The sequence below is a fragment of the Amblyomma mixtum genome, chromosome 5, assembly GCF_055824585.1.
Source record: "Amblyomma mixtum isolate Tamu chromosome 5, ASM5582458v1, whole genome shotgun sequence".
NCBI lineage: Eukaryota > Metazoa > Arthropoda > Arachnida > Ixodida > Ixodidae > Amblyomma > Amblyomma mixtum.
The window spans coordinates 57,414,616-57,521,659 of NC_143016.1; the positions used below are offsets into that span (position 1 = coordinate 57,414,616).

The 107,044-nt window shown below is 46.5% G+C and overlaps 4 protein-coding genes and 3 pseudogenes across 5 annotated transcripts; 3 read left to right on the forward strand and 4 right to left on the reverse strand.

Moving 5' to 3' along the window:
* Positions 1–2,896: 2,896 nt before the first annotated feature.
* Positions 2,897–40,171, forward strand: LOC149342278 (uncharacterized). The gene is made up of 9 exons (XM_089546773.1): positions 2,897–2,902; positions 15,224–15,302; positions 19,110–19,250; positions 23,990–24,210; positions 25,510–25,631; positions 34,082–34,196; positions 34,775–34,954; positions 36,065–36,208; positions 40,022–40,171. Exons 1-9 carry the CDS (start codon positions 2,897–2,899, stop codon positions 40,169–40,171), a joined length of 1,158 nt encoding a protein of 385 aa, XP_089402899.1.
* A 3,190-nt stretch (positions 40,172–43,361) lies between these two features.
* Positions 43,362–46,056, forward strand: LOC149342279 (uncharacterized). Its single transcript, XM_089544587.1, has 3 exons — positions 43,362–43,853; positions 44,075–44,286; positions 44,906–46,056. Exons 1-3 carry the CDS (start codon positions 43,679–43,681, stop codon positions 45,026–45,028), a joined length of 510 nt encoding a protein of 169 aa, XP_089400713.1. The 5' UTR covers positions 43,362–43,678; the 3' UTR covers positions 45,029–46,056.
* On the reverse strand, positions 45,232–46,008 carry LOC149342280 (uncharacterized; annotated as a pseudogene). The gene is made up of 2 exons (XR_016283019.1): positions 45,809–46,008; positions 45,232–45,625 (listed from the first exon to the last, which is right to left on the reverse strand). The product of XR_016283019.1 is annotated as an uncharacterized LOC149342280 (transcript).
* Positions 46,057–46,236: 180 nt separating the features above from the next.
* LOC149342281 (uncharacterized) lies at positions 46,237–47,212 on the reverse strand (annotated as a pseudogene).
* A 4,253-nt stretch (positions 47,213–51,465) lies between these two features.
* Positions 51,466–53,189, reverse strand: LOC149342282 (uncharacterized). The gene is made up of 2 exons (XM_089546774.1): positions 53,158–53,189; positions 51,466–52,079 (listed from the first exon to the last, which is right to left on the reverse strand). Exons 1-2 carry the CDS (start codon positions 53,187–53,189, stop codon positions 51,485–51,487), a joined length of 627 nt encoding a protein of 208 aa, XP_089402900.1. The 3' UTR covers positions 51,466–51,484.
* A 2,011-nt stretch (positions 53,190–55,200) lies between these two features.
* On the forward strand, positions 55,201–56,130 carry LOC149342283 (solute carrier family 22 member 23-like; annotated as a pseudogene).
* A 1,646-nt stretch (positions 56,131–57,776) lies between these two features.
* LOC149342284 (uncharacterized) lies at positions 57,777–91,063 on the reverse strand. Its single transcript, XM_089546776.1, has 9 exons — positions 91,042–91,063; positions 89,262–89,348; positions 87,285–87,422; positions 80,919–81,139; positions 78,355–78,476; positions 66,162–66,276; positions 62,484–62,663; positions 61,227–61,370; positions 57,777–57,938 (listed from the first exon to the last, which is right to left on the reverse strand). Exons 1-9 carry the CDS (start codon positions 91,061–91,063, stop codon positions 57,777–57,779), a joined length of 1,191 nt encoding a protein of 396 aa, XP_089402902.1.
* Positions 91,064–107,044: the final 15,981 nt, after the last annotated feature.

The following is a 107,044-nucleotide window of genomic DNA, read 5'->3' on the forward strand; positions in this document are numbered from 1 at the left end:
AGTGCGTATCTCGGCTTCAAGCTATAGAAAACAGTTTAAGAGAGGTTTTTTTATGCTCTGGCCACAGATTCTTGACAGTTTTCTTACTATCTGGACACGCGCACTGCCTTGTTTGCTACGCGAGGTGTTTGCCGGGCTTGGTCTAGTTTTTTTTTTCTTTTAGTGGCCCGTCATATTGACACGTGGATTAGAGGTAGAAGAAGAAACAGAGCGCAATCGGTGGAAGTAGACGACGCTGAAGTGTAGGTCCGTTTTTCTGGTGCCTTCGTTCCCTTGTTCAGGTCCCGGTGCCCTCGTTCCGCCACTGCAGCTCCCTTTCAGTGTAACAACTGTTGCAATATAAGCTTACATGAAGTGAGCGCTTCTACTAGTCAGTTTATTCGCTTTAGTCCATTTCCACCACGCTTTCTCTACCACGAATGAGTAAAAGCACTGGTTTTCATCTACTCTGCAAAATAAAAAAGGGCCGCCGCGGAGGCTCAGTAGTTATGACGCTGGGCTGCTGTCCCGAAAGACGCGAGTTTGATCCCGGCCGCGAGGGTCGAATTTCGATAGAGGCGAAATTCTACAGGCCCGTGTACTGTGTCATGTCAGCGCACGTTAAACAACCCCACGTGGCCGACATTTCCGGAGCCCTTCAATACGGCGTCCCTCATAGCCTGAGTCGCTTTGGGACGTCAAATAAATAAAAAAGATATTGGCTCCCAAAAGGAGCTTCCGAACCATCGTCAACGACGATGCGCGTGTCCTCGAATATGTGCCTTGTTGGGCCACGTGAGAAAATTGAATTGGAGTCGATGTGCATATCGCGGTTGAGGATCGGAGCACTTAAGGCCATCGCTATAAGTTCGCAGCCCGACGGTCGAGAAACCTCCTTTCCATAAGCACAGCTGGTTACAAGACCTTGACAGAAGTCATAAATGGGCTGCCGTGGCAGCTGCCAAATAACAGTATAGTAGATGCGAGGTTCGATAACTGTACTGCACAGCGTTTCATCATTTCAAGCTTCAAGCTCGGCCACGGTTAGTAATTGTGAGGAGGAGAGGAATTTGCAAGGTAACGGCGTCGTCGGGCTAACTGCGCACATTGCTGCTCGAATTCGATCACACTCAGCGTTGCAATTAAGACAAGGAGGAGGCCGTGAGGAAAAGAAATGCGGATGCGGTCCTCTAAAAGTCGCGTCCAGCTATCGGGGACATGGCTGCCCAGTTATGTGGCGACCACCCGTGATTACGTTCAGATAAAATTGGGCTGCCCCGGATGTCAAATTAGCGTGTCAGTTAGTTCGATCTTCATAACAAGCGGCCGCACAAGATCACGTGTTGTCTTAAGATCAGTAATGGCACCAGCTACTACAACTTTGTAAACAAGAGATTTAGGAGATATTTGTCTTTATCTTGATGATTTTTTTTTCACTGCTACAGACTTGCTACAAACTGGACTAGTGGAGAGGAATATACACTTTCATTAAATCAGGCAAATAGAACCTGCCTCAACTTGCTTGAGTGATGCATCTGACGTTTTCGACGCTACTTAAGTGTTATTAAATATCGCCGCCACCAGAAGTTTTGGCATGATATGGCGGCAGGTCCTGATAGGTAATATGTTTTCTCAGAACACATGACACAAATATCATAGGGCGCAACTTTGTGAAAAGCATAACAATTATCGTAGTTGCGACAGCAAATCGCAGGACGATTCCTTCGCAAACGTCTTGGGTACCTAAGAGTAATTCGACAACCGGTGAAGGCAAAGCAGAATCAACCTGTCACGCACTACGACGTGATGTTCTCAACTTATTTTCAGCTTTATCTTAGGGTTCATTACGCGAATTATTCAAGTGATGACTCATACGCTTACAACCAATTTCGCTGAGAGCGTTGTCAACATAAGAATCGGGGCTCCGAATACCAGACATCTTAAGCTAATGCGCAAAACTGGCATACGCAGCTGCTGTAATTTCGACAACTGAACGTACTCTAAACGACAGGCAAAGAGGATCCGACGGTGTAATAGACGAGTTGAACTAGCCAAGGCTGTCAAGAGCCTGTCCATGATCCCCATTATTTTTTCAGCAGGCTGCAGCAACAGAAGTCACATTGGGAGCTTCAAGGCGGGGGCCCTGTTGTCCAGACTGCATCTGCGAATAGAGAGCGGCGTTCATTCACAACGCTATCGAAGCTTAAATCCGCAGCGTTGTTCGACAGGCTCTTTAACATTAATGTCGTGACAACACACTCTGCACAGTCATCATGGGAGACAGCATGCTACGCATCGCGCAGATGCTCCTATGCTGTATTAAGTTTGAAGAGAGGACTAGCAAACCTGCAAGCATTAGTGCTATGCCCACATTGTCAGCAGTTATCTATCTGGAAGAAAACGAGGGGTAAGGGCTTAGCACGAAATTGGTATGGCACGGCTTTCAATTCGGATCGGCAAGTCAAGCTAGCCTACAAGATCACTCTATCTGTCAAATATCACGACTCGCTCATGAGACCTGTGCCATATCTATGCAAAGACATTTCCAGGCGGACTGAAGTAGGATTATAAGTGGCTTAGGGTATAGGTTGTATGATGCGCAACGGGTAATGACTTTCACACAAGGAAAGTTAGGGGGCCTCCACAGCGCCCGCGGTGTAGTATTCTTCAGTTAGCAGCAGTTTATCACGCCACGCGGGCAACCTGCATTTTAGCATTCAAACACAGCGCCTGTTTTTCCGAAATGTCGCAACTCCGAAACGGCGCAGTGTAGGACTGAATCCGCGGATATCGCTGCGGTTTAGTTCACGCAAATGCTCGAAATATTAGAGGGAGCTGAAGCCACAGTTCCACAACTCACATTAATCCACATGAAGCACACGACGGGACGCCTCCTCCGCCGGCCGGCAAGGCAGCTATGGCGGTAAGCCCTTGCCGAGGGATGTGGTGGTCTCCAGTGCAATTTTTTATCCCTAGAACAGAGATGGCGAGAGTTGCAAACCAAAGAAACGAGCTATCAGGTGACAAATTCTTACACAGACTCACAGAAGGGGACCTTATGGATTTCACGGAGCGTCCACCGAGCAGTGACTTTTCCTCTTCACAACTACGAAGAGCACGCGCTCTTCGATCTTCATCAAAAACTGGCTTGCTCGACGATGATGATGGTGATGTCCTCGGGTTTAATGGCGCATGGCCACATCTCAAGTGCTTCATCTTCGCTGTTTCAGCAAAACCATGCCCTTGTTGTCCCTTTTTTGGCATGGCATATATCCACGGAGCATGATACTCGACGGTTTGGTTTTGAGTGTCAAGGAACATGAATGGAGAGGTGTAAAAGTGTCATAGAGATAGATATAAATAAAAGGAATATAAAACAGAAGTGTTAGAAAGTCGCATGTTTTTTTAAAAATAAAGAATAACAAATCAATATTACGAAATAATTTAGCTTGAAGCACAGGTAAGCTAATCTGCCAGCTGCCCAAAGCGCCAACCTTCATCAGTTCGCTTCATGAAGTAAGATGCTCACAAACTTGATTGAACCCATTACCCTTAGCGTTTACACCGAAAGACAAAAGAGCAGGAACAGACAGAGGGGAAAATCTGTGAGGAGAGTATATAAATGGATTCAAATTCTCCGAATGATTCGCGAAAGTTTTTTCGTTGTTAACCCGCACGCGCATCAATAAAAATTCAGGCTAGCGTTCTGCATGGTAAGACAGTTATTGACACCTCTCAATGTAAATAGTTGCGTGAGTGTGTATGTTGTAGAGAAAAAATAGGATATGATATTTTGATATTACAGTTTTCTACTATTTTGATAGCTGCAATCAATTTTGTTCTTGCGAGCAAAAAAAAATTACCTGTGTTTGTGTCAATGGGAAGCTAACATCTTGGCTTTTTTTGAGGCCTGGATATACAGTTGGGCAGGAAAGCATCTGTTTTGAACCTAAATGATCAGTGGCGACAGAAAGGGCCAGCATCGGACCTGTATCGGGTCGCACAACCGGGGCAACGATGAAGGCGGTCGCTCTCTTACAACGAGTAAAAGCTGTTTACTATGGGGAAACCATTTGCACATTAAGGTGCCTGGTGTTTTTCCTGTACGTAGGGAAGCGAGAAAATGCAAATACTTTTTCACCCAGTAAGTGACGTTCTCCGATACCAGCAAACCGTACACAGAGCTGGCTTACGTACGCCGGGATCTGCGGGAATAAAATATTTTGAAACGACTGCGTAATTAGCTCCCTCCAAAAGCTTCACGCTGAGCACTTGATGCCGGTATAGTAAGATTTTCTTCAGTGCCTAGATACTAGAAATTCTAGAGGCCCGTGTACTGTGCGATGTCAGTGCACGTTAAAGAACCCCAGGTGGTCGAAATTTCCGGAGCCCTCCACTACGGCGTCTCCCATAGCCTTAGTCGCTTTGGGACGTTAAACCCCATAAACAACAACTAAAAGGTGCCCCCTTAGACGTCAGGGCCCTCACGTGAAACACCACCGCGCTCTTTCTTCGGCTAAAGATTCCCGTGGAGCACATGATGAACCAAGAAGTGCACACCACTCGAAAGGTAAATTTTTTACCTCCCAAATAAGATTAAATAAGATTCGGTGAAACAGCGGAAGAGGCGTCCCTCTGCCTGAGCCCGAGTTCACACATGCTACTCTCGGCCGCGAAGACCGCATTTCAATCGAAGTGAAATACACAAAATACGCGGTTTGCGCGATTTCGGTGCGCAGTAAAGAACCACGGGCGGTCCAAACCAATCCGGAGATCTCGATTATATTGTCAGTCACAGCCCATGTGCAGCTTAGGGACTTTAAGCATCATATTCGACATGCCGTGGTGGCATATTGACTTTGGTGTTCGGAATGCGGCGGTGGCGGCATTTCGATAGAGGCGAAATAGAAAAACTCCGATGTGCTGTGTGATTTGAGAGCAGGTTAGAGAAGCCCAAATGTTCAAAATTTATCAAGAGTCCCTCGCTGCGTCACCCATCAGATCCCACGTGCACTTTCAGGACATTAAAAACTCACATACCACATCGCATACCCGATACCACAATGTCACGTGGCTGAGTTGACGGAACAGAGTTTAAATATTTACTAGATAGAAAGCTGGCGGCTCTGCATTTCATATACCAAGGAAGCACACAGAAGAAGGAAAAACGTTCTTTCAGATTAACATCTGGTGGCTTTCACGCTCTACCACCAGATGTTAATCTGTTAAGCCATCAGATCTTAATCTGAAAGAACGTTTTTCCTTCTTCTCTGTTCTTCCTTGGTATATGAAGTGCAGAGCCGCCAGCTTTCTCTCTAGTAAATAGTTAAACTCTGTGCCGTCAACTCAGCCACGTGACAATGTGGTATCGGAATTGCGATGTGGTATGTGAGTTTTTAATGTCCTGAAAGTGCACGTGGGATCTGATGGGTGACGCAGCGAGGGACTCTTGATAAATTTTGAACATTTGGGCTTCTCTAACCTGCTCTCACATCAGACAGCACATCGGAGTTTTTCTATTTCGCCTGTATCGAAATGCCGCCACCGCCGCATTCCGAACACCAAAGTCAATATGCCACCACGGCATGTCGAATATGATGCTTAAAGTCCCTAAGCTGCTCATGGGCTGTGACTGACAATATAATCGAGATCTCCGGATTAGTTTTGACCGCCCGTGGTTCTTTACTGCGCACCGACATCGCGCAAACCGCGTATTTTGTGTATTTCACTTCGATTGAAATGCGGTCTTCGCGGCCGAGAGTAGCACGTGTGAACTCGGGCTAAGGCAGAGGAACGCCTCATCCGCTGTTTCACCGAATCTTATTTAATGTTATTTGAGGGATAAAAATTTACCTTTCGAGTGGTGTGCACTTCTTGGTTCATCATGTGCTGCACGGGAATCTTTTTCCGAAGAAACAGAGCACGGTGGTGTTTCACGTCAGGGCCATGACGTCTAAGGCGGCACCTTTGATTTTCTAGGCACCGAAGAAACTCCTGCTATACCGGCATCAAGTGCTCAGCGTGAAGCTTTTGGAGGGAGCTGATTGCGCAGTCGTTTCAAAATATTTTATTCCCGCAGATCGCGGCGTACGTAAGCCAGCTCTGTGTACGGTTTGCTGGTATCGGAGAACGTCACTTACTGGGTGAAAAAGTATTTGCATTTTCTCGCTTCCCTACGTACAGGAAAAACACCAGGCACCTTAATGTGCAAATGGTTTCCCCATAGTAAACAGCTTTTACTCGTTGTAAGAGAGCGACCGCCTTCATCGTTGCCCCGGTTGTGCGCCCCGAAACACGTCCGAGGCTGGCCCTTTCTGTCGCCACTGATCATTTAGGTTCAAAACAGATGCTTTCCTGCCCAACTGTATATCCAGGCCTCAAAAAAGCCAAGATGTTAGTTTCCCAATGACACAAACAAAGGTTTTTTTTTTTGGCCCCATGAACAAAATTGATTGCAGCTATCAAAATAGTAGAAAATTGTAATATCAAAATATCATATCCTATTTTTTCTCCCCCACATATACACTCACGCCACTCTTTACATTGAGAGGTGTCAATAACGGTCTTACCATGCAGAATGCTAGCCTGAATTTGTATTGATGCGCGTGCGGGTTAACAACGAAAAAACTTTCGCGAATCGTTCGGAGAATTTGAATCCATTGATATACTCTCCTCACAGATTTTCCCCTCTCTCTGTTCCTGCTCTTTTGTCTTTCGGTGTAAACGCTAAGGGTAATGGGTTCAATCAAGTTTGTGAGCATCTTCTTACTTCAAGAAGCGAACTGATTAAGGTTGGCGCTTTTGGCAGCTGGCAGATTAGCTTACCTGTGCTTCAAGCTAAATTATTTCGTAATATTGATTTGTTATTCTTTATTTTTAAAAAACATGCGACTTTCTAACACTTCTGTTTTATATTCCTTTTATTTATATCTATCTCTATGACACTTTTACACTTCTTCAATCATGTTCCTCGACACTCAGAACCAAATCGTCGAGTATCATGCTCTGTGGATATATGCCATGCCAAAAAAGGGACAACAATGGCATGGTTTTGCTGAAACAGCGAAGATGAAGCACTTGAGATGTGGCCATGCGCCATTAAACCCGAGGACATCACCATCATCATCGTCAAGCAAGCCAGTTTTTGATGAAGATCGAAGAGCGCGTGCTCTTCGTAGTTGTGAAGAGGAAAAGTCACTGCTCGGTGGATGCTCCGTGAAATCCATAAGATCCCCTTCTGTGAGTCTGTGTAAGAATTTGTCACCTGGTAGCTCGTTTGTTTGGTTTGCAACTCTCGCCATCTCAGTTCTAGGGATAAAAAAATTGCACTGGAGACCACCACATCCCTTGGCAAGGGCTTACCGCCATAGCTGCCTTGTCGGCCGGCGGAGGAGGCGTCCCGTCGTGTGCTTCCTGTGGATTGGTGTGAGTTGTGGAACTGTGGCTTCAGCTCCCTCTAATATTTCGAGCATTTGCGTGAACTAAACCGCAGCGATATCCGCGGATTCAGTCCTACACTGCGCCGTTTCGGAGTTGCGACATTGCGGAAAAACAGGCGCTGTGTTTGAATGCTAAAATGCAGGTTGCCCGTGTGGCGTGATAAACTGCTGCTAACTGAAGAATACTACACCGCGGGCGCTGTGGAGGCCCCCTAACTTTCCTTGTGTGAAAGTCATTGCCCGTTGCGCATCATGCAACCTATACCCTAAGCCATTTATAATCCTACTTCAGTCCACCTGGAAATGTCTTTTCATAGATATGGCACAGGTCTCATGAGCGAGTCGTGATATTTGACAGGTAGAGTGATCTTGTACGCTAGCTTGACTTGCCGATCCGAATTGAAAGCCGTGCCATACCAATTTCGTGCTAAGCCCTTACCCCTCGTTTTCTTCCAGATAGATAACTGCTGACAATGTGGGCATAGCACTAATGCTTGCAGGTTTGCTAGTCCTCTCTTCAAACTTAATACAGCATAGGTGCATCTGCGCGATGCGTAGCATGCTGTCTCCCATGATGACTGTGCAGAGTGTGTTGTCACGACATTAATGTTAAAGAGCCTGTCGAACAACGCTGCTGATTTAAGCTTCGATAGCGTTGTGAATGAACGCCGCTCTCTATTCGCAGATGCAGTCTGGACAACAGGGCCCCCGCCTTGAAGCTCCCAATGTGACTGCTGTTGCTGCAGCCTGCTGAAAAAATAATGGGGATCATGGACAGGCTCTTGACACCCTTGGCTAGTTCAACTCGTCTATTACACCGTCGGATCCTATTTGCCTGTCCTTTGGAGTACGTTCAGTTCTCGAAATTACAGCAGCTGCGTATGCCAGTTTTGCGCATTAGCTTAAGATGTCTGGTATTTGGAGCTCCGATTGTTATGTTGACAACGCTATCAGCGAAATTGGTTGTAAGCGTATGAGTCATCACTTGAATAATTCGCGTAATGAACCCTAAGATAAAGCTGAAAATAAGTTGAGAACATCACGTCGTAGTGCGTGACAGGTTGATTCTGCTTTGGCTTCACCGATTGTCGAATTACTCTTAGGTACCCAAGACGTTTGCGAAGGAATCGTCCTGCGATTTGCTGTCGCAACTACGATAATTGTTATGCTTTTCACAAAGTTGCGCCCTATGATATTTGTGTCATGTGTTCTGAGAAAACATATTACCTATCAAGACCTGCCGCAATATCATGCCAAAACTTCTGGTGGCGGCGATATTTAATAACACTTAAGTAGCGTCGAAAACGTCAGATGCATCACTCAAGCAAGTTGAGGCAGGTTCTATTTGCCTGAGTTAATGGAAGTGTATACTCCTCTCCACTAGTCCAGTCTGTAGCAAGTCTGTAGCAGTGAAAAAAAAATCATCAAGATAAAGACAAATATCTCCTAAATCTCTTGTTTACAAAGTTGTAGTAGCTGGCGCCATTACTGATCTTAAGACAACACGTGATCTTGTGCGGGCGCTTGTTATGAAGATCGAACTAACTGACACGCTAATTTGACATCCAGGGCAGCCCAATCCTATCTGAACGTAATCACGGGTGGTCGCCACATAACTGGGCAGCCATGTCCCCGATAGCTGGACGCGACTTTTAGAGGACCGCATCCGCATTTCTTTTCCTCACGGCCTCCTCCTTGTCTTAATTGCAACGCTGAGTGTGATCGAATTCGAGCAGATATGTGCGCAGTTAGCCCTACGAGGCCGTTACCTTGCAAATTCCTCTCCTCCTCACAATTACTAAGCGGGGCCGAGCTTGAAGCTTGAACAGATGAAACGCTGCGCAGTACAGTTATCGAACCTCGCATCTGCTATACTGTTCTTTGGCAGCTGCCACGGCAGCCCATTTATGACTTCTGTCAAGGTCTTGTAACCAGCTGTGCTTATGGGAAGCAGGTTTCTCGACCGTCGGGCTGCAAACTTATAGCGGTGGCCTTAAGCGCTCCAATCCTCAACCGCGATATGAACATGGACTCGAATTCAATTTGGTCACGTGGCCCCACAAGGCACATATTCGAGGACACACGCGTCGTTGTTGACGATGGTTCACAAGCTCCTTTTGTGAGCCAATATCTTTTTTTATTTGTTTGACGTCCCAAAGCGACTCAGTCAATGAGGGACGCCGTATTGAAGGGCTCCGGAAATTTCGAACACCTGGGGTTCTTTAACGTGCGCCGCCGCGGTGGCTTAGTGGCTATGGTGCTCGGCTGCTGTCCCGAAAGACGCGGGTTCGATCCCGGCCGCGGCGGTTGAATTTCTTTGGAGGAGAAATTCGAGGCCCGTGTACTGTGCGATGTCAGTGCACGTTAAAGAACCCCAGGTGGTCGAAATTTGCGGAGCCCTCCACTACGGCGTCTCTCATAACCTTAGTCGCTTTGGGACGTTAAACCCGATAAAACCAAAACCAAACTTTAACGTGCGCTGACATGACACAGTACACGGGCCTGTAGAATTTTGCCTCTATCGAAATTTGACCGTCGCGGCCGGGATCAAACTCGCGTCTTTCGGGACAGCAGCCCAGCGCCATAACTACTGAGCCTCCGCGGCGGCCCTTTTTTATTTTGCAGAGTAGATGAAAACCAGTGCTTTTACTCATTCGTGGTAGACAAAGCGTGGTGGAAACGGACTAAAGCGAAGAAACGGACTAGTAGAAGCGCTCACTTCATGTAAGCTTATATTGCAACAGTTGTTACACTGAAAGGGAGCTGCAGTGGCGGAACGAGGGCACCGGGACCTGAACAAGGGAACGAAGGCACCAGAAAAACGGACCTACACTTCAGCGTCGTCTACTTCCACCGATTGCGCTCTGTTTCTTCTACCTCTAATCCATGTGTCAATATGACGGGCCACTAAAAGAAAAAAAAAAACTAGGCCAAGCCCGGCAAACACCTCGCGTAGCCAACAAGGCAGTGCGCGTGTCCAGATAGTAGGAAAACTCAAGAATCTGTGGCCAGAGCATAAAAAAACCTCTCTTAAACTGTTTTCTATAGCTTGAAGCCGAGATACGCACTCGCTAAGAAATGGAACTCATTTTTGGGAAAGAATATTTGATCGTAAACTAACGTAGGTAACGTTAGTGATCTCAATGATTGGTTTGGTTTATGGGGTTTTAACATCCGAAAGCGACTAAGGCTATGAGAGACGCGGTAGTGGAGGGCCCCGGAAATTTCGAGCCCCTGGAGTTCTTTAACGTGCACTGACATCGCACAGTACACGGGCCTCTAGAATTTCTCCTCCAAAGAAATTCAACCGTCGCGGCCGGGATCGAACCCGCGTCTTTTTGGTCAGCAGCCGAGCACCATAACCGCTGAGCCACATGAGATTGCTGTCCAGCTGTTCTTTATATCTGATGACAGTGCTTGAAAAAGCAGCGGTTCATTTCCGCGAAGAATGGTGGAGAGCAAGACCTCTGAATGAATTCGAATAATCGCACGTTTTCTAGTGTTCTTTGAGTGTTATGACAACTCCAACCTTCTTCAGCCGATAGGACAGTTTGTAACAATACGGCCCAATAGCCACCTTCTTTCGCTCTAAAGCTAAAGAACACTTCAACTCATGCGATAGTGTTTCTATAGAATTCATCCAGCGATCATGCTTTGCACCTTTGCTCTTCTATATACACCTGTAATTTTTATTTCCCGGTCTTCATTTTCAGAGATAAAAACGGCTAGCCAGAAAAATAATGGAAGCTCTTCCCATTTGTATCACTAAGAATGCCTCCCACAGTCGCCATAAGTGTTTTCTCAAAGTAAGTTACATTTATAGTGAGTGCCTATTACGGCTTATTGTGACTGAAAAAAGTTCAGGGACACATTTATTTCATTGGTCAGAACTCTTTTATGGTTTTCTTTCTTTTTGAACGCGTCCACTGCCTCGTTGGCAAGGTGCTATGTTTGCCGGGTTTTGTCTTTTGCTGCTAAAGGTCCGTCAGGTGCACATTCTGCTTTTCCTGCTATTTTACTGTCGCCGCCGCCAACACGAGCGAAATCTTGTATGTCACTATAGCAACAAAATGTACATCAGCGGCTAGCTCAGAATCATGATATGGAATGCGGCTAATGTACTAGATCAAATTGCTTCAAATTGCATGCTATGTTTGTGGGAAAGGTCTCACTTGTTCAATCAACATGCGTCGGATTGAAAAGTCTTCTTAGTTGACCTCAGTTCCCGGAAAGTTTTTCACGCTTCAGCTTTCTTTTGACCTAACAACTATTTTGCAGATAGAGCGCCCATAGGACAAGATGCTTCAAGCTGATGTTCTGCAAAAATCAAAGAAATGATTGCTAATATTTTGTACATCATTCTTAATGTTCAAATTACTTCTGAGACAAACTTTTGCTCAGCCGTTTAAGCTTGTCTGAAAACCAAAAAACCGTTCATTCTGTTTCAAACCTCACTGTATTAAAAAAAACGTGATTAGTCGGAGGAAGAGAAGCAAAAATACTTGTGGGATGTATATATCATTCATTGAACTTGCCATGGTCCTGAGGTACCCTATAATGCAAAAACGCATTTTACGTACTTACATGCACCAAAGTTGTTCAAATGTTCAGTGTTGGGGCCCTTCCTGAGGATCCTTATACTCTCACCTGATATCTACAGTTTACACACTTTAAAAGCTGAGGCCAAAGGCAGATAACTTTGACATTACCATGGTGGAATGAACGTCTTGCTGTTAAAAAAAAATTGACAAATTCTCTAAGGATATCTGCATAGACAATAGTTGCACTTTGCGCCGGAGATCACCATCTGGTGTCACCCCACACGCCGCTTTCCGTTGCCGGAGAACTCGCCTTCACGACACCCTTAGTAACGTTGCCCATATAGAGCAGACAGTTTCTGATATCTATAATAGGGACTGAACTCTAGCCGCAAAACTTTGAGAGAGAGCTTTCCAAGCTATTGTCCTGGCAACATGGGGGACCCTAGCCATTGCCATCTGGTTGTTCATGAATGTGGTAAGGTTCACACGATTGTATATGTGGCCGGGCAGCAGAGACTGCCCTAGAAAACGTGCCACCTCGGGTCACATCTACCAAGTGGTTTGTGGTTGGCAGCTATGTGCAAGGCGTATCACTCTTTCTTTTCTTTCGTTTAACAACCACGGAAAAATTACCTTAGAGTGACATAGATTCCATTGGACATTTAAAACATTGTCTTGATGATTGTCGAATACCAAACCGCAGTAATGTTTTCGTCCAGCTACACTTAGCTGTCAAATTCAGCTGACCAGAACGTACGTAGTGGGTATATTCTCTATACTTTGAAACACTTTAATAGTAGCAATAATCACGGCTTAATAAACTTGCTCCGAATTCTGATTATTGCGCAATGTTGTGACCTGCTGCACTTGCCCTGGATAATTCGATAAGTAATGTGAAAATGTATTGTAAGGCGCAACTGAAGTGTTCTATGTTCTGCCGGAAACGGAAGGAAATAGCGCGTTAAACATTATTCTTCCTTTGGTGATCCTCTTATCGTGCATATAAATTTAAATATTCGGGCCACCAAGGCGAAGAAGCAAATCTGTCATGCAATTATTTCAAAACAAGATAACCGGTATTCAAGAAGCATGACAGGAAAAACTATAGCTAGAACGTGAAGCGCTTCAAGGTACGCAGTGTTGTGGAGCACTGTATGTGTGCGCATACCTTGTTGCTTGCATGCCTGCGCTCATCAACCCCCACCTGTTTTTTTTCCTTTCAGGAAGGACTCATAATATTAGAAGATATTTCAAGCATAACAGTGAGCCGGTGATAGGATGGAACTCTAGAAGTCATTCGATGACTTTCCCGGCTATCTCCAGGTGGAAACTGCTCCGAATACAAAACTGCAGTGCTTTCCTGACAATTGTAGGATCTCTGCTCACAGTGAAACAGCGCACTCTCAACGTTGGAGACTGGGCTCACGTATCATGGGCTGCATTGGTCCCTCAGGTGATGTATTATGGAATGTAGCAGAAGGTAGAAGAAAGGTAAGAAGTACGGCCACGATTTCCGTTGAATGCTGCAGCAGGTTTTCCAGAAAATACTGCAGGTCTTGAAGATAATGTTATCGGAATCATACCCATTTCACTGAAGCTTTTTTTGTCAGCGCAGCTACTACAACTTCTTAGATGAGTAGAAATCGCTTTCTCTCCTCTTAGTTGTTGTTTTCGGTCATGTTTTTAAGCTGTGCCTTGGTAACAATTTACAGCTCATCATTACGTGTGTTATAGTTTTTGGGAATCATTAAGGAGTCTGTTCTTCTCAAAGAAGATTTTTCGTTTTCTCATCTCTTGCAGGTACAGTTGAAAGAAGACCGTCGGGGGTTCATACAAACAAGCAAATGCACAATCGGGTTATGGAAACTCATCAATAAATTTCGCATTTAGGTCCTGTGCGGTTACCGATCGACGACTAGCTGCTGCGCGTCGATTTACTAACGCAACCTATCGGGCACGTTGTACGTGCCTTCGCGCTTTAGATTCCGATGTTGCCGTGCTCAGCATGACAAAAATGGAAATGTACATGCTGCGCGTCGATTTTCTAACGCACCCTATCGGGCACGTTGTACGTGCCTTCGCGCTTTAGATTCCGATGTTGCTGTCCTCAGGATGACAAAAATGGAAATGTACATGACGTTTCACTCTTTTTTTTTCTGCGTAATGAGCAATTCAAAGCATCATTTGGAGCCTTGGATATGAAAAACGGTGATTTTAAGAACAAAATGTTGGCTAAAATTTGCGCATTTGAGCAACGCATTTAGTAGCAGTTAATGCTTTTCGAGCTCATTACGCGGACACGCATTGCTACATGTTGACTACGTGCATTGTCTTGCATTCGTGGTTTTGATGGTATGTTTTCTACTGGTATGTACCATGGTTAACCAAAGCTGCGTCTTTTTTTTTTCACAGCTGTAAAAAGTAAGTGCACTGAATTATCAGACTTTTTGTTCAGTACAGCTGCATAAGCCTTCCTTCGAAGAAACCTTTTCTGAGCTGCCATTTAATGTATGAAGTGTGGTGAGACCCCACGAGAGACTTGACACAAACTGGACATGAACAGCGAGGTCGTTTCAAACAGTTAACAGCAATCGGTAAAAAAAAAGTACATCTAGAAGCTTCATTGTTGCGCATGTTGAGGAGAAAAACTTCTGAGGTGCTCGGCATGACTGGGAAATTCAAGAATTGCACGTTCTATAAGTTAAACATGGAAGTGAACTGCGCTGGATACCATAGAGGTGCAAGCTGTTATAACACTCGGTTCTGTGCAACCAAATGAGTGCCTTCGATATCTTGCACAAAAGAGCATGGACGCATGTCAGTGAGTAGCTAGAGTTTCCTGAAGTCATCAAATTTCATCGCCATCGAAAGTAGATATGCATGTGATCTTTGTCTATATGTTACCCAACCGGTCAGAACATCGGAGATGTCGGCCTTGGCACCAAACCACCATCTAATGTAGGGCCCCATAGAATCCTTATCTGCCACTGCAGTAAGTGGCACTGAAATTCCATATAGCGGGCTTAAATAAACATTTGCATGTAAGTTTCTAAAATACAATATTCGTGGGTTACGAGCAGAACCAGGGTGATGGTGAAAACGACGGGTTTGAGGTGCGACTTACCGTCTCTAATGTCTGACTGCGGTATCTTAATATCACAACGACGCCTTCTGGCAATTACATAAATTTTTAGAGCTGCTTGAGGTCCAAGTAACGTCGGATAATCTTTCATGATACCTCTCTTTCTTCGTGTTTCAATGCAGTTAGTAGTACATTTGAATCACGTGCTGCTGATTTTTTCTACAGAAACTGTACCAACAACGACGACGACTACGACTACAGGTACTAATCTCTAAAGGGTTGAGAATTGGGCGAGTTTGTTCGAATTCATACTGCTGTGGGACCGCAAGGACAGTGACGAAGACAGAGTGACGACAACACAAGTGCTCACTTGTGTTGTCTTCACTCTGTCTCCGTCCCTGTCCTTGTGGTGCCACAGCAGTATGAGCACTAATCTCTGTTATCAAACTTAATTGAATTTTGTACCTAATTTGCCTTTGTACCTCAACTTCGTTGATGGTGTTGCTGATAATGATAATGTCACAGCAAATTTCTTTATTGATCTCAGTGACTAAATGCATAATTTCTTCTCGAAGGACGCTGGAAATAAAGAAAAGATAGCTCAGGTACTGGCATTCGGAATTCGCAAAATGAGAAGCAATTCGCCATTAGCTAGTGTTCAGCAAAGCTGATATTCATTAATATACAGAGGACTATGAGTGTGCAATGACAGAAGTGAATGTGAAAGGCAACTCTGTTAGAGTCAAATGAAAGGTATGCCTCGTCACTGAAATACACATTGCACTGAATACACAAGTGGACATTGATTTCAAAATTTGAGGAAAGCTGCAAGAAGGATGGAGGAGGGATTGAAGAAATGGCACGTGTGGAGCCAGAGACAAACCGGCTGCATTGTGTTTCTGCTTTCGTACTACCAGCAGCGCATCTACGATAGCGCTTATTCACACACTTGTTCAGCGGCCGTTCCGCACAAGAGGCAGTGAGTCAAGGCTATGTTGCGTCCCATTTTGCTATCCCCACATAGAGAGAGTCCTACAAAGAGTATATAGCACTTACAACTGCCCTTAGACGATTTTTCTTTGCTTAAAAAGCTCTCCACTATTGACAGGTTGCGGTGACTTCGAGCGTAGGCGCATGGCGTAGGTCTTATACTATTAGTCTTTGCATTACAGGCCTGCTGTGTCTATTCTAGTTTAATGATTGCCGGCTCATGCAGTGGTCGTGAAAACTGTCTAAATTCATTTGTGCAAATATAAGAGGCAACGTCCCAAGCTCAGTTCTCTTCCATCAACACAGTAATTTTTAACCACAAACTCTCAGCTGAGTCGGATTACAGTCTACGATAAATTCCATTTTCACTAGTATTGGGCGCACTGCCGGGCAGGACTCCTGCTCTTCTTAGGCAATCATACATGTGCCTTTCTGTAGCATGTTATCTGAATGTCGGACGTCCACCGAGAGTGAGGCGGTTAAGGCACATTTTTTCACAGCCGAATATTCTTGTTATTATTTAAAATAACGAACTGCATAATCTGCAACAGATAGCCTTTGATAACACTTAAGCCTAGACGTAACTGCAGCGCGAACAAAACAAATACATAGGGAAAGAACGTACTCAAAACACGGACAAAAGCTGCTTGTCTTGAGTGTTCTTTCCTAGTGTGTTTGTTTTGTTCGCGCAACAGTTATGTCTGAGATAAGCAACCAACTTGGCGAAAACTTCGTGTTACTAAAGCACGTAAGCAGTTTGGTCTTTCACGCAGTTAACCAGAGTGCTAAAATAGAATGCACATAAAAACTGCAGAATTGTCTGAGTCACAGGTACACAATTCGAGGCAGAAGTGGTGATTTAAAGATAACGAAGATAAAGACTCGGTATTTGCCCTTTAAAGAAATCAAGAACTAAACCTGGCCGTAAAATGCACTGAAGACTGTTGCGATGGTTCTCCATGCGAGCACGTCCCAGTGTTTTATCGCTGGCGAATGAATTCCTTCGATATCTTGCTCGCGAATAATATGCCACAAGGAATATAAGTGTTGTATAAGAAACAATCACTCGGAGCTTTTGTATATACGTTCACTAACAATGATATGCTGCAGAGCTTCGTCGGCCCCGCAACTTCGGATGGCCTTAGTGAAGAGATGCTTAGAACCCTTGAGTATGGCGTTGGGTCGCACATATCGATGGGCGTCGTATCAGCACCCGAGGCAGGAGGAGGAACAACTTTATTTTAAAAGAAGAACAAAAGGTCCTCAAGGGTAGGCTTCTACTTGTCCAAGAGTCCACGGGCCGGGGCCTCACAGAGAGTTCCGTCCCGTAGCCATGTTTGGCCAGCTGGTTGAGCCGATCGCAGAGCGGCTTCCCATGAGGAAGGGGATGGGGAGAACTGCTATGGGTGTGGGGCATAGCGATGAAGGAGGTATTATGACATCTACCAGTTTGTCTTCAGTTGCCTCCAGACCGGACTGTATTTTGAATCTTGTGTGCGGTGAGGTGGTTGGAGGGTGGAGCGGCTGCTTTTGTAAATGTTGAGGATTTGGCGGAATGTGAGTAGAGCTCGCGAGGTTTCTTTCGTGGACTTGGGTGTCCGATCTTCCGTGGCCTTGAGGGATAGTTAACGAGCCAGCGCATGAACGCGCCGATTACCGAGGATCGAGGCATGTCCAGGAAGCGTATTCGCCAACTGCAGCCTGTACAGCCACAAGGCTTGAAACCACGGTGAATTCATCACGGTGACTGAAGATTGTCACAACGGCTTACCTAAAAGGGATAATAATCCTCTTAAATGGCGTTATATGCCACTAAGCATCACGATTTGCGACCTAAAAGGGAAAAAATGGAAAAAAATGAAATTAAAAAAAACAATAAAATTACAGTACAGAGAGCGGAGTCGAACGGCCGACCTTCCATACGCAACACGTGCCTCTAATCCACTGCGCCATAGCGGCGATGTCAAGCCGTCGTTGTGAATGAATATTTATAACCAGCCTTAATGTGGCCGCTACCTGCCGGTGGGCGGCGCTGTCATCGCTGGCTGTACCGGCTGCATTTGGCGAACACGCGTCCAGGAACCCACGTTAGGGATACCTCTTGGGTAAGCGTGTGTCCTAACGTTAATACTGATTTTAACAGCAAAACTGCCTGGCGTTTGGCTTCTCTTGCTCGAAGCTCGGGATATTCCGCCCTCTGCTTGTGCATAACTTCGGTATTTCTCACGCGGTATCGTTTTGGGACCCTTCAGCGGGTTGGGGTAATCTGTACATATCAGTTTGAAGACATGGCCAATTTTCTCTGTATTTTATTTTGTCGTCATTTATGTTATTTTTTAAACCTAAGAGGACACGCAAATCCTCCTTTTAACAAAATATACCGAACGGTCATCTGTGCTTGAGGGGTAGTGCGCCTGACTTGTGACCCAAGGCGCAGTGGTTTGAGTCCCGGCTGGGTCACTTTTATGCCAGCGCAGTTGCTTTTCTTTCTTTAGAGGCACTAAGCAATAATGGCCCTGCCGACTTATGACGAACTGAGTAATGATGTGTTCACTGTTGTACTGTCTTATCATTGTGGGGTGCTTGCAATTTTACTCACGTGAAGCCATGTGAGGTCACATCACTACCCTCTCGACCTATCCGGTTTTTCTTGTCACAATACCCTTTCTCGAGAAAAAAAAAGAATGAGTACATATCGCACAAGACGGACTCTCTCTCGCGCGTGATTTTGAGAAACCAACACTGAATATTTAGAAAAATACCAGTTCAGGGTAAATACTTAAAGGTGTTCACACTGCTCCTTAAGTGGGGTGAAATATTTTGGCCGTCCTCAGTTTTTCACCTTTAGGCGCACTTTGTAAGGAAAAAAGTTATACTGTTAAAATAGAGAGCTATTCAACTTCTAGCTCATACTGAGTTGTATACAAACATTCTATGTGGGTCTCCGGATTCCGTAACGTTTGCCAGTGGTATAATTTTGCTCCATGCCTCATGTGCATTTAATCACTCGGCTTTATTATCTCCGAAAAGATGCGAGCAAAAATTGTTTGCCTAATGTTTCTTACTTTGGTTATTCAGCCACGCCGTTGTACTGTCAAATCACTGCACCGACCAAATCAGAGGTAGCCACTGCCGACCGGAACGTGTTTCTACCTCCTGATGGGCTGTGCGACATCTTGATCCTGTGGATAGGCCAACATAGTGCCGGTAATTACGAAGGTAAGAAGAAAACTGCTGACTGTTTCTTCTCTGTCAGGATCTGTCTCTCACAATGCAACCAAGGGCAACCTGAGCTGAGGTCCCCAGTCGTTTCGCACCATTCCCTGTAGAGACAGATGTTCGGAACAGTAGTCAGCAGTACCTGCAACATCATCTGCTAGGTCATGCCTGTATTAGCGTCCATGCTCTGCCGAGGCCACAGATAGCACTCGCCGCCTTGAGTATGCCAGGATAAGGGCACCCTGATTTTAAACGCTCTAAATAGCGTGTTCCCTTCGGCCAAATCTCTCATCGTTCTGTATCGTTTTCGTCGCAACCAGAGTGCGGATTAAAGGCTGCTTCGAGCAAAAGATGAAATCGATCACAGCACCGCTAGCCCATTGCTGTTTTCGGTTCACGGTGCAGAAGAAATGTACGCAGCTTTCTGGATCCAGTAGCTGAATATTTTTTTTCGGCTTGGCCTCAAACCCGATATGAACGCAAGAGGAACAGTGCTGCATCTGTTAAGGAAACCACGCTGTCAAGCATACAGGAAGGCTGGTGCGAATTGATCAGCTCAAAGTATAAGCATTGCTATGCAACAGTTTGAGGGAAACCAGCAAGGTGATGTGTAATAAAGGTGAGGAAAAAATTAAAAAACAGTCTGTTCAACACTGCAGGGCTTCATTTCTTCTCACGTTGGCCTTCATCTTCATACACATTGCACAAATATTCGAGCTTTCTTGTTTAGAGAGAGTTCTTTAGAAAGAGTTCTTTCTCGTCTCGAGGACTCTCATCATGGCCGGGTGGCAGCTAACGGAGTCGGCTGAGGTCAGCCGGGCACGACCGTGGACTCCGTCATAACACTGCCAACTGCAACACTGTTATTCATCAAAAGTCTTGAGCAGGGATGCGATATTGTTGTAGCTTTTCTCTCTTGACTCAAGAGCACGGTGGGATATCTTTGAGTGTGTTTCACTGCTAGCTCAGAAAGGGGACAACTTGCTTCGAGTGACACACCATGATGATGAGTGGTGACTATGCCGTGAGTTCAAGAGAAATCACTTGCATTTTTATCTCTGCTAAAAACCTCCCTAACTATCACCTTTCCTTTCGTGGGGCCAAACGTCAAAAAAACAGGTGACGTTACCTGGTACGTCCCCTCCAAATCCTTTAAAAATTCAGGGGGCACTTTGACTGTCCAAAGTGCGTAGAGGCGTAGGCGTTTTCCGCACCACTTTGACTGCTTCTGTGGCACTGGTGGCGTCACATGTAATTGAGTGCTAATTACTAAGTGACGACAAATCACTAATTAATGGTTAATTACTGATTTGTGCCTGAACACTAATTAACTGCTAATTAATGACGATTAAGCTTCTGCTTTAGGAGTGGAACGCGACAGCGTGTTGTAGCGCTGCCAGGGAGTCCACGGAACGCCACCACCCGTTCGCCGCGATGCCTTGCCTTTTGAACGCTTTTTGAGGAAAGGAAAGGGCGCAGTAATTCTCTGTCATCTCGGTGGACACCTGAACTGCACCGTAGAGGAAGGGAGGAAGTGGGAGTGGAAGAAGAAAGACAAAGATGGCCCGTAATGAAGAAAAGGAAAATTGTATTTGAGGAAAGGAAATTACGCAGTAACTGTCTCACATATCTCGGTGCACACCTGTCAAAATTCAGGGGGGCACTTTTTTTACCTAAAGTGTGGTCAGTGATGTGTGGTTAAGATGTTAAGCTTCGCCTCTATATAAAAGAGTGGAACGCGACAGCGTCTTGCAACGCTTCCAGGAGTCCATAGAACGCCATCGTCCATTCGGTTCTATGCCTCGCTCGTCGGCAAATTGGTTTTTGAGGAAAGGAAATGTATGTGTCTCTCATATCTCGGTGGACACCTAAACCTCGCCGGAAGAGAAGGGAGGAGGATGGGAGTCAGCGAAGACGCCGTATTCACTAGACGCACCTTTGTTCTTCCCAAACCATCGAGCTGGCATGGCGGAGAGAAAGCATGCTCGTCTCACACTTCGAAGACCGGGGTTCGATTCCCGAGCTCGACCAATTTCTTACTCGGTTTTATTTATTTATATGGCCTGACGTGAAAAGTTAACTAGACTAATTTAGCAATTAAGCAATTAACTAAGCTCAGTCCCACTAACTTGGAGCATCACCATACGATCCCTTCAATTGGTTGCCTGGTTACAGCCGAAGTACAATTGGCCCTGTTTGAAATTCGCGCACTGTGACGTCACGACCGTTTCGACCAACTGAAAAGCGTGACATTTCTGTCGACAACTGCTGCTTACAACGATAAGGCTTTCGGCTTAAAAACGCCGACAGGAAGACGCACATAGACCATCCTTACGTTCGGCACACTACCGCACGGGGCGCAATACTGCGACCGCGCATGCCCCCTCAAAAGAACAACGAGGCAATACTTTTAAGTGACGACATAATACACGAGCAGCGCACGAAAGAGGAAGATGGTTAATATGCATTGCTATTTTTCTCTCTGGTGCCGTACTGGTCGGCTCGCATGGAAGTCGGAAAGAATGAGTTCTTGTGCCGCCAGTCAAGAAGTGGGTACCTAGAAATTACTCGAAAGGGACTACTAATTGCCCTGATTTCATACGGCGGAACTGGATTGAAACTGAACGCATTATTGAACATTCATTAGGTATGCTCTTGAACATCTAGTCTTTTTGAAGATAGTCTTGCCGTCAGGAGTCCCTTAGTAACAATTCGGAGAGTGAAGTGAAACTTGCGTCAAGCATTTCATTTTGTTCACGGGTGAGATGTTGAGCTTGTCATATAACGATTCATGTCTATTTACGCCCGCGGCAGTGGCTCACTTGTTGCTTAGTTTGCCTGTTACGAACGACGCCGACGATTCTAAAAGAAGAAAGAAAAGCTCTCACCGGTGCTCTATTTTGATGGAGAGATGGTTAAGTAAGGTTCTGAGAAAAAAAAAGTAAGATGTAGCATCTGTCCCAGACTTGAAGCACGTCGCGGAAGAAGCGTTTATGGAGCGAAAAGGGGGAGGAGGGAAAGTTCAGGTGAATGTTACTACCTGCCAAGTGCGAATATGACTTGGTCGGCCTCTTTCGTGCTCGGGTCCACGCTTATCGCCAATGTCTGAACAGAGGTGACACCACTCTGGATGCAAAAATTCAGGAGAGCACTTAAGTCACCTTACGTGCGTTTAGGCAAAAGCCCATCGAGCGTCCGTTGATTGCATGGACCAGGCGTCGACCGAGGAGGGACGGGCGCGCGGGCAGCTGGGGAGCAGCAGCGCCACCTGGGAAGTCATCAGTCGCGTAACATGTGACGTCATAAGTCACCCTTACTGGGACGTCATTTGTGACGTCACACACACACCTGATGATCAGGTGATAATTTCGCGTGACGGCATACTACGTCTTCGCTATATCCGGAATTCCGTTCCAAACGAAACTTAATTAAGTGTCACCTAATTACAAAATGTGCAAACAAGAGAAGGGAATGAGGGGCTCGTTATAAATATGAGAGAAGCCAACAGCCACAGAAACCAAGGGACAAAGGGGATTTTTAATATTTTATTTTATTTATTTTGTGGTGTTGATGAATTTAGAATATTACTGAATATGTTATCGTTTAAAGCTAATTGATTAGAAAAGAAGAAAAAACAACCACATTGCGCCGGTGGGATCCGAACCCACGACCTCCGAATTACGTGTCCGGTGCTCTACCTCTGAGCTACGGCGACGGCTGTCAAATCTTCTGCTTTTCGGGGTTTTTATGTTTACAAATAACCTAACCTTTACAGTGTTTATCTGCGCCACCCACGTTCGTAAGCGGCGGGAGTAGCACGTCCTGAGTTACCGCTGGTGTGACGTAGAACGCCATCGAACGGCGAGGGTGGAAGCTGTGTGAGAACCCTCTTATGCTTCCTATGGCGTCAAGGCTGCCAGGACCGAGGCCCTCGCTAAGTAATTATGCAAACAAGAGAGGGGAATGAGGGGCTTGTTATAAATATGAGAGAAGCCAACAGCCACAGAAACCAAGGGACAGAGGGGATTTTTAATTTAAACGATGACATATTCAGTAATATTCTAAATTCATCAACACCACAAAATCAACCCACTTCTTTCCTTGATTTCAACTAGGATATGTCATTTATTCGAGTTTGTTCTCTCACCCACTCCGCCCGCTTCCGATCTCTAACGTTACATGGCTATGATTTTACTTTCCATACTCGCTGCGCTGTCCTTAACTTAAGCTGAACCCACTTTATTAGCCTCCACGTTTCTGCCCCATAGGTGAGTACCGGTAAGATGTATACTTTTCTCTTGAGGGATATTGGTAAACTGCCATTCATGATCTGAGAGCAGCTGTCATATGCGCTCCACCCCATTATTATTATTCTAGTCATTTCCCTCTAATGATCCGGATCAGCTGTCACTACCTGCCCTAAATAGCTATATTCTCTTAGTACTTCCAGCGCCGCTTCCAGTTACTAATTAATTCACAACTAATTAAGTCTTAACTGTGATTGACAGGCTGCGCTGACACTTTCTGAGAACGGACAAATTCTGCGGACACTTTGCTGATCCGTGAGGCTATAAAGGCTTTCGCCTTAAAAGCACTGCTCTCCTTATCTCTCTACGCACCATAATAAACTCCAGTGGAGTTAGTCATCTAGGGTCTTCAACTGTTGCGTTCATGCATCCGGTGCACCGCCTTTCGCGAATAGATAGCGTCAATTATTGTTATGTCTATTTATATTCCAGAGACAGCGTACAACTTCTTCAAGAACCTGAAATTAAACACAACAACTTTGTTTACACTGTCATACAATGGCGCCCCGACGGCTACTTTGGGCATAGTGAAGGCCACTGGATTTTCTGCGGAGGCCAAGAAACTCTACCGTGAAGTCAAGTGCCGTGGCTTTGGTCTCAAGTTAGACTTTCCTGAGACCGAGGTGGACACAGGATTGCTTCCAGTGTTCAAGGTTAGTCCGCAACATTTAATATTTCATTAAATTTTTAATTCCCTGTCACCCGCTGAATGAATGGCCGTCGTTCTTTGGCATCAGGTGGCTTACAGTCGAGAAAAAAACCGCGAAAGAAATACATGCCTCTTTGTTACCAACATTAGACCTCGACTCAGCGACACTGGGTGGCGCTGGGCTGCTGAAGAGAAGCCAGCTTTATGATTACACGGCAGCTGGAGTCAGGGTTGCGCTACTCACACCTCTTGTAGATGGAATTATTCTGGCGCACTGCGCGCGCTATGTGCCGAATTCCGTAAAGGGCTTGTTAAAAGCCTCCTGAAGCACAACTGGCATTAAATGAGAAATGTTTAAATGCGGGCTTAGTCGCCATGATTGTCTCAAGCTTTTAATTTTTTTTATACACGCTTCAACGAAACTGTATTTATCGGATTCTTGTCAAGAGGGAAAGTAACGTCAAAGGCACCCTTAGACAATGAGGTATGGACAACGCTCCCCCGACGCTACAGTTAGTGTTCTGTTGGTGACGTGGCAGCCGTAGAGAACTTGATGAGTTCTACGCGCAGAAGTGGCATTGAGAGCGATGCGTGTTATTAATGCCGTAGCAATATTACATGGAAATTCGACGGAATGGAAATAGATGTCTTTTGTATTGACGACCTTGTACAGTACTGCCATCGCCTCTGTTGATACTGCGTGCATTAAAAAAGAAGGTCCCGCACCGGTATCTGTAACGGCTATGAAATCATGGTTTTATATGACGATCGCGGAAAGCGACGCGAGGAATCTGAGAGAGCAGTTGGATTCATCCTCTACGATTAATTTCTTGCTTTGACTCGGATGAGTATCTTTATTACTCGGTAATGTGACTGGAGTGGAAAACGACGTTGTCACCGGAAGTTGTCATCTTTATCACCTACGATTGCGTCCGCTAGCTCGGCCTGTTGATGCGCGTTCTTCTTTGCGCTTCCTGGGTATACAAGGACTTAATTTAGTATTTTAAAGATTGTATTGCGAAAGCAAGACCAATTAGGAGGCGGCATCATCTTGCTGGCGTTAAAGAGGCAATATCACACCAGGAAGAACACCCTGTCTCTAGATATTTACCCCATGCGAGGGGAGCGCGAGTGGTGCACAGTTCACTATTGACGCATCCGAAATAGTCATAACTCTGCTTCCCTTTATTTTGCCTGTGTTCTTTCTGGTGTTCGTTCACCACAAGCATCAGAGCTTCAGGTCGGCGTGTTTGTGCGAAACCTTCTCTCCAGTAATTTAAGGGCATTTCTTTCTCTTGCGCAGGAGCTGTCTACCGTTCTTCAAAACGTCGGTTACCCAAAAACAGAGACGGTCACGTTCTTGATGTTTAGAACACGCGGGACCCTGCAGCAGACGGACCGAGCTACTCTCGAGACGATGATCCCGTAAGGACGCGTGCAATCTTTATGCTTTTGGGGTGCGTTATACCCGTAATGACTCGCAGCTATGACGGGAAGCAGGTAGATAGGCACACTGTAGCCTTGAAAAACTTTTTTTTTTGTATAAACCTATAGCCAGCCGTGACAAGATGTCTGGCAGCAGTAACAGTCGCAATAACACTAGCACGGCCGTAGAGACCAAGCGTCGTTTGCTTCCAATTTTCGAACCTATACTTTAATGGAACTTTTATATGAGCTATACTTTAATGCTTTAAAATATCATATGCAATCATATGTGTCAGGTATGAAATCATATGTGTTATGTATATAGGTTATATGTTTCACCGTTCTGTTTCGGTGAACTCCTATGGGCAGCTATAAGTTATATATGTAAAGTATGCTTTGTATGAACGCATTTATGCTTCATACCTGTTGATATGTGTTCCAAACGAGTCTCGTATGAACTAACATGGGCTCCACACGAGTTCATTCACGTCACAAAAGCCTCGACTGAGCACATATGGGATGCCTACGAGTTCATAAGTAACACGTTTCACTTCCTAATTTGTATGTGCAGCATTCAAGATCATTCGAATCACAGATGTCTTATACGAACTTGTGTTGCATTCAGGCTGAAACTTGGGCTAGTGAAAGCATAACAATTCATACTGGCTAGCACTTTATTCAAAATACGACGGACGAGCCACACATACGCGCGGGACGGATGCTGGTGTTCAACTGACGTTTATTTGACGAGATGGTATACATATATCGCAGTCTTGATAGCAGTGCCGTAATCATTCACTTACGCGCAGTCGCACCGGGGTGAGTACGAAAGCTCTTTAAGAGCGTTAGCACTAGTACTCGCATTACTCAAGGTCGTGTTAGTATGAAACACGAGGTCAATCAAGTGGGACCAGTGGGTGGTACCATTGGTACACAGATTGTGTACCACCTAATTGGCGTAGGAAGTTCGGAGGGTATCAAACAGTTCAACGCGTTACGGAGCATAAGATTACTAGCCGAATCAAAGCGTTGCTTATCATACGGATTCGCCCCGACGACCTTTGTTTCCTCAAACCGTGACTTCTTGAAACTTCAAACGTACGTTACGGTTAAACTAATTGACATTGGACATTTGAAGTGGTGTCAAACGATTTGTCTTCTTGCGCGGTATACGTTGGCATAAAAAAGTAGATATCGCGATATAAAGAAAACTTTCTACCGGATATAGCGAACACGGCTAATTACGCAATATTCGTTCGGTGTTGCTAACGCTCTATACTTAAACGCTACCTCAGCGTATTGCTCTTTTTCCTGATAAAGGTACAGACGGTGCGCTGTCACAGTTTGGTTGGTTGGTTGGTTTTTCGGCGAAGGAAATGGCGCAGTATCTGTCTCACATATCTCGGTGGACACCTGAACCGCGCCGTAAAGGAAGAGAGGAAGGTGGCAATGAAAGAAGAAAGAGAGAAATAGGTGCATTAGAGGAGGTCTCCAGAATAATTTCGACCACCTCGGGGTCTTTAGCTTGCACTGACATCTCACAGCACACGGGCGCCTTTTGCGTTCCGCCTAGAGCACTGCACGGGCCTCAATCTGAGGCCCAAGCCCGGCCCGGGCTCGCGACCTGAAGCCCGAGCCCGGCCCAGGCCCGCGGCTTCAAGCCCTGGCCCGGACCAGGCCCGCTAAATTATCGCTGTAGCGAGCCCGGCCCAGCCCGTGAATCCTAGAGTGAGGCCCAGCCCGGGCCCGGCCCGGCCCGTTTCACAGTAACGCTTGAGGTATACCGCTCACTCTGAGAAAGTAGACTGCTACTGGACCGATAAGAAACTGGCCGACAAATGTTCTGAAACCACAGTTTGGCTTGCAGAAAGTTGGTTCTCTTTAACCCAGAAGGAAGTGATTAAGAGTTGTGCTCGGCCGGCCCGTCTTTTGGACAGTGATCTCGTGTAGGTGCGCAATGATAAATTCGGGGAGTTCCGAGAGCCAAACAAAAAGGGCTGCATAAGCGTGCAGTAGACTACTTTGCGTTCCCCCATGATTTTAATCAGTTATATTTTGCCGCCCGGATGTATAAACATTAAAGCTGCCTAGCAAGCAGTGGGATGACATTTTTTTAGTGGACGCGATCTCAGAGGCTGAACTCATAGCCGAACTGGTCGCCTTTCAGCAGAAACGAAAAGCTGAAAGGCTTGAGTATTTCACGGTGTGTGTTTTGAAGACTATAAGCGTCCTAAACTAATATGTTCTTCCCGAATGCATTTCATTAGTGTATAATCATGTTTTGGGATGACGAAAGATCAATTGCCAATTAAGACCGGTTGAATTTTACTCTTATTGGTGGAGCAGAAGATAACGCGCGAACCGCGTGATAACACTTGTCATGACAATCAGGATGAATAAGCGAGGAGGGATAGACTTATGAGATGAGATTTACAAACTCACACGAGATTCTATGGTTATTTCATTTACGAGACGTTCCGGTCAGCTGATCAAAAATAAAACCTAACGCGCTTTAGTTTTTGAATTTTACCACATGACAAAAATATAGCTATAAAATAAAAGCTATGTTTTTGGTGCCTAAGGGCCCAAGGGGATTCAGGCTGTGAGAGACACCGAAGCAGAGGGCTCCGGATCATTTCAACCACCTGAATTTTTTCAACGAGCAATGATACTACAAAATACATGGCTGTCATGCTTGCCGCCTAAATAGAAATGCGGCCACCGAGGTTAGGAGCAAACCGTGCTTCCCCGGCTCAGTAATCAAGCGCCTTGACCACTAAGCCACCACGGTGTGGAAATAAGGAAATAGATAAGTCAATGAATAAAGCTAGTTTTTTTCTCAGCGCGTACCATGGCCCATAGGTCATTCGTGTCGCTGCTCCAATGCCGCAGTTGTGTACTTCACTGTGCAACAGTGAGCGAATAGTCGGACACCAGCCGTTTCTGTACGGACCCAAGCCTGACTCGGGTCCGCACCCCGGCCCGGGCCCGCAACTTCAGGCCCGGGCCCGGCCCAGGCCCGGCAAAACAAACCATGTCCCGGCCCGGCCCGGCCCGCGGGCCGGGCCGGGCCCGGGCTTTTGGGCTGGCCTGAGCCCGTGCAGTGCACTAGTTACGCCTCCACCGAAACGCGGCCGCCGTGGTCGGGTTCGAATCCGGGTACTCCGGCTCGGTAAGCTCTGGTGTACTACGGCTGCCGTGTAGTGACCCGATGGAGTCCGACCTGTGACGTCAGCGTAGAACACGCCAGGTTTGGAACCACGTTGCGCATCCAGCGCCCGAGCACGCGCTCTTCTCCGTCCTTCGTGTGTGTGTGTGGAGTGATGTTATGTGGCACGGGTTGGACCGTAGCCTGTACCGCCACAGCTCCGGGATATGGAGTGGTTCCTCCGGGACACAGCGTATGCTTATGTTGAGGCGACTGAGTAGACGGCGCCCTGTTTCCGTCTGCTGCAGTCTCGTGTGTTGATTCATGCGATGAGTCTCTCGCAACTCCGAGGAGGTGTTGAGCACCCCCAAGGCCGTGAGACGGGCCGTGGAGGTGGTAATCGGGAGGTCCAGAGCTCATTTCACGACTTTGCGAAAAATGATGTCTAAAGGAAGTACGGCGGAAGTACGGCGCCGAGTACAGGATACGGCTAGTGACATAACCTTGAGCGAGACGGAGTGCATCGCGTCCGCTCAAGCCACCGCGCCGGTTAGCCACGCGTCGTAGCATACGGCCTACCATTTCTCCTACGCGCTTGATTATGGCGACGGCGGTGTCGGCTTTCAGCCAGCGGTTATAGTGTAAGCCCAAGACTCTGATCTCGTAAACCTCGCGGAGGGTAATGCACATCGAGGTTGAGTCGGTCCTGCAGGCACGAATGTGTAGTAGCTCGGACCTGATTGGGGCACAAGCGAGAACGCATGAGATGGTTTAAGTCTCGACTATGGTCGCGGCTTGCTGGAGGTTGTTCTCCATCTCACTTGCGCTGCCTTGGTTAGCCCATAGTGTTACGTCGTCATACATTGCGTGGTACACCCTCTCCACCCGCTGCAGGAGGGTTGGTAGCTCCACCATTACGATGTTGAACAGCAAAGGCGAGAGCAGAGTGCCCTGCGGAGTGCCCCTAGTCCCCATGCGGCAGGTCCGTACTCCTGAGCATCGATCCGGAGCAGGGCCTGCCGTTCGGAGAGGAAGTCCCGGACGTAGCTGAACGCCTTTGCACCGCAATTGGTGCGGCTGAGGTTCGACAGAATGCTGCCTTGTTTGACATTATCGAAAACGCCCTTAAGGTCTAATGCCAGAATAGCGCGATCTCTGCGTGTGGTTGTCCGAGGAGTGATGATGTCCTCGCGGAGTTGTGAGAGTACTTCTTGGGCCAACATGTTCTAGTGGAATCCGTACATGGTGTCTGCAAAGAGATCCTAGAATTCGTGATAGGGATACAGCTGGTTTCGAACGGTCGTCTCCGTGAGTTTCCCAACGTATGAGGTTATTGAGATGGGTCTCAATGGGCTGTCCTTCCGCGCCGAGAATGACCTCCGGGCTGAAGAAGTCGCTATCGTCCTCGCGGTCGCAGACCCCGAATGCAAGTTTGTAATTTTCGACTCGCGTTTCGCTTGCGAGAGCCATGTCAAGGGCGAGATATGTCCTCTAGTCTATGACATACTCTACAACGTTGTTAGAGACGCCGAACCCAGGCCTAGACACATCGTGTGGGCGCCGACCCACGAAGGACTCGCTGGAAACGAAGTTGCGAATGCGGCTGCCCGAGCATTTATCCTCCGTGCCCCTACTTCCGCGTCCTCCGGCGCCGTTGTGCCTAGCCGGCCGCTTCTGCGGTTTCGTGGAATTACAACAGATGATTACAAAACAGCCAATGCCAGTTCCCTCAACCGGTAAATGGGCTGTCGAAGGCAGACGAAGGTATTCTGCGACAGCTACATACGAACACCTACTGGTGTCCCGCTAAGGCTGCTCACTACGACCCGTAAAAAAAAAAAACAACCTTTTGTGCCCGCACTGTGACGAGCTCTGTTCTCTTCCACATAGTGTGGGCCTGTCTACACCGTCCCCCCTTCTCTCCCTATCCCTACCCCGCTAAAGAGCCTTGGGTGACCTTCCTCCTCGAGTGCTCGAATGCTACGGCGCAAGCTGCCCTCGCGAGCCCAGCGAGCGAGGCGGCGGGATCTTGAGGCATCCCGGACTAGGGACGCGGACCAAGATGATTCCGGCATTCACTATCTGCGCCGGCTCATCCTATATGTTTGTATATTGAAGGTTTGCTCTCTCTCTCTCCGGCTCGCTAGACGGGTGCCTTAACCACTGAGCCACAGCGGCGGGTGCGCAGTCAGTTAGTTCCTTCCTCTTTTTTTTTTTAAATAAGATGGCGAAAAAGTGCGGCGTAGAGCTTTTACAGACAGCAATGAAGAAATCAGTTCGCTTGTGGCATCTTGTGAATGGTGTGGCAAGGCCGCCAAGTTGCGCTGCAAACCATGCAACTAAGTTCGTCAGAGGCAAAGTGGGTGTTGAATAGAAAATCCCACTAAGTCATACGTCGGGCAGCCAGGTCCATGCCCGAATGAGGGGCTCAAGGAGCATCGCTTGACAGTAAAATTAATATCGACTTGTGGCCGTCTGGCTGATCCCGGCAAACGGTGTTTTAGTAAATCTTGAAATCCTGTGTACGAGCCACAGTGGAATCTGAACGAGAAATTTGCGAAGTCAAGTGGATAAAGAAAAGAAGAAACTAACCGTGACAGCGCCTAGTTCCTTCTTTTTTTATCCACTGGACTTCGAAAATTTCTCGTTCTGATTCCACTGTGGCTCGTACATAGGAGTTCAAGACTTGCTAGGGCACCGTTTGCAGGGATCAGTCAGATGGCCACAAGTCGATATTGATTTTACTGCCAAGCGATGCTCTTTGAGCCGCTCATTCGGGCATGGACCTGGCTGCCCGATGTATGACTTAGCGGGATTTTCTCTACAACACCCACTTTGCATCAGACGAACCGGGTTGCATGGTCTGCAGCGTAACGTGGCGGCCTTGCCACACAATTCAAAAGATGCCACAAGCGAACTGACTTCTTCGGTGCTGTCAGTACAAGCTCTACGCCGCACTTTTTCGCCATCTTATTTGGACGGTCCTACACATTGTGCACGTACGGCAACCTCACAAGCCGAGCTTCGTCGATCAGGTTCATGATTTTTCCACCTCCCAGTTATTGCGTTTTTAAAATTATAAAAAAAAAATCATAAGCTATTACTAACGGCCGGCTGCAAACGGTTCCTGTCGGTAACAGTTAAAAAGTTAATTATCAAAATTCGCTTAATTATTTCATCAGTTAACATGATCCGCCTTTATTTTACGTGCGCCAACAATACTAGGACTATGCCGCAAAAAGGTACTCTCTACCTCGGAAAGCCCACTTTTAAAAATTAGTGGCCGGCTTCCCTGAGGCACCTGGCATATGCGAAACATATATGGCAAACATCTATGAGATTTTTCAAAAAGGTATTAATGCGGTTCCGTTTCGAAAATAGTGTGAGTGCTGCAAAATTCTCCATGGACGATTGTCACAGTTCGAGAAACAAGTCCCTTGCGCTCCCGCTCAGCGGACCGTAAAGGCACTGGCCTCCCTCCTTATTTCCAGATTTGATAATTGAGACTGTTCAAGATCCCTGTTCAAGAACGGAAGCGATAAGCGCTATTCATCTATATTTTCCGATGGCACAAACACATCAAGATAGATACCGCGAAGCTTTGACGAAAAGTCGGCATACAGGCAATTGGTAGCTGGGACAGCAGTAAGAGTAAACTATTCTGGCTATTATGTGCCCATAATAATGAAAAATTCATTTATAGACGTGGTGGCAACACTAATACTTTGCGTTGGTAGAGATAAGAGTAAGCATGGTCAGTGGGCTGCACTGTATATAAACATAGCCTGGAACTACAGGGTGTCCACGGTAACTTTAGCCAAGGGTTAAAAAATAAAATATTTGAGGTAGGCCAGGGAAACCACTTACATACACCTACCAACCGGCTTGCGCATCATAGGCAATTTTTTGTTTTGCAATTAATTAGCTATTAAGATCATTTTTCTAAATGCGTAAATATTGATTTTAGAGAGCAAATGTGAATAGCAAAGTTGGAGAGCACCTTCAGAAACCCCCATTCCATTTATTTGCGATAAAGAAAACCTCACGTGTATCTTTTTTCCGCGCTCCAAAGAAAGCCCGAGAAATACAAAAAATATCACGTGACTAGCGCATTCGCGCGCCACGACTTTGCTGCTCTCAGCGTGGCTTGAGTGAACTAAATCAGCTGCTGGCAAGGCGCGACGACCTCAGTGCGCCGGCAGGCCGATATGTCAACGGTGGTTGCGGCGCCCGCGCGAGCCAGTCTCCAAGCGTGACGGTGCAAGTTGGAAGTTGCAGGCAAGTATTTTGCTTATCGTCTTTTGCCTCTCAGTGGCGAATAAAACTCGTCAAATTGTGTTTGTCACCTTTGACCATTTCATAGCTCACAATGCCCGGCGCGTTCACTGCAACTTGCACCGTCACGCTTGGAGACTGGCTCTAGCGGCCCGGCAACCACCGTTGACATATCGGCCTGCCGGCGCATCGAGGTCGTGGCGCCTTGCCAGCAGCCGATTTCGTTCACTCAAACCACGGTTGAGAGCAGCACAGTCGTGGCGCGCGAATGCGCTAGTCACGTGATTTTTTTTTTATTTCGCGGGCTTTCTTTGGAGCTCGGAAAAAAGATACAGATGAGGTTTTCTTTATCGCAAATAAATAGAATGGCGGTTTCTAAAGGTGCGCTCCAACTTTGCTATTCACATTTGCTGTCTAAAGTCAATATTTATGCATATGAAAAATGATCTTAATTGCTTATTAATTAATTGCAAACAAAAAATTGTCTATGATGCACAAGCGGGTTGGTCGATGTATGTAAGTGGTTTCCCTGGCCTACCTCAAGTATTATAATTTTTAACCCTTGGCTAAATTAGCGTGGACACCCTGTATATCATGCAACAGAGTGACTAAGTGGCAGACTGTGCAAGCATCGTAGCAAAGCGCGCATGATTCTATTTCTTCGAAAACAATCTGTTCACTTCTAGCGAACGCACGATAGATAAGTCATCCTTCACGACCAGTAGAACAAGATAAGGCCACACATAGGCTGCCATAAACATGGAACACTGTTTAGAGATTGAACAAGAAAGAATAACTTGGAAATATGCAGACTTCAGCTCACTTAGTGTAAAAACAAGATCAGTCAGCGAGAATGTATAGTTAACGCCCCCTTGAAGCAGAAAGATGTTTATGGTGTGAAGGTAGCCATTTTGCTTTTAACTGGGAGGAACTCTCGATTTGCTTCGATATGAGATTGGCGCCATGTTTTACAAAGGCGTGTACTTACGGCGCTTCCCGAGTTTCCCACTCTTGTGTTTTGTTTCAGGTACCTTGGGCTCGTCGTGTTCGTGGCTTGGTTAGAAAGATCCAGGGACGACATTGTACACTGCATCGCCTCGTGGAGCAAAGTCGGCATCCCGGACCCATACGCGATGACATTTGTGAGAACTTTGCAGTATACGCGTTTGGAGGCCACAAAACACACGTGTGATGTGATGAAAACAAATTTAATAGAACCGTTAGAAAATAGAAGGAAATTTCGTCTTGAATATCTTACCTCTGTTCGCAACATGAACTAGAAATTAGAAGAAAACTTCGCCTTGCATTCTTGTCTCTGTTCGCAACACGAACTAAGAATTCGTACCGCGCCATACCTGTTTCTGAAACACGGCACACTCGTCATCTTAACCCCTTTCTTAGCCTGAACCGGTTCTTTCAATTTTTAATTTTTTTTTTGAGCAGGATACCGGATTGGAACAACTTTCTGTTAACACAGCGGAGTGCATCAGCGTCGCTGCATTATGCTGAGTGTTTTTTTTTTGCTGTATTTTTTATTAGCTGTTTTTATATAACGGAACTCCCTATTGTCGCATCAGTATTGTGTGTCGTTTCGCTCTGTTTGTGTATTTTCGCCCCCTGTTTCAAGCATTTAAAATCCGCAGTAAATAAGAATACCAAAAAGTCTGCTTCCAACTCCGCAAGTTCTTCTTCACCTTGCTATATCCTTTGTTGGTTGCAGGAGGATGCGATCGAAAGCATCGTCAGTTTGCCGGACGGGCCCACCACATATGCAATCGCCGTTTCACTGATGGTACTTGAATTTAATGGTGTGGACACTACACCACTACCGAACGAGATTCAAGGATTTCCCGTCGGGAAGCCCTATACCCAATTCAAGGCCTTCGAAAATTTCCCAGATGTAAGAGAGTAACGTGCAGCTTTTTTCAAATATATATCACCTGGCTGCTGTTGTCACCTGTCAGGTGTAAGACGTGGCATAAGTTTCTCCATCTCATTAACTGAGATGGGCCATCCGCGTGATTTTTTCAGTGATCTTGACCGCTGTGCGTCATTAACTGTGCCTAGGAGAAGCCGTAGCACAAATTACAAATTTTTTTAGACAGTCTATAGACTTCTGTCTTAAAGTCTATAAACTCTATAGACAAATCCTATAGAGCAGTCTATAGGCTATACAAATGGTATAGAAAGTCTGTAGACAATTTATAGATTTATGGCCATACACTGTTAGTAGACCTTTGTCCATAGAAAGTCTATAGACTAGGAATAGACAAGAATAAATATTTATAGGAAGGCAATAGAGTCCATAAGAAGTTGATAGACTGTCTGTAGACCATTTTTATAAGAGACGGGCTCCAAGATGGAAGGCAGGCTTCAAGATTATTAAAAAACTGTCGCCGTTTTCAAGTGGTGCCTGCCATTCCTTTATTCAGTCTTAGGTTACTGCAAAGTGACATTTTAAACAACAGCATATGTGAATTCAAACACCTAATGGCAGAATGATGAAAATGAAGTTTCTAGCAACATAAAAAGATGAGCCAGTTAGGAATATGAATAGTGACTAGCGACTGCTTTTATCCAAAAATATGAACTAAATAAAAACGGCATAAAAAATGGCGGCATGCTCGAACTGTACACTAACTTCTGGAGATTCTGTGGGGCGGACATTTTTCTTCGTCTCAGTGCATTCAGGCTGGCTTTGAAGGGTCAGGAAGGAAGACCAGTTTTATTTTGTGAAACGTGGAACATAACGTCTGTCCAGGCTTCACGTGAAACGCCGCTGCTTTGCGCATTTGTTTACGTTTGGAGGTATATCCCATTTGATTTAGTGCTTGTACTGAAAAATTATAATGTCAGCTTCTTTCTCTGCACATGGACAATATCGGCTCACTGAAAAACAATGCAGTTTTTCTGGGTCGACTTGTCTCGTTTCCTCTTTCGCCTAGCGCCAACTAGGCGTAGCTTTCCTGCGCTAATACTCAGAGGCGGTAATAATATCTTTCTTCCTTAGATTTGTAAAGTAGTTTTACCCTCCGGAAAATCGACCCCGATGCTTCACTACAACGACTCAGCGGCCTGCATTATGCATTTCGACACAACGAAGAATGCAGCTGTGGCCTACTCGTTCGAGACGGCTGATACTCTTCAGCATAAGGTGTGCATACTCTCTCATTATTCGTTATGCTGGCTCTCGGCCGCTGACCCAAAGGACGCGGGTTCGATAGCAGCCGCTGCGGTCGAATTTCGATGGAGGCAAAATCCTAGAGGCCCGTGTAATATGCGATGTCAGTTGACGTTAAGGAACCCTAGGGTTTCGACCCCAGGTGGTCGAAATTTCCGGAGCCCTTCACTACGGCGTTTTTCATAGCCTGAGTCGTTTTGGGACGTTAAAGTCTCGTAAACCTAAACGTTATCCCAATTGGGCTGCATCCGAGCCATGTACATCAGATTTGCAACATCTTTTATTTTTGTGTATGACAATATCCATGCTACTGTGGCGTACAATGCGCAAAACGAAACGTAAAGTTTTTATCTCCTTCAGGGGTCACCATTTATATTAAAATGAACATACATCACGGAAAAAGCGCCGTCGAGGTCGGCTTTCTCTCCAAAGAACATTCCTGCGCAGCGCCCGCATAGACCTCCAGCGAGCCATAGGTCAGCTATGAAATAAATAGGTATCCCGAAGATTTCCCGAACTGTCTGAGAATGAAACATGCTTGATGGCGCCTTTGGTGCGGTCTGATGAATTGTTCATTTGTTTCTCCCTTGAAATGCCTGGCTTGGCGGATTGGCAATGTTATTTTGTCACCTGTATCGATCCTGAATGCCTTGTAATCCATATCACCCCCACCCGAGTCACGATCCTGATGTTCGAGGGACATTTTGCGATCCTGCAGATGCTAAACAAAAAAATACTTAACTGCACCCTGTGAATTTTTCTTGTCAGCACGCAGTCAGCTCGGAAGGAAATGAATTTTTAATGAACTTGTTAACAAGGTACAGGTTTTATATGGCTGAAACTTTGTTTAGGGACGATAGGGTCGTAATATTATTCCATGACTATAGTTCCTTTTACTATGACCGCACAAAGAACGGACGGAGAAGTTATTATTGCAGTTTGTAATGTTCTTTGCTGAAACATTCTGCTCGAACTATGAAGCAGAACATGTGAATTTGAGATGCTGACAATTCGTCATGAAACTATTCTCCTCTGTGTTCTCTATCGCCCACGGCATAGTCGTGCGGCTGATATATTTTAATGTTCAGAATGAGTGTTTCACTGTTTCGACTGATATACCTTCCTAAGGGGTAGCGACATTTCCTCAACACACTGGTGGTGGCCAGAATGGTTACTGTGATCAATTGCTCAAAAGGTATTCCAGCATCATTTAGCATCTCTATTCGATATGTTTATTATCACACTGTGCCTTATCACCACATTAGTAGCAGTGGTAAAGTACTCCATAACTATTGATTTACTGTATATATTATTGTGCACTAAATCAGACTAAAGAGCAGACTACAACGTATACTTTATCAGTCAAAGTACATTCGACAATTTTTTTGGTCAGTAAATTTCAACTAACCTATGAGAAGATGCCTACCAAAGCAATACCAGTGATGAGGCATACAAAAAGCCCGCTGCTGTATTTAAAGTTATTTTGGATGAAAAGCTTTTGTCTATAAATCAGGGATAATAACTTAAAAGGACATGCCTGAGCATGGCGCGCAATAGAGAAATATCTTTCGCAAAATTTATACTTACGAACAGGATAGCGATGTAGCAAGTTTTGAGGCAGCTGAAAGAAAAGCCTTTGAAAAGAATTCATGAATAAAAGTAACGATAATTAAATTATCTTTTCTAGGCTATAAAATTTCGAGGTATAATAAAATTGAGAACCGCCTAAATTTGTTATGAACCGCACGCATTCTGACCTCTCCTCCTTTCCTCTCGTTAAACAACCTTTATCTTTGTCTCGCACGAATTAACAGCACGTTGACCTTGTGGTAATCACAAACATACAGGTGTTGTCAGGATCTTCATTCGGTTACTGTTTTAATAAATATTCCACCTGCCAAGCACACCAGAATAATAACCAAACCGGCATTTCATGCCTCCCTACAATCACGCGCAAGATATATACTCTGACACCACTATTGAAGCGGAAGAGTTTTTATGTTTATATTCCCTTCGTAACCAAGAGGGTTTAATATATACGGTATGTTCAATTTGCTTTTGATATAATGATGGGTAACAATTCTGATAAACATTTGTAAACTGTGGTCGTCTAGTTTAAACGTCCCCAAAAATCTTCAAGTTGTTAAAGTGATTGTGGTAAATTAAAGCGAAGCCAGCAATAATGTCTCACATTCCAGACTCATGTTAGTGCTTTGAGTATTCCCAGAAGGGATAACAATTTACTTTACTCAAGGATCATAGGATCCGACGACAAGTATAACTTTTTTTCCCGAAATGCACGACGGATTTCATTGCGGAGGGTCAATTACTCAGGCACTGATTCAACGCAAGGAGATTACACTGGACAGTACTGAGTACGGATTACCTATATTAGGAATATTTTTCGATTTTGCAAAGCACTCGCAAGCTTAGCCGCACTATATTATAAATGAATTTGGTTTTACAGTTTCTATGAATTAGTATTAGCGTAATCTAAAATTTCGGTTCTAACCTTTCGGTGCTATTGTTCGGTGCTATTGCTATTTCTACTGTTCGGTGCTCTATTTCGGTGCTATTGTTATACCAATTGTTTAAGTGTTCGTACTCGTTTCATCAATACTATAAATATGGGCGAAACTGTTGTATTGTTTTTTAAGACACTTATCTTGTGTGAGTATTTCTGTAATAACGCCACTCTAAAAGTGGGGGTGGGACATTTCAAGCCGGCGTTTCTGCTTGCTTTTTTCAGCGCGATCCAACATCCTCCTACGGTGGCGAAAAAAAACAAAACTTTCACGCCTTCGCTGCATAAAGCGCTCTTAACAGAGTGAAAATGGGACGGCAGCAAGCGAGAACAAAGCTGAGATTATCTCTTTCGCGTTAGTTAAGCATAATATGAACATGACCACATGAAAAGCGCACAATGACGGCGGGGCTCGAGAACGAAGAACGAGTGTCTAAATGTCAGGTTCGCACTTGCGCTGTATTATTTTCCGCCGCAATCATCATCATCATCATAATAATCATTAGCCTGACTACACCCACTGCAGGCAAAGGCCTCTCCCATGTCTCTCCAATTAACCCTGTCCTTTGTCAGTTGCCGCCTCTGTATCCCCGCAAACTCCTTAATCTCATCCGCCCACCTAACTTTCTGCCGTCCCCTGCTACGTTTGCTTTCTCTTGAAATCCACTCCGTTTCCCTTAAGGACCAGCGGTTATCTTGTCTTTGCTTTACATGCCCTGCCCAAGCCGATTTCTTCCTCTTGATTTCAACTAAGATGTCATTAACCCGCGTTTGTTCCCTCACCCACTCCGCCCTCTTCCGATCTCTTAACGTTACACCTATCATTTTCCTTTCCATAGCTCGCTGCGTTGTTCTTAACTCAAGCTGAACCCTCTTTGTTAGCCTCCACGTTTCTGCCCCATAGGTGAGTACCGCTAGAATACAGCCGTCGAAATCACACCACACGAAAAAAAGAGTCTGCGATAAGCGTACTCACCTGAAGCCAAATAAGCGAACGATCCGATTGATTCCGTTCCTGCGAAATTTATTCTAATCGTCCTTAGGTTCCTGCATTAATGTTGTCCCCTACTGTATGATTTAAGTAGAAGATGCAAAGAAGGTAGTTGATTAGCTCCCTTCTAATGTTCCTGCTTGATGACTTTGACATGTAATTCGTGATTATGTACAAAGATGCAGTAATTGAGGCTTAAAACTTGGCAATAGAAAGTGCAGAAACCACAACTTGCGGAAATATATTTATTCACCAAACTTTTTCTTCCCAGATGGTACGAACCCGGGATATGCTTGCCAAGCACCGGAAGAGAAATTTTGCCTGGGTTGTGGACACTGTATCCAAGAATCTGAGCCCAGAAGAGTGCGGAGGCTTCGCTCACCGCCTTAAGAAGATACGCGAATTGAATAACGCTCCCTAGAAAGGCACCTAGCAATGGATGGGAATCAACAGACCACGTTGCCCGTCCTAAAGGGATTTGGTGGACGGCATCATTAAAATGAAATTTCAGTTCAGTTCAGTGCATTTATTTCAGTCGTGTACAATGGCTGAGGAGAAAGGAAAAAAAGCCGCGCACGCGGCTTGACAAAGCTCCCATCTCCCGTAGCGGCTTGGCACGGCGATGACAGACAGCAGTAAAACAATAACAAGAGAATGCATGAAATAACAGATATGTACAATATCTTCATAACAGATCACCAGAATAGTCTCGGTACTGTTACACACACGCAAATGATAGTTTAATCACAGCACATGGATACTTTGTTTATTTTACAGTTGGATATGATTCATTCTTTTGTAAGAGCATATTTCTGACAGCGTTATATAAAACATGCACGTTAAAGAACCCCAGGTGGTCGAAATTTCCGGAGCCCTCCACTACGGCGTCTCTCATAGCCTTAGTCGCTTTGGGACGTTAAACCCCATAAACGAAACGAAACGGAAAGAATGGATTGATTAGTGAAAGCGTTTCTATTAAGGAAAGATGGCAACATATACCTGAGAGTTTGAAAACCGTAATTTGTGCGTGGACAAGGTACATACCAATATTCGTAGTGTCTTGTGTTGTGAACAGCGGTATTTTCCCGTAGATTCGCAAGGTCAGCAAAAAATGTGGTGTCACTATGTACCTGAGATTTGTACTGCTGAATTAGACGGTACTGATGAATAACCCTTGCATCCATAATGCGGTATTTTGCAAATAGAGCACTCGTATTGCTAAGTATGCGGCATCCGCAATTGCTCTGACTGCATTTTTTTTGTAATGTCGAAACCTTCTGAATATTAGTTTGCGTCGTTGTACCCCAAACCAAATGACATTATTTAACATGAGAGTCAAAGAGGGCATGGCAAATAACAAGTTTTGTCCTAGTAGGTATCATGCACTTTAACCTTCTGAGTATGCCGACAACGCGAGCTAGCCTACTCTCCATTTGCTCGATGTTGTAGTCCCATAACATAAATTCATTGAAGTCAACGCCAAGTGTTTTTACAACATTAGTTATTTCTATCATATTACCACCCAATACTAAATCTATATGTACAGCCCATTTGACATTTTTAGCTCTAAAAAATATCGCCTTTGTTTTCCGTGCGTTTATTAGTAGGGAATTTTTTTCACACCATGAGTTAAGTTTGCCCAACACGCTGTTAGCCTTTTCTACTATATCATTCGCGTTGGTGCCGGACAGAAATAAAGTAGTGTCGTCAGCGTAAATTACGTATTCTGTTTCGGAGCCAATCTGTACTAAATCATTAATATATACATTAAATAATAAGGGACCAAGGATACTTCCTTGAGGTACACCATGCTTTATTTTATTATAAGTATAGCGATGATTATCTTTAGAAACGTACTGATATCGGTCAGTTAAATAGCTGGTGATAAGAGATAGTGCCTTGTTCCTGACACCGTATGCAGAGTTTCGTGATGAACCCTATCGAAGGCTTTGGAGAATCCTGAAATATTTCTGCATTCATACTTCTTTCTGTTGGTGGGCAAAATTACTTCGTAATAAAAACATCTGACAAGCTAAACATAAAGTTACCATCCCAAATTCAGTCACTTGCCTCATAGGAACTCATTTGTTCTTAATTTTATTCGCTCAACCTGCACTTAAATCTTGAAAAAAAAAATTCGCTGTGGCTTAGCTTGGTTAAGCCCGGTAATTGCGAAAGCAATATCCGTACCTACGCCATGGTTCAGCTGGTAGTGTAGCTGGTGGTGGTGCTTGTGGTTAGACTTGTGGCAACGCATCTGTTCTACAATCCAATCCAATCCAATGTAATCTAATCTAATCTAATCCAATCCAATCCAATCCAGTCTAGTACAATCCAGTCCAGTCAGGCCGCCGTTCATGTGCACCGCCGTCGCACACGGACGCCGCGAGATCGCGAAGCAATGTTAAGCCGCTGGTGGTTGCCACAGCTACTGCTTTCTAGCGGCGTGAGTCGAGGCTAATCTCTTCAGCGTAACGCCACAATCGCGCTCCTAGCGGAGAGCGCGGGAGTTAGGCGCCGGTGGTGGCACCGCCGCGGCTTGCGACGGCGCGAGTCGGTCGCCCTTCTCTTCGGCGTGATGTCACACATGACGTCACACAGAGGTCAACTAAAGGTCAATGGTGGCACCGCCGCGCTACAGTAAAGACAGAAAGTGCAAGTAGTTAAGCTTTCGCTTTAAAAAAAAACTCTTTTGACCATCCGTCTGTGACTTGGCCAGTCCCCGCAGTGGCAGTGCGCCCTATATCCCATGAAAACAAGAGCGACATGTTGACATGGCCTAATGGGAAAAGTCTAACAAAAGAACAAGTTCCAAGAAGCTTCAGCTCGTGCGCTGGAGCGTATTCATTCCGGTGCTGAGACAACACCAGACGACTGGTGAGAGCTTCCGCCGGACACGCACCGGTCTAGCTCTCGGCCTTTTATCGTGCTTAGAGCGCGCAGTATAGCATGCAGCGGTTTATCGGCACCACCTAACATAGCGCCCGTCCACGTACTAGTATCCGAGATTGCGCGTCGCTACACGTAGCATGTGCTCTGCACGACATTGACTACCTGCACGCATTCAACATCGTGAACCTGGCGCTTATCTCTTGTCGATCTGAATGCGGTCTCTTCTGCACAAGCCAAAGCAATAAATGCTAGCCTCCTTAGCTAACTAGTCGAAGAGGCAGCATCATCTGATGTGCAGTGGAAGATGCTATTTCATCTCCTATCTCAGAAACTCAAGAGCCTATCCGATGAGAGTCGCACATGCTGGGACTGCCTATGCATACAAAAACTCTCACCCAATTCCTCTCCTCAATTACATCGCGAAACAGGCGTTTCGCGGGCACACTAGCCCACTTCCCATCTCTAGCTTGTGAGCTCATACCAGGAAGCTCTGATGGGGTGGAGCGCATATGGCAGGCTATCACAGATCATGAATTGCAGTTTATCAATATTCCTCAAGAGAAAAGTATAAAACAGCTGTATCTTACCGCTACTCACCTATGGGGCGGAAACGTGGAGGCTAACGAAAAAGGTCCAGCTTAAGTTAAGGTCAATGCAGAGAGCTACGGAAAGAAAAATCATCGGTGTAACGTTTTAAGGTGGATTCACACGACGGACCGAATCGCAGATCTCGCGGACGAATCGCGCATCACGTGACTTGACGTCACGGATTCAGGCCAGCCAACTCGTGTCCGCGGATGACGCGGACGGAAAATGCAAGGCGCTTTTTCGCTTCGGGATTCTGGCGGGGAACCAACACGAATTCAGACTGAAACACCGCGTTGTCTGGCCACTCTGCTACTTTTTGCGCAATTTTTTGCGACAGCCGCATGGGAGTAAGCATCACTGTTTACAAGCGAAACGTGTGCATGCGTGCGCACGTGCATTTGCGTACTTGTGTCGTTGGCCGTTGTACTGCTGCCCTCACGTGCGCGCCATGACTTTGTGCGACGATGCGGCGCTTTTTTTAATTAATCTTGTTGAGCAGTTCCCAACGCTTTGGGACGTTGCTCGAAATGATTATTCCAATACGGAGTTGAAGCAGGCGTTGTGGGAAAAGATCAGTGAAGAGATGACAGAACACTGGCCAGCCTATGCGCCCTACAGTACAGGTATGTGATGTTTCGTAAATTTCCAAATGTACCTCGCCTATTTCTTTAGTGTTTTTTTGTAGCCTTATGTATTTCGCCATATTCCTCGAAGTGACGATCAAGTAACTAGTGCGTAAAACATGCAACATGATTGACACGCTGTGCTTTCACGCAGTATACTGCATGAAATCCAGCGAGCATTTATTTGATATGGGAAATGATTGTTCTTTGATTTCACGCAGAATCACTGAAGACCTTTTTCAATAATAAAAGGCGCACCTACCGCCTGGAAAAGAAAAAAATTCTCGCCACAAAAAGTGGCCAGGCAGCCGACGAGGCCTACACTGGAAAATGGAGATTTTTCCGGACACTGAAGTTTTTGGACAGTGTACGACAGCCGACGCACCGCACAATCAACGGGCAGTGCGAAGGCAATGAACTGAACGTAGAAACGGTAAGATATTTTGTGCAATGCCTCGCACATCGTACCCTCACGATATTAGCGGTGTATTAGTAGAAATTTTCCCGTCAAAATCTGGAAAAAGCGACAACTTGTGACCTCTTTGTTTGGCGCGGGGCATGTGCACAAGACCGCTAGTAAAATAGCAGATTGTGAAAATAGCACTCATGTGAAAGCCAGCCGCCATCGGAGACCAGGGAAGCATAGGGGAATGTTGCCTTTTTTTTTGTGTGGGTTTGATAAATAGGAAATTAAGTGTCCTAATGTTACGGCTCGAGAGTATTTTCTAATTATTTTGAAGCCATAATATAATTATAGTTACTTTCCCAATCAAACTAAAAAAAATCTCCCTCTTTTTTTCCTGGGTTTCGATGGCTGTTGGCTTCTTTCCGATTATGCTTTCAGTAGGAACTGTACGTTTCGGGATAAGGGTTCAGTATGCACTTATGTTTTTGAGGTTCGGATAGGAGGTCCGAGAAAAAAAGTTTCCTGCAATAACTGTCATTGATACTTTTCCATGGCAATTACATTAACTTCTTAAGGCATCCGACCATGTGTGTTGAACGCACTTAAAAGCAGTAATCAGGACCATTATCATTTTTTCTCGTTGCAGTCTCCAGAGCAAGACAATGAAGCTGCAGTTCTCACTGCAGCAGAGTCGAGCACACTAGAGATACAGGCAGCACCAGCCCCACCCTCTCCAGGTCAGCAGCCAGGCAAAAGGAAAAGGAATTAACGGGCTCGGGAGTCCACTGCTCGCTGGAGCGAACGCCAGCAAGTCCTAGAAAAATTAGCTCATTTCAGATGCCTGTGCAGCAAGAAGATCAAGCGGACCAATTTGGAAAGCTGGTCGCTGCCCATGTCAGATCTGTGCCCAAGGAGAAGATGCTGTCGTGTCAGGCAGAGGTTCTTAAAGTGATTGAGAAATTTTCAGCAATATGAGCTAATAAAAAATAAAGTTTTTTATTTCATTCAAACACTATTTTGCTCTCATCAATACTTGCTCACGTCTAGGTGGGCAGCCTCACGCTGCCATGGTACGGCACCTTGGTTGCCAAAGAAGCTGCACAATTGTTGTCGTACTGCTGCACCGATGGCATTAATCCTTCCACGAGGTGAAGGCTGCTCAGAAAGTTCTGAGCTGTTGCCAAGTTCGAGATGTGTATCTCCATCATTTAGGCCATCCATGCCCAAAAAATTGTGTAGTACGCATGTTGCGTCGACAATGGCTGCTGCCTGTTCTGGCTTGGTATTCATCACTGTGTGGAGGCAGCGAAACCGATTGGCAAGTATACCAAAGGCGTTCTCCACAACGCGTCGAGCACGGGACAACCTGAAAAGCAAAAATACAAGTCAGTCTACAGAGCATGCACACAAATTTGCAAAACAGGCAGAGATAATGCCTAAACAGCATGGAAGGCAAGGGAGGGACAAGATTACGTGCTATCAAGCATCTGGATCAAGTGACTGAAGTAATCGCAATTTTACAGCGCAAAATGTTGTATTCAGTATTTACCTGTAGTTGAATATCTTCTTCTCCTCTGTGAGCCTTTTATCGCTGAATGGCTTCATGAGGTTCCTGCCTATTGGGAACGCATCATCCCCAACTAATACAGGCGGCACCACAATATCAGGTGAACTTGCCACTTTCACAACATCTGGCAATCCGGCTCTTCCATTGCTGATATCTTCTTGCAGACGTGTTGTCTGCCAGACCCCCGCGTCTCCTTGTGATCCAGATGCGCCAACATCAGTGTAAAAGAACTTGTAGTTGGAATCCACAACAGCAAACAGTATAATACTGAATGTTTTTTTATAATTGTAATAACGTGAGCCCGATTGGCAGGCTTGGTGATGGTGACGTGCTTGCCATCAATCGCCCCGGCACAGTTGGGAAAATTCCACTGATATTCAAAGCCCTGTATTGAGCGAATGGTGGCTCTCTCCTGGGAAGACAGAGCACAATGCAATTTAAATTGAGTAGCAAATTTAAAAGAAGCCCACAAAAATTTTCTATTTGGAATTTGTCTCACGTGAGCCCCACAATACAGCAACCCTTGAAATTTTTGTTGCTCTAGAGAAACGAAGTTTCTCGGGTGCATAAAAGCAGCAAGTCCCCACACTTCTGCATGCCGTGGACGTCAAGATGTAACAATCAAAGCAAGAGACAGTGCCGCAGTAACACGTTCCGTCAGTTCTCGCGTTACACGGTGCCGCTAACTTGGAACACCCGCAGATTGGTAAAATAGTTTCGAGCGGCAGTGAGGCAACCAACATCACACAAATGCAGCTCCAGCTTCATTTTATTTTTATCATAAGATGCACTTCTTAACCAATTCCTGGAATAAGATCCCCACAATAACATGCTTCCTCCAAAGAAAAAACTCTGCCTCTACAAGCACCTACACAAAGAAATACAACACTCACCAGTGGCAAGGTACCGTAGTGTCACCTGCAGCCGTGTCTTCGCAGGAATGGCTTTCCTCATTACAGTATCTCTTCTTTCTATGCGTGGACCGACGCGTGATAACAGCTGCAGAAACTGCTCCTCATTTACGCGGAGCAGCCGGCGGTATTCGGCTGGATCGACATCTAGGAGCTCTTCGTACAACTGGTTTTGTAAACCGAGCTCCTTTCTGGCAATCCAGTCCCTTTGCCAGCAACTGCGTTTCGCGTAGCAGTCGTCGCAGTCATCATCAAACTGATCAACTTCAATTGCCACTGCCGCGATCGCTGCCAACCGACGCTTGCGCTGCACCTCCATTTTGACGACTACTCTCGAAACAGGTCTCGGCTGCCGTTCGCTGCCAACCTGGTGTCGAGAGCTTGCCTGCTTCTTCCGTTTCCGTCCGCTCTTCCGTCTGCTCTTCACATCCGTCGTGTGAATGCTCTTAGCACGCGGACGGCCCTCGGACGTGACGTGACGTCACGGATTCGTTCCGCGAGATCTGCGATTCGGTCCATCGTGTGAATCCACCTTAAGAGACTGCAAGCGGGAAGATTGGGTGAGAGAAGAAACACGGATTAATGGCATCCTGGCCGAAATCAAGAGGAAGAAATGGGCTTCGGCAGGGCATGTAATGTGAAGGCAACATAACCGCTGGTCAAGGGTAACAGAGTGAATTCCAAGAGAAGGCAGGCGTAGCAGGGGGCGCCAGAAAGTTAGGTGGGCGGATGAGATTAAGTTTGTGGGGATACGTTGGCTGCAGCTGGCAAAAAACAGTGTTAATTGGAGAGACACGGAAGAGGCCGTCTGCTCTGTAGTGGGCGTAGCCAGGCTGATGATGATGATGATTTGGGGCTGCTTTAAGGACTTTTCCCCTTTCTCCTTTGCAAAAGCACTTCACTTATTGTGAGCCAAAAAGATGATAGCATACCCTGTGAGTGCCATTCAGATGCATAGTGGTGCTGGCAAAAACGTTCCCCAGGAACAGAAATTTGTGCTCGGGGGCTTTTGCACTCTTGGTTTTTTGTGAAAATGCCGTCGTGGGACAAAGAAAACAAGTGTTTGTAACATGGCATACGTTATATACTGAGAAATTGCTAGTTAAGTTCCTATGTGGACCTGGAAAGAGGAACAAGATAGCCAAGGCAAAAATACGGACAAACTTCAATCCATGGCCGTACCACCTAGAGAACCCCAGTCACAGTGTTGGGGGCATATAGCATCGTTAGACAGCAGTGAACGTAGACTTCGTTAATTGGTTGGCCTTACAAACAGCACGCGGCGAATTTTTCGAATGAAATTTGGTCTCCAACCTTTCAGCTTCTTACGAACGGAACTTCGAAGAAACTATTGAAGTATGGGTGTATTCAGCCAGGCTAGATGCACTTCTCGACCGCACTATTGCCTCCTTAATATCCATTACAGTCGAGCCCACTTATAACAAGATTGCTTTCATTGTATTCAACGTTCGTAGTAAATGGGCTTGTCTAGTACGGCCATGGATTCAAACTTGTCTCTATTTTTGCCTTTGCTATCTTGTTCCGCTTTCAGGTCCACATAGAAACTTAAGTAGCAATTTCTCTGTATACAACTTACGCCCTGTTACAAACACTTGATTTGCTTGTCCCACGACAGCATTTGCATAAAAATAAGAGCGCAAAAGCATCCGAGCCCAATAGGAAATCCACAAAAGGTGGCGTATACTTCTTGAAAAGGTCCGTTATGCAGGTCTTCTTCTTGACGCAGGCCCTCTAATAGAGCTTTCCAAGCTCTACGGAGTGGTAATGCGCTTGTCGCCGAAATAATTTGCGCCAACGAGCGGCGAAGCTGGTGCAACTCACGTGGACGCAGAAAGTGCCATTTGCCCTCCTGGTTGTATGCGCGTTACTTACAGCCGGCAGGAGCGCAGAAGTTGGAGAACGCTCACAGCGTGACAGGTTGTGCCAGCAAGGCATATAATGTGACCGGCATTCAAAGATCTTAGATAACTATCATTGGTTTATCACCGACCGCGTGCCATTGGTTCGCTTTCAACGCTGCCCCTCTACGCGACTACAAAATTGGGACAAAAAACAGGACCGACAGAAGAGAAGAGGTAACTCCAAAAAGCCCAACAGCATGTGCTACGAACTCCTGCTTCGACTTGAGACCAATTGGCACACGCGCATGCACAGGTTCGCCCAGAAGTCTATCTGTTCGCACTTGGCAGTGGTTTTAATGCCGACTTTTTTACTTTTCCGAAGACGACACACCATTTCCGAAAAGAGCGAGCGTGACATGGAAGCTAGAATACGCTTTTCGGCCCACACGCTACTGGGAACCGCGCAGTTTCGAGTGCGGGGCCAAATTTGAGGCGCCTCCTTGTCCGCGATAACATAGTTGTGTTGACATGATCGGTCACTGTATCTGAGAAAACATGCTATTGTTCTAGTACATATTTTGACAGTAGCACCACCTCCGATCCTAATAAGCGAGCGTTCGCTATAACTGCGCTCGTTATAATACTCTATTATAAGGTGGCTTATCATACTCGGCTATAGGCAGAGATTTTCACGAGTATTGCATGATCAGAGAAGATAGCTGTAGCGACCTTTATATTGTGCTTATCGGTGTGAAACAACTATTTCTTGGTTTCCTCAAAAAATTTACTGGATTAGTGTAAATAGGTTACAATACGTTTAAAGGATACGTTGCTCCGTTTTTTTTTTTTTTTATAAATGGCCTTGAGATATGCAGTTGCACAGCGGGGCAGCTTACAATGTGTATAGGTGCAACAGCAACTACTGCGTATTTGTAAGGAGATAGCGCCACCCAGCGTCGGTTCTGGGGCGGAAGACGAAAAAGCACGTGTAGCGCGTGCGGAGGAGTACGGCGGGGCAGGTGGAAGAAGATTACGGGGCAGAGAAGAGAAGAGCGCGGTCGGCGACGGACGTGTACGAGTTCTCCTGGCTGCCCGAGTTCCGGGCTTGGGCCTCAGCCGCAGACGTCCGGGTCACCAGACCTGGACATCCGTCGTCGAGAGAATCAGCCACCAGACGCAGGCACCACTCTTCTCCGTCCATCCAACAGCTTCTCCACACGGCCGCTTCTGGCGCCTACGTGGCGTACCCGGGCTACCTGACCTGGGGACCGTGCCTGGACCCCACAGACGCTGACGCTGCGGCAGCGTTGAAGGCCAACGTGGGAAACGCCGGCAACTGTGCGACGACAGTGGGACGCTGACCCCGGCCTAAAGACTGCCCAACGCCTAGCCACTCCTTCCCGCTCGATGCTCGTCTACCTGACCTGGGGACCGTGCCTGGACCCCACAGACGCTGACGCTGCGGCAGCGTTCAAAGCCAACGTGGGAAACGCCGGCAACTGTGCGTCGACACTGGGACGCTGACCCCGGCCTAAAGACTGCCCGACGCCCAGCCACTCCTTCCCGCTCGATGCTCGTCTACCTGACCTGGGGACCGTGCCTGGACCCCACAGACGCTGACGCTGCGGCAGCGTTGAAGGCCAACGTGGGAAACGCCGGCAACTGTGCGTCGACACTGGGACGCTGACCTATTGGCTGTGCCGTCCCGCAGAGCGATGGGTCCGGGAGCTATTTTTCCCGTGCCGCTGACGAGCACAGCCAATGGGGGCCGACCGTGAACCGTGACGTCAATCCGAGTTCAGTGACCCCGTCGGCGGAGGCGGAGGCTGCGCTCGTCCTGCGGGGCACTCGGCGGTTGCTTTGCCCTCTCTCAACGCCTTCTCCCTACATTCCAAGACAACCGCAGCGAGAAAGCGCGCGCAGTGTCAGCGTGATTCCGAGGAGCTGCGACGCAGCGGCGCCGTGGACGCTGCGCCCCTGCGGGAAGTTTGCCGCTAGTGTGAGCGCGCCTTAAGAGACAAAAGTGTGCCTTTCCCTTTTGATTCTTTTCTGTACTTTTCGCCAGGATTTTGTTCTGTTCTCCCGTTTGTTTTTCCTCTTGTTGCATTGTTCTCTTGTCCCTTTCCTCTTTTCGCTCCAATAGCCAAATTAGAGTTTCCTTTCCTAGAAAAGCCGCCTCGTTTATTTCTTATACCTTTGATGTACAGGGTGGTCCACCCTAACTGCGAACACGGCTCCGCGTGGCCGCGCTCCGCGGAGCGCCAGCGGATCCGGCGCGTTCGCGCATCGAAGCAAAGCCGCGCAGGCGCACAGGGGCCCGGGGGAGGAGCTTCGTGTCGTCTGCTACAAGCAATGCAAGCGAGGTGCGCGCCAGCACTGTAGCAGACGACACGAAGCTCCTCCCCCGGGCCCCTGTGCGCCTGCGCGGCTTTGCTTCGATGCGCGGACGCGGAGCGCGGCCACGCGGAGCCGTGTTCGCACTTAGAGTGGACCACCCTGTACACGTCTTAACGCGTAAATTTAATCTGCAATCTTTCACTTCCTCACAGTATTATAAGCATCTATGTACGGCTTACTCAGAGATGAAATGGAAAACTACGATTATATTCTGTGTTCCAAAATTTTCAACACACTTTCAATATTGAACGCTGAATAAAAAAATCTTGATTCACATACTGTTGAGATATATTTAAATGCACTATTGCACTAAATGCACTATTAGTGGCTCACATCAGTTCACAAATAACAAAATAAGCACATGCCATTACGATACGATAGGCCATAAAGGAGAAGGACCTGCAGAAAGAGGACCTCACGAGCGATGGAACCGCACGGAACGTGATCCGCATTTTCGTCCCATTGAGCTCAACGTCAGCGGATATGAGCTACACGGCGACAAAGTAGTCGCCCCCGAAGGCTGCTGAAGATTCTGCATGGTCAGCGTCCCAGTGCTGCTGCATTTCCATCTCGTCTTCACGTGGGTACCTTTCCTTCTGCGGCATGAGGACAGCTGCGAGGATGGCGCGTGACTTCTGGGCGCAGCTGCAGAGGAACAGGAACCAGCAGCAGACTTCGATGGTGACGCCCGTGGCGAGCAGCGCCGCGACCAGGGTCATGGGGCAGCCCAGCAGGAAGACAGCGAAGGCGGCCGCCAGACTGAGCACCGCAGCGGACAGGGCCACCACGATGAGCCTGTGCACGACACTCTTGACGCAGTCGCCTGGCGAGGGTTTCCAGCCCGCCGGACGCGCCTCTTCCAGCAGCGGTGCCGGTATGGACAAAGGGGCGAAGCGACCTGCCCTGGCTGCCGCACCACGCGATCGAACGCAGCCCGCGCCTGTGGTCATTGTGGACGTCGGACGGAGGATGGCCGCATCGTTGCTTCCCATATCCCGGGTTGGCCAGCTGTTGCTGGCGGCCATCGCGCCAGTAGACTTCGCCTGCGGCGTCAGTAGGGCGTCTGACCACGCTTGGTCCTGCCTGAAAATAAATGGAAGCTTTAGCACCACTCAACTACGGACTCGGCAGTATGAAATGGAACTTATTCTCACAGTGTATACTATAGTCACTTTGCCACAAGAAGACAATGCGAAGAGGACAGTGGTGACGAACTTTGAACCGTCAAGGCAAGAGGGAACATTTTTATTCTGACTGCGCGCCATGCATTATGAGAAGTTCGACAGATATATTTTTCTTTCTCGCCAGGCTTTTCTCACAAGAGCAGGAGTGGCTATACAATACAGTTTACACCAGTCAGTACGACTGATGCCACACGAAGCATCAGTGCTAGGTCTGAGTCCAGCGCTTCAGGTGGACGTTTTCCCTAAATAATAAAGAAACATGTTTCCGAGCAACTGATTACCAGCCCGTAAATTTGATACGCTTATAAGTAAGCAAAGCCCTGACATACCATTAAAACTGAAGAAGCAGAGAAATGCACCGTCTTTGCCAAAGGAAACCGGGCAACGGTAGTTTGTTTCTTAGAAGCGTAGCGAAGCACTTATGGCAGCCCTTGAGCTCTGAATCTGTGCAAAGTAAGGTGAACCCTTGTCCTCACGTGCTGACACATTTCAGTCTTCAGGGGTGCTGTAAAGGCTTCATTATACGGTTCAGAAGCAAGAACCTGTTGCTCGTTTGCTTTTGGCAAAAGGGAAGCTCCGTCAGTGAGAAAGAACATGCCATGTGAGTCAAGTTTTTTCGCCTGCGTCGAATGTTGGCAAGCGTAAGTGTAGATATATGCAGCTATCACATGACGCGAACAATTACATCCTGTTGTTGACGCTCGGGATAAAAAATTATACCGCCAAAAAAAATTGCAAAAGAAAGACACGGACATGTTTCAGGGAAACCGCCATGCGCACCTTATCCATGGGTATTCGTACCCGAAATTAACATTTAAAGCTGTCTGAGATGGCAGCGGTGCAGGCGCTGCTGAAATAAAAGGTTTGTACCGAAATTCAGACCAGGCTTAGCTCAGCGCCGTTGAATTAGGGGTTTCGAAAGAGGAATCGAGGTAAACGAGCAAGTTACGAGTCCTAAGCGATAACAGATGACTTACCATCGGACGCCGTCACTGTCTCCCGCTTCCATCGTGGCACACTCCATGAGAAACAGCTCTTCTTTTTCTTCGCGAGGCTTTAACACAGCGCGCGCCGATGAACCGATGTTTTGCAGTCTTCTTCTTCTTCTGTCTCGGTAAAAATGGCACAAACCGACGAGGGAGGATCAGCCAAGGTATGGTGGTTCGCAGTCGTGAATCAGATAATTCTTTTTTCTTTTTTCGTCGCAACAGCCGCAGTGGTGGCACAGTGGTTACGGCACTCGGCTGCTGACACGAAATACGCGGATTCGATTCGGGCCGCGGCGGTCAAATTACGATGAATGCAAAATTCTAGAGGCCCGTATACTGTACAATGCAAGTGCACGTTAAGGAACCCCAGGTAGTTGAAATTACCCAGTGCCCTCCACTACGGCGTCCCTCATAGCCTGAGCCGCTTTGGGACGTTAAACCCCCATAAACCATAAACTTTTCTCGTCGTAGCCTCGAACATTGCCCGCGCTGATAGTAGCCAAATATTTTAAAGTTGTTTGCGTGTTCTCTGAGCCCTTTGCTCATTCTCGCTTGTTAACCGTTTCTAAGGGATAAAAACTGCATACCAGCTGTAAGCCAAGAAGCATTTTTTTGTGGCTTGCAATTCAAGAAGAGAGGTTACCGTCTTGCAGCGCCCTTTTTGCACATACACCACCAAGGTCGACTTTATTTGCTTTACTGAGGATCACCCAAATATATATATATATATATATATATATATATATATATACACAGAGAGAGAGAGAGAGAGACAGAGAGAGAGCACAGACAAGCGGTGATAGCAATGTCATTTAAGCCCCTGTTCTTCGTCTTTACAGCAATGCCGCTGAAACGCATGTTCATCTGTGTTTTTATAACAATAACTATAATATAACAATAACAAATAACTTTCGCAAAGCTTTGGCTGGTGTTGTATAAACTGTGACAGTTTTGTTCTGCACTAATGTATTTTTCTCTAGCTAACATTGTATACAATGATTAGTCTTTTATGTACGCGTTTCCTTTTTCTCCATTGTTCGCTCTATATTTTCTGCCCATTCCCCTCTGCAATGCCTGCAAGGCTCTGAGGGCAAAATAAAATAAATAAATAAATATGGTGCTGAAATCCTAGTTCGTCTTCGTTGTTTTTGGCCTCTGGTGGAGTGACACATACCACTGTGGTGGATGTGCTTCCTCGTCTTTACAACCCATATAAAATGCATGCGCGGCAACCTCCGGCAGAAGCCACGGCAAAAGAGAGATACCCCTGCTGTCTCTTGTCATTTCCATAAAGGTGAAGCACAAAAAAAACGTCACAATGCTCTTGCGATAAGTCAGTGCACGCTAAAGTACCCCCAGTGTTCATCCTTATTGCGAAGCCCTGCACTACGGCCTCTCTGCTCTCTTCACCCTCTCACTCCCTCCTTTATTTTCGACTTAACATTGGTTCCTTGAAAGCGTGGGAAGGAAATTCATAATGAACGGTTTTTATGAACGGCGCCATCTGAAATCCCTTTCTAATGAATCGGAAAGTTCGGAAGGGGATTTTTCAATTTTATCGAACGTTATTTGTTGAAATTTCCTTTTTTTCGGTTTGCTACAGTCTCTTGAAAAACCTTGACTCTCCTTATAGGCGATATCCTACGAGAGGTCAACAGTTAGGCCGTGGGTGTGTTGTGATTATGAGCTTCCAAAAAGTAGAACGTTCCGCAAGCCAACCCCATAAATCTCTCAAAACGTCATTCAAAGTTCGGAAGGTGTTTCTGCCCGCTCCATGCGCCACAGTCTACTCGTGCGTCTCCACAGAAAGTGCTTTGAATAGTTTTTTTTTTTACTATAATGCGCACATAAGGTACAACTGAGAAACGACAACTAGACCGTGTCGAAAACGAGGTAGTCACGTGAAGCGTTCCCTCGGTACAAAGAAGAAGCTCTTTCATCCTACCAGCCAGTCGTTCCTGACGAACCTGACACTATAAATCTCCAGACGCTTCGCCAGACGTCGTCTTCTTAAGACGATAAGCCCACAGCATGGACATCCTGTTACCCTCACGCCTGCTCTCTAAGGACTTAATAACCAGCGAGTCCTTTGACTGCTGCGAGGCCTTTGGACACGGCATCTTCCAGAGGCGACTGCTAATCTTCGGCTCTCTTGCTCTTTTCTTGATGAACATCCACGGCTTCGCCATCCAGCTGATTTCGAAGGACGTTGAATACTGGTGCAAGCAGGCATCTGCACCTAACATCTCGGAAGTTTCGTGGGGGAACTCAACAGTCTTTGTGGGCGCCGACAGGAGAGTGAGCCGATGCCAGATCTAAAAGCAGCCGGAAGATTCAAACAACACAGAGATGATCCCCTGCCAGGAGTGGGTATACGATGACCAGCCAGCCAGGACAACCGTCGTGAGTGAGTGGAACCTTGTCTGTCAAAGGCGGTTCCTAATGGCGGTGATCACTGCTGTCCACAACGCCGGTGCTGTCTTCGCGATTCCCGCTGGCTGCATAGCAGACAGAATAGGCCGTATGCCCGTTCTCCTGGCAGGCGTGGCTTTGCTCATCGTGTCTTCAGTGACTGGCTGCCTGTCCAGAAGCTACGTGATGCACACCACCTTGAAGTTCTTCACCTCGGGCAGCGCCGGTGTGGTGGCATCCCTGACAATCGTCAGCCTCTTCGAGGTCACCACCCACGACAACAGGCCGTTGCACGTTGTTCTCTGCGGCATGTACGGCGTGATTGCGTCTGACCTTTGGTTCGCAAGCTTTCTGGCTATCAAGCTGAGCTGGATACTAAAGCAGGCAATATTTCTTCTGCCGACTTAGCTCTCACTGCCGTTCTTCTGCATCGTGCAAGAGTCGCCGCACTGGCTGGTTTCGAAGGGGCGACTTGAGTCAGCGGAGGCCGTTATGATGGCTGCTGCAGAGGAAAACCAGTTTAGTGGGAGCACCACGGTAACGGTGTAGGCAAGCGCGCTATATACCCCTCCTTGTGCATGTGTAGTAACTGTGGTAAACACGCGGCTGCAACGAAAGGTAAAATGGTGGCGAGGAGATGAGCGAGCAGTAGTAGCGGCGGTGAGGAGGCGGCGCACATGCGCAGTAGCGCGCGGCTGCACCGAAAGGTCAGGCGGCGGAGTCGGTGCGGCGGCGGCTGCGGCCCCCTGCGCTCCGCGTGACTTCGCTCGGTTTCGCGCATGCGCAGCTGTGGCAAATCTTGGCTCCGACGGCTCACGCGAAGCGCGGCTGTTGTGCGGGTAGTGAAGCTTCTCGCTTCAAAAAAAAAAAAACTGAGTGGGCACCACAGCATCTAGTCAGCACTCTGAATAACTTCGAGAGGCCTGTTGAGTCCTAACCAAGCCCTAGGACACTTGACGGTTAACCACAGCTTTAGCACAGCACTCTAAACATAAACGTATAAATTGTCGTAGAACCTGTGGTCGTGAAACATTCTTCCAGATGACTACTTCAAGGAGACCGCGATGGCTCGAAAACAGTGGCCTAGATTTAAAAGCAGACGTAGCTTCTTGTAGTATCTGGCAAGGCAAAATAAGGCTCTATTAACATAACTGAGTTTCGCGGTATTTCAATAAACGATGAGTGCAAACTGGCCGCAGGGCGTTGGCCTTTCGTGCACAATCTTTAAGCAGCAAATTTAAATGCCCTTAAAACTGTATACCAAAAAATTATAGAGCAAGTAGTCTTCATTGCTTGCTGTAAGAGCAAAGACCCAAGTTGTTTGGCGCCATTTGTAGCGGTAGGAATTATGTTTGGAAGGTTTGTCGCAGTACTGAATTTTATGTGCGGTTCCGACTCGCTAGAGATTAGAAATATATATGTAATGGCGCTTTGAAGAGCAGTTATAAGAGCCCCGCGGTTGAGAATTCCTTGCTTCTTAGGGGAAGTTATCACTATTTCGAGCCCTTATTCTTTGGAGTATAGGCTACATCGATCTGCATGTGGCGAAAGAAAATTAGTCTATAGAACTTGAAAAATCTGGAAAAACGGGCTTCATAGTACTCGGGACTAACGCAGCGGCGTCATAACGCACGGATCTTCCGACAATAACTAGAATAGTATGACACAGGGAACATAGCCAATTCATAATTACGCATCAAAGAATTGAGAACGTTTCGTTTCACTACAATATTTGCCATAAATGTTCACAAATAGTCAAATATTCATAAATGTTTATTTGAAGCTTGACATGCAGTTCTACTTTTCGAATACTACTCAGCCCGTCGATCTTCCAGTTGAACCTCTTATCCTCGAATATACTTTACTCTTTGGTATTTGCTACACTTGTTGCGTTTATGGAAATCACGAGCTTTGGACTAATTTCCGGCTACCTTGTGCACTGTCCTATGTTTCATTCGTTCTCTGACCGCTTCGTATGTCACCTGCGCTTTCTAACTTGCGGCCGCAACATGCAAGAAAAGATAGAAACTTCCAAGAAGGACACAAGGCAAACCAACCAGCCGTGCCTGTTGTGCACTCTTTCTTAATCTCCTTGTACATCCTAAAGTTATTAGCTCCGATGGTTAATTGCTTTCATTTCATTTTAATGATGCCGTCCACCACGGGCAACGTAATCTGATGATTCCCATCCTGTGCTAGGCGTCTTTCTTGGGAGCATAATTCAATTCGCGTATCTTCTTAAGGCGGTGAGCGAAGCCTCCGCACTCTTCTGGGCTCAGATTTTTTGACACGCTGTTCACAACCCAGGCAACATTTCTCTTCCGCTGCTTGGCAAGCATATCCCAGGTTCGTACCATCTGGGAAGAAAAAGTTTGGTGAATAAATACATTTCCGCAAGTGGCTGTTTCATTACTTTCTAGTGCCAGGTTTAAAGCCTCAATTACTACCTCGTTGTACATAATGACGAATTACATGTCAAAGTCATTAAGCAGGACCATTAGAAGGGAGCAGATCAACTACCTTCTTTGCACCTTCTACTTAAATCATACAGTAGAAGACAACATTATTGCACGCACGTAAAGATGATTACAATAAATTTCGCAGGAAGTGAGTTCACCGGATCGTTAGCTTATTTGGCTTCCCGTGAGTATTCTTATTCTAGACTTTTTTTTTCGTGTGGTGTGATTTCGACGGAAAATAGTACAGCGAAAGTGCGAACCTTACATTCAAAGACACTCGTTCTCCATACTCGAGTACAGCCGTATATGTGCGCTTTTTCACGTGGTCATCTTCATATTATGCTTAACTAACGCGGAAAAAGATAATCAGCTTTGTTCTCGCTTGCTGCCTTCCCGTTTTCACTCTGCTAAGAGCACTCTATGCAGCGAATGCGTGAAAGTTTCGTTTTTCTTTTTGTTTTCACCACCACAGGAGGATGTTGCATCACTGTCAAAAAAGCAAGCAGGAACGCCAGCTTGAAATGTCCCATTCCCATATTTAGAGTGGCGGCATTCCAGAAATACTCACACCAGGTAAATGTCTATAAAAAAAATTCTACATCAGTTTCACCCATATTTATAGTATTGATGAAACGAGTACGAGCACTTAAACAATTGGTATAACAATTTAAATGGTAGGTTAGCACCGAAATTTTAAATTAGGCTAATACTAATCCATAGAAACTGTAAAGTACAAATTCATTTATTATATAGTGCGGCTAAGCTTGCAAGTGCTTTGCAAAATCGAAAAATATTCCTAGTGTAGGTAATCAGGACTCCGTACTGTCCAGTATAAATTCCTTGCGTTGAATCAGTGCCTGAGTAATTGACCCTCCGCAATGAAATCTGTGGTGCTCTTCGGAAAAAGTTATATTTGTCGTTGAATGCAATGATCCTTGAGTAAAGTAAATTGTTATCCCTTCTGGGAATATTCGAAGCACAGACATGGGTCTGGAATGTGAGACATTATTGCTGGCTTCACTTTAATTTACCCAATCACTTTAGCAACTTGAAGATTTTTGGAGACGTTTACTCTAGACGACAACAGTTTACAAATGTTTATCAGCATTGGCACCCACCATTTTATCAAAAGCAAATTGAACAAAGGTAAATATTAAACCCTCTTGGTTACGCAGGGAGTATAAACATAAAAACACTTCTGCTTCCGTAGCGGTGTCGAAGTATGACTCTTGCGCGTGAGTTTAAGGAGGTATGAAATGCCTGTTTGGTTATTATTCTGGTGTGCTTGGCAGGTGGAATATTTATTAAAACAGTAAGCGAATGAAGATCCTGACAACACCTGACTGTTTGTGATTACCATAAGGTCAACGTGCTGTGAATGCTTGCGAGAGAGAGAGAGAGAGATAAAGGAACTTTAACGAGAGGAAAGGAGGAGGGGTCGGCATGCGTGCGGTTCATAACAAATTTAGGCGCTTCTCAATTTTTTTATACCTCGAAATTTGATAGCCTAGAAAAGATAATTTAATTATCGTTGCTTTTATTCATGAATTCTTTTCAAAGGATTTTCTTTCAGCTTCCTGAAACTTGTACATCACTTTTCTCTTCGTATGTATACATTTTGCGAAAGATATTTCTCTTTATCACGCGCCATGCTCGGACATGTCCTTTTAAATCAATATACCTGATTGCTAGATACAGAATTTCATCCAAAATAACTTTAAATACTGCAGCGGGCTTCTTGTATGCCCCATCACTGGTATTCCTTTGGTAGGCACCTTCTCATAGGTTTTTTGCTATTTACTGACAAAAATAGTCGAATGTACTTCGACTGATAAAGTCTGCTGTTTAGCCTGATTTAGTGCACAATTATCTATACAGTAAGTCATTAGTTATGGAGTACTTTACTACTTCTACTAATGTGCTGATACGGTCGGGAGTGGTAACAAACAAATCGAATAGCGATGTTGTTGATGCTGGAATACCTTTTGAGCAATCACATTAACCATTCTAGCCACTACCAGTGTGGTGAGGAAATGTCGCTCCCCCTTAGGAAGGTATATCAGTTGAAGGAAACACAGTGAAACACTCATTCTAAACCTTAAAATATATCAGCTGCACGACTATGCCGTAGGCGATAGAGAACACAGATGAGAATAGTTTCATGGAGAATTGTCAGCATCTCAAATTTACATGTTTTGCTCAAGAACAATACAAACTACAATAAAAACATCTCCGTCCGTTCTTTGGGCGGTTATAGTAAAAGGAACTATAGTCACAGAATAATATTACGACCCTATCGTCACGAAACCAAGTTTCAACATTATGAAACCTGCACCTTTTTAGCAAGTCCATTAAAAATTCATTTCCTTCCGACTTGACTGCGTGCTGACAAGAAACACTGACAGGCTGCAGTAAAGTATTTTCAGTTTAGCATCTGCAGGATCGCAAAATCTCCCTTGAACATCAGGATCGTGACTCGGGTGGGGGTGATATGGATTAGAAGGCATTCAGGATCGATACAGGTGACAAAATAACATTGTCAATCCGCCAAGCCAGGCATTTCAAGGGAGAAACAAATGAACAATTTATAAGACCGCACCAAAGGCGCCATCAAGCATGTTTCATTCTCAGACAGTTCGGGAAATCTTCGGGATACCTACTTCATAGCTAACCTATGGCTCGCTGTAAGTCTATGGGGCCTTTGCGCAGTAATGTTCCTTGTTGTGGAAGCCGACCTCGACGCTGCTTTGTCCGTGATGTATGTTCAGTTTAATAGAAATGGTCGCCCCTGAAGTATATAGAAACTTTACGTTTCGTTTCGCGCATTGTACGCTACAGTAGCATGAATATTGTCACACACAAAAATGAAAGGTATTGAAAATCTGATGTACATAGCTGGGATGCAGCCAGATTGGCATAACGAATAACTTTAGGTTTAGGTTTATGAGATTTTAACGTCCCAAAACGACTCAGGCTATGAAAAACGTGGTAGTGAAGGGCTCCGGAAATTTGGACCGCTTGGGGACGAAACCCTGGGGTTCTTTTACGTGCACTGACATCGCATAGTACAGGGGCCTCTAGAATTTTCCTCCGTCGAAATTCGACCGCCGCGGCCGGGATCGAACCCGCGTCATTTGGGTCAGCGGCCGACAGCCAGCATAACGGATAATGAGTGAGTATGCACACCTTATGCTGAAGGGTATCAGCCGTCTCGAACGAGTAGGCCTGAGCTGGATTCTTCGTCGCGTCGAAATGTATAATGCAGGCCGCTGAGTCGTTGTAATGGGCCATCGGGGTCAATTTTCCGGAGGGCATAACTACTTTGCAGATCTAAGGAAGAAAGATATTATTACCGCCTCTGCGTATTAGCTCAGGAAAGCTACGACTAGTTGGCGCTAGGCGAAAGAGGAAACGAGACAAGTCGACCCAGAAAAAGTACATTGTTTTTCAGTGAGCCGATATTGTCCATGTGCAGAGAAAGAAACTGACAATATAATTTTTCAGTACAAGCACTAAATCAAATGGGATATACCTCCAAACGTAAACAATTGCGCAAAGCAGCGGCGTTTCACGTGAAGCCTGGGCACACGTTATGTACCACGTTTCCCAAAATAAAACTGGTCTTCCTTCCTGACACTTCAAAACCAGTCTGAATGCATTGAGACGAAGAAAAATGTCCGCCCCACAAAATTTCCTGAAGTGAGTGTACAGTTTGAGCATGCCGGCATTTTTTTCGCGTTTTTATTTTGTTCATATTTTTGAAAACAAGCAGTCGCTAGTTACTAGTTATATTCCTAACTGGCTCATTTTTTTATGTTTCTAGAAATTTCATTTTCATAATGCTGCCATTAGGTGTTTGAATTCACATATGCTTTTGTTTAAGACGTCACTCTGCAGTAACCTAGGAGTGCATTAAGGAATGGTAGGCACCGCTTGAAAACGGCGACATTTTTTTTTAAGAAACTTGAAGCCTGCCTTTCATCTTGGAGCCCATCTCATAAAATTGGTCTACACGCAATCTATAGACTTCTTATTGACTCTATTGCGTTCCCATAGATGTTTCCTTTTGTCTATTCCTAGTCAATAGACTTTCTAGGAACAAAAGTCTACTAACAATGCATGGTCATAAATCTATTGATTGTCTATAGACTTTATATAGCATTTGTGTTGCCTACAAACTGCTCTATCGGATTTGTCTCTAGAGGCTATAAACTTTCAGACAGAAGTCTATAGACTGTCTAAAAAAATTTGTAATTTGTGCTGCGCCTTCTCTAAGGCACAATTAATGGCGCACAGCGGTCAAGATCACTCAAAAGGTCACGCGACTTGCCCATCTCAGTTAATGAGATGGAGAAAATTATGCCCCGTCTTACACCTGACAGGTGACAACAGCACCTTGTCAGGTGATACGTATGTGAAAAAAGCAGCACGTTACTCTCTTACATCTGGGAAATTTACGAAGGCCTTGAATTGGGAATAGGGCTTCCCGACGGGAAATCCTTGAATCTCGTTCGGTAGTGGTTTAGTGTCCACACCATCAAATTCAAGTACCAACAGTGAAACGGCGATTGCAAATGTGGTGGGTCCGTCTGGCAAACTGACGATGCTTTCGATCGCATTCTCCTGCAACCAACAAAGGATATAGCAAGGTGAAGAAGACTTTGCGGAGGTAGGTTGGAAGCAGACTTTTTGGTATTTTTATTTACTGTGGATTTAAAATGTTTGAAACAGGGGGCGAAAACACAGAACCATAGAGCACAACGATACACAATACTGATGCGACACTAGGGCATTCCTCTATATAAAAACAGCTAATAAAAAAACATACAGGAAAACAACAATCTTCATAATGCAGCGACGCTGATGCACTCCGCTGTGATAGCAGAAAGTTGTTTGAATCCGGTATCGTCCTAAAAAAAATGAAAAATTGAAAGCACCGGTTCAGGCGAAGCAAGGGGTTAAGATGACGCGTGTGCCGTGTTTCAGAAACAGGTATGGCGCGGGATGAATTCCTAGTTAATGTTGCGAACAGAGGTAGGAAATTCAGGGAGAAGTTTTCTTCTAATTTCTAGTATATGTTGTGAACAGAGGTAAGATATTCAAGGCGAAATTTTCTGCATGATGCATGAATATTTCAATAAAATAACCCTGATTGCTTTTCTATTTTCTAAATGTTCGATTAAATTAGGTTTCATTACGTCAATTAGAGAATCGTCGGACGGTTCTTGAGTATTTAAATTCAATAAACCTGACTGCTTTTCTTCAAATTCACTAAGTAGGTGAATATTAATTCGAGTGCAAGGGCCCCAAGCAAACACGCATGCTTCAGTTTCGGCCTAATAATGGATAAGCACTCCTATGGAAGAGATACTGAGTAACGTATTAAGTAACACAATTATATACGCTAACATTCAGTAACGTGTGGCCTCTAAAAGTGTTGATATGTTCTTGAGAAGTGAAACCTCTGTCTCCAGGATACTTCTAAGATTCATTAGGTATTTGAGATCGATCAGTAAGCGTTCCCGCAGCACTAAAATAGGGAGATTTCCCCTGCGTCATTGCCGACCTTCGTCTTTCCTTGCGTGCCACGTATTGCGTATTTGTAGGGTACGGAGCTGGACCAGTTGGCCAACTACTTGCATGTGTTGGTACTTTGTAGAAGGGTATTTATCTCTGTGTTTCTTGCGAGTAAATCAGCTGCAAGTTCAGCGTCGTCCCGTGTCTGCGCCCGTCCGCTGGTTTTTTCTTTATAATTGCTTTTGTGTTGCAACCAAAAGGAGTATTCCATTTCTAAGCCAGCTTCGCTGAAATTATGGAAACAATTCATGAAGAAATAAATGCTGAAACGACCATGTCTATATCTAGCAGCTTCTATATTGTCCGAAAATCGGCATACACAAGTGAAGCAATCCCGTATTATAACGAAACTGATGATGATTGCTCCTTTCGAATTGTTCCTCACAGAAATGACTTTTGAGCTTCAGTTGACAGTTTGTTGAGCGCGTGTTGAATTAAAAGAAAACCAAGATGAACCCAGTGCATGATTAGTCGACTCAATAGTTGAACAAAATTTTGATTGGCGGGTACACAGCATAGTTTATATTGAAGAATATAAATTTATTTTCAGTTCTGGTTTGACAGAGCACACAAGTAAATTTAGGCTCATAGGCGCTTTAGTTCTACTGGGGGAATCGGCTTTTTTTTAGACACTATTTGCAAGGGCAATCACTACATTGCATTTATGTTTCGATGTATTAGAGGTAATATCCCACATAAACGACAAGTTGCATCAAAACTGCATTTGCTGTAAAAGTTACGGACATTCGGCGAGCATTACAATGGTCTGTGTTAACACGTGATCTTATACAAGTGTTTGTAATCAGCGGGTGTCTCTAATAGACAAAATATCTCCTTACATGCATATGTAGCTTTGTTTTCGAATTCCTATGCAAGCCCTCGCACTTATATTTTGCTGGTTAATGGCTATTCAGATATCGTTATGGCAAGCATTGAATGCTTTCATTCCAGTAAAGTAAGATCTACGCTAATAGGATGAGGAGCAGAGGCAAGCAAACGATTACACGTTCGCAGCCATGGTCTTCTCTTCTCCGCGTTCTATTGGCGCCGTCTTCCCTGTTATCGAAATGAACCAACTAGCCCGCGAGAACGTTCTATTATAGATTTAATTCAGTTTTGGACTATTGCGTTGGTGGCTATGTGAGCACCAGATTACCAAGAATTGGCCTCAACTATGTGACAAACTCTCTTCAACGGTCATCCGGGAAATCAAGTAAGCAGAGCTTGCATGCTCTGAATGCTCACATAATTTCTCTGCCTACACAATAGTTAATGAAAAAATGGCAGGCTGTTGACAATTATCAGGTGATTTGAACAAAATTTTTGTTGACGGTAGTCAGCACACTACTTGCTGAGTAATTTCTGTTGGATTTAAGTTCAATCATGCTTCATGGTAGTTGATGTATCTCAGCCTAACTTAATTCAATCACGCTGAAATCAGATATGTGTCGTGTAAACATAGCCTTGTCAATGTATGCCTATTAAGAGCGCATAAGACTGCAGTAAACCGCTCAAACTCTTCTTTGCAAAGTAAAAACTGCCGATGGTACAATATGCTCTACGCCGCCGCGGTGGCACAGCGGTCATGTTGCTCGGCTATTGACCCGAAAGACGCGGGTTCGATCCCAGCTGCAGTGGTCACATTTCAACGGAGTCCAAATGCTAGAGGCAAGTGTACTTTCCAATGTCAGTGCACGATAAACACCCCTGAAATGACTTCGATTGACATTCTCTAGTGTAACAAATTTATAGAAGTGGTCTCTGCAGATATTAAAGCCAAATTCGACCCTATAATTTAGAAATAATATTCAAAATCTCTGCTCGCAATAGCTCGCAAACGATTAGGGTGACACCTCACCGCCGCGTCCCCCACCCCCACGACGTCAGTGGGCAGTGTGGGCGAGCCAGCATGATGATGAGGCATGATGATGCAAACATGATCGTGAGGGCTTAGATTTAGTCCTGGTGCCAATCGTATTACGCAGAATAGCCTCGAATCAAATTTCATCCCCAAACGAATGCATTTTTTTATCAATATGCTTAAAAAATGTTTTAAAGCTTTGACTGAACCTCTTTCGATTCGTATACACGTCGCTTACGGCAGCATTCGTATGGCTCAGCCAAAGTTATCCACGCTGTCTAACGCCTAACTTTAGGTGGTTCTCACGCGCCTAAATTTTGTATCGCTTCCCTGTGGGCGTTCGCCGAGCGATTACGCCGGTAGACAAGGCATCAGCCTGACGCCGAAAAAAAGTTGCATTGCGGTTCCCTTGAAGACATGCAGTAAAGAGACCACTGCTGGAACCCATGCGAAAGAATAAGCTCAGAAACTTGATCAAAAATACAGAAAAAGACAGCAATCTTCTCTTCAGCTAAACTTAAGCTGAGTTCAAGCTAATGCAAGAAAAAAAATTCCCCAAAGGCATGCAAATAATTGTGATTTGCGCCACGTAAAAAAAAATAAACAAATAGAGCGCGTCCAGACTTAAGCGTCGAGTGCGTATGTTTCGTGCCCCGCAAACGCGTATACTGCAGAATTCTCACAAATGTCATCGCGTATAGGTCCGGGATGCCGACTTTGTTCCACGAGGCGATGCAGTGTACAATTTCCTCCCTGGATAATTCTAACCAAGCCACGAACACGACGAGCCCAAGGTACCTGAAACAAATAACAAGAGTGGGAAACTCGGGAAGCGGCGTAAGTATACGCCTTCGTAAAACATGGCGCCATTCTCATATCGAAGCAAATCGAGAGTTCCTCCCAGTTAAAAGCAAAATGGCCGCCTTCACAACATAAACATCTTTCTATTTCATGAGTGCGTTAACTATACATTCTCGCTGACTGAGCTTGTTATTACACTAAGTGAGCTGGAGTCTGAATATTTGCAAGTTGTTTTTTTTTTTTGTTCAGTCTCTAAACAGCGTTCCATGCTTATGGCAGCCTATGTGTGGCCTTGTCTTGTTCTACTGGTCGTACAGGATGACTTATCTATCGTGCGCTCGCTAGAAGTGACCAGATTGTTTTCGAAGAAATAGAATCATGCGCGCTTTGCTACGATGCTCGCACAATCTGCCACTTAGTCACTCTGTTGCATGATATAGTTCCAGGCTATGTTTATATACAGCGCAGCCCACTGACCATGCTTACTCTGATCTCTACCACCGCAAAGTATTAGTGTTGCCACTGTCCATGCTTACTCTGATCTCTACAACTGCAAAGTATTAGTGTTGCTACCACCGTCTATAAATAGATTTTTCTTTATTGTGGGCACATACTAGCCCCAATAGTTTACTCTGACTGCTGTCCCGGCTACCAATTGCCTGTATGCGAACTTTTCATCAAAGCTTCGCGGTATCTATCTTGATGTTTTTGCGCCAACGGGAAATATAGATGAATAGCGCTTATCGCTTCCGTTCGCAAAAAACGTTCCGTACCGGGATCCTGAACAGTCTCAATTATCAAATCTGGAAAGAAGGAGAGAGGCCAGTGCCATTACGGTCCGCTGAGCAGGAGCGCAAGGTACTTGTTTCTCGAACTGTGACAATCGACCATGGAGAATTTTGCAACACTATTTGCAATACTATTTGCGGAACGGAACCGTATTAATACCTTATTGAAAAATCTCATAGATGTTTGCAGTATTTGTCTCGTATATACCAGGTGTCGAAGTGAAGCCGGCCACTAATTTTTAAAAACGGGCTTTTCGAGGTAGAGAGAAGCTTTTTGCTGCATAGTAATAGCAATGTTGGCGGACGTCAAAAAAAGGCGGATCATGTTAACTGATAAAGTGATTAAGTGAATTCTAATAATTAACTTTTTAACTATTACCGACCGGAACCGTTTGCAGCAGGCCGTTAGCAATAGCTATATCAATTTTTTTATAAATTTGAAAACGCAATTACTGGGAGGCGTAAAAATCGTGAAGAACCTGATCGACGAGCTCGGCATGTGAGGATGCCGTACGTGCACAATGTGTAGCGCCGTTCAAATAAGACGGCGAAAAAGTGCGGCGTAGAGCTTGTACTGACAGCACCGAAGAAGTTAGTTCGCTTGTGCCATCTTGTGAATGGTGTGGCAAGGCCGCCAATTTGCTCTGCAAACCATGCAACTCAGTTCGTCAGATACAAAGTCGATGTTGTATAGAGAATCCCACTAAGTCGTATATCGGGCAGCCAGGTCCATGCCCGAATGAGCGGCTAAAGAGCATCGCTTGGCAGTAAAATCAATATCGACTTGTGGTCATCTGGTTGATTGCATTGCATTCGGGGCCGGCTTCACTTGGACACCTGGTATATACGAGACAAATACTGCAAACATCTATGAGATTTTTCAATAAGGTATTAATACGGTTCCGTTCCGCAAATAGTATCAGTGTTGCAAAATTCTCCATGGACGATTGTCACAGTTCGAGACACAAGTCCCTTGCGCTCCCGCTTAGCGGACCGTAATGGCACTGGCCTCTCTCCTTGCATTCGGGGTCTGCGACCGCGAGGACGATAGCGACTTCTTCAGCCCGGAGGTCATTCTCGGCGCGGAAGGACAGCCCATTGAGACCCATCTGGCTAACCTCATATGATGGGAAACTCTTGGGAACGATGGTTCGAGACCGGCTGTATCCCTATCTCGAATTCAAGGATCTCTTTGTAGACACCATTTATGGGTTGCACTCGAACATGCTGGCCCAAGACGTACTCTTGCAACTCCACGAGGACATCATCGCTCTTCAGACAACCACACGCAGAGATCGCGCTATTTAGGCATTAGACCTTAAGGGCGCTTTCGATGATGTCAAACAAAGCAGCATTCTGTCGAACCTCAGCCGCACCAATTGCGGTGCAAAGGCGATCAGCTGCGTCCGGAACTTCCTCTCCCAACGGCAGGCCCTGCTCCGGATGGATGCTCAGGAGTACGGACCTGCCGCATGGGGACTAGGGGCACTCCGCAGGGCCCTGTGGTCTCGCCTTTGCTGTTCAACATCGTAATGATGGAGCTACCATCCCTCCTGCAGCGGGTGTAGAGGGTGTACCAAACAATGTCTGCCGACGACGTAACACTATAGGCTAGCCAAGGCAGCGTAAGTGAGTTGGAGAAGAACCTCCAGCAAGCCGCGACCACAGTCGAGACTTACGCCAACTCTTGCGGGCTCGCTTGTGTCCCAGTCAGGTCCAAGCGACTACACATTCCTGCCTGCAGGACCGACTCCATCTCGACGTGCATTACCCTCCGCGAGGGTCCTGCCCACGAGGTTGACGAGATCAGAGTCTTGGGCTTACATATTCACCGCTGGCTGAAAGTCGACACCGCCATCGCCATAATCAAGCGCGTAGGAGAAATTGTAGGCCGTGTGCTACGACGCGTGGCTAACCGCCGCGGTGGCTAGCGCGGACGCTATGCGCTCCGTCTCGGTCAAGCTTAGGTCACTAGTCGTATCCTGTACTCGGCGCCGTACTTCCGCCTGAGTGCAAGTAACACAAATCAATCGGACATCATTCTTCGCAAAGTCGTGAAACGAGCTCTAGACTTCCCGATTACCACCTCTCCACGGCCCGTCTAACGGCCTTGGGGGTGCTCAACACCTACTCAGAGTTGCGAGAGGCTCATCTAATGGATCAATACACGAGCAGCAGACGGGACCAGGGCGCCGTCTACTCAGTCGCCTCAGCATAAGCATAAGCTGTGTCCCGGAGGAACCACTCCATATCCCGGAGCTGTGGCGGCACAGGCTACGGTCCAACCCGTGCTTCACAACATGACTCCACACACACACACGAAGGACGGAGAAGAGCGCGTGCTCGGGCGCTGAATGCGCAACGTGGTTCCAAACCAGGCGTGTTCTACGCTGATGTCGCAGGTCGGACTCCATCGGGTCACTACACGGCAGCCGTAGTTCACCAGAGCTTATCGAGCCGGAGTACCCGGGTTCGAACCCGACCACGGCGGCCGCGTTTCGATGGAGGCGAAACGCAAAAGGCGCCCGTGTGCTGTGAGATGTCAGTGCACGCTAAAGATCCCCAGGTGGTCGAAATTATACTGGAGAGCTCCACTACACCACCTATTTCTCTCTTTCTTCTTTCACTGAAAACTTCCTGCCTTCCCCTACGGCGCGGTTCAGGTGGCCACCGAGATATGTGAGACAGATACTGCGCCATTTCCTACGCCCAAAAACCAGCAAACCAACCAAACTGTGACAGCGCACCGTCTGTACCTTTATCAGAAAAAAGAGCAATACGCTGAGGTAGCGTATGAGTAAGAGCGTTAGCAATACCGAACGGATATTGCGTAATTAGCCATGTTCGCTATATCCGGTACAAATTTTTCGTTATATCCCGATATCTACTTTTTTATGCCGACGTATACCGCGCAAGAAGACAAATCGTTTAACACCACTTCGAATGCGCGATGTCAATTGTTTTAACCACAAAGTACGTTTGAAGTTTCAAGAAGTCACGGTTTGGGGAAACAAAGGTCGTCGGGGCGAATCCCTATGATAAGCAACGCTTTGATTCGACTAGTAATCTTATGCTCCGTAACGCGTTGAATCGTTTGATACCCTCCGAACTGCCTACGCCAATTAAGTACCAATGTGTACCAATGGTACCACCCACTGGTCCCTCTTAAATCACCTTGTGTTTCATACTAACACGACCTTGAGTAATGCGAGTACTAGTGCTATCGCTCTGAAAGAGCTTTCGTAGCTTGCGCACTTTAACGCGCCGCTTGGCCACACTTTGTGGCTGTTTTTTCTGAGCGGGAAAGACGGAGACCGTCGCTCGCCCACTCCTCAGGCCTTCCTACTCGCATGGGCGGATTTAGCCTGCCCAACCTGCGCACATTACTCGCATGGGCGGATTTAGCCTGCCCAACCTGCGCACATTGTGCAGCGTGATCGCTGTCCGAGGCGTCCACGACCTGGTCAACGCCACTGACTACTCAGGGAGAGGTCTTCTCGCCTACCTCCTCGGCACGTCGCGGCGCCTCTTTTCTGGTCACCTTGTAGGTCCTTCAGCTGAACAGCGGCCGGGGTTCTTCCGGTATGTCTGCCGTACGACCGAGTCTCTCACCGCTACTCTGCCTGAGGTCGACGCCTCTCAGACGCAGGCCTCCCGCATTTGTGAGCTCTTTGCCATCCAGGAGGCTACACCTGAACAGCTAGAGCGGAGCAGGGGGGGTGCGGTGGCGAGACTTGACGTCTCACACGCTTCCCCCAGACGTCCGCGACTTCGGCTGGCTGCGAGGCTGGAGGGTCTTGCCTACGGGAGTCCGCGTCGCAGCGTTGGGCATCGCACCCCCTTCACGGTGTCCGCAGTTCGGCGAGACCGAGACACTCCAGCGCGCCATGTTTGAGTGTGTAGTGGCAAGAACTTTTTGGCGACTTATGTCGCGTATGTTTTTTGTTTCTCTGGACGCCCGCACCAGGCCGCGCGATACGCTTGTGCGGCTATTACTGTGTGTAGGCGCCTTTGTTTTGTGGCGCCAGAGAGGCGCCGCTTCCTTACAAGGCCCACCAAGCGGGCCATGTTCCCGATGTTGCAGCGAGTGCGAGCACGCCTGTTCCCGCAGGCGTGCTTAAACAGGGTGACGCTGCCGGAAGAAGAGTTCCTGCGATGGTGGAGCACCCGCTTCATCGTCGCAAGCAGGGGCCGTGTGACGGTGCGGCTCCTGCCATACTGAGCCAACCGAGTTATGGCCGAGCGGAGCGGACGCGCTTCACATGGGTGCTGTGAACTTTCGCCTTTATTTTCCCACTTACCCATCATAGCGCCCTAAATTCCTACCTCAGGCTTTCGTGAACCCCCAAGGGACCTTTACGAGGACTCCTTTGTCCGTGAGTACGCTGTATTTTGCACAAGCACTTTACGGAGATCTCTGAAGCGGAGTCGCCGCACTAAGCCTAACCCCTCTCGGCGGCCCACGGCGGAGCGGCGTTCCACGTCAACGCCGCCTAGGCGGCGCACGGCGGAGCGGCGTTCCACGTCAACGCTTCATATGGCCGACGCCGCTGCCTTCCCATCAAGCCACAGCGGGTCGTGCTCGCTGTCCACGGCAGCGGAGGGAGTCCACGAACTTGCCGACATGGATACCCAGGACGCCATGCCCGGAATTTCTACCACCGACACAACGGAGGTGGGCCTACCGCACGGGACGCAACGAGACAGGCCTGAAGCCTACCCGAAGGCGACGCCATGGTTCAGGATGATCGACGCACGCAAAAAACGATTCAAACCTGTAACGGAGGCAGAAGCACACACACCTGCCGAAAGATCACGACCCGCACGCCCCATCAAATTACCGAGGCTGCCGCATGATGACTACAAGGTGGTAATACGTCTACGTGGAGGGGTGACGCTGCATAACAAGTCCGGTAGGTCACTTCTTGCTGCTTTGCAATTCAAGCTCAGCCGCCAATTGACCCACGAGGCCAGAGTCAGGATCAAGCCAGAGCAAAACATCGCTATTCTGAGCACCTCAGATCCGGACCTCACGGAACAGATATGCAACATCCAAGCAATCAATCTAGGAGGAAAGGAATATTCAATGAGCGCTTATGCAGCCTCACCAGATAACTCATGTAAAGGCATCATTACCGGCGCCTTACCGATACCTTCAGAAGAGGAATTACTAAACTTCACGGAAACATATCCCCAACAAATCAACATCATTCAAGCGAGGCCTTTCGGCACCAAGGGGGCATGTCTATATACCTTTGAAGGCAAAGCAGTGCCACGGTTTGTCTACCTCAGCGGCATCGAATACAGGTGCAAACCATTCCGACCAGTGATGCAGGTTTGCGGATGCTGCCTGAAAATAGGGCACCGTGCTGACATTTGTCCCACTCCGCAGGAGAAAAGATGCTACAATTGCGGAGTACGCAATCCTCCACCAGGACATGTCGATTGCAAAAAGTACTGCATCGTCTGCGACACATCGGACCACTCCACCATTGACACGAACTGCCCGGCAAGACAGAAGAACTACACCACAAGAGGGAAAAAGACAAGCAAAGCTGATGAAGGCGTAATCCGACGTCATCATTATAAAGACATTGCTGCACAGAGCCAAATGCAGAATAACCAAAAGCCTGAGCAGAAGCAAAAGAATGCGCAGAAGAACAAGACTGAACAGGAGCACGAGACTGAGCATCGGCCCAAATTTAACCAAACCCAAGCCGACCGGCCGGGAGAACTTCTAGGATATAACAACAGCACAACACTTCCCACGAAAGGGAATCATAAAAACGGTCCAAGCAAGGCACTCGCCATCCATCCAAAGAAAGCTTGGAACAAGAGCAGAGAACAATGGCCACCCCTCCCACCACTGAGGAAGGAAAACCCAGTGGCCACCACGGGTGTCCAGACACCTTTGGAGCAGACCATGGAGACCGAGACCTCAGAACCGTCGGACAACCAAGATAGCAAAGACCACACGGAAAAGCGCAGTGCGGACACCGTGAACGCTGGATATAAAACTTCACAACGCGATTTCGCACAACTTCAACCCCTTCGGGTGCCCAGTGGTACCGAGACAGACGCCACCGAGCCACGGGCCTGTACCTCGAAAGCCAGTGATTGCGCATCCCACATCCAGGAGACCCAGGAGACGCAGTCACTCCGGAACGCTACACCCGAGAAAGAAGCCGGCTCTGCTAAAAGCGGTGAGTTGTCCGTCCAAGCAGCCTCCACTCCCACCTCTTTTCGAAACCCTGACTCCCCTATTACACCTCAAGAGGCGGTTAAACAGTACATACGTTCCGCTGAATTTCGCTCAGAAATCACTACCATAATAAATACTATAGTTGCTCAACAACTCGGAGCGATGCAGCAACAGCTCATACTAGCCCAGGCACAGTTGATACAGTCCATGGCTGACAGGATAGAAGCTACGATTACCACACGCTTGGAAAAACATGAAGCCGGCATCAACAAGCTTTTCGAACTTGTACCGCATCAGGAATTGCCTCGCAAGCAGCGCGCAGTTGAACCCGCTGCCTGTCCTCATCCACTCAATCCAGACCAGCGACATGGCGCAGAACAATAACACGCGAAAACGTCGGCGGCGACACCAGTCCAACACACCAGCAGAAACAATTATATGGCAATGGAACTGTCGCAGCATACGCCGAAAACAAGCACAACTAGCCGCATATATAGCAAACTCCCCTAATCCCCCCCATGTCATCGCTCTGCAAGAGACGGAAACAAATCGCATTCATATCCGCGGTTATCACACGGCAGCCCTTACACCACGTACGGCAATCTTGACACTCGCATCCATGCCGGTACTAGACCGCACACCGACAAACACGCCCGACAGCAAGGGCACTCAATATACCGCGATAGAGCTAAGCTCACCAGGACACACATATGGCCTCACTATTATTAACATATACAGCAATCCTAAAGATAAAGGCAGAGTTATTCCGGGTATCCTGGGCTCCTTCCGTTCCTCAAACCTTCTTGTGGTGGGTGATTTTAATGCACGTCACACGCACTGGGGATACAACTCGGATACCCCCAAAGGTAATCTGATTTCTACCGCAATGGCTGATTACAACCTTAGCCTGATCACAAACCCCACCGTACCCACTCGCATTGGCACAAGCGTCACCCGCGACACCACACCCGATCTCACATGGGCCACACAGAACATAATCGTTAAATCTCACACGGTGCTCCAGGATAGCCTTGGAAGTGACCATTTTCCAGTCTCCACTATTATATCTTATGAATCCAAGATTTTCAACCCTCGTTCGCAGCTTCTCACTGACTGGGATAAATTGCGCTCATATTTGGCAACTGATTCGACAGAACCCCGTACTGTCACTGACTGGACAGACCGTCTGGTGAAAGCCATCCAGGCGAACAGCAAAAGCATTAAAAATACCCCTAAGGCACCGCAGGTTGATCCGCATCTGGCTCATCTATGGGAGGCCCGACAGGGACTTCTCAAGCGCTGGCGTCACCAGCGACACAATCGTAAATTGAGACTCCGCATAGCCGCTCTCACTCGCGAGGCAGAAGAATACGCGAACACGCTAGCCCGTGCAAACTGGGCAACCTTTTGTAACGACCTGAAGGGTACATTAAGCACTAAACGCACGTGGTCCCTCCTACGCGCTCTCTTGGATCCAACAACCACTAAATCTCAGACACAAGTAAACACACAACGTCTAATACAACTAGAGCTCCAAAAGGGCACCGACGTAATTGGCCAACTACGGGACACTTATATACCCACATCTCTTCAGTCGGCAGATCCACCCAATCTACCTCCACCTAACCCAGAACTTGATGCCGACATCACCTTAAACGAAGTCCGCCGAGCACTCTTTAGTATTCGCCGCTCTACGGCGCCGGGGCCGGATGTCATAACGTACAAGGCACTACTCAATCTGGACGATGTCTCCCTCCAGGAACTCACGGAGCTCTTTAATAACCACTGGCAAGCTGGGACGCTCCCATCAGCCTGGACCCATGCCAGCATGCGATTTATACCCAAACCGGGCAAAGCCCTCACTCTTCAAAATTTGCGCCCCATCTCCTTAACGAGCTGTGTCGGCAAGCTCTTCGAGCACGTCATTCTCAATCGCCTGCAACCATTCCTAGAAACAACAGGCTTTCTCTCAAACGTTCAATTCGGCTTCCGCCCAAACATCTCGGCGCAAGACGTACTTCTCGCGCTTAAAGAGTCCCTCTTTTGCACTAAGCGTCGTACAGCCTCTACGCGAGCCATACTGGCCCTGGATATCCATAAGGCTTTCGACACAATAAGCCATGACCATATCCTCACGACATTAGCCACCACCGGGTGTGGCACCCGCATATGGCAATATATTCGGGCCTTCCTTCAGGGGCGCACGGCAGACCTCCACCTTGGGGATATTGCCTCCCAGCCTTTCCCCCTGCCTAACCGGGGAACCCCACAAGGGGCGGTTCTATCACCTTTACTCTTTAACATTGCCCTAGCGCCACTGGCAAAGGCCCTTGCTGCTGTCCCAGGGCTCCACACAGCCATATACGCAGATGATATAACCCTCTGGACAACGGGAGGATCCCTTGGAACAGCCCAGGATATCCTGCAATCTGCCATAGACATCACCACCACTCATTTAGCAAACACAGGCCTCCGTTGCTCTCCACATAAATCGGAACTCCTGCAGCTGAAACCCCTCCCCAGTGACCCCCCGATTGAACTGCACATGTACGGGAATCCAGTGCCCATTGTGCCTCAGGTGAAGATTCTCGGCCTTCTAATTAACAACACACTCGATGCAACCGCCACCCTTCAGCTCTTGCAGAGACAGACCAAACAGGTCGCTGCACTTATCAGGCGGGTGGCAGCACGCAATCATGGGCTGTCTGAACGCGAGACCCTCAATATGACAAATGCACTAATCATTAGCCGCATTGCATATCACCTTCCATACCACATACTCACTCAGCGGCAAAGACAACAGGCAGACATCCTAATACGCACGGCTGTCACCTCTGCCTTACGTCTTCCACGGACGGTTAGCACGAAACGTCTCCTGGCCACTGGTACCCACAATACAGTGATGGAATTAATAGAGGCTCAGCGCACCAACCAATTAGTCCGCCTGAGTCGCACGGAAACAGGACAATGCCTACTGCGACAGCTACGTCTCAATCCACCAATTCCCACCCCAACAAGTCCTACACCTTACATGATTTCTCTGCGCACGCAGGATCACATATATCAGAAGCCCCTACCGCGCAATATGAGTGCTAGTCTCCATCACGGTAGGCGGCAGGCACGAGCGAGCTATTACACGAAAACATACAGCAACCGCTCCGATATCCTTTATGTCGACGCGGCACAAAATTCTAAACCAGGATATTTCACGGCAGTCGCAGCCTATGAAGACGGCACAGTGGGGGCCGCTGCCACTATTCGAACTAATTCGCCTGCAGAGGCGGAAGGAGCCGCCATCGCACTTGCTCTGGCCCACTCCATCATTGACAAAAACATAACAGAAATTTGCACAGATTGAGAGGCCGCGTACCGCCACTACCTACAGGGCGTGGCGACTCCGGCAACACACCGTATTCTTACCACGGCCACCTCTCTCGATCGAACGGTTACTCTGTCGTGGGTCCCTGGGCATGCCTCGATCCCCGGTAATGAGCGCGTTCATGCGCTGGCCCGAGAACTCTCCTCCCGGACCCCGGAGGATCAGGCACCCAACCCTGCGCAAGAAGCCCCTTCGGTCCTCTCTACATATCACCAAATTACCACATTTTACAAATTCAGCCGCATGACACTGCCACCACCCCACAGTACCTTGTCGCCCTTATCCAGCGCCACATGGCGGCAATTACAGACAGGCTGCTTTATTTCACCCCACCGCCTCTCATGCTTTCATCCCACCTTTCCTCCTGATTGTAACACCTGTGGCGTGCCCAAATCCACACTTTTCCATTACCTTTGGGAATGTCCTTCCCCAAAGGCAGTATCCCCCATCCCCAATCCCACTCATTCTTCCTGGGAGGCTGCTTTACGGACCGCTCAGCCCGCCGGCCAGAAATGGCTAGTGGATCGGGCTTTACGTGAAGCACTAGCCCGTGGACTCCTGGACCAGTAGGGGACCACCCTGGAAGATTTTTTTTTTTGTGTAATAAAGTTGTTTCCATCCATCCATCCTGCCATACTAAGTGTCGCGCGTCAGTGTAGTGCGCGGTGTTTGTGCGCGGAATTGGTGCGCGGTCTTCCTCCCGCGTGCTTCCCCCGCGCGTATGAAACCTCTTGAACTCTTGTACTTTGGACACTGTTTGGAACACTTGCGTTTGTTGTGATTGTATGTGAGCGCATTGGGCAACATCAGACGCCGTAATTTGTTTTTCTGTTTTGTAGAGGGACGGCTGTCCCTTTTATGCTCCTTGGTTCAAATAAACTTCTCTTCAGTACCCACCTCGCTGCGACTGCGCGTAAGTGAATGATTACGGCACTGCTATCAAGACTGCAATATATGTATACCCTGTCGTCAAATAAACGTCAGTTGAAGGCCGGCATCCGTCCCGCGCGTATGTGCCTCGTCGGTCGTATTTTGAAAAAAGTGCTAGCCAGTATAGCTTTCTAACTAGCCCAAATTACAGCCTTAATGAAACACAAGTTCGCACAAGACATCTGTGATTCGAATGACCTTGAATGCTGCATATACAAATTCAGAAGTGAAACGTGTTACATATGAACTCGTAGGCAGCACGTATGTGCTAACTCGAGGCTTTTGTGAAGTGAATGAACTCGTATGCAGCCCATGTTAGTTCACACGAGACTCGTTTGGGGCACATATCAACACCTATAAAGCATATGTGTTCATACAAAGCATACTTGACATATAAAACTTATAGCTGCCCATAGGGGTTCACCGAAACACAACGGTGGCACATATAACCTAATGTATAACACATATGATTACATACCAGGCACATATGATTTTATATGAGATTTTAAAGCATTGAAGTTTAGCTCATATTAAATTGCCATTAAAGTATAGGTTCGATAATTGGAAGGAAACGACCCGAGGTCTCTACGGCCGTGCTAGTGTTATGTCTACTTTAACTGCTGCCAGACATCTTGTCGGGGCTGGCTATAGGTCTATACAAAAGAAACATAGTTTTTCAAAGCTGCAGTGTGCCTCTCTACCTGCTTTCCGTCATAGCTGCGAGTCATTACGGGTATAACGCACCCCAAAAGCATAAAGATTGCACGCGTCCTTACGGGGTCATCGTCTCGAGAGTAGCTCGGTCCGTCTGCTGCAGGGTGCCGCGTATTCTAAACATCATGAACGTGACCGTCTCTGTTTTTGGGTAACCGGCGTTTTCAAGAACGGCAGACAGCTCCTGCGGAAGAGAAAGAAATGCCCTTAAACTACTGGAGAGAAGGTTTCGCGCAAACACGCCGACCCGAAGCTCTGATGCTTGTGGTGTACGAACACCTGAAGGAACTGAGGCAAAATGAAGGGAAGCAGAGTTATGAATATTTCGCATGAGTGATAAGTGAATTGTGCACCGCTCGCACTCACCTCGCATGGGGTAAATATCTAGAGACACGGTGTTCTTCCTGGTGTGATGTTGCCTCTTTAACGCCAGCAAGTTGATGTCGCCTACTAATTGGTGTTGCTTTCTCGAGATAATCTTTACAATATTAAATTAACTCCTTTTATGCCCAGGAAGCGCAAAGAAGAACGCGCATCAACAGGCCGAGCTACCAGACTCAATCGTAGGTGGTAAAGATGACAACTTCCGGAGACAACATCGTTTTCCGCTTCATTCACTTTATCGAGTAATAAAACTCATTGGAGTTGACTCATCAGAGTCAAAGCAAGAAATTAATCGTAGAGGGTGAATCCAACTAGTCTCCGAGATACCTCGCGTCGCTTTCCGTGATCGTAATATAAAACCATTATTCCAAAGCCGTTACAGATACCGGCGCGGGACCTTCTTTTTTAATGGACGCAGGTATGAACAGAGGCGATGACGGTACTGTTTAAGGCCATGAATACAAAGGACATCTATTAAGGCGAAAGCCTTTAATGCCTCATCGTTGTAAGCAGCAGTTGTCGACAGAAAATGTCACGCTTTTCAATTGGTCGAAACGGCCGTGACGTCACAGTGCGCGAATTTCAAGCGGGGCCAATTGTACTTTGCCTAGTAACCATGCAACCAATTGAAGGGATCGTATAGTGATGCTTCAGGTAAGTGCGACTGAGCTTAGTTAATTGCTTAATTACCCAATTAGCGTAATTAACTTTTCGAGTCAGGCCATATAAATAAATAAAATGGAGTAGGAAACTGGTCGAGCTCGGGAATCGAACCCCGGTCTTCGGCGTGCGAGACGAGCATGCTATCCACTCCGCCATGTCAGCTCGATGGTTTGGAATGAACAAAGGCGCGTCTAGTGAATACAGTGTCTTCGCTCACTCCCATCCTCCTCCCTTCCCTTCCGGAGAGGTTTAAGTGTCGACCGAGATATGAGAGACAGATACATTTCCTTTCCTCAAAAACCAATTTACCGACGAGCGAGGCGTAGAACCGAATGGGCAATGGCGTTCTATGGACTCCCTGGCAGCGTTGCAAGATGCTGTCGCGTTCCACTCTTAGAGGCGAAGCTGAACATCTTAACCACACATCAGTGACCACACTTTAGGTAAAAAAAGTGCCCCCTGAATTTTGACGGGTGAAACAGTTACTGCGTAATTTCCTTTCCTCAAATACAATTTTCATTTCCTACATTACGGGCCCTCTCTGTCTTCTTTCACTCCCACTTCCTCCCTTCCTCTACGGTGCGGTTCAGGTGTCCACCCAGATGACAGAGAATTACTGCTCCATTTCCTTTCCTCAAAAAGCGTTGCGTTCAAAGGGCAAGGCATCGCGCCGAACGGGTGGTGGCGTTCCGTGGACTCCTGGCAGCGCTAAAACACGCTGTCGCGTTCCACTCCTAAAGGCGAAGCTTAAGCGTCATTAATTAGCAGTTAATTAGTATTCACGCATTAATCAGTAATCAATAATTAATTAGTGATTTGTCATCACTTAGTAATTAGTACTCAATTATATGTGACGCCATCAGTGCCACAGAAGCAGCGAAAGTGGTGCGGAAAACGCTTTCGCCGCTACGCACTTTAGACAGTCAAAGTGCTCCCTGAATTTTTTTCATTCCGTCGAATTTCCATGTAATATTTCGATAGCATGAATCACACGTATCGCTCCCAATGCCACTTCTGCGCGTGGATCTCATCAAGTTGTCTACGTCTGCCACGTCGCCAACAGGAAATTAACTAGAGCGGCGGGTGAACGTTGTCCATACCTCATTGTCTAAGGGTGCCTCTGATGTTATTCTCCCTATAACAATCATCCGGTATATACAGTTGCGTTGAAACGTGTAAAAAAAGAATTAAAAGCTTCAGACAGTCATGGCGACTAAGTCCGCATTTAAACATCTCTCATTTAATGCCATTTGTGCTTCAGGAGGCTTTTAACAAGCCCTTTACGGAATTCGGCACATAGAGCGCGCAGTGCGCCAGAATAATTCCATCTACGAGAGGTGCGAGTAGCGCAACTCTGACTCCAGCTGCCGTGTAATCATAAAGCTGGCTTCTCTTCAGCAGCCCAGCGCCACCCACTGTCGCTGAGTCGAAGTAAAATGTTGGTAACAAAGAGGCATGTATCTCTTTCGAGGTTTTTTTCTCGACTGTAAGCCACCTGATTCCAAAGAACGACGGCCACTCATTCAGCGGGTGACAAGGAATTAAAAATTAAATAAAATATTAAATGTTGCGGACTAACCTTGAACACTGGAAGCAATGCTGGGTCTACCACAGCCTCAGGGAAGTCTAACTTGAGACCAAAGCCACGGCACTTGACCTCACGGTAGAGTTTCATGGCCTCCGTAGGAAATCCAGTGGTCTTCACTATGGCTAAAGTAGCCGCCGGGGCGCCATTATATGACAGTGTAAACAAAGTTGTTGTGGTCAAATTCAGGCTCTTCAAGAAGTTGTACGCTGTCTCTGGAATATAAATAGACAAAACAATAATTGACGCTATTTATTCGCGAAAGGCAGTGTACCGGTTGCATGAACGCAACAGTGGAAGACCCTATATGACTTTGACCCCACTGGAGATTCGAGTGCGTAGAGAGATAAGCACAGCAGTGTTTTAAAGGCGAAAGCCTTTACAACCTCATGGATGAGCAAAGCGTCTGCAGGATTTGTCCGTCCTCAGAAAGTGTCAGCACAGCCTGTCAATCACAGTTAAGACTTAATTAGTTGCGAATTAATTAGTAACTGGAAGCGGCGCTGGAAATAGTAAGAGAATATGTCTATTTAGGGCAGGTAGTGACAGCTGATCCGAATTATGAGAGGGAAATAACTAGAAGAATAAGAATGGGGTGGAGCGCATATGTCAGGTTCTCTCAGATCATGAATGGCAGTCTGCCAATATCCCTCAAGAGAAAAGTATACAACAGCTGTACCTTACCGGTACTCACCTATGGGGCAGAAACGTGGAGGCTAAGAAAGTGGGTTCCGCTTAAGTTAAGGACAGCGCAGCGTGCTATGGAAAGAAAAATCATAGTTGTAACGTTAAGAGATCGAAAGCGGGCGGAGTGGGTGAGGGAACAAACGCTAGTTAATGACATCCTAGCTGAAATCAAGAGGAATAAGTGGGCTTGGGCAGGGCATGTAATGCGAAGGCAAGATAACCACTTGTCCTTAAGGGCAACGGAGTGGATTCCAGGTGAAAGCAAGCGAAGCAGGGGGTGGCGGAAAGTTAGATAGGCAGATGAGATTAAGAAATTTGCGGGAATACGGTGGCCGCAACTGACGAAGGACAGGGTTAATTGGAGAGACATGGGAGAGGCCTTTGACCTGCAGTGGGCGTAGTCAGGCTGATGATGATGATGATGAATACTTAGAATACCTATTTTGTAATTAGGTGACACTTAATTAAGTTTCGTTTCTAACGAAATTCCGTGTATAGCGAAGACGGAGTATGTCGTAAAGCGAAATTATCACGTGATAATCACATGTGTAACATTACAAATGACGTCCCAGTAAGGGTGATTGATGACGTCACATGTTACGCGACTGATGACTTCCCAGGTGGCGTTGCTGCTCCGCAGCTGCCCGCGCCCTCGTATCTCCTCGGTCGACGCCTGGTCCATGCAATCAACGGACGCTCGATGGGCTTTTGCCTAAACGCACGTAAGGTCACTTACGTGCACTCCTGAATTTTTGCATCCAGAGTGGTGTCACCTCTGTTGAGACATTGGCGATAAGCGTGGACCCGAGCAAGAAAGAGGCCGACCAAGTCATATTCGCCCTTGGCAGGTAGTAACATTCACCTGAACTTTCCCTCTTCCTTTTTTTTTTTCGTCCCTTCAACGCTTCTTTCCCGACGTGCTTCATGTCTGGGACAGATGCTACATCTTACTTTTTTTTTCTCAGAACCTTAAATAACCAACTCTCCATCAAAATAGAGCACCGGCGAGAGCTTTTCTTTTTTAGAATCGTCGGCGTCGTTCGTAGCAAGCAAACTAAGCAACAAGTCAGCCACTGCAGCGGGCGTAAATAGACATGAATCGTTATATGACAAGCTCAACATCTCACCCGTGAACAAAATGAAATGCTTGACGCAAGTGTCACTTCACTCTCCGAATTGTTACTAAGGGACTCCCGACGGCAAGACTATGTTCAAAAGGACTAGATATTGAAGAGCATACCTCCTGATTGTTCAATAATGCGTTCAATTTCAGTCCAGTTTCGCCGTATGAAAGCGGGACAATTGGTAGTCCCTTTCGAGTCATTTCTAGGTAGTCTGTGGCTACAGTTCCGTCCAGACGGAACGACAATTTGCGCTAGAGTTCCGTCTAGACGGAACTACAACTTGCGCTAAAGTTCCGTCCATACGGAACTGCATGTAGCGATGGGGTTCCATCCAGACGGAACTGTATCTGACACCATACAGTTCCGTCCAGCATTATCTGCCACAACAGTTATGTCCAGACGGAGTTAAAGCTGGCGTTAGGGATTGGGAAACCAGTTTGCTTGCAGACTTTTGCATGTCCATTTAAAAAAGTGGCAATCCTGTTCCGCCTAATTTGTGACAGGATATTCTGCTGCATCATTTGATTTTCCAAGCAGTTAGTGAGAAATGGCAATAGAGCGAGTTTTGACTTGGGTTTGTTGGTGCGTTTGCATAATCCTTGTTGACCGTTTGTGTACGTCTTAGTCTTTTTCGCGCTACGTCATCATGCAGCACAAACAGACAGGGCTTCACATCACTTCGCGAAGAGTTTCTGCAATCTGCTTCTAACAGTATCATTTTCCCGATCCTGCATGCATGCACGGAAGTTATACCTTCGAGGATGCAACTAAACGCAGTACGCGGACAGATATTTTGGTGCCGTATACATGCGTAGAGAGAACATCTGGATACAGCTTTGTCAACTGGTTATTCTAGAGGCAAAGAAGTGCTTTATATGTTAGAAATCACCCATTTTGTATCGTATGGACAGTACGGACATTAGACAGTTTTAGTTTTACGTACAAAGAACCTTCACGCACGTAAACGTGGGCAGTCTACGTAGCCTACGCTCGTGTCGCTTCGTACAGTTTAGCTACACGTACGGGACGCAAACTGTGTAGATTTGCCATATAACCTAAAAAATGCGCTATCATGTTGAGCCGCGCCATCTAGTACAGATAAAGAAAACTAATTTTGCTTAGTCGAGCTGCTTGGAGCGGAGCCAGGTCAAGCCGCAGTGCGGGCGGTAAACCCTTTCCCCCTGTCTTCTGACAATCGTTAAGCGATTTTATTCCACCGAACTGTATGTTGCATGTTATCTTCAAAGGGATTGCATTCTTTCACGCCCCGCATCATATTTAAATCATTGCTTTTCGAGAAGCGAAGGCGCGCTGGTGTCCCACTCATTTCGATGACGTCTGCGTATGGCGCCAAAACGTGCACCGTTATGCTTTTCCCGCTGACTGTGCCGAGGGTCTCGCGATATCCCGCTAGGTTTTGAGCTTCGCGTGGTCTCGCGAGACCGTCGGCACACACGTTGCTATGACGACCACAAACGCTTCTCCGTCAGGCTTAGAAGCTGCTGAAACGGATTTCTATCTGGAAAACAAAAGCTAGTTCTCACCTAAAACGTCATGCGAGAGCAAGAATGGACGAACTGAAGGCAAATACAGCAGCTTACAGCACGATACCACGTCGAGGGATTAGCGAAGAAGCTGTCATCGTTGTGAAGCGGGCGGGCAGGGCGCCGCCATCTTGCCAACGCCACGTACGCAAGCAACGTGAAGACCGCAACACAAAGATCCGAATCTCACGTACGTCCGCACGATCCACACAGACACTTCACGTTCTGCGCATGCGCACTGGTGACCCGTAAGCGCTCTACTTACGTGAAGCTTCTACGTACGTGGAAATAAAACTGTCTATTGTATGGACGGAACTCTAGCTGCAGTAAATATTCCGTCTGGACGGAACTGCAGCAGGAGCAAATGTTCCGTCTGGACGGAACGCTAGACACTCCGTTCTAGGTACCCACTTCTTGAATGGCGCTACACGAACCCATTCTTTCCGACTTGCGTGCGAGCCGTCCAATAGGGCACCAGACAGAAAAATAGCAATATATATTAACCATAATCTCCTTTCATCCGCTGCTCGTGTGTTATGTCGTCACTTAAAAGTACCGCGGCGTTGTTCTTTGGAGGGGTCATGCGCGTTCCCAGTATTGCGCCCAGTGCGGTAGTGTGCCGAACGTAAGGATGGTCTATGTGCGTCTTCCTGTCGGTGTTTTTAAAGGATTTGGGAGGGAAGTACCAGGTAAGGTCACCTGTTTTTTCGACGTTTGGCCCCTCGAAAGGGAAGGTGATAGTTAGGGAGGTTTTTATCAGAGATAAAAATGCAAGCGATTTCTCTTGAACTCACGGCATAGTCACCACTCATCATCATGGTGTGTCACTCGAAGCAAGCTCTCGTCTTTCTGAGCTACCAGTGAAACACACTCAAAGGTATCCGACCGTGCTCTTGAGTCAAGAAAGGAGAGCTACAACAATATCGCATCCCTGCTGAAGACTTTTCATGAAAAATGAGGAAAAAAATTTATTCAGTACCAGCACTAAGATCCAGTAAAAAAAAAAAAAGCGCGCTTCCTGCGCTAAGGCCCACCGGGCCCAAGGCTAATACAAAGAGAAAATAGCTGAACATTACGAGAACAGCAGGAAAAAATCTATAATTTTACCCCATATTCATGTATTTATAAACCACCCCTTACCCTCTCACGGCGGAGGAGGTAGGGGCTTATCTGTTACAACCGACAACGACGCTTCGGAGGCCGCGGTTGTTGCGCGGCGCGTCTGTTCCTTCAATCTTTCCTCTCATATCTTTCAACTCTCCTCTGTCTGCACGTGGCAGCGATTGTGGCTGAGCTCGAGCCAGTGGGCAGGCCCGTGCACTTTCCTTTTCGTCCTTCCTTCAGTCGCAACAACAACAACAAATCATGGCATGTGGGACAGCGTTCAAGCAAACGCCCGAAAGGCAGGGAACCAGTTATCCCGGGTGTATACAATGCGCACCTCACTTATTTGCTGAATACGTATGCCTGAGGCCAACTAGGAAGGTCACAAATCACAAATAAAAATTGCACACCATGGCAAATGCGATATCACCAATATCCGCTGCACCAGTCGCGGAACCAGTCTCTCCGCGAACCAGTCTTTCCATCAGTCTTTCTCCCGGAAGAAAGACTGTTGGTCGAAACTAATCCGCAGCTCTCGGTGGTGGCGTGGTATGCAGCCAGGAGTACTGATTCGGCCAGTGAAAATGCCGTGTCAGTAAGGTTGTTACCATCTAGAATGGTTGCAACCGTTTCATTGCTCTATTCCACACTGCCAGGTAAGATCTGTAAGGTGCTAGCCTTTCCTGTGCTCTCTTGCCGGGATATCTGAAGTTTTCGGATCCAAATAATTACGCAGTAGTTCATTTCAAATATAGTAACATATCACTGCGCGGGATCAGTCCTTATAGAGGCCTCAGAAGATTCTCTTGCTATCTTGCTCCTATTTTTTCTATAATCTTGGCAAGTACAGTTTGCGTAAGGTTTATTTTTTATCACAACTTTCTGAAGACCGTTGGGTCTACTTTCCCTATAGCAAGATGTACATCACAACTTTCTGAAGACCGTTGGGTCTACTTTCCCTATAGCAAGATGTACAGGAAGACGTCGAGGAGCGCTTATTCAGCAAGTGATGCAGAAAAGAAACAGCGCAGCATTCTGAAGCTTGACAGTGTTATGACCGAGTCCACGGTCGTGCCAGGCTGACCTCAGCCGACTCCGTTAGCTGACACCCGGCCATGACGAGAGTCCTCGAGATGAGAAAGAACTCTTTCTAAAGAACTCGCTCTGAACATGAAAGCGTGAATATTTGTGCAAACTGTATAAAGATGAAGGGCAACGTGAGAAGAAATGAAGACCTGCAGTGTTGAATAGACTGTTCTTTAAATTTTTACTCACCTTTATTAGGCACCACCTTGCTTGTTTCCCTCTAACTGTTGCATAGCCTTGCTTATACTTTGAGCTGATCAATTCGCACCAGCCTTCCTGTATGCTTGACAGCGTGGTTTCCTTAACAGATGCAGCACTGTTCCTCTTCCATTCATATGTGGTTTGAAGCCCAGCCGAAAAAAAAAAATATTCAGCTACTGGATCCAGAAAGCTGTGTACATTTCTTCTGTACCGTGAACCGAAAACAGCAATGGGCTAGCGGTGCTGTGATCGATTTCATCTTTTGCTCGAAGCAGCCCTCGATCGGCACTCTGGTTGCGACGAAAACGATACAGAACGATGAGAGATTTGGCCGAAGGGAACACGCTGTTTAGAGCGTTTCAAATCAGGATGCCCTTATCCTGACATACTCAAGGTGGCGAGTGCTATGTGTGGCCTCGGCAGAGCACGAACGCGAATACATTAAAGCACGGCCTAGCAGATGATGTTGCAGGTACTGCTGACCAGAGTTCTGAGCATCTATCTCTAATGGCTACGGTGCGAAACGACTGGGGACCTCCGCTCAGGTTGCCCTTGGTTGCATTGTGACAGACAGATCCTGACAGAGAAGACACAGTCAGCAGTTTTCTTCTTACCTTCGTAATTACCGTTAGTATATTGGCCTATCCACAGGATCAAGACGTCGCACAGCCCATCAGGCGGTAGAAACACGTTCCGGTCGGCAGTGGCTACCTCCGATTTGGTCGGTGCAGTGATTTGACAGTACAACGGCGCTGCTGAATAAACAAAGTAAGAAACGTTAGGCGAACAATTTTTGCTCGCATCTTTTCGGAGATGATAAAGCCGAGTTATAAAATGCACATGAGACATGGAGCAAAATTATACCACTGGCAAACGTTGTGGAATCCGGAGACCCACTTAGAATGCTTTTATACAACTCAGCATGAGCAAGAAGTTTAATATTTCGCTATTTTACCAGTATAACTTTTTGCTTTCTTTACAAAATGCGCCTAAAGGTGAAAAACTGAGGATGGTGAAAATATTTCCCACCTCTTCAGGAACGGTGTGAACATCCTTAAGTATTTACCCTGAACTGGTATTTTTTAAGTATTCAGTGTTGTTTTCTAAATAACATCAAGTGTGAGAGAGCATCCGTCTTGTGCGATTCGTACTCATTCTTTTTCTTCTCGACTGTGTGAACTTTCAAAAAAACTATTACCAACTCGTCCTATTTTAACGGTACAGCGTTAATGGTGTTGTGACAAGGAAAACCGGATAGGTCGAGAGGATAGTGACGCGCCTCGCATGACATGGTGCGAGTAAAATTGCAAGCGGCCCACAACGATGAGACAGTACAACAGTGAAGACATCATTGCACAATTCGTCTTAAGTCTGCAGGGTCACGCCGTTATTATTACTTAGTGCCTCTAAAGAAAGAAAAGCAACTGCGCTGAAATAAAATGGATCCAGCCGGGACTCGAACCACTGCGCTATGGGTCACGAGTCAGGCGCACTACCTCTCGAGCACTGATGAACGTTCGGTATATTTTGTTAAAGGGAGGATTTGCGTGCCCTCCTAGGTTTAAAAAATAAAATAAAAGAGGTCAATATAAAATATAGAGAAAGTTGGCCATGTCTTCAAAGTGATATGTAAAGATTACCCAACCCGCTGAAGGGTCCCAATAACGATACCACGTCATACCCTTTAGGCGCACCTTAAGTGTTCCTCGAATTTTTTGAACTTCTGGAAGGGCTGTTACATGTAAATTTTCATAATGAATCTGTCCATAATTCTCGATTGTGGATAGGTATACTGCATTTTACATTGAATTAAATAAAAATGGGCAGTGAGTGGTACATTAAATTGTTGTGCCTTCAGGAAATCTATATCGCTCTGCCTCTTGCAGGGAGTGCTATCTGCAGTTCGTCGAAAAAGCAATACACTTCTCTTTCAATATACGCGACACATGACAGACACGACTCAAGCGATGGAGGCGCCGACATCCAGCGCGCGCCCAACAGATGGTTCTGATGCTCTTGGTGGTCGTTTCCCGAATGCTTGAAAAATGGGTAAAGCCGCGCGCTCTCAGGAAAAAGCCGCCCGTCGGGAGCGCCAGCGAGAGTTGGCGCGCGAACGGGCACGGCGTCGTCGGGCGAATCCAGAAGCCCGCGTGAGGAATACTGAAGCCGTGCGCAAGCGGAGGGCGGAAGATCACGAGCTTCGAGCGAGAGAAGCCAAGAGCCAGGCAGTTTCGCTGTTAAAATCAGTGTTAACGTCAGGACACACGCTTACCCAAGAGATATCCCTCACGTGGGTTCCTGGACATGCCTCAAACCCCGGGCTATCTTTTCTCTTTATTTTCAGCGTCCTTCGACAAGAAATTATGCATTTAGTCACTGAGATCTAGAAATAAATTTGCTGTGACATTATCATTGTCAGCAACACCCTCAACGAAGTTGAGATAGCTATAGGAGACGGGACTGTCTTAAGGGCTCCGAATTTTAACACTAGTTTCGTTTGTGACAGAACTGCATGCTTGCACCGCGTTGCTAATGACGCAAAGGCAAATTAGGCAAAAAATACAATTAACTTTAATAACAGATATTAGTACCTGGGGTCGTGGTCGTCGTCGTCGTGGTTGTTACAGTTTCTGTTGAGGAAATCAGCAACACGCGATTCAAATATACTACTAACTCCACTGAAACATGAGGAAGCATGTATCATGAAAGTTTAACCCACGTTTTTTGGACCGCAAGGATCTGTAAAAATGTATGTACTCGCCAGAAGGCGTCGTTGTGATATTAAAATACCGCAGTCAGACATTAGAGACGGTGAGTCTCACCTCAAACCCGTCGCTTTCACCATCACCACGGTTATGCTCGTAAGCCACGAATGTTGTATTTTGGAAACTTACTTGTAAATTTTTGTTTAAGCCCGCCATGTGGAATTTCAGTGCCACTTATTGCAGTGGCAGATTAGGATGCTGTAAGGCCCTACATTAGATGGTGGCTTGGTGCCAAGGCCGACATCTCCGATGTTCTGACCGGCTGGGTAACATGTAGACAAAGGTCACATGTATATCTACTTTCGACGACGATGAATTTTGCTGACGACTTAAGGAAACTCTAGTCACTCACTGACATTCGTCCATGCTCTTTGTAGAAGATATCGAAGGCACTCATTTGGTCGCACAGAACCGAGTGTTCTTTATAACAGCTGCACTTCGATGATATTCAGCCCAGTTCACTTTCATGTTTAACTTATATAACGTGCAACTGTTGAATTTTAACATCATGCCGAGCGTCTCAGATGTTTTTCTGCTCAACATGCGTAACAATGAAACTTCTAGACCTACTTTTTTTTTTACCGATTGCTGTTAACTGTTTGAAACGACATCGCTGTTCATGTCCAGGGTGTCTCAAGTCTCTCGTGGGGTCTCACCACACTTCATACATAAACTGCCAGCTCAGAAAAGGTTTCTTCGTAGGAAGGTATACGCAGCTGTACTGAACAAAAAGTTTGATAATGCAGCATACTTACTTTTTATGGCTGTGAAAAAAAAGAAAAGACGCAGCTTGGGTTACCTATGGGACATACCATAGAAAACATACAAGCAAAACCACGAAGGTGGGACAATGCACATAGTCAACATGCACCGATGCAAGTCCACGTCATGAGCTCAAAAAGCATCAACTACTATTAAATGCGTTACTCAACGAAAATTTTTGCCAACCTTTGGCGCTTAAAATCCCTCTTTTTTATATCCAAGACTCCCAATGATGCTTTCCATTGCTCATTACGCAGAAAAAAAAAGAGAAACGTCATGTACATTTCCATTTTTGTCATCCTGAGCACAGCAACCTCGAAATCTAAAGCCCGATGGCACGTCCAAAGTGCCCGATAGGGAGCGTTAGTAATCGGCGCGCAGCAGCTAGCCGTCAGTCGGTACCCGTGCAGAACATAAATGCGAAATTTCCAGATGCGCTTCCACAATCCGATTGTGCATTTGCACGCTTGTATGAACCACCGAAGCTCTTCATTCAACTGCACCTGCAAGAGATGAGAGGAATAAAAATTTTCTGTGAGAAGAACAGACTCCTTAACGCTTTCCAAAACTAAGACACGTAACGATGCGCTGTATATTGTTACCAAGGCACAGCTTAAAAACGATGGAAAACAACAACTATGAGAAGAGAAAGCGATTTCTACTCATCTAAGAATGTGTAGTAGCGGCGCTGACAAGAAAGCTTCAGTGAAATAGGCATGGTTGAGGTAACAATATCTTCAAGACCTGCAGTATTTTCCGGAAAGCCTGCTGCAGCATTCAACGGAAATCGCGGCCGTATTTCTTACCTTTCTTCTACCTTCTGCTACATTCCATAATACATCACCTGAGGGACCAATGCAGCCCATGATACGTGTGTCCAGTCTCCAACGTTGAGACTGCGCTGTTTCACTGTGAGCCGAAATCCTCCAAGTGTCAGAAAAACACTGCAGTTTTGTTTTCGGAGGAGTTTCCACCTGGAGATAGCCGCGAAAGTCATCGAATGACTTCTAGAGTTCCATTATATTACCGCCCCGCTGTTATGCTTGAAATATCTTCTAATCTTATGAGTCCTTCCTGAAAGGAAAAAAAAAAACAGAAGAGGGTTCATGAGCGCGGACATGCAAGCAACCACGTATGCGCACACATAGAATTCTCCACAACACAGCGTAGCCTGAAGCGCTTCACGTTCTAGCTATAGTTTTTCTTGTCACGATTTTTGCATACCGGTTTTCTTGGTTTTAAATTATTAAGTGACGGATTTGCCTCTTCACCTCAGTGGTGCGAATATTTAAATTTATATTCACGGTAACAGGATCATCATGAGAAGAAAAATGTTTAACGTGCGGTTTCCTTCCGCGACCGGCAGAACAAAACACTTCAGTCGCGCCTTACAATACCTTTTCGCATTACTTATCGAATTATTCAGGGTAAGCGCAGCCGGTCACAACATTGCGCGATTAATCGTTCAGTGCGTGCTTATTAAGACCTGATTATTGTTACTATTAAAGTGTTACAATGAATAAGAGAATACACACACATGAAGTACGTTCTGGTTAGCAGAAGTTCACAGCTAAGTGTAGCTGGCCTAAAAGCTCATTGCAGTTAGGTATTCCACAGTCATCAAGACAATGTTTTAAAAGTCCAATGGAATCTACGGTACTATAAGGTAATTTTTTGTGGTTGTTATACAAATAAAAAAAGAGTGATACGTTTTACACAGAGCTGTCAACCACAAACAGATGTGACCGAGATGGCACGTTTTCTAGGGCAGTCTCTGCTGCGTGGCACATATATTACCATGTGGCCCTGACCCCACATACACGAAAAGTCAGATGGTGATGGGTAGAGTGCCCCCCACATTTATCGTTGCAAGAACAAAAGATTGGAAGGCTATTTCTCAAAGTTCTGCGGCTACAGTTCAATCCTTACTCCGTATATTCGAAACTGCCTGCTCTGAATGGGCAAGGTTACTAAGAGCGTCGTGAAGGCGAATTTTCTGGCGACATAGAGCTGAGTGTGGACCGAAAATCAGATGATCTCCGGCGCAAGGTGGAACTATTGTCTGTGCATGTCTGAGAATCTCAATTTGTGTTTAACCGCACGAAGCTTACTGCACTATTTTAGCGTCAAAGCTCCCTGGTTTTGGCCTCAGCTCTTCCGGTGTGGAAAAGGTGTGGAAAGTGTACAGACCAGATGAGAGTTGAAGGAACATCATGAAGGAACAAAGCACGGCATATTTTAAAAATATCGGTGTATCTACCAAAACTACGTGTTTGGATTAAACGGTACCTCAGGACTACGGCGAATTCAGTGAATTATGTATACTTCCCACAAGAATTTTCTTCTCTTCCTTCAACGAATCCCATTTTCATCATAAAGCGAAGTTTCACACTGAATGAATAGTTTTTTTTAATTCTTTTGACCACCTCAGGCCGGTGAGCAAAAGTTTTACCTCAGAATGAATTACGGCATGTGGAATGATGTACGAAAATATTAGCACGTTTCTTATGATTTTTGCAGAGCAACAGCTTAAAGCGCCTTGTCACATGTTCAGTCTATCTGCAAAATAACTATTAAGTCAAAAGAAAACTGAAGCGTGAAAAGCTCTCCGGGAACTGAGGTCAGCTAAGAGGACTTTGCAATCTGACATACGTTGATTGAACAAGTGAGACCTTTCACACAAACATACTATGCAATTTGAAGCCTTTTGACCAGTACTTTAGCCATATTTGATATGGTTCTAAGCTATCCGCTTATGTATATTTTGTAGTTGTAGAGATACACATGATGCCTCTGGTGTCGGCGGTGGTGGCAGTAAAATAGCAGCAAAAGCAGAATGCATACCGACGGACCATTAAAAGCAAAAGGTAAAACCCGGCAAACATAGCGCCTAGTCTCGAGGCAGTGGACGCGTTTAAAAAGAAAGAAAACCATAAGGCAATTCTGACCAATGAAATAAATGTGCACAGGAACTTTTTCTGTCACAATAAGCGGAAATAGGGACTCGCTAAAAATGTAACTTACTTGGAGAAAACACTTGAACGGCGACTGACGGAGGCATTCTTAGAGGTACAAATCGGAAGAGCTTCGGTTATTTTTCCGGCTAGCCATTCTTTATGTCTGAAAATGAAGACCATGAAAGAAAAATTAGAGGTGTATATGGACGAGAAAAGGTGCAAAGCAGGATCCTTGGATGAATTCTAGTGATCACTATCGCATGAATTCAAGTGATCTTTGAGCCTTTAAGCGCTCGAAGGTGGCTGTTGTGCCGTATGTGCACGAACTGTGTCATGGGCTAAAAAAGCCGGAAGGAAAGTACACCATAAGCGTAGTTTTTTTCGGCACCTGCTAAATTGTGTAATATTTCTTCGCAGCTGCGGATAAAATCTGTTATCAGATCAGGTGGCATAAATTACAGTTGTCCAGACAGGCATCGTAGCAGGTTTATTCCGTGCAGTGTTGGCGTTGTGTATAAGTGGCCGCATTTTTGTGCGGCTAAGAATATTAAACTGACTAGACGCGTTGTCCTAACACTCAAAAAACACTACAAATCATGCGATTATTCCGTCCTGAGGTATCGCCCTGCGGTATCCTGAGTTATCCGTCATGGAAATGAACCACTGATTTTTCCAGCACTGTCATTCTTCTCGGACATAAAGAAAGATAGATACCAAAATTATGGAACCTCTTGTCATTAGACCACTAAGGATGCCTGCGTTAGTTGCCCATCAAGTATTCTTTCCCAAAAATGAGTTCCATTTCTTAGCAAGTCCGTATCTCCACTTCAAGCGATAGAAAACAGTTTAGGAGAGCTTTTTTGCGCAGGCCACAGATGTTTGATACTTTTCGTTCTATCTGGACACGTGCACTGCCTTGTTGGCTAAGCGCGATGTTTGCCGGGATTGGTCAGGTTTTTTTTTTTCAGTGCTCTATCATATAAGCTCACTTGAAGTCAGCGCTTATACTATTCCGTTTCTTCACTTTATTCCATTTCCACCACGCTGTTGTCTGCCATGAATGAGTATGGTTTTCATTTAGTCTGCAAAAAAAAGGGGGCCGCCCCGGTCGATCAGTGGTTATGGCGCTCAGCTTCTGAACCGAAAGACGCGGGTTTGATCCCGACCACAACGGTCGAATTTCGATAGAGACGAAATTCTAGAAGCCTGTGTACTGTCCAATGTCAGTGCACTTTAAACAAAATCCAGGTGGTCGAAATTTCCGGAGCCCTTCTCTATGTCGTCCCTCATAGCCTGAGACGCTTTGGCGTCAAATAAAAAAAATATATTGGCTGCCACAAGAAGCTTGGGAACTGTCGTCAACCACAATGCGCGTGTCTTCGAATATGTGCCCCGTGGAGCCATGTGACCAAATTGAATTGGAGTCTATGTGAATACTCAGGATGGGATTCAGTGCATTAAGGCCATCGCTATCAGTTCGCAGCCTGAGGTTAGAGAGGCCTGCTTTTCATGAACGCAGCTCGTTACAGGACCTTGACAGAAGTCATAAATGCGCTGCCGTGGGGGCTGCCAAAGATCAGTATAGCTGAGGCGAGATTCGGTAACTATAGTGCGCAGCGTTCCATCTGTTCACCTCGCTCACGCTTAGTAATTATGAGGAGGAGAGGAATTTGCACGGCAACGCCTTCGCCGAGCTTACGGCGCACATGGCTACTCGAATTCGATCACACTCAGCGTTGCAATTAAGACAAGGAGGACGCCGTGAGGAAAAGAAATGCGGATGCGGTCCTCTAAAACTCGCGTCCAGCTATCGGGGACATGGCTGCCCAGTTATGTGGCGACCGCCCGTGATTACGTTTAGATAGAAGGGGGCTGCCCCGGTTAGCGTCTCAGTTTGCTCGATCTTCAAAAGAAGCAGCCGCAGAGGATCACGTGCTATCTTAAGATCAGTAATGACGCCAGCTACTACAACTTTGTAAACAAGAGATTTAGGTATTTGCTTTTATCTTGATTTTTTTTCACTGCTACAGACTGGATTAGTGGAGAGGAGTATACACCTTCATTAACTCAGGCAAATAGAACCTCCCTCAACTTGCTTGAGTGATGCATCTGACGTTTTCGACGCTACTTAAGTGTTATTAAATATCGCCGCCACCAGAAGTTTTGGCATGATATGGCGGCAGGTCTTGATAGGTAATATGTTTTCTCAGAACACATGACACAAATATCATAGGGCGCAACTTTGTGAAAAGCATAACGATTATCGCAGTTGCGACAGCAAATCGCAGGACGATTCCTTCGCAAACGTCTCGGGTACCTAAGAGTAATTCGACAACCGGTGAAGCCAAAGCAGAATCAACCTGTCACGCACTACGACGTGATGTTCTCAACTTATTTTCAGCTTTATCTTAGGGTTCATTACACGAATTATTCAAGTGACGACTCATACGCTTACAACCAATTTCGCTGAGGGCGTTGTCGACATAAGAATCGGGGCTCCGAATACCAGACATCTCAAGCTAATGCGCAAAACTGGCATACACAGCTGTTGTAATTTCGAGAACTGAACGTACTCGAAACGACGGCTATACGAGTATCCGACAGTGTAATGGACGAGTTGAACTAGACCAGGCTGTCAAGAGCCTGTCCATGATCCCCATTATTTTTTCAGCAGGCTGCAGCAACAGCAGTCACATTGGGAGCTTCAAGGCGGGGGCCCTGTTGTGCAGACTGCATCTGCAAATAGAGAGCGGCGTTCGTTCACAACGCTATCGAAGCTTAAATCAGCAGCGTTGTTCGACAGGCTCTTCAACATTAATGTCGTGACAACACACACTGCACAGTCATCATGGGAGGCAGCATGCTACGCATCGCGCAGATGCACCTATGCTGTATTAGGTTTGAAGAAAGGACCAGCAAACCTGCAAGCATTAGTGCTATGCCGACATTATCAGCAATCATCTATCTGGGAGAAAACGAGGGGCAAGGGCTTAGCACGAAATTGGTATGGCACGGCTTTCAATTCGGATCGGCAAGTCAAGCCAGCGTACAACAAGATCACTCTACCTGTCAAATATCATGACTCGCGCATCAGACCTGTGTCATATCTATGAAAAGATCGTTCCAGGCGGTAAGATTATAAGTGGCTTAGGGTATAGGTTGTATGGCGCGCCACGGGCAATGACTTTCACGCAAGGAAGGTGAGGGGGCCTCCACAGCGCCCGCGGCGTAGTATTCTCCAGTTAGTAGCAGTTTATCAAGTCACGCGGGCAACCTGCATTTTATCATTCAAACACAGCGCCTGTTTTTCCGAAATGTCGCAACTCCGAAACGGCGCAGTGTAGGACTGAATCCGCGAATATCGCTGCGGTTTCGTTCACGCAAATGCTCGAAATATTAGAAGGAGCTGAAGCTACAGTTCCACAACTCACACCAGTCCACAGGAAGCACACGACGGGACGCCTCCGCCGCCGGCCGACAACCAGCTATGACAGTAAGCCCTTGCCGAGGGATGTGGTGGTCTCCAGCGGCATTTTTTATCCCTAGAACTGAGGTGGTGAGAGTAGCAAACCAGAGAAACGAGCTATCAGGTGACAAATTCTTACACAGACTCACAGAAGGGGACCTTGTGGATTTCACGGAACGTTGTTGTTGTTGTTGTTGTCCTCTAAATAATGGCGCGTACCCACTGCGTAGGATTGGCTAAGACACAGGCGGGGACTGATAGGTACTCAGAATATTGAACAAGTAAATAAATTATGAGGGGAAAAGAAAAAAGTAATAATGATAATAATAATAATTAAGAAATAAATGAAAGAAATTCAGATGTGTAATTTAATTAAGCTAAACAATTACAGTGAGATCGGTGACTGAAATAGAGAACGGGGCTAAATATTCCATGATTCGCAAAGCTTTCGTTGCAGAGAAATATTGATCATGAGAAAGAGCAGAGCTTAAAGGGACAGTGAGGAGAGCTCTATTAATGTTTTTTTTTATAGCAAAATTCGATAGTTAGGCGTTTCACGCCTTTGTTGCCACTTGGAAGGCAGCGAAAGATGCATTTATTTCTAAGAAATTTGGATTCGAAGTTGAAAAAGTTTTTCCCGCCGCTGATTCAAACTTCGGACTCTCTTGTGACGACACAGGACTAAGTGACGTGAAAAATAACGTGCACATGACGTAACGCAGACTCCGTGATTTCTGGCGGCCAGCAGTGCGGCCTAGCAGCACTGCAGCAGCCGAAAAGAAAGCTACCGCCGGCCGCACGTTGAAGGCATCTACCGGCTATTGCGGCCGTCGCTACCGTCGCTTGGTTTACGTTTGCACCGACGTTTTTCCAGCGTTACGATGGATCCCGTTCTCGAAGTCGACAACGAAGATCTCGCAAATAGACACCTTTAGCATATCGTGTACCTTGTTACCGTCAGCGGAGTTCCGGGAGCCCGCCTACCGCCGGTGAGCAGGCGCTGATTGGTCCCGATGCTGTAGGCGCGCGCGTTGCTGCCGGGTACGTGGCGCCATCTGGCTTCGTCAAGGAGATTTGCGCATGAAATGGCTACGCGCGGGCCCGGAACTCAGGTACCGGTTACGGGAACACGGTACACGGTATGCTAAAAGTGTCTAATAACTCCGGCCTGCACTTTAGCGACCTCAGCCCCACAGAGCGTCAAGTAGTTGGAAGTTGACTGGCACAACCGGGAACGTTTCGCCGGGCGAGCGTACGACGACTCAAGGTGCTCTTTACACTGCAAACTGCCTTGTACGGTCACCGAAAATCGTGCCATCATAGTTTTTCATCGACCGCGGCGATCATCTGATCAACCTTAACACGCTCCTTCAAAAGTTCACTAGCATTTGGAGCGGCACTTGGAGTTCCTCTGCTGTTCCGCGCTTGTAAATCGAGGCGCGTCAAAAACGAAACCACACGGGCATGCAGAGCGCATAGACGCGAAGCACCATGATATACTGAAACTCGTCTGGCCGCCTGTGGTGCCGCTAAGTATTGATTTTTTTCGCTTACAACATTCAGGTTGTCTTTTGTCGGTCTTCCTTGTGTGATAAAAGCGCACTATTGGTTTCAAAACAAAACTTACTTCAGTATTCAACCGCGCAAACTTCGTTTGTCAGCCTCAGTGATTCCTGTTTCTCGTGTCCCAGTGTTGCTAGAACCATTGGTTCTAGCAAAACTGTCTTGTTCTATGACGTCACAACGATTGTACTTGCGAGTTTGGCCTGTGGCGGCGATACCTGTATTTTGGTTCTTGCTCTTTTCTACGTTACAAGAGCTTTGTTGTCAGTATGAGTGGCGTTTTTGTAATCAGGAGCGGATAATTTATCGATACAAGCCAACTTCAATTTCTCCTCAGTGTCCCTTTAAGACGGCAGCCGTTTAGTGTCTGTAGGGAAGTTTTGAATAGCGGAGAGCACATTCCAGTTATTGTGCCCAAGGGAGGAAGCTCCAAGAGACAGAACAACCGCAGCTGACAGACTTAGACCTAGCTGTCGTAACGGATGCTCTAGCAGGCGGCTCCGTAAAGAGGAGAAACGGCGGCAGGTCAACAAGAAATGATCTATCGTTTCGGGTTCTCAGCAGAACGGGCGCAATGGGGAGACCGCCAGACCAGATCTATAAAAGTAGAAGTTTAAGTGAGGCACACGACAATGTATACGCGTGAAGGAAACCTCAAGCTTGCGTGATCGCCATCCTTTACTGCACCATGGGTAACGGAGATGCCGGAATTCGGGAGAGGAGGTCAGAGCTGATGCTGCGAATTCTTTCAAGAGCAGATTACCTGCAAAACCTGGGCGCAGTAATATATGCGCTGGGTGGAAGCACACATACGACTAGGCCTTGAAGAGATGCCTTCGCCAGGGTATCAGCAACCTCATTCAAATGGATTCCTCTGTGCCCAGGCACCCAGACTAACCGTAACGAACACACGTGGAGTGGAATCAAGCATTTGAGTAAGCGTAGTGTCTGAGATGTTGTAGACGCGGTGAGAGAGGAACACAACAATAATGAACGCGTCATAATTATGACTGATAACAAAGAGCTCTTTAATTTGCGAAACGCCAAGACTACTGCTAAAAATTCTGCCAAATAAATAGGGGTGTAATCGGGAAGGCGGAGTGAGAATGACTAGTCAAGGGAGATGGAAAAAATGGCAACACCGGCCTCCTCTTCACACTGTGAGGCGTCCGCCGCTATGAGCACATGAGATTTAAAGCGCAGCAAGTAATCCTGTAATAAACAGCTGAGCAAATGAAAAGGCATTAACTTTGCCTGTTTTGGAAAGATGTCATCTAAGACAATCTGAATAGATGAAGAATTGGCGCATACCAGAAGGATGTCCGAAATGCGGTCGTTTGAGGGGTCAAGGAGGGATTGCACAAAACAAATCTGAGCGGTACGGAAACTAGACCAGGTTTCGTCGAAAAATGGCCGAGGCTGACGAAGGAAGATCAAATTGGAGGCATGAAGCGACGAATCGCACATTTTTACGAATGTTTTCACCGTTAAGAGCCGAAATTTTGAAGGCAATGATGGAATGCGCGCTTCCAGGTACAAAACGGAATTCGCCACACATTTTGGAAGGCCCAAACAGAGGCGTAACGCCACCCGCTCCAAGAGAATCAAGGGGAGAGGTTTATAGGCTGGCGCACCGGAGAATAAAACTCAGCCGAACTCTAAGACTGGACGGACGTACACTCTATAAATCATAAGAAGCGGCCGCCTTCTCATGCCAGAACGAACAGTGCTCAGCCTGCGCAGCATGCCGAGTGCTCGGACTCCTTTCGCAGTGATCGGTTCTATACGGGCCCGCCAGAAAAGAGAAAGATCATAAATTACACCGAGGTATTTGATGCTTTGCACTTGAGGAATTACATGGTTCCGGTAAACAATAGAGATATTAACTCGATGAGAGAGCGGGAAAACCAAAATGCACAATTATCGACATTAAAGGACAGATTAATGTCCCCTAACCATTGGTCCAGGACATTCAGGTAGGACTGTAAGGACTGGTACAAAGAGGAAATGTCGTTCTCTGAAGCAAAAAAGGCGATGTCATCAGCATACACCTAGGCGGACACCTTAAGACTGCAGAGAATACTGCTGAGTAAGATGTTGAAAAGTACAGGCGAGAGGACCGCCCCTTGGGGCACTCCTCTTTCTTGTCGAAATTTGCTTGATGAAACACCGTTCTGGAAGCAGTAAAATTCCCTGTCAGGAAGAAATTCAGTAACCCCAATCCACAAAATATCTCTGAAGTCCTACTGCCTGTAGTCTTTGCAAGAGCGTCCTGTGCTCAACGCTACCATAAGCCTTACACACATCTAAAGTAACAAGCGCTGCGTATTGGTTTCGGCGACGAGCTAACTTGGTTGGTTTGGTTTGGTTTATGGGGTTTAACGTCCCAAAGCGACTCAGGCTATGAGAGACGCCGTAGTGAAGGGCTCCGGAAATTTCGAGCACCTGGGGTTCTTTAGCGTGCACTGACATCGCACAGTACACGGGCCTCGAATTTCTCTTCCAAAGAAACTCAGCCGCCGCAGCCGGGATCGAACCCGCGTCTTTCGGGTCTAACCGTATGCGGCTCTCCAGATCGGTATGGACCCACCATATAGAGCATCCTGGCCTGAAACTTATCTAGCAAGGAATCAACAGCCCAGTCTCTGAAATAACGGACATTATTCTACCATGCAACACCCTCTAAAGTAACTTTACGAGATTCGAAGTTAAAGAAATTGGCCTTATATTGTCTAACACATAACCATCTCCCTGCTTTTTAAGCAAAGGGATAATCTTTGCTAGACGCCACTATTTGGAATCCATGGCCCCTTAAGAGAGTAATTTATATTTGCTAGACGCCACTCATTTGGAATCCATGGCCCCTTAAGAGAGTAATTTATAAGTGCCAGTAAGTCGATGGGAGAGTCCTCGAGCAAAATTTTAATCATAGAAGAAGCCACACCATCAGGGCCAGGGGCCGCGGGTGGAAGGCGCGATACAGTGTTCGAGAGCTCAGTGAGGGTGACCTCCTCGAAATCGTCCAATGTGGCAAGAAATCTCGGAGGAGATGGAAGAAGAGCCGTAAACCGACGCTCAAGGCCTCTGCCTATCTCTCCTAGAGATTGAGCAAGTTCAGCCGATGACTGAACTAGGGAGACAGCGCTCATGGTGGTCGAAATTAGTTTCCTGGATTTTAGGTAATTGATTAAAGCACGCCTTTTACCAGATTTTGTAAGGAATTCGTAGTGTTGAGTATCGTACAACTGTTTTGCACGGGATACGGTCCGCTTAAACGTAGCTGCAATGAACTTATAATCGATCCAGTTTTTGTGACACCGATTGTGGAGAAGTTTCTTCCAAGCAGCCTTTCGGCGCCTATAATCTCGAGTGCACTCTGCGTTCCACCAAAGGCATGACGATGTTCCCTTATGTGCCTGGACCAAGAACTCCGATATTTTACGAGCTCCATCTAAAATTGAACAAATGCGGATGGCATTACCTCCACTGTTGGAATGAGATAATTCCTGAAGGTCTGCTTTGAGGACATTTTTAAAACTGCCGTAATTTATGAATGTGAGCCGTGTGCTGTTAGGAGAGGTCAACTGGCATATAACTTGGAAACTGATCGGAAGGTGATCACTATTGGAGGCACAGTCAACTGGCGCCCAAGAGAACGCAGTTATTCCGGGGGAAGAAAACGACAGGTCTAACGCTGAGCGAGATTGACCACGGACAAATATGGGGAGACCCGAATTTAAACAGATGAGATTATTTACACAAGCCCAGTCCCATAAGAGCATACCGCAGCGATCTGTTCGAAACCCCCCCGAAACATGATGCGAGTTGAAGTCTCGAACAATTAAAGCTTGTTTCCTGCAACTAGATAAAAACGAGTCAAGAGGCCGAATGTCATGCACACCAGTTGGAAAATATACATTAGCCAGAGTGAGTGGCTCATATCCAGGAATATTCAGATCAAGAGCCTGAATTTCGCACTGTCGGTCCATATATTGAAATGACACAGTTGCCCTGTGGCAAAATTTTGTGGATGCGAATAATAGGAAGCCACCACCCCTTGAGGGCCGGTCTAGCCTGAAAGAACGATAATTTTGTAAATTTTACCGAGAATCTTTAGTGAGCCACGTTTCCTGAAGAGCAATTAAATCTGGACTTAATTTACTGGTTAAACAAACTAAATCTGTTGAAGGGGAAAGAATTGACCGGCAGTTCCACTGCAACACCCTCAACGACCCTATGTCGCCGAAAGTGCCGCAGCGGATACCGCCTGATCTAAAATACTGTCTTCGGGTGTAGATTTAGTCTTCGTCTGAGAGCAAGACGGACCAGCAACACCTAAAGGAGACGCACTGCGCTTTTGAGCACGCATCTCAGTCTCCATGTCAACGCACTCTTCAGATGAGATTTCTGTCGCACTGTGATGTGGATAACTGGTTGGAGGAATAGACGAAGGATGTGATTGAGTCTGACTCAGTGGATTGGAAGCCACGGGCACAGAAGGTTGGGGAGGTGCAACCAACGGAGAAGTGATTGTGCCACAACCAGGAGCAGTAGAAGCTTGCAACAAAGCGGACATCTGGGATGCCATGACCTGTGAAATGCACGCGGACAGATTTTAGACTATACGATCCATGGCTCTCGCCATTGCTTTCTCCACCGCCACAGCAATCGCTTGCGACAAGGAGGAATCCCCAACGGTTGCATGACGCGCTGCCTCACTTGCATAGCCTGATGTCCTATCTTTGATGACTGCCCCGCCGCGGTGGCTCAGTGGTTACGGCGCTCGGCTGCTGACCCGAAATACGCGGGTTCGATCCCGGCCGCGGTGGCTGAAGTTCGATGAAGGCGAAATTCTAGAGGCCCGTGTACTGTGCGATGTCAGTGCATGTTAAAGAACCCCAGGTGGTCGAAATTTCCGGAGCCCTTCACTACCGCGTCCCTCATAGCCTGAGTTGCTTTGGGACGTTAAACCCCAACAAACCGAACCGAACCTATCTTTGATGACTGCAACTGCTTCACGTCTTGAGCACCTGTGCTTCTCAATCAAATCTAGCACTTGAACTTCCTCAGCCCGCGCTGGGCATTCGGAATGGCCTGCTGAGTGTCCACCACCGCACAAACAGCATTTCTCGTGTTGAGTAGAGCACCCAGCGGGGTCGTTTCTCTCTCCACATTCACAGCAACGTAAACTCGATTTACAGGCATTGGTACTATAGCCAAACCTCCAACAATTACGGCACTGAAGGGGCCGAGATGTAAATTGATCCACACGGAAAACCAAAGGCCACACCTTAATTTCAGATGGCCAGGTCAGTCCCGCAAATGTAGCCATAACTGTCTCCGTCGGTATCTTTGTACCGTCCACCACACGACTGCATCGGTGAATGGCGATCACGCCAGCCTAAGTGAGCTTTTCTAGTGTCTCAGACGCGCTTAGCCGTGGGTCTACACCACGGACTAACACTTTCGAACACGCCAGATGAGGAGGTATGAACGCGCTCACCGGGTGATTGGCAAACGAAGAACACTTGAGTAGGTCAGCCACGCATGCCTGGTCTGGCGATCTGCAAACTATCCCGCCACGGCCGAACTGCCGGACGTCAGTGATCCTCATGTAATGAGAAGTGGTCGATATAAGAGCTGCCTGTACAGCCTCGGGGTTATTCAGCTTGATGGACGAAAGCAACCGGAATGCTGCTTACTCCGCCACGGAAGAAACAATCAAGAGGCAGCTCATTTGGGTAGAGACAAGCTGACCAGGGGGAGTTCCCCTGGCCTGGAGAGCTTGTGGACATCAGCCCACGTTCCCGCGTTCTGTCACCCTGGAAAATAGAAACAGAACACAAGAAATTAAGCAGAAATTTGAGAAATAACGCAGCACCGCCTGGTACTTAGCCACAACCCAACAGCTCGAGGCTACCGACCGCTCGTGTCACAACCACGAAGAGCACGCGCTCTTCGATCTTCATCAAAAACCGGCTTGCTTGACAATGATGATGATGTCCCAAGGTTTAATGACACATGGTCATATCTCATGTGCTTCATCTTCGCTGTTTCAGCAAAACGGTGCCCTTGTTGTTGTTTTGGGCTTTTTCTGGAATGGCATATATCCACGGGGCATGATAGGCGAGGGTGTGGTTCTGAGTGTCGAGGAACATGATTGAAGAGGTGTAAAAGTGTCATAGAGACAGATATAGATAAAAGCAATATAAAACGTAAGTGTTAGAAAGTCTCATATTTTTAAAAATAATAACAACAAATAAATATTCTGAAAGAATTTAGCTTGGGGCACAGGTAAGCTAATCTGCCAGCTGCCCAAATCGGCAATCTTCATCAGTTCGCTTCATGAAGTAAGAAGATGCTCACAAACTTGATTGAAATCATTACCTCCAGCGTTTACACCAAAAGACAAAAGAACAGGAACAGACAGAGGGGAAAATCTGTGAGGAGAATATATAAAGTGACTCAAATTCTCCAAACGATTCGCAAAAGTTTTTTCGTTGTTAACCCGCATGCGCATCAATACAAATTCAGGCTAGCATTCTGAATGGTAAGACAGTTATTGACACCTCTCAATGTAGAGAGTTGCGTGAGTGTATATGCGGTAGGGAAAAAAAAGAATATGATATTTTAATATTACAATTTTCTACTATTTTGATAGCTGCAATAAATTTTGTTCATGCGAGCAAAAAAAATAATCTTTGTTTGTGTCATTGGGAAACTAACACCTTGGCTTTCTTGAGGCCTGGATATAAGGCAAGTTGAGCAGAAAAGCATCTGTTTAGAACCTAAACGATGAGGGGCGACAGAGAGGGCCAGGCCCGGGGCGCACAAACGGGATAACTATGAAGGCGGTCGCTCTCTTAAAACTAGTAAAAGCTGTTTACTATGGGGCAACCATTTGCACATTAAGGTCCTGGTGTTTTTCCTGTACGTAGGGAAGCGAGAAAATGCAAATACTTTTTCACCCAGTAAGTGGCGTTCTCCCATACCAGCAAACCGTACACAGAGCTGGCTTACGTACACCGCGATCTGCGGGAATAAAAATTTTGAAACGACTGCGCAATCAGCTCCCTCCAAAAGCTTCACGCTGAGCACTTGATGCCGGTGTATCAAGAGTTTCTTCAGTGCCTAGAAAATAAAAGGTGCCGCCTTAGACGTCATGGCCCTGACGTGAAACACCACCGTGCTGTTTCATCAGCTAAAGATTCCCGTGCAGCACATGATGAACCAAGAAGTGTACACCACTCGAAAGGTAAATTTTTATCTCTCAAATAACATTAATTAAGATTCGGTGGAACAGCGGATGAGGCGTTCCGCTGCCTGAGCACGAGTTCACACGTGCTACTCTCGGCCGCGAAGACCGCATTTCAATCGAAGTCAAATACACAAAATACGCGGGTTGCGCGATGTCGGTGCACAGTAAAGAACCACAGGCGGTCAAAACCAATCCGGAGATCTCGATTATATTGTCAGTCACAGCCCATGTGCAGGTTAGGGACTTTAAGCATCATATTCGACATGCCGTGGTGGCATATTGACTTTGGTGATCGAAATGCGGCGGCAGTGGCATTTCGATAGAGGCGAAATAGAAAAACGCCGATGTGCTGCGCGATGTGAGAGTACGTTAGAGAGGCCCAGATGTTCAAAATTTATCAAGAGTCCCTCGCTGCGTCACCCATCAGATCCCACGTGCACTTTCAGGACATTAAAAACTCACATACCACATCGCATACCCGATACCACATTGTCACGTGGCTGAGCTGACGGCACAGAGTTTAAATATTCACTAGACAGAAAGCTGGCGGCTCTGCATTTCATCTACTAAGGAAGCACAGGGAAGAAGGAAAAACGTTGTTTAAGATTAACATCTGCTGCCTTGACTGTTCTAAGGATAGGATTTTTTCTCTTGTGCAGTTTTGTTTTCATTGATGTGTGTGCGCTTTGTGGTGGTATAGTTACCGAGCTACGGAGGCAGAGCATTTGAGATGCGAAACATCCGGATGCTTCAGTAACTGCGCTGCAACGAATATGGTCGCCATAAAGAATGAGCAGGTACAGCAACTGTGCTTCTGTGAGGTAAAATTCGCCGCTGTAATCTACTTTCAGTTGTGCAGAGTTTCAATCATTTGCCCGAGAAGTCGCGCATGAGCTTACCCACCTCTGTTGTGTTTATGGCTGTACAATAGAGAAACGAAAATAATCCTTGGCTTCCATTCGGTGTACGCTTCCTTGGGAGGCGGTGGCTTAGTGGTTATGACACTCACCTGCTGACCCGAAAGACGCGGATTCGATCCCGGCCACGGCGGTCGCATTTCGATGGAGGAGAAATGCTAGACATGTGTACTGCGCGACGTCAGTCCTCTTTCAAAAAACCCCAAGTGGTCGAAATTTCAGGAGCCCTCCACTACGGCGTCCCTCATAGTCTGAGTCCAATTTTGGACGAGAACCCCATGAAACCATATTTTACAATGTTTACGTAGTAAAAAATGGTTGATAAGAACGATTCTTCAAGTTCTCATGTCCGAGAAGAGTGGACGTGTTCTGTATATCGATACAGCAATTGAAAAATAAAGAACGCCTTCGCCAATCCACTTTTTCTTGCTGCTTATGTGCACAGACATACCGTTTCAGTAAAGACCAGATTTATGAGCTGCTCTGTTTTTCCGTACGAACATGAAATTTTCTTAACTACGAAGTTTGTTGAAGCTCTATTGCTGTCCTCTGTATACCGTATCGCTGCGCTTGGGTGGAAGCCAATGAGAAATTACTCCCTTATTACATATCATACCATACTATAATAAGTTCATATCGTACCATACCATACTAAACCAAAATCTCAATTCAGAATAACAAACACC

Bases quoted from the DNA above. Each gene is read 5' to 3' on its own strand.
- LOC149342278 (XM_089546773.1), top strand. The intron at 34,197-34,774 runs GTGAGAACTTTG...TGTTGGTTGCAG, and splicing joins ACCCATACGCGATGACATTT to GAGGATGCGATCGAAAGCAT. The intron at 34,955-36,064 runs GTAAGAGAGTAA...TTTCTTCCTTAG, and splicing joins CCTTCGAAAATTTCCCAGAT to ATTTGTAAAGTAGTTTTACC.
- LOC149342279 (XM_089544587.1), top strand. From the start codon at position 43,679: ATGACTTTGTGCGACGATGCGGCGCTTTTTTTAATTAATCTTGTTGAG. The intron at 43,854-44,074 runs GTATGTGATGTT...GATTTCACGCAG, and splicing joins CTATGCGCCCTACAGTACAG to AATCACTGAAGACCTTTTTC. The intron at 44,287-44,905 runs GTAAGATATTTT...TTCTCGTTGCAG, and splicing joins ATGAACTGAACGTAGAAACG to TCTCCAGAGCAAGACAATGA.
- LOC149342282 (XM_089546774.1), bottom strand. From the start codon at position 53,189: ATGGAAGCGGGAGACAGTGACGGCGTCCGATG. The intron at 52,080-53,157 runs GTAAGTCATCTG...ATTTATTTTCAG, and splicing joins GACAGTGACGGCGTCCGATG to GCAGGACCAAGCGTGGTCAG.
- LOC149342284 (XM_089546776.1), bottom strand. From the start codon at position 91,063: ATGGGCTGCATTGGTCCCTCAG. The intron at 78,477-80,918 runs GTTAGTCCGCAA...TCTCTTCCGCAG, and splicing joins CATTGCTTCCAGTGTTCAAG to GAGCTGTCTGCCGTTCTTGA. The intron at 62,664-66,161 runs GTGAGAATTCTG...TGTTGGTTGCAG, and splicing joins ACCTATACGCGATGACATTT to GAGAATGCGATCGAAAGCAT.